A 132,610-nucleotide genomic window follows, 5' to 3' on the forward strand; every position below is an offset into this window, starting at 1 on the left:
TTATTTTCTCCCAAATCACACATTTTTTCAAAGTAGCCTTGCCCACATCTCTTTTAGGTTGAAAACCACTCTACAAACCAGAAAGGAATCTAGCAGCCCCGGAAATAAGCCTCAGCTGACCCCAACAGCGGCAGCTACAAAAGGAGTTGCATTCTTTGCTTAGTTAAGCATCTAAGAGAGGCCACCTCTTCCCTTAGGTGATGGGAGAACTCAAGAGAGGATTTGAAAACTGACAGGAAATAAGTCTACCTTTTGTCCTTCCCTGTTGGGCCCACTGGCCTCTCCATATCTCTTCACTGGAAGCAAATAGAAGAGTTTCTTGGGCAAATCCTGGACAAGTCAACTGCTTCCTATGAAAGGACATGACTGATGGGTTTCGCTTTAGACTTTGGGCTTTCTCTTCCCTTATAGAACAATTTTTCAAAATGCATTCAAACAAATCATCTCAATAGAGTCTCAGTCCAAGGGAGCTAGCTAAGGCAACATTATTATTATTATTATTATTATTATTATTATTATTATTATGTCAACAATGAGAAATAGATGGATTAAAGCTGTCCTGATAGGGCTGGGATAAACCCCCTAGCTCCTAGTTCTCTGTTCTTGCCATGCTCCACATGGGTGTTGCAGTTACGGCTGTCCTATGTTGTTGGCTATTGAGCTAAGCCATCAGTGAGCAGGGCTGGGAGCTGAATGGCTGAGGGACCCACTGGGAGGAAAAGAGAGGGAGAGGGGAACTTCTTTTTTTTTTTTTTTAAATATATTTTATTGATTTTTTACAGAGAGGAAGGGAGAGGGATAGAGAGCTAGAAACATCGATGAGAGAGAAACATCGATCAGCTGCCTCCTGCACCCCCCCTACCGGGGATGTGCCTGCAACCAAGGTACATGCCCTTGCCCAGAATCAAACCCTGGACCTTTCAGTCCGCAGGCTGACGCTCTATCCACTGAGCCAAACCGGTCTTGGCAAGAGAGGGGAACTTCTTATTGGGTATAGCTTTTCAGATTGTTTTGAATTTTAAACTGTGTAAATGTATTGCCTCTTCACAAAACTTTAATTTAAAAAAATTATATAACTGTAGAACTTTCTAGAACACTGAGAAAGCATGGAAAAGCTGGCTGTAGAACTTTACAGGAGCAAATATGAGCATGTAAAGACAATGGTTAAAACATGAAAAGAAATATATATACACTAAATGAGAAAAATATCCAATGCTTTACGATTGAATATATCCTTCCAGCCACCCTATCTTCTCTCCCCCCCCCCCCCCCCCGCACCCCCATTCCCAACCTCCCTGGTCCCTCACCCAGAGAATAGTATATGGGAAGTGGTACAGTCTTGTTTTTGTTTGGTATTTTTGCTTGTCTTTTTTTTTTTTTTTTTTTTTTTTTTTTTTAAGTACTAGAGTGTGGGACTCAGAGTAAATATGATGTTTTAATAATTTAGTAAATATTAGCTTAACCCAAGACTATGTATAGCTTTTTAGCCTAAGAAACACACCTTTTATCATCTTTGTGTCCCAAGTGTTTGGTTTCAAGCACATGTCAAGGCTGAGGCAGCAGCCAGTTGGGAATGACAGAGAAGGGACCAGAGAGAAAAGGATGACAAACAAGGGCTTGGGGGATTTCCATCCTGCCCTCCCTCTCATTCTCACTGGCAGGTTTTTATAAGAATATAATGGCCCAGCCAGCATGGCTCAGTGGTTGTGTCTCCATATATGAACGAGGAAATCATGGTTCAATTCCCGGTTAGGGCACATGCCCAGGTTGCAGCTCCATCCCTGGTGTGGAGTATGCAGGAGGCAGCCAATCAATGAGTCTGTCTCATATTAATGTTTCTACCTCTCTATCCTTCTCCCTTCCTCTCTTAAAACAATCTATATATGCTAATTAGACTGGAAAGCCGAAAGACCTTCCGGATGAAGCCAGGCTAAGAGGGTCGAGTCCCTTGAACGAATTTCATGCATCGAGCCTATAGTAAACATATAAATAGATAGATAGATAGATAGATAGATAGATAGATAGATAGATAGATTAAATGACTAAAAGTAATAATAATAAGGGTAGATGTCCTTGGTTGGCTGCTTCAATGAGCTGAGAAAGAGAATTGCTGGGGCTTCTGAGCCGTTTTCCTTCAGGGAACACTCTGGGATGTTAGAGGACAGAACAATGGGCGCCAAGGAAAAGTTCTGAAATAAGCAGCAGTGTTTGAATCATGAACTGTTTTTTTTTTTTTTTTTTTTTTTTTTTATGACAGATTCCTTGAGGGCTGATCAGAAAAATGTCCTTTCTGTGTGTTGCTAGGATTTCAAAACCATGACACTTCAACAGCTCGTCTGTCTTGGGCAGAGAGGCAGCTCCCAGAGACAGGGCCCGTGATTGTCCTCGGAGCCGAGGACACACACTAGCTGGCAGCCCACCACCTTGATTTTCATCAGCTCGCTCTTCCGCAGGCCTCCCCCGTCAGCACGGCGTGAGGAGCACCATCAATAAAAGGCATCTCCCTCCCCGCAGGAGGCCAACGCGAGACTGTTTCTTGGCTCCGGAGCAAGGATCTGTCAGCCAGGGTCTGACACGGTGGGACTGGGAACCTAACAGGGCTTAGATGAAGAGACCGAGGCTTCGAGGTGACACTTCAGGCAGCCTTACGTATGTAGCTCGTCCAACGCAGAGGTCATTACCTGAGTCCCAGAACCAAGGGAGAAATAGCCCCTGGAGCAGTGGCAAAGCCACAGACCTACTACAGGAAGGACCCCTTTGTCAGGGACGTCAGGGCACCGTTTTATAAGAAGCTAAAACTTCCCGAAGAGCCTGACATCATCATAAGAGTGAGCATCACAGGAGGGAGGTTCCGCCAGGATCACGTCCAGACTGGGTAGCAAGCAGGAAAATCCTTTCTGGCCTGGCCCTCATCTCTGCTCCAGCTTCATTTCCTCCCTTCATCCAACAACACATTGAGTGGCGCTCCAGGCACGGGAACTACTTGAATTGTTGTGCAAATCTGCTTTTCTGGATGCTGATCCTTGTGCTGGGATCCCCCTCCCTCCTCACCATCTGCATCACCTGGCAACTTCCATTCCTTCAGGAGTCTGCTTAGATCATGCCACCTCTCAGAAGTTTCCCTGGCCCCAGCCTTCACCCAGCACTATATTTCCAAATGTGGATTTTATGATTATTCAGGTTCCATGAGACCAACAGGCCAGAAGACAATTGCCATTGGAAAAGGTAGTTTGCTCCTTGCAGTTCCAAGAGAAGAGGGCATGCTGAGTCGCGCAGGGCCCCCAGAGTGTCAGGAGGCAGAGGGAAGGAGAGAAACATGTGGACAACATTCTTTGTTGGGGTCTGATGGAAAGGAACAAGTAAGGCTGGGTCAGCAGGTTTGGGATGGGCTAGAGCAGTGGTCAGCAAACTGTGGCTCACGAGCCACATGTGGCTCACGAGCCACGGTTTGCTACTGTTGACTAATGAGTTTGCTGACCACTGGGATAGGGGCTTAATCACAAGGAACAACAACAGCCTGTAATTATTGGAATCAAAGGTCTAGGTCAGTGGTCGGCAAACTCATTAATCAACAGAGTGACAAACCGCGTCTCGAGAGCCACAGTTTGCCGACCACTGGTAGTGTGAATAGTTTCAGTGGGATCTGGGATGCAGGGTTGCTCCCTAGTTGCCCTGCGGGGATCAGACAGGGGAATAGGGGCCCAGAAGCTAAAGCCAGAGAGAGGGTGGTGGCACCTGTGGGCTCTGGACCACACAGTTTGCATATAGGAAACCTACCCTTGCAGATGAGTCTTTTACCACTTCTAGGAATCGGCTGACCCTGGAAGAAGCTGTCTCTCCAGAGTCAGCAAGGTCCCAAATGTCAAAATACAAGAAACACCTGGTAATACCCCCACCATATTAGAAGTGGCTGTGTGCTCCTTGTATACTTACTCTGGCTTTACCCTGTGGAAAGACTGACCATTAATTTAACCGACTACTTACATCTTTTTAATTTCCAAGAGAAAGAGGGAAAGAGAGATAGAAACATCAATGATGAGAATCACTGGTCCGCTGCCTCCTGCACACCCCATACTGGGGATCCAGCCCTCAACCCACACACGTGTCCTGACTGGGAATCAAACCGTGACCTCCTGGTTCATAAGTCGATGCTCAACCACTGAGTAACACCAGCTGGGCTTATTATTTACCTTTTTGTTTAACACCATCCCCAGCCTCCAGATTGACTATAAGCTCAGAGAACAGGGCTGTGTTGTTTTCATTGCTGATAATGGCAACCAGGTACACAGAGATGCACTCGACAGGCTTACGGGCGTGGCACTTGGTTCTGATACACTCGGCGCCATCATCTGTAGGATCGAGTCTCCTGGACCACTTACAGCTGGTGGAAACGGGTCATGTCTTCACCGGGAGCCTTCTTCATCACACAGCACCAGCATGCCCTTCTTTCTTGGGGAACCCACTCAGCATTGTTAAATTTCCTTTCCTGGGGTTCAGAAAGCCAGGCTGGAGGCCAAAAGTATGGTTATTTTCATGCTGGGACCGGTTTGGCTCAGTGGATAGAGCGTCGGCCTGCGGACTGAAAGGTCCCAGGTTCAATTTCGGGCAAGGGCATGTACCTTGGTTGTGGGCACATCCCCAGTATGCGGTGTGCAAGAGGCAGCTGACTGATGATTCTCATCGATGTTTCTAACTCTCTATCCCTCTCTCTTCCTCTCTGTGAAAAATCAATAAAATATATTAAAAAAAAAAAAAGTATGGTTTTTTTCAGGTTCCTGATCTGCTTCACCAAAACTAAGAAAACAAGCTGACAAAGGCGACATAAAAGAATAGACATTCATTCATTTATTTTGCTCCAAAAGATAAGACTATATGTAGAACTCTCAAGGGACCTCAGGACATTATCTGACGGGATTTCTCTGTGATGCTGTCAACCAGTCAGTCTAATGCAAATGATTTGGAGCCTCAGAAAAGGATTTTGCCTGGCCCACAGCTGGAAAGAGGTTTTGTCATGTACTCTGCCAAATGCATAGGATATTTAAAAGGGGGGTGGGGAAAATTGAGATTTTTGGCTCAACATTTTTTAATAAATGAAAAAAGCAAACGAAACCCCAATTTAATTACAAATTTCCCCATATTCTTGCCTACCCGTAATTTTTATGTCTCTGCCCAAAAGCTATTATGTAGTTACTTAAATAAGAGAAAGGAAAGAAAGCATTTTTAATTTTAAAGGATAAGGAGAAGAGAGAAAAAGTTCTCTGAGTGTTTCTTTTTCCACGTCTTGAGTGTAAGATGTGGTGGCCTGTGGGTTTCTTTAGCAGGTTTTTCGTAGAGGCATTAACGACAGCTTATTGGTTTAAGTCAATCTCCATGGTGTGTTACAAGGATACATACAACAAATGGAGCACACCCACCTACTTCAGTCAGAGGCCCATCAGCCTATAGCCAGAGTTACTCTCTGTAGCTCCAAGTAGCTCAAAAGTAATTTCATCTCGTTAGTAATTGAAGTATAAATTTCATGTAATAAAAATGTGTAATGCCTGACTCAATCTCATGAGCAGTAGGTTGTGCCAAGTATCTTTGCTAAACACACATATTGTGAAGCAGAGAAATTCGACCGAATGAACCTCAGAGATGTACAGTGTGTCTTAATTCAGTAGTTATTTGTCCCATGCAGAGACCTCTGCTCCCCACCTACGCAGTCACTGTCCAGCTTTGGTCTTGCATACTCAACAAGCTGCTATGCAGTTCTCTGTGGCCATTCCATAGATGCCTCATGTTCAGGATGTCCAACCCTAAACAAATCTTTTTCCCACCATTCTATTTGTTTGTGTCATGCCATCCACCCAGTCACCCCATTGGAGCCTCAGACATCATCCCATACTCCTCCTTCGTCCCTGTTCCCAATTACCAGAACCTGCTTATCCTCTAAATATTCTCCAATCAGTCTCTACCACCACTGCTCTGGTTGTCACTCTGACATCGCTAACCTTCTGACTAGCATTTTAGCTGGTGATAGACCGAGCCCGATAATATCACATTCCCACTGAAGTTCCCAGATAGCTCTTGATGCCCTAAACCTAGTCATAACCCTAACTCTAGTCCTAATCCTAATCCTAAACTGGTGCTCTAACCCTAGCCCCAGCCTAACCCAAAGGCTTGGGTTACAATTAGCGAGATGGTTGAGGCACAGCCTCTCTGCAGAGGAGCACAGAGATGGCCCCACCAGGAAGATGCTGGTAAAGAGGGTGAAGGCTGTAACTGTTTTTTGAGGGGGCGCAGGACTGGGGTCAGCTGAGCCTGGCCTGGGGGATCTGGAACCCACCTGGTGGGCAGACTCCATGCTGACCTCCAGAAGATCCGGGGTGGTGCCCTAGAAAGTGGGTTTTAGACACCTACCCAGGTGGTTTTGAGGTAGGTGAGGAGGATGTCACCGGGAATCATGGAAAACACTGGAACCTGGGAAGGCTGGAGCAGCTGGGAGAGGCGCCAGGTCGCCTCCACCAGGAATGTGGGTGAATGTTGACTCAGGCCAAGGGAGGATGGGACCTGAGAAGTGAGGTAGACTGTCCTAACCCTAGCCCTAACCCTCTTAACTCTAACCCTAGCCCTAACCCTAACCCTAACCCTACCTCTTAACCCTAACCCTAGCACTAGCCCTAGCCCTAACCCGAGACTTACCTCTAGTCCTAGCCCTAACCCTAACACTAGCTCTAACTCTAAACCTAACCTTGTGCCCTAACCTTAAACCTACCTCAAACCCTAACCCTCTGTCCTCTACCCAAAGCCCAAAGCAGCAGCCCACATGACTCAGTCTCCTCCTCCTCTCCCCTGACAGCCTAGCCCTCAAGGTTCTGATGAAGACGGAAAGGATTCCCTAGGCTCTGAGAAGGACAATCTGCCTCACCTCACGGGTCCCAGCCTCTCTGTGACCTGCTCCTCACCTACCTCAAAACTATCTGGGTAGGTGTTTAAAATGCATTTTCTAGGGCATCACAACCGATCTTCTGGAGGTGAGCATGGAGCCAACCCACCAGGTGGGGACCAGATCCCACAGGCCAGGCTCAGCTAGTTTTAGGATTAGGGCTAGTGTTAAGGTGAGGGCTAAGGTTAAGGTTAGGATTGGGGTTAGGGCTAGGCTTAGGGCACAAGGTTAGGGTTAGGGTTAGGGTTAGGGCTAGAGAAAAGGTAGGGTTAGGGTTAAGATTAGGGATAGGTCTAGAGTTAGGTTTAGGGTTAGTGTTACAGTTAGGGGTAGGGTTAAGTTTAGGGCTATGTTTAGAGTTAAGGTGATTTCAGTATGCATCCAAGGACCCAGAGGCTAAACCTAACCCTAACTCAAGCCCTAGCCCTAATCTTAACCTAATCTTAGAGTTAAAGTTAAGATTAGGGTTAGGGTTAGGTCCTTACTGAAATCACCTGGAGATTTAAGGTAAGGGTTATAGTTAGGGCTTTCTAATGCCTTTAATACAGTTCCTCATGTTGTGGTGATCCTTAGCCCTGATCCTAACCTTGTACCCTAATTCTAACCCTAGGTCAAAGTTTAGGATTGCAGGAGAAAATCCAAGGTATGAAGGAGCTTCAGATGTGGACAGGCCTCAAGTTTATAAGCTTTTTAGGTTGTCAGGTGCTAGCTGTTCTCATCATCACTATACCACTGTTATGAACTACTTGTCTGGCACTGATTAAAAAAATTTCATTTCCTTCATTCCCTTAAAAGCACTGAATACTACAATTTTAGAAATCCTCAGTAAGGTTTATTAGTGGCAATGTAAATCAATTACAATAAAAAAACACAATTAACTCTAATGACTAAACTCTCAACCACTATTAACTGCCTATAATACAGTCTGAAATAACTGTTTAAAAAAGTCAACAATAGCAGTTTCCGTTGTAAATTAATTACCAAAAATATAACTGTTTTTAATTTCCATAATACTTGAAAGTACAAATATAAATTAAATAAGGTTCAAAAGACCACATACAACAAAATAGTCCATAAAACGAGGCTGATTTTAAAAGAATTGTTCAATTTACTTTGTAGCATTTTGTTATATAAAATTATTTAGAACAGTGCATGTTTTCTGTATCACACATGAAAGTTCACATCCAGATGTCCTTTTTATGAAATCCTTAGTCTTTCTTCACTGTCAAAATCTTAATTTTCACTCCTGGCTAGATTTTTCTTCCTTGGCAGTTCTTTTCGTTATCCCGCTGAAATACTTCTCCCGGAAGGAATTATGGCCTTGGTACGGCAGAAACTGATCGCTTAGCAGATGTGAATACTGGTCCTGGTTCTGGTTGGTTGGTAAATACAAAAAATAAAGAGTCTGAGTTAATTTCTTTAGTTAGTTTGTAACCAAAGCAGTCATTTACTGTAAGCAGAATCTCCCTCTGTGGTGCATATCTGTGTTCCTATTGTGTTTTTTTTATTACCTGAATGAAAAACATATCACCCACTTTATACTTGCTTGGATATACAGTGTTTTCACCTACTTTGCCTCATTTGATCCACATAACCCTCTCTGCACAGAGACCAGAGAGAACAAAGAGCCATCCCAGGCAACATAAGTTGAGCTAATGACATGCATCTTCTGGTTCCTAGCTCAGCACAAAATGAAATCTTCTATAACTACAAAAATTATCAAACAAGGAAGGGTCTACTCCAACAACATCTAACAACAAATTACTGCATTTGTATAATGTCATACAGATAAATCAAACTGTTTGCGGGTACATCTATATTCAGTTAACAAACTATACCTGGTATCTTCCTGAACTACTCTTCGAAGAAATATCTTCACTTGGTTATATTTAAAAGTCTCTCCCTCATTCTCCACCTCATCAGTAAAATCAGAAACCTGGGCCAAATCCCTGTCCCTTTTCTTCTCACATTCAGTCTTCTCTTTTCCTTTTTCTTTTGTTAATGCTCACCTGAGAATATTTTTCCCATTGATTTTCAGAGAGAGAGTGGAAGGGAGGAATAGGAAGAGAAAGAAACATCAATGGAAGAGAGACACATCGATTGGTTGCCTCCTGCACATGCCCCAAATGGGGCCAGGAACGAACCTGCAACCCAAGTAACATGCCCTAGACTAGGAATTGAACCCGAAACCCTTTGGAATGCAGCTGACCACTGAGCACACTAGACAGGATTCATTCAGTCCATCTTAAACCCTTAGACTCTGCATCCTAAGTCTTCACCATAACTCCAGTTCTGTAGTTTAAGCCTTCCCAACCTTTCCTTTTTGTTTGTTTGTTTGTTTGTTTTTCCAAAATGGTCAGTGGCACTGTCTTCCATGCTCCTGCTCCAGTCTATTCCTCATATTGAGACCAAATGCGAACCTAATACACCAGCATTTCTGGCTAAAATCCAAATGGGTTTAAACCTTCCCCAATTCTGAGGCTTCCCTTATTGTTTGGGAGGTAGATTCAATTGCACATCAGGTGGCTGAATGTCCTCCCACTTTCCTCTCCTGTACAAGAGGGGTCAGCACACTGCCGAGCAATGAAGCCCGCCCCTTGCTCTGCCCTTCTGTATTCATCTCCCTGTGACTCCCCCAGGCTATGCAAAATCACCTCTACAGGAAATCCTGAGGACTGTCCTGGAGCTGCAGTAATGAGGAGGGTAAGACAGGACAGAAATGTGCGACTAGAGCAGCCGCAGGCTTAGAAGGCAGAGGCATGAAGGACAGGCTGGGAACTGACTCGGGCTCAGCTGCTTGCATGCCTGGCCGGCCAAAGCTGCCAATTATGCAGCTCACCTGAGGAGGCAGAAGGCAAAAGTTGAAGCACAGTGAAGACAGGCTGCCTCTTGGACCAAAGAGATCGCTTAACAAAACAGCTTGCCTTTGACCAGGAGGATATAAATGGGGCAAACTGATAAAAAAAAAAAAAAGAACAGAGAGTTATGAAGATTAGAGTCAAAGACAGGGAATAAACAGAAGAAGCATGGAAAACCCAAACGTAATTTTTAAAGCATGTGCTAATTAATGGCTATCTAGACAACATGTAGGAACTACCTATGACATTCTTTGTCTGAATAGCTTAGATTCAAGAATCCCTCAGAATAAAGTAAAAGCAAAGCCCCTACTACCAAATACCCTAATAGAACAAGGGTTGAGTTCTTTGGGGATCCAGTGGCAGAGAAACACACACTACTGGGAAAGTTGGAAAGACTAGCAACCTTAAAAATGCATCCTCGGGTAGGCAATGGAGGGGGGACCTCTTTTCTGTCCCAGGGAGTAGAGAAAAATCCCATGAGATATATGCTGAAAGATTCTTTCTGCAAGACTGACTGCCCCTGGATATAAAATAAGTCATTATAACAAAAACTACTGGATAACCCAGTATCTCCAAATCCCCTATGTATGTAGCCAGGGGTCTGGCAAGAGCCATTCTATTAGTACTTAGCAGCGTAAGTCCTGCTCCCAGGTAAGCCAGACACTCTAGGGACTTTGGGTACCATTTTCATCCAAATGGCAAGTCCTGGCTCCTAAAATGTTCTACATGAAACATCCAGTATATTTATAGGCTAACACATCATCACATATATTCATGCCAATATCATACACCTATGGACAACAAACATTTCAAATATAACCTGGCCTATAGGAAATACACTATTTGCAACACTCAGAATTTAGGTTACCTCAATGCCAAAGAAGTGGCACACTTTTTTTTTTCTCTCTCATCCTATCTTTAGTTCAGTTCACCAGGGCTCACACTTGAGAGATGATAGTCAACTGCACATATTTTTCACCACCTTCTCATGCCGCTTCTCTGAATTCCCTGCCCATCTCAAACAAGAATATCTGCAGATTTTTTTTTTTCCAGCTCACTATCTCAAAGGCCAAAGTGTTTACTTAAAAGGACAAGAGTATCCTCAGGCAACATAACCCTTGATGTCTCCACTGACTAAGCTCATCCCAGTGCCAGTCCCGGTGTTTAGCTTCTGGTCTTCCTAACACTTCCAAATCTGTCTCTCAGTGTATCTCTGTGTCATAATCCTTGAGTTCTACCGATTTTTAATAAACAAGAAATACTTCATGAAAAATAAAAACACAGAGAGAATTGGGAAATGCCAAAAAAAAAAAAAGAAAAGAAAACTCTGGCACTGAAAAATTACAGACCACCTTTCTCAAATTTCATTAACTACTGGTTAAATTTTGGAGCACAGTAGGAGTTAAAGAGATGTGGATAAAATATTAAGGTTGTTGATTACACTGTCTATTATTTATCTTTTTATAACCAGAAATTGAGTGTTTCTATAGGAAAGTCTGTGCTTGCTACAGATGGCTTCCTAATAGAAATATACAGCTTTCAGACCTATCACTTAACTTTGTAAGTCAAACAGCAATTGTAAATATAACAAGAAATATATAAGTTCTGAGTCAAGAAAGCAGTAAGTATATATTTACAACTATGTGTTTTATATGAAGCCACTATTAAATTTTCTGCATCTTTTCGCAGCGGGTTATCATCTAAATTTTTCAGCTAAGGAAAGGGAGACTAAAGGAGTTTAAATAATCTGCCACTGGTCACACAGCTAGCTGAGTAGCACTGGCAGAACTGTAGCCTAAATGAGACTTCAGAGCTTATACTTTTCCCAACACTTTTCTTTTTCTTTTTTTAGTAGAAATTACATCAAAACCATGGTTAAAGAGTTAGCTTCCCACATGGTAGACTAGTGAGTAGTTCAAAATGGAGTTTGACATGTAGAGGACATTCCTCACTGAACAGCAACATTATGGTAGCACATATTTCAGATCTACACTTTCAGACAGAACCCCTTTAACCACTGTCCCACCCAGCCAATTTCCTGTCCTATCAGTACTGCTAATTCTAAACATAAACCACTCGAGGAATTTTAACACACTTGCCAAAGAAACCAAAGCCTTACAAATTGTAGTATACTTGTATGTGTACGCTGCCCTCTGCTGGCAGAAGCAGATAGGATTTCCTGCTGTGAATAAAGATAGCTGGAAACAGAGCTGACCATTCCTAAGACAGGAGCTTTCCCTCTCTGTATGAGTCCAGACTACTGTAAACATCTAGTCACTAGTTATAGAGAACCAGCATGACCAGGAAGGCTGCTTTTCTCCAGCGAGCATCAGCATTCCATTTTTAAAAGAATGATGTGGAAATACACGTTACATATTCACCTTGGTGACTCTAAAGTATAAAATTGTCATCTATGTCCAACCTAGAATTACGAAGTATTCTCTAAAATAAGAAAGAGTACATAAACTAGACCTTACTCAAGCTATTCCTTAATTATTTTTGCAACTAACCCTACATCAGAATTGGGGATCACAAAAACCAAAATAAGACATTAAGCACTTTAGCCACTTATTACTTAAAAATTGAAAGGGAAACAAATTCTCAAAAAAGAAACTATATGTGGCTGTAGTAACATTTGAAATTGACACTTTAAATGAAACTAATGACAATGGATTATACTATGAGATAAGTATGTAAGAGTGTTTCCCAAATGGAGTGTCATAGATCACTCAAGAAGACTACATTGAGAACTCCACTTCAGTAAAGCAATCCTTCCAATCACTGCCTTCTCCCAGAAATTTGCCATTCTTTGTTATCATCATCTCCTTGAATAGAGGAAAGGTTTTAGGATTTTCCACAGTATGGTGATTCAGCTGCATTCTGGTTTGCTTCTCATGAGAAATGAGGTTTAGGTACCACAGGATTAGAATGTTTTGTAATGCTGATTTCTATATATATATATATATATATATATATATATATATATATATATAATTGATTTCAGAGAGGGAGAGGGGGAGAGAGATAGAAACATCAAAGATGAGAGAGAATCATTGATCAGTTGCCTCCTGCATGCCCCCCACTGGGGATTGGGCCCGCAACCCGGGCATGTGCCCTTGAATGGAATTGAAACTGGGACCCTTCAGTCCACAGACTGATGCTCTATCCATTGAGCCAAACCGGCTAAAGCTGTAATACTGATTTTTGAAGAGTGCTGTCAGAATAATAAAATTCAGTACATTTTCAAACAGAAAATTTTATCTAGCTATAACTATCTGTTCCCACACTTACTTCAAATGGGTAGTTTAAATACTGTTAATTTTGATTGTTATTTTATTCAGGAAAGGCCCAAAATAATCAGTGAACAGTTACTATTCATTTCCTAAACATTTACTGAGAGGTGGGCAAAACAGTCCAGGTCTGTGAGTTGAGAGCTTATATACTAGTGGGAGACAAACGTTCAACAATGTACCCCCAAATATATACTTGCAAATTGTGATTAAACAGTGAGACGAAAGGGCACTATCCTACATAATAAAAGGGTGACATGCAAATTGACCCTAATGGCGGAAAGACTAGAACGACAGGTTGCTATGATGCACACTGACCACCAGGGGGCAGATGCTCAATGCAAGAGCTGCTCCCTGGTGGTCAGTGCACTTCCACAGGGGGAGCGCTGCTCAGCCAGAAGCCAGCACATGGCTGGCCAGCGCAGCAGTGATGGCAGGAGCCTCTCCCACCTCTGCAGCAGCGCTAAGGATGTCCAACTAACAGCCTAGGCCTCACTCCCAGCAGGCCTAGGCCATTAGTGGGACATCCCCCGAGGGCGCTCCCGGGCTGCCAGAGGGATTTCTGACTGTCAGCCTAGGCCTGATCCCCCGTGGAGCAGGCCTAAGCCAGCAAGTGGACATCCCACAAAGGGTCCCTGATGGCAAGAGGGTGTAGGCCGGGTGAAGGACCCCCCCCCACCCCAGTGCACAAATTATTGTGCACTGGGCCTCTAGTCCTATATAATAAAAGGGTAAAATATACAAATAGACCAATCAGCAGAACAACCGAACAACCAAAGCACAATATGCTAATGATATGCTAAGGCTGCTCAACAGCTTGCTATGACATACACTGACCACCAGGGGGCCAAATTTTTCTTATTTTTCATAGCATCTTTTCCAAAATTTCACCTGCCTGGAAGACCTTCTGTTAATAATCATTTACTCACTCCCAGCAAAATCTTACCTCCATTTTACAGGGGGGAAAAAAAAAAAAAAAAGGAGTCATCAGGTGATCAGGTGTGAATCTCCTCTCCTTCCCTTGCTGCCACGCCATCCTCAACCTCAAGCTGGATCGCTTGCTTACCTCTATGGCCTCCTCCTCACCCCAGACCCCACTCACATTCTGACTAAAGTCAAAATGCTCTCTCGTGTTTCTTTACAGCCAGGAGTTACTTTTACATAATTCCCCTAAACTTCGGTGAAAATACTTAAGGATAATCATCAGTTTAACTAAAATTACTGTTTAAAAACAAGAGATTTTCCCTAGAAAGGTGTCACTTTGGGGATGAAGAAGAAAACCAAATGGCTTCTACATTAACTATAGGTCAGGTTTAAATTGTCCTGTTACTTACTGACAGTTCCCGATAATGAGATAATGATTTCTTCTACCTCACTAGTCCTGACCTTAAGTCATTCATATTCTCACAGTGACAGTGGTTTATATAGAACAGCGGTTTCATTGCAAACACTTGAATACAAATGGCTTAGGAAACTTATTCCATGATATGTGAAAACCAGTGATGCTGTCATCACAGTCAAAGCCACCAAACAGGCAATGCTCATCGAATTGTGTCAGGAGAGACTTTGGATTCATGAAAAATTAAAGCTATGATAGCTAGTCTTAAATAAGGTCAGAGAAAGAAGGTGAAGAGATGGAAGAGAAAAACAGTGCGTAGCTTTTCTTTCTTGTAATCAGCAGAGAGCGAAATGAAATGTAAGTGACAGTGCTGAATATAATGGACCTCAGTTCAGCTTCAGGGTAATTACCCACGTCCTGCTTTTGTTTAAAAATCCTGCTCCCCTTATCAAAGCTTCCCACTGTTCTACATCTGGTACTGGACAGTAGCTATAGAAACCACTTGTGCTGAAGTTATACAACTATAAACAGCACTCGGCCATTTCCAAACCAAGGACAAGGAGGTCAGAAGTCTGGCGTCTAATACTATTAAGAGAAACCTCTAGCACTATGCTTAATGGGAACAAGGTAAGGCTGAAAATCTTCATCCCAAAATTAGGTATTTACACATGATTTGTACCTTTTAAAAAATGCCATTACTCTTCAAGGTATTAAATTACTTAAAAGTCTACTAAAATATTTTTATATTAAAATCTTCCTATCTAGAGTTCTGAAAATGAGTTGACATTTAACAACTGAACTTTGACATCTGGCACTCAGCACATAATTTCTTTCTAACTGTAAAAAGAACATCATGGAGAGTTATGTTATCATGATGAACTAGAACATGAGTATTTTCTACATGCTCTCCTCTAAAATCTGTACCTTAATAAAACTCAAAACTTAAAACCTCAATTATTAAAAGAATACAGGTTCAACACACCAGAAGAAAATGTAATGAAAACTTACTACTTATTATATTTAACATTTAGTTTAAATTAAGAAGAACTGTAATGACCCTAACTAAGAAGCAAAAGATGAGTAATAGGCATAAACATGTGCAGGCACACATACACATACTCTCTTGCTTTAATTTGGAAACTTTATCTCCTAGGCAACTTTTTAAAACTGTCACAATTCCTTAAAAAATTAATAAAACACACATACATTTATATAAAGAGCAAAAACAAGCAAAATTATTTTGCTGAGGGATGAATTCAGTAGTGAAAATATTACAAAGGAAAACAAGAAGGTGATAACCATAATCGTCAGATTAGTAGTTACACCTGCTAGGAGAAGCGTTCATAATCAGAAATAGCCACAACAGGGGGTGCTTCTAGGGCACTGCATGACTCAGTAATCTTGACCATGGTGGTGGTTACATAGATGTTCACTTTATAAATAACTGTTCATCGAACTGCATACTTACATTGTGGACAAAAAAATACGAATTAAAAATCTCAGAGTTGCCTTCTTGGTGGGTTGTGGAAAGGGAAGAAGACACAAGTTCATGTTTGAATTTGAAGAGCACTAGAAAGATCATGCTAAGTTAAATGATATGATAAATAAGAAAAAAATAAAAGTAGAAATTTTGTCAGATGAGAATTATAAAGGAAGCTCCAGGGGATTATGCTAATTGAACACATAAACTTCCATTTATCTAAACCAGTCATACCTTGGACTCTGAGACTGTACTTTATATTTTGCAACTGACATCTACCTAAGATTCTACAACTTCAGTATATTAAAGGCTATTTTACTGTCAAGCTTGAAAATATGAGCATTAGAGCTGGAACATAAAAACAGGTGCTCTGCCTTGAGGGAACAGCTTTGCTCCAAGCTTTATCCAAATAAAGAGTCATAACCAAAGAGCACCATAAGTGGCACCAGAGATCTTAAATAATTGCCTTCCTGGAGGGAGGGGACAGACTTGCTTCTTCTTGATTTGCCAGAATAACTTAAAACTATTACAAGACCATTAACTTAACAAAAAATCTAGTTTGTTTGGCAAGATTATTTAGTTGCAAAAGTATTAAAAAAAAAAAAAAAAGTAAAAATGATAATCTGCTAAAATTTAAATTCAAGGAAAAGCACCTTTAACAGCAAAGCAATTCATTCAGAAGTAGGTGGCATGATCCCTAAAACTGAATTCTGCAACACAATATGCAGCATCACCAAGACCCTGCTTTTATAAGCCTTTCTCAAACATCTCAGTATATGGTTTATAGATAATGCAAGGACTTTCCTTCTGACCTGTTTTGCAAAATGAATTATAGAAAGGTCCTCTCTCTCATACACATATAAACACACACACACACACACACACACACACACACACACACACACCTTCATACTTTGATGATAATAAATATGGTACTGTATTAAGACCTAGACTAAGTTCATATCCAATTACCAATGTTCTTAGTTATCTTATTTTCTTACTGATAAATGAAGTAGCGTCTATTTCCTACTAGCATGCTGTATGATTAAAATACGTCATACCTAATCTCTAATCTTTCATAGCTCTAATCATAAGGAAATTGTCCATCATCCTACAATGGACAGGCAAAAAACAAAAATGTTTCAGCAAAAACGACAACCAGAAGGAAACACCTTTAATTCAAACAGCTGCTAAAGAAAAAACAACTACTGACAGTAATTCCACTAGTAAGAAAGAATAATGCATAATGGAATCAGGAACTGGCATTATTTCAGCAAAACACCAGTTTATGATTAGCAATATAACTTTACTACAATTCTACTGTATAAACTGCCTATCACAAAGACAAATTTCTTCCACTTCAAGCCATCAATAAGTCACTGACTCAAAACTAGTGACCTCAGTGTCTCTTCTCTCCCTTCCTCATTTAAAACATGCTATAATGCTAATTGTTCTTTCTCTCTCCACAGCTTCAAAATCTTTCAGTCCTTTAGTCAAAGCCCTCAGTTTTGGCCACCTTGTATTATGATTAACGAAGAATTCATCGCTTCATGTTACTAGACACTTTCATTCAGTTCAAAATAAAAAAAATGCATTAATTTTCATCACCTGCCACTATGATCGTCCACTACTCTTTATTTTAAACTAGAGGCCCAGTGCATGAAATTCATGCACTGGGAGGGTCCCTAGCGGCTGCTGGCCAGGTACTCCCTTCCTTCCCCCAGACACTTGCTGCTGCAGGGGCCTCCCTCCCTTCCCTCGGCTGGCCCTGCCCCTTGGTCGAACTCCAAGACAACCTCCTGGTCAAGAGGACAATCTGCATACTATGCTTTTATTATACAGGGTAAGCGGAACTACTCTGGCTAGTTATAAAAAATAATGACAACTAATCTACACAATATTATAACACTAATCTAAATTAATGTCCATCTAATACCTAGAATAAAACTTACCAACACTTTAGTCCTTCTCAAAATAACTATGAGTATAAGCTAGCAAGTCAGGTAAACAAGCCACTCAAAATAACTATGAGTATAAGCTAGCAAGTCAGGTAAACAAGGCCTACTTAATGCAATGACAATTTTAAATAAATTTTTATACTTAAACAAGTACTATAGGGTGTAATAGTGGCACAGATGTATAAAAAAAAAAAGACTTCAAGGAAGTCTTGAAAATGGCTACTATGGGACCTTTTTCATCTGTCCAAGTATACTGGTAGAAAAGGTTGAGAGAGTATTGTTTTAAGTGACTTTCCCTGGAAACGTAACTATTACTCTCATATTCCAATCTGTTGTGCAAAACTCTGGAGATCAGCATTTCTTTCCTATGATTTTCATAAGAGAAAAATACTCTATAGGAGTAACCACTCTGACCAAAATATATATAGCAGCATCAGCTACATGTTATATCAACAGGAGAAATGAGTCCTGGTAAAACAAATCACATTCTACCATGGTCCCATGAGTGATGAGGAAAGACTATCTTTAAAAGAAACTAGTAATATGCCCCTCAAGAATATCTGCCTTTTAACTTGGCATATTCTAAAGCTAGAAATGTGTTTTGGTAAAGAGGCGACATGATGCCTAATAAAGGATACAGAATTTCAAGTGCAAAGAAGAGTTTTGGTCTCAACTCAGCCACTTCCTAGTCTCTAAAATGTACAAAATTATAAGGTCAATGGATCTAAAAGCTTTGTAAACAACAAAGCATTATTAAAGTGTTATTTATCATTCACCTAGCTTTCAGGCTATATAAACATGGAATACTGACCAAAAAACTAGCTTTTCTTACCAGGCATCTTCAAAATTTCAACATGGTTGGCAAGAATGTTCTTCTTTACTACTACTGTTCAATAAATCTAAAAACTATTGCTAATAACCTAAAGATGCAAAATTTTATGAAAAATCCACATTCTTTAGACAGTTCTTGCATTTATTTACATTTTAAAGGGGGGAAAGGAAGAATACTTTATAACAACCTAACAAGTGGGCCAAAAGTTATACTGAAGTTAAACCTAACAAGTGACAAATCAAAAATGAAGAGATACGTATACAAAAGTGTAAAAATCTAAAATTAATAGTCTTCCGTTGCCAAAATCAACAACACTGAACAAGTCCAAGAATAATTTGTTAGACGCATGTGAGAACTGTTTGACAATTTCATGTCATCACTTGCATTATAAAGGACTGGGATCTTACCACAATTATAAACACTTCTCGCCATACAAACAGAAGGTAGAAATGAAGTAATTAATCGAAAACCAAACATGATGAATTTAACAAGACAGTATTTTAAAGTTATAGTAAATCCCATACTAGTTAAATTTGATCTTATAAAGACATCTCAAAAATTACTTAAGCATTAGTCTTTATCCTTTAAAAAAAAATTTTAAAAGAAAAATGATAAAAAGCAACCAAACGAAAATTAATATTGCTATTAATGCTTTAAAAATATCTAAGGTGAGTGCCCTAATCATTTTCATGCAGAAGAAAAATTCTCAGAAGCATCCTTATATCATTCTCTAGTTCTTCTTCTCAGAATCAAATTAATTTGCTTAGAAAAGTATTATAGCCGAAACTGGTTTGGCTCAATGAATAGAGCGTCGGCTTGGGGACTGAAAGGTCCCGGGTTCGATTCCGGTCAAGGGCATGTACCTTGGTTGCGGGCATATCCCCAGTGGGAGGTGTGCAAGAGGCAGCTGATCGATGACTCTCTCTCATTGATGTTTCTAACTCTCTATCTCTCTCCCTTCCTCTCTGTATAAAATCAATAAAATATATTTAAAAAAAAAAAAAAAAAAAAAGAAAAGTATTATAAACCTGGAAAAAATACTAAACTTTCTTAAATTAAACTCAAGAGAATGAAAATGTGAAATTGTCCACAATTAAAATAGAAATGAAATAAAACCAGAAGAAAAAAGAGGCATTATAAATGATACCACAGAAATACGAAGATTGTGAGAGACTACGGTAAACAATTGTACAACAACAAACTGGGCAATATAGTAGAAATAAATAAATTCCTGGAAACCTAGGACCTTCTAAGATTGAGTCATGAAGAAAAGAGAAAATCTGAATAGGCAGATTACTATTAAGAAGATTAAATAGGTAATAAAAAACCTCCCAACAAAAGTCCAGTACCAGAATGGTAATGTGTAGGGAGTCCTACGCTTGGGGAGAATATCACTGCATTCACAATGCCTTCTTCCACTCCGTCTTTCTCCCAAAATGTTTATGTAAGTTAAAACTTGCTTTCACCAAATACCAGTGATGAACAAGACATCCAAAAGAATAAATGTTAAGAGGAGAAAGTGGAAGGAGCCAGGCATTGCTGTTAATTGTGCTTGGCAACCAACTTTCTTCCTTGTATCTATTTAAAAAATTATAGTAATCTTGAACAATTCACTTCTCTCCAGGACTTGCTTTCCTCATCTGCAAGATGAAAGCATGGACTAGAGAGAGAGTCCCTAAGATTCCTTTCAAGGCTGACAATCATTCAAAGAAGAATTAAACTCAAAGGTCAGCATTACCCTGATATCAAAACTAGACAAAGATATCACAAGGAAAAACCCTATGTCAGATTCAGGGTTAATATACAAAATATATAAAGTGCACATACAATTCATTAGCAAAAAAAAGGAAAAAAAGAAAAATCTGATTAAAAAATGGAAGAGGATCTAAATAAAAATTTTTCCAAAGAAAACAGATAGATAGTCAACAGGAACATGAAAAGATGCCCACATCGCTAAATTCTAAGGCAGTAACATTCTATTCTTTTCTGTTCACTCTATAGACCCAAAGCAAAGATGAGGCTTGCCCAAGTTTCTAGTAAATTCAGGAGGGCTTCTGTTGTCAAGCCAGGTTAAGTACAGTCCAAAGAGCATTCTTTGCATTTAGTCAAGCTCCATTATAAGGCGTTACTCATATCAATTCAGTTCTGATCTAAGACAGACAGATGTTTTGTTCTTTCTTCTCAAGCATCAGTGTGTTGTGAGGGAAGGAGAGAAGGAGGAAAGGAGAAAGAAGATCTGGGCCCTAAAAGACTACTTTCTCCCTTATGTAGAGTGATATTTCCTCTTCAGGATAGTCTACAATCAAGTAGGTTATGCTTCTGGAGAAAAATGGTAACCAGCAGTTTGCTAATTAAATGAGAGTTATATTAAGAGCGCTGTTTTATAACCAAGTTAGCAACAGGATGCCAAATAAAGTCTGAGAAGTTAAGGTCAACTTTAATTCTGTGCTTCTATTCAATTTCTATATCCTACTTCAACCCTCTAACCCAGGAGTGGGGAACTGCCAAGAGCCATTTGAATATGTGACATCATTCACAGGCCACATACAATTATCAACTTAAAAACTGACCTGCTATATTTGGTTAATCTAACTAACTCACCCCTAATGCTTTGGCAGAGCTTGACCAAATGATTTTCCCGGACCTTATATGGCCCACCGCCCAGATGTTCCCCACCCCTGCTAACCCCACCAAAGGCTACATACCTCTTCACCTTTTGACTTTTCCTGAATTCACTGATAATTTTTTTTTCTGAATTCATCAATAATTTTTTTTTTTAATTAAGGACTAACATTTCCAAACTCCATTAGAGGAAAACTAAAAAAAATCAACTTGTGATCCTTCCAGAATTTATGCCAGAAGTATTAGGATAACTTACCTCAAATTTCTTCACCTTTTCCATTGTTATCAAGCGCCTTGCTGTGTGACTAGAAAGCTTCTGCTCACAGTTGCTAATAAGTTTCAGGCAAGGATGCCAGGGTACCATCTCTTCCGTGTATCTGAAGGAGGAACAGCTGACGGTTACAAACACTTCACATGTACACCCATACAGGACAGTCACTGGGGTTACCCAGTGTGTGTGAGAGCCCCTCCCACTACAGTGATGTGGTGCCATTTTATTTCATATACACTGCTCACATAACCCATAAACAATCTAGGTATTTTAATATTACCACATCTGAGAAAAGTAGTTTGTTTTACCCGTAGAATGGGAATAAGAGAATAGAAGTATGTTTCATTGAAGAGTTACAAGAAATTAAACCACAAAAATACAAGACGATAACTACTCTACCCTAAAGGATCCAACAAGAACACCTAAAACAGACAAATACATCGACAACTTGACATTCATGAGACTGCTTCATCAGGAGATTTATAATTTCCTAAAGTATAAGGTCCCCTACGGCATAACTTTCCCTAAAAAATTTTGCCCTTGCAGAATTTTAATGGCATTCTGGGACCTCCATGAACTTTGTAAAAATGTCAGGATGAAGTTATTTATAAGATAATTCAAATAGGCTATCACTAAACTAAACACTAGCTTAACCATGAAATAAAACTGAGCAGTAGTAACTGCCACTGAGCCATGTGAATGGAGGTGACGACACCTAGAAAACAGGACAGTCAGGCTGCAGGAGTTCAGAACCTGACATCGGACAGGTTATTGGTATCAATATTGGCAGAAAAAGCAGGTGACAGACGTGAGGAAAACAGCCATAGAGCAGAATGCAGAAGAACAATGGGAGAAGGGGTTCACTAGGTGTGGGTACCGTTAATGACAGTGATGGCGTTTTTACCTTTCCTTCGTAAATCTTTATATATTTATCTCTGGAAACACTCATCAATGGGGACATTTAGAGCTCTGATCCCAAAGGGGGAAGAAGCTGACTGCACTTCACCTAAAGGACTGGCCTCTCAGCTGGCCTGTCCTAACGCATCACCGTCTTCGCCACCCTCCACTCTGACCTCTCTAGGTCTCTCTGACCTTCAAGGCGATCTCCCCATTACCTCAGCCACATGCTCAGAGCCTTCATCACCCACTTACCAAGCAGCATCTATAATGCACTTCATTTTATTATCAGCGGCAGGAATTCTCTTGAAGTCTTTCTCTGACTACTTCCTTAAGGCTTCCCAACATATAATGACCATTTCAGATTTTACCTCATCTAGTAATTCTCTAAAGTTTACTACATTGTTAGAAATGTTGTACTTCTACAACATTAGTTAAAATCAATTTGGAGTCTTCATACAAAGCATTTATGATATGAAGGAATACATTCAGCACCATGATTGACAGACTAAAATAAAAAGTGATGACAGAGAAGATAGAGCCTTGACCTATACTTGCAAACAGCAGGGTTTACAGATGCCTAATACTGTTTGTCAAACTCAGTAATGCACCCTTTTCAAAAGAAAAAAAAAATTTTATTTTCTGGTGGTGTTGACAAAGTATCTTTATTAAAACATTACTTAAGTATTTGCAAACATAAATTAGAGATAAATTCCTTATGCTTATATCTTCTATATAACTATAAAATAAAAAATAAATTTGTAAATCAAACCAGAAGTACAAAACCAATACAATTTTAATTAATACTTAAGACATCAATGATGGTAAATTGCTAAAACAAAGTCAGCAGTGTTTGGCTTAACAGTAGAAAAAAATATTTTCATGTTTTAGATTCTCTTTCTGACTTGATCTGTAAGTTTAAGCAGCAAGGTACATCATTTGGGTCATCAATATCATTGAATTTGAGGGTGTTGTTTTTTTTATATATATTTTACAGAGAGGAAGGGAAAGGAATAGAGAAACATCAATGAGAGAGAAACATCAATCAGCTGCCTCCTGCACACCCCCTACTGGGGATGTGACTGTAACCAAGGTACATGCCCTTGACCGGAATGGAACGGGGGGCCCCTCAGTCCACAGGCCTATTTATATAAAACCAGTCTTAGCTCAAAAACCTTACAGGAGTAGGCTAAGAACCATATTTGGCCCACTGCCCATAGTTTATTAACCCCTGACATAAAATAAAAAGGTCAAGGTAATTCCATCAATAAGAGAAAGGGGCCAGTTTTATACACACATGTAGGTAAACAAATACTACCATATATATTAAGTAGAAAGATATTTATCCTAAAGACAATTAGTGAAAAAAATATGCTATATATACAAACATCATAGAAAAATAAAAATGAAATAATTTAATGGTACATACTCTGGTGTGTATATTGGTAACCAATAGACTAGTCTTCCACCTAATGTGAGGGTCTCAGCTGCAAAGTTTAACAGGTCAAAAAACATATCACTCAGATGATAATTCAAGGAAACAGGAACATGGCTTTCTGGACTAGACAAAAAAATAAAAAATAAAAATGAGTAAAAATCTTTAACAGAGTTAATTAGCAAGAAGCAACATGCTTGTTCTCAAAGTAGTAACACATCATATTTAGCTCTCACTTACCATTTTCCTATTCCCTTCTGGATTTCCTTCTGTGAACCTGTTCTTCTTGTCGATTCTCTGATACCATATGGAGCTAGACAGAAAACACAGGTAACACAGGTAGTCAAAAGTCACCTACTCCACAGTGAGGGGCAGATGGACTGATGTGCCTCCAGTTGTGACACCGAGAAGGGTACACGTCACCTCTGCAATATTCCAGCTGAGAATGTGTAACACAAAGAACATTCGATTTAAAAGATTTGGGAGGACAGGCAGGACATGTGTTCTTCAAAAATGTCAGTGTCATAAAGACAGAGAAAAGCTTTGAAAGTGTTACAATTTAAAAAAGCTTAAAATATATGATTACTAATACAATACCTAACACTAGAATAGATACTATACTACAGGGGGAAATATGCTATAAATGATACTGGGTCATTTGACAAAATTGATGGAAAACTGTAGATTATCTATTGCATTGGTAGCTGTACTTTTGCTAAGAGTCTATACCTATTCTTAGGAAATGACACACTGAAGTACAGGGGAAAAGGGCCACAATACATACAATTTATCCTCAATTCTTCAGAGAAAAAACTATATTTTATGTAAATATATAATGAAAGCAACAATAAAGTAGATTGTTAAAAAGTTACCCAGGTTTCATAAAGCATCTTCATGCTGACATTATAATGCCTTGGTAATTTTTCTTTTGTTAGATTAGTTACCAGAGAACCAAAGTGAGCTGAGATGGAAGGGGTGAGATACACTTGCCACTGTTTACAGATTTATTGCCAAATACTGTAGAAAAGGCAGATCCGTTCTCACATAGAACACCAGAAAAGCCCAAGAACTCATGAGGCACAGAACACAGTTCTGTGTATTCCTGAAGCTCAGTACGTTTGCAAGCCCAGTGTCCACAAAATTTCTTGTAACTCTAGAAAGGAGATGTCAGTGCAAACAGGCACTATAAAAAACACAAAAACTTACACATGGAAAAATGTGTGATATATGAAACTCTCTTCTTCGAAATCTGATACCATAATTGCAAATGACATTTTGGATCCAGTGGGTACACTAATGACCAACTATAGCCAAATATAAAACAAACATGAAAACGAATATATGCTTCAAAAAATAAGCTGAAGAAATAAAGGGATGACAAGTTAATATACATATTTAAGAAAACTAAGCAGTAAACTCTTTAGTACTTAGTTAAATGGGTACCCTACCTATATTCACTTTTTTTTTTCCTTCTCACTATATAAAGATGGGGGTGGGGAGAATACCAATACAAGTTGGTAGTGTGTGTGTGTGTGTGTGTGTGTGTGTGTGTGTGTGTGTAAAGTCTGTATTTTAAATGTGAATAAATTCAGGAAACGAATCCTACTCCTACTTTTGTATAAAAGCAAACTTACGATCAGTGATGATTGCATCAAAATATGTGCCCTTCTTCCAGGAAGGTTTGGATGCATCAGAAACCAGGACATCAAGGTAATACTTCTCTAACCCATACTGACGGAGATTTGCCCTAATGTTTTCATCTGGTCCTCTCCATTTCTGGTTTTTCCTACTAGCCTTTCCTGAGGTGAGAGAAAAAGGAAGACAGGAAGTTCTAAATCAAAGCAATATTTAACTCATCTCAACCTACATTTATTCAAATACAACATGCTTTCACTTAAAAAATCTTCATTTTATTATACAAATAAACATTTATTTCAACTTATAAAAATATATTTGAACAGTAAAAGGTACTTACTCCTGGTATTGTTTACTTTTCATGTAAAACTGCCTTAAAACACTAATTCAGTACTTACTGAGTCCAAATCATATACCGTATTTTTCGGACCATAAGACACACTTTTTTCCCCCCAGAAGTGGGGGGGGAAAATTCTCTGCGTCTTATGGTCCAAATATAGCCTACACATATACTTTAAAAAAAAAGTTTTTTACTTGCCCGGCTCTGTGTGGTCTCTGTGTGCTTGCCCGGCTCTGTGTGCTTGCTGTTTACTTTACAGGGTTGATTACATGTGTTTATGACTGTGATGTTGGGTTTTAATGCACATAAAATATTTTAGGACACTATTTGTTTCAGAATCTTTTTTTCTTCATTTCCCTTCTCTAAAAACTGGTGTGTCTTATGGTCCGGTGCGTCTTATGGTCCGAAAAATACGGTATTAGTAAGATACAGAGTTGAATAAAATATGGTTCCTTTCCTCTAGCAGCAAACAGTCTGATGTAGAAATAGTGATGAATCAGATCAATGAAACAGAAACTAAGAAAGCTAATTTTGGCCAAAACCGGTTTGGCTCAGTGGTAGAGCGTCGGCCTGCGGACTGAAAGATCCCGGGTTCGATTCCGGTCAAGGGCATGTACCTTGGTTATGGGCACATCCTCGGTGGGGGGTGTGCAAGAGGCAGCTGGTCGATGTTTCTCTCTCATCGACGTTTCTAGCTCTCTATCTCTCTCCCTTCCTCTCTGTAAAAAATCAATAAAATATATTTAAAAAAAAAAAAAAAAGAAAAGAAAGCTAATTTTGGAAATGCATGTGATCATGAAGGGGGTAATGGGGGGGCACAAAATGGAGATATTACAGATGAAAAGTTGCAGCAGGACTGAAGTTGTTCAAAAGAACTAGTTTAGGAGAAAAAAGTGGATGATGGGACACCATCAATTAAGATGAGAGAAACCAAGAGGAAAAAAGATGCAATTCACTTGAGATACGTACATCTTGCTTGTGAGCTACCTACACAACCTTTAGGAATAGCTATTCAGCAGGTAGTCGGAGGTCAGAATATACACACATAGGAGTCACCTGTATAGAAACTTAACTTAAATCCATAAGAATGAATGACATTATTAACCTAGGTGGCAGTTACATACGTGTTTGTTTTATATTTATTCTATTTTTATACACTCTTCTGTACAATGATCTACTTCATAATAAAAACAAAATTTAAATGTCAAAAGGAGAATGACATGATTGTACAATGTAGTGTTGACAGGAGAAGGGGCAGAGAGATGCTGGAGAAAAGCAATGTGTAAACACAGAACAAAGAAAACTGCAGGGCTTTACAGAGGCTGCAATGGAAGTCAAGGACATAAAAGCACGACCTGCTGAGACTATTTTCTCGGGAACCAAAGGAGGCTTTATAAATGTCAACACTGCCAAATGCTGTACATCTGTGGCCTGAGAGTTTTCAGCGGGCATGAAAGCTGACAAATAATGGGCACCAGAGAATGAGAGAGGAAGAAGGGGAAGGTAGCAAGTAAATACTAGTTTTTCAAGAAGTATTTTGGCAAAATAAGAGGAAAACAAAATGGCAGCTAGAAGGTGTCTACAGGATTGACAGAGAAGGTTTTGTATTTTTAAAAAGAGGAGAAATTTTAGGATATTTGAGTACAGTAAGAGATGAGAATGGACATATCTAACAGCATCTTGGATGAGCTTTGAGGAGATGCTATGTCCATCAGAATTCTACCCAAGTACACTGAAAGGTTGTAACGAGTTTTAAACACAACTTTCATAAATAAAAATTCAAATAAATTACATATGACAATTTCCTTAAAGCAAACATACCACTTCTACTAAAAGCAAGCTGAAACAATTCTGCTTAGTACTTTATCTACTCTAACATATTGCAGACAAAGAGTATTTTTCTTGTTAGCTTACTTAGGTGAACTTGATTAAATACAACTCATTTTCCTTATGATAAATATTACTAAATTCCTTAGAGTCAAGACAAGAAAAAAGAGAGGTCATCAAGTACAATATATTAAATTGCTTCAGCAAAAGAAAAGAACGTATAATAAATTTTCACCTATATAATAATTTACTCTGAATAGGAAAAAGGAAAAGAGTATTTTAAGGGCTGATTCTAGCTGCAATAATTTAACTAGTGTATACAAACAGCTTTAAAATCATCAATGAAGCCGAAACCGGTTTGGCTCAGTGATAGAGCATCGGTCTGCGGACTGAAAGGTCCCGGGTTCGATTCCGGTCAGGGGCATGTACGTCGGCTGTGGGCACATCCCCCGTGGGGGGGATGTGCAGGAGGCGGCTGGTCGATGTTTCTCTTTCATCAATGTTTCTGGCTCTCTATCTCTCTCCCTTCCTCTCAGTAAAAAATCAATAAAATATATATTTATAAAAAAAAAATCATCAATGAAACCTGACATTTCTAATATCATTCAGCTATAAGGAATTACTTTTTCAGTTTGATTCAATTTTATTAAATAATACATCATCAGCAAAGCTTCCAGAATTTAAGCTACTTTCCAAAATCCCCTCAAAAGCAAGCAATCTTCAAATAGAAACTGTATGTTTTATTAACACAGACATGCTGATTACAAAGTGGCTCTCTCCTAGTTCTTCTCTCCCAACCCTAAAGTTCACTACCTTATAGTTCGCCTCCTTTTAAAAAATCTCTCTTACTAAGACCACAATATACCTCTGAGGGAGGGTTTTTTCTTATTCATCACTGTGTTCCCCCAGGATCACTTCATATAAAGCAGATACCCAAGGAAGTGTTATTGTTGTAAAAATATGTAAATCTATATTATACCACAACTCTTCATTTTTAACATTAAAAGTAGATGTATAATACCATATAAAAATATTTATTTTCAAGGCACATTTGGTACAAGAGCAAAGACTGCAACACTGACTAGAACCAAACTCACCCAAGCCATGAACTGTGTTGTAGTCTATGTCTGTCCCATAGACATACGCTCCGAAATGAGCAGATGCTATCAGAAGGCCACCTGAAAAAAACCACAGTTATGGTCTGTTAGCCAGAAAGTCCCAGACTCTTATTTCTTCCACATTTTAATCTGACCCAGACTCTTACAAACTAGCTGCAGGCAGTGTATCCTAGAAGGACAATGGTCCTAGCCTCCAGACCAAAAGAAACAAACTCCTAAGCTATGCTCACGACAGTGGTCACAAAGCAGGTAATTAATGTATGACTTGACTTCATTACAAGTATTTAAACAGCAATACTTATAGAAAATTGTGTTTTTGGGGGTTTAAAATAATGTATATTTAGACATTATTTTCATCTCATCCTGAGAGATCCATGCAAAGCATGGATCTTGCTCCTTTTTTACAAACGAGTAGATGACTGCTACACAAAGAGCTGGCAATCAATCAATTCTGACCACTGGGCTCAATTGCACTAAAGTCAGAATTTCAAATAACTCAAGAGGACATAATAATTATGTAAGACATTAATCCTTCAATAATTAAAATATTAGGATAAGAAATAGTTATTTCTATAACTAGTAAAGCAATGATCTCATTTTAAAACTATAAATATTAAGTTCCAAATAACTATTGAAACACACAATTAATACAATTTTTATGTTTACTATTCTATAGAAAGGTCAGTCAAGCTGAAAACAGAAGTATATTCTAGACTGTACACAGACTTAGCCAAGGGAAAATAACTAGGCTATTTCCTTAATATACTTTGAAATGTAATCTCTAACATTAAGATGGGTAGTGCCTCCAGAGGGTCGAGATTTATAAATAAATAGTGTTCCCCCATAGCCCATTTAAAACAGTCTGGTAGCATGGACTTATAAATACTTTTCCCATGAAAAATATTATAACTGGCTACTTCCTATTGGAGTTTCTGAAGAACAGAAATGAAGGACTAAAAGCACAGCACAAGCCAAAACCTAGGTCCCCTCACACTAACTACAAAAGAATTCGTATGAGAGGTAAGGTAAGTAGGACCTCATAATTCTTACTCTACAAATGGAACAGTCCCTCTTTGGGAAAGCTACTGTATGTGATGACGTGAACAAAATCACTTCACCCAAATTTTTTTTTAATATATTTTATTGATTTTTTACAGAGAGGAAGGGAGAGAGAGAGCTAGAAACGTCGATGAGAGAGAATCATCGACCAGCTGCCTCTTGCACACCCCCTACTGGGGATGTGCCAGCAACTAACGTACATGCCCCTGACCTGAATCGAACCTGGGACTTTTCAGTCCGAAGACCGACGCTCTACCGCTGAGCCAAACTGGTTTTGGCGCTTCACCCAAATTTTGAGGAATTACTACAAGTCTGCCAATTAAGGCAGATACTCACCTAGAAGAGCTAGTTGTCAAGGGAACAGAAAAGCTTTCCTGTGCTTCCTTAAACAAAACCTTATCCATTTGGTTAGTGAGTTTTGAGCAGACCCAATTTAGATATACACTGCTGCAAGGAGATGAATAATCTGTTAGTTAACTCCGTGCCCTTTAAGTTTTTAAAGTTTTAAATAAAATCATTATAAAGTAGCTTCTCTGATCTAGTCACTGAATAACCACTGTCAATCATCTAGTTGTTTTTTTCTGTTAAATTGAAGCATTTTTCGCACTTAGCTATACCTCTGATGGAGTTTCCTGGAAGCTTTCTGGGGGACTAAGGGGTGGTAAAATTCAGGGAGAAAGTGTTGAGGGGCCAGGTAATGTGACTGATACCTTATTACATGCTTTCAAGTGTAAAAATACCACAGACTCAGTGTTCTGATTTCTCATTATTTAAATAGTAACCACTTTAAGGTTAGGGTAATATCATATAAGCAAAAGGCCCAATGAATGAAATTTACTTATGACAAAGAAATTAATGCCTGATTTTCATCTTTAGAGATTTATGTGGAAAGCTTCACAAAGTGTGAAAATGAGAGACTGGCTTTGGTTTTGCTGAAAGAAAAGGAAAAAGGAGAAAAACGGAGATACTATTAAATCTATTTTATCCTTTAAAAAACCTCAAATAAATTAAACTAGCAGCCTAAGCAAAAGGATATTGCTAGAACAGAGACATCTTCATAGATGAACTACTTAACTCGGGAAAGGAAACTGCAGAGAATTGTGGACACAACGGGAGGCAGAGACCATTCCCCAGACTCATGGAGATCCATTACTCTCTCCTCACCTTTTTAGTCCCCCCAGAACCAGGACAGTCAGTGTCCCGACAGCTGTGGCTATCATTTCGCAATGATAACTTTTCAAAAGGAGCCACACTCCTTCCCTTACACCTCTGGGCCATCTGAAGGCAGAAGCCAAAGGAACAGAGCAGCCTCCCGGGAGAATTCTCAGCTGCCGAAGAAACCCATTCCCTTGTGAGGGGAGGTGAGAAGGAGCAGAGCTACAGCTGCAAAGTCCATCATAAAATCACCCCACAGCGACCTACACTGGCAGACACTCGGGCCAATTATTCCCATCACTTTCAGAGAATGAACGTTTACATTTTAATCCTCAATTTCCCCGCTTGCTGATATGATTTGCCAATGGTTAGAAATTATGAATATTTTGAAAAATTAGCCAAAGAAGAGACTATAAAATAAGTTCATGGCCCAATTGTTCATCATCACCATTCCATATTGGCTATATCTAACATCTTCCACCAAAAAAGCACTTAAGTTCTTAATCAAGTAATAATTTAAAATAATAATGATAATCAATACAGTTCACTGAATGTCTAGCATGCATCATGCAACTTCCTAAGAATTTCACAGACATATATTACCTCACTTAATCCTCACAATATATTACTTATTACCGTATTACAAATGATGGAGTGAGGCCCAGACAAGTTAAGAATGTTGCCCAAGGTCACATAGCAACTGACAGAGTAAGGATTTAAAACTAATTCTATTTGCTCTTATGGTAGTCCATGCCATACTGTCCCCTTTGGGGTCAACAGCAACTGAAGTAAATATACATTAGCTTACCAATTAGAAAAACAAAAGTAAAATCTGTTATTAGACAAAATAAATTAAGTAAAATTTGCACACTCAGTAAGAGCTGTATACCATTCGCAAGTCTTATACTATACAATAGGCAGGCCTGGGCCATTGTATGTATTCAACACACTCATGCTGATCACTCCTTGGGTCATGCTTATATTAGAACAGTAGTGCTTCCTAACTAATGAGAATTGACCCAATGACATGTATCTTCCCCCTGAGGAAAAGAGATACACATCTTTTAAAAAATCTTACTAAAATAAGAATCAATATATTTGCTAAGATGGAAAGAAAAGTGTGTTTCTAGAGCTCATGATGTCCTTTTAGATAATGTAGCAGATTACCTCACAGAAATAGGAAAGGTATTTGGGCAGGAAAAGATTCTCTCTCTCCTTTCAGTCTCCCAGAAGCTTTCTGCCCTAGTCTATAACCCTGAGAAAAGCACATGGCCATGGAGGAGGGCACTGAGCTTCTTATTTATCCAGTCCTTCAGAAGGTACTACCCATCAGTGAGACAAAGGGCCTAGAAAGAGGACAGGTTGTCCTTAAGAAATGTGTCTAATCACTATTGGCTATTACCAGTCTCAAAACAAAAGCAACAAAAATAGCTAACATCCTAATTCTATACTTAAACAACAAACACAAGCTATAAAATACTAGAGGCCCAGTGCACTTGGGGGTGGTCACTCAGCCCGGCCTTCACCCTCTGGCAGTCTGGGAGCCCTTGGGGGATATTCTACTGATGGCCACAGTCTGGCCTCCCTCTTCAGGAGGCAACTGGAAATGGTGGGCCGATTGGAAATGGCACCAGCCAGCGAGTGGCCGGCCCCACCCCCATCGCTGCCACTGATGGCCTCCCTCTGCGAGAGGTGACAGGCAGGCCAATGGAGGGCCGGCGCGGACCGGCAAATGGCCAGCCCTGTCCCCACATCACCCCACTGCCACTGCTCTCCCTGCCCCCCATTGCCGTCCACTCCCTCTGCCCACTGGCACCCGTCTTGGCTGGCCTGGTGCTACTTGCTCACCAGCCCCGCCCCCTGCCCACTGATGGTTCTACTGTTCACTCAATTTGCATGTTAGGCTTTTATTATATAGAATACTTAAGCAGCATCTTTATAAAGGGCTTCTTGCAATTTTCCATTAATTGTATCATATATACATAAACAGTAAAATGACCAAACTATGCTACCACTTTCAGGAGCTGCCATAAAGTAATTTAGGGGCAGGTCTCCCCACTCCTTACCAAAATAAAAGCAGTGAAAACCTCATTTGCTGTGGAAGTAAGCACCTAGCCTAATCTGCATGAAGGGAAGAAAGTTTACCTCTATTGGTAACTCTATTTTTAAACTTTATGGTCGGGTCTGTGTGTGTGTGTGTGTACACATATTAAGCTTTATATACATGTATATATCCAAAGAATTATTCTCACTTCACAGAATAAAATGTTTTAATGTCTAAGAACAATTTAGGGATTAATAAAGGACTCGGCATTTGGAAAAAAGATAAATTAGATCCATTCTTCACATTGGATAAGAAAATAAACTCAAAATGAACCAGAGATCTAAAAGGGAAAAATTAAGACGACCAAAGTACCAGCCAAATGCATAGTTTAATCCTCTATAAATTGGATGCAGGGAAAATTTTTGCATAGTAAAAAGCTATTCTATGCTAAATCAAAGGATAATGGAAAACTGGGAGAAAATATTTTACCTACATGTACGGGAAAGATGAGGCTAAACTCCTTAACATAAAAAGTACTTTTAAAACTGAAGAGACCAAAAACTCTACAGAAAAATGGGCAAAAGACATGAAAGATAATTCAAAAAAAGTTCTAAAAATGACCCTTAAAATATAGAAACTTATTACACTTCACTCATAGTAAGAGAAATACAAATTAACACTGCATTATGATAGATTTTTCATCCAATGGAATAGCAAAATTTCAAAAGCTTCATAATACACTCTGCTAGTGAGGCTATAGGAGAATAGGGTCTCTCATATATTTCTGTCAAGAATGTAAAATGATATAATTGAGAGGAATTTGGTAACATTTAACAAAACTACATATGCATACACTCTTCAACCCAGCAATCCAGCTTCTAGGATTTTACCCTAGATATACTAGTACACATGTTTGTGTGTGTGTGTGTGTGTGTGTGTGTGTGTGTGTGTGTGTAACATTATGAAGATATACATGTACAAGATTATTCATTGCAAACCTTATTTGTAACTGCAAAATACTGGAAACTACCCACACGCAAATACAGGAAACTATCTGATTAAATTACAGTATACACACCCATGGAGTTCAATTATAAAAAAGAATGAAAGATACAGAGAACAAACTAATGGTTGGAAAGGGGAAGGTGCGGATGGGTAGGGAAAAAGAGAATGAAGAAAATCTCCATGAACAAATAGTAAGTGATTCCCAGGAAATACTGTTAAGTACTAAAAAAAGAAAATTTAAAAACAACATATATATGGTATACTATCTTTTATGTTAGAAAGCAGTAGAAATAAAATGTACATATATCTGCTAATCACTATCAAAAGTAAAAATAGAAAACAACAACTCAGGAAGAATGAAATAGCTAACAAAAAATAGGTGGTTCCTTACAAGGAATGGGAAATTATATGGTTGTCAATTTTAAAAGATGGACATTTTTTGTCACTTAAGTCTTTCTTTCCCCCAAGACTTTTCCTATTTAAATAAACTAAATAGCTTCATAACATTTCCACAATATACGATATTGCAATGTAAGGTATGCTTCCCCCTAGTGGTTTACTTGAAAAAAAAATACACAAATTCATCTTTGAAGTGGCAGAAGTGTTAAATATGGGCTACTATACAAATATGTGGATATCTCTTAGGCACTAATAATAATTAAAAGATTATTCTGTCCATTTAACCTTTTAGCAAAATATATTACTATGAAAAATATATATTACTATGACTTTGATTTATATCAACAAGCAATGTCTCTACGCTAGCTTTAACAGTTAAATCAAAATACCTGTTCCAACAAATGGGTCAAAGACAATATCATTTTTCTTTACTTTTCCATGGTTGGCCATGATGAATGATAAACCAGCATCCATGCTTGTATTTCCAATGTAGTGTCTCTTTTTGACACTGTATGACTCTATAAGCTCTCTTTGTCCATCTGCAATCTAGATCAAAGATGTTTTTCAAATTAGTATAACTGTACAAAACAGAGTGAAGCTAATCATCCACAGTGCTCGCTTTGACAGCACATATACTAAGCTAATCATCCACAATAAAACCACCATAGATCTCGATGATGAAAACTTCTTTCCATTTACTACTGCTCTAAACTTGCTCCTTTTAAGAAAAGTGTGAACAAATACCTTTAGTTCTTAGTGTGTTGTCACTTACTTAGACTTTTCAAACCAAAACTGAATTGAATTTGAATGCCAGTACTGCAGGGGTTCATGGTAAGCTTTATTCTTTTTTCTTCTAAATAATATTCTGTAACAGCTTCCCTCACCCACTTAAAGCCTCAGGAAGTGGACAGAATTACTCGACAGAAATTTTATTTCTTTTCAGAATGGAAACCTAGACTGAAGATCGCTGCAAATGAGGCCCCTCAGCGACCAGAGCACTCAGCCCTGGCTCAGCTATACTGAAAAAGCAGTTCAGACTTTCTGACAAGTCTTGTGTTAATGTTTTCAGGCACACCGTCTCCTACCTCGGCCCCAAGTCTCTAGAAAAACAAACAAACCAAGAGAGGGAAGCAAAAAAAAACAAAACAAAAAAACAATCACCAACCACATAACCACATATTTTTCACTGACTTTAATTCATACATTCTGACTCTTCAGCTGCTATCAAGTTCCACATCTAGAGTTAAATAAAAAGGCCCAGAATATAGCATTGAAAGAAAACAAACTTAAATAGGTAAAAAGAACATTTCCTTACCCATCTACCAAAATAAATATTATGTGGATTCTCAGGAATGCAGTTGGGGTCCAAACCATAATCCTCCAAAACAGAGAATATATGCTGTGGCTTCTTTAAATTTACTTTTCCTTCAAATGGCAGAAACTCAAGAGCCTACAAAACAAAAGTAATTCCAATGTCCTATAAAAATTTAAAAGGAGAAATAGTGCTTATTTAATAATGCCTATCTTATAAGCTTGGTATTAGGATTTAAACAAAACATGAAACATACTTAGCACACCCTGTGCTACAAAATAAACACTTAACAAACATTGGAATTATTACATATCAACAGGGATTAGACTATATTAATCTCACAGGTTTTTTGGCTTTGCTAAATTCACTTACATCTATTCGTTTGACTTTTTCTTCTTGTGTCAATGTTTTATTGAATGTGTGAATCTGTATTTTATATGTAGAATCTGAATGTAGAAATGGAACCTAAAACAAAAGCAGATAAGTTCTTTAGGCTTAGTAATTCCACAGGATCTGCAGACATACTACATGAAACCACACTTCACTACTCACCATCTTCTCCACAGGGTAGTTTCTGAGAGAACTATACAGCTCTTCTGGAGATTTCCCATGACCCCATAGTTCAAATATGGACCTAGGAAATAAATGATCAGTATTAACCTCAGTTAAGAAGTCAGTTCACACAGTAATGTGTCACGGTGATTTCACCAGTTCTTTATGCTCATTCCACTAAAACATGTATTGCCTATGTTTTCAAAGCTATAAATGAGAAATATATATCCTGGAAACAAATATAGCTTAAATCACACAAAGGAATTGAACTTCACACATAAGGACATAAATTTATCATCAATCACAAATGATGTAGTAAAATCACTTAAGTTATTTTAGTAAATGGGTGAAAAGCTGCAGGAAATCCAATTTTTCCCAGCGTTTTCTCCATAAAACAAAAAGAAAAACGATCAGATAAAAATGTTACTATTAATACTTAGCTATTACTTAGTAACATTTAGTAACTAACAATTATTTTAAAAACTATTACAGAAATTCTTACATTAAAAAATATACTCAAGCTTCCATATATTTCTAAAAACATTTAAACAATTACAAGCAAGCTTTCATTGCAACCAGTGAAATAGTTCTTAGAATTAATTGAAATAGAACACAATCTACATATTAGCACAGTTCTTCTGTGCATCTAAATTTAAACTACTTTATAAGTGTAATTAACAATGCCATTAATATTGAGATTATCTTTTAAAAATGAATTCCTCCTTCCCTTTGCATTGAATTTATAGAAAGAGGGCCTCTATAGTAATTCTACGCTTAGATAGCTATCACTTAAGGAGTGATCTGAGCTATACAAAACACACAGAAAATAAAAGACAGCCATGGAAATTATTTACATACTATTAATAATCATTACACAATTGTTAATTGTACCATTTATCAAATAAATGCATCAGAAGATAGGAGCTTTGAAGGAAGTGTACACGTTCTTGGTCCGCAAACAGCTACTTTAAACCTAATAAACCACATCTTTGGAAATCAAACACCTTTGAGAGCTATAACTTTTAATATGCTTATCTAAAGAAGTAATTAATTAAGGGTGTGTTTCTTATTTACGCTTCCATTGTCTAGTCATTTTTATTAAGTACATTAGACATATTAACAAGCTTGAGTTTAAGAGATTAGATGTAGTACTGTGATAGTTTTAATAAGATGAAATTAACTGAATATTGGTTTATAGTCTACTCCAGTGTTTTTCAACCTTTTTTGGGCAAAGGCACACTTGTTTCATGAAAAAAATCACGAGGCACACCACCATTAGAAAATGTTAAAAAATTTAACTCTGTGCCTATATTGACTATATATAAAGTAATTCTCTTGAATAGGAATCAAATAAACACAAAGAAAGTATTTTATAATTACTTTATTATGAAATATTAAGTAAACAAAATAGTGAAAAATTATAAAATTCTTGTCTTGTCTGCACCTACGGCACACCAGGCAACATCTCGCGGCACACTAGTGTGCCGCGGAACAGCGGTTGAAAAACGCTGGTCTACTCAATATTGCCAACCATGTTAATAAAACCAGGTATATGTAAATTCATATTTGCACTGCATTATTAAATATTATTTTTAAGGAAAGAAGGCATTCAGTAATCTACCAAGATGTTCAGAAAACAAAGCAACTCAAGCATAAACTGGTCCAATTTTAAGATGAATGTTGAAAATACAGTTTAACTTTCAAACCCCAAAACAGAAAATTTTCCGGTAATAAAAGAAAAAGGGGAAAACAGAAAATGCCAATGATAAATTCTAGAAAATACTCAAGTAGGATAAACAGTGAACAGCATAATTACATTAATTCATACCAAATTACGATAATCAGAACTCCTCTAAAAACTAAAACAGAAAAAATTATTATTTCATGGTGGTCCTCACTTTTTGTCATCTTACATTCACCAATCTGCTCAACCAACTAAAAACCATCTACAAGAAAAACAGTTTAGCCGAAACCGGTTTGGCTCAGTGGATAGAGCGTCAGCCTATGGACTGAAAGGTCCTGGGTTTGATTCCGGTCAAGGGCATGTACCTTGGTTGCGGGCACATCCCCATTAGGGGGTGTGCAAGAGGCAGCTGATCGATGATTCTCTCTCATCGGTGTTTCTAACTCTCTATCTCTCTCTCTTCCTCTCTGTAAAAAATCAATAAAATATATATTTTAAAAAAAAGAAAAACAGTTTAGATTTTTTGTTATAATTAACTGTGGCATTTACCCCATGTAACAGCATAGCATTTACATCTCATACCTTACTTCTGCTTAACATAGAAGTTTTAAAAGATTATTCTGAAGTAAGTGTTTCTGCATTTTACACTGAGATTTCAGCAGGTAACTCTCATGTTCCCTAAGTCCATCCAGTGGCAAATTCCGGTAACTGCAGGCTAACCTGACCTCCCCAACAACCAACCCCTTCTACTTTCTGCCAATACAGCAAAAAGCAGGACAGAGTAATTATGAGAAGTACTGTATACACTGATGCAGAAGAACATTGTAAGTTTTTCTTACTTGGCACACACTGTCCGCTTCATTAAGTTTCTGGCAATATCTTCAGAGGGAATAGTAAGAATCCAAAAAGGAGACTGAAAGAAAAAAAAAACAACAACATACAACTTACTTCAAATAGGCTTTGTGGTCTCATAGGCTTTTATTCAAGAAGTCAATAAGGAGATATTCCTACTTGCTACTTTTAGACAATATGTGATCTGACTCTAATTAAAGCTGTTCTAATATTTAGAAAAAGTAAATTATTTTAATAAAATATTATTGTATAATATCAGAATTAACCTAGTTATTAATAACAGGGAAGGAGCAAAAGGAAAGGCCAAATAGGGCAGCTCTGCCAGGAAGCTACAGTTGAACCCTCCTCAGGGAGCCGCCAGTCTCTGCCCCACAGACTGCTGGGGAAGGAACTGGACAGGCAGGTGGGGCAGTAGGTACCTGTGGTGGCATTAGGAAGGTACCTGCCTGTCAGTCAAACCTGGGACAGGTGATTGGCCAGAGTAGGCATGGCCACTGTAAACTCAGGAAGATTTTTGAGATATTTAATCCCCTAAACTAAGGAGTGTGCTCTCTTGGTTTTTTTCTTGGTTGACTCCTGGCTTGTGGGACTCTCTTGAATCTTGCTTCATGTATTTGCACCCAGGGCCCATGTGGACCCCACACACAATAGACTAATGGACTGCAACCAGCCTGATGCTAAACTGGACCTGATTACAATACGGAAAAGAAACTCTAGAATCGGCTTTGCTTTTAGCTCTACTGAATCCCCAGCTACACTAAGGGAAATGGGACTTGGGAAACACAGAGATATAATTCCATGCAAATATAATTCATTCATCCTCTCCTGCAAGTCTCAGAAAATTCTTTTTCTCAAGATATAAGGATTCCACCCCCAACACTCAGTGGAGAAAGAAATATCCTCCTTCCACCGATAACAAGAATACCCGTATAAGTGACTCTATAAATGACAATACTAGCAAATTTAAGGTTATTTAAACTTCAGATTAATTTTGTAGTTGCTCTTATGTAGTTGGACCAAAGTAATTAATGCATATAAAATCCCAAAGTATAATCTTGAAAATTTTTAAATTTTAAAACTTGAACATTTGCAGTTCTTGTCTTCAAATCCAATGTTCTATTTATATTCTATATAATTTACTGAAAAATATAAATTCAACTTACTTTTCCGTAAGTTCCTTGATTATTGGTGAACTGACCTCCAAAGAGTGAAAGCAAAGACTGTATTTCCTATATTGAAAATATTATAGAGAGAACACATTTTAATACAGAGAATGCAAAGTGCATTAAAAGACATAGGTATAATACAATTAAAAATGAAAAGAGGGGGGCCTTGGCTGGTTTGCTCAGTGGTTAGTATCGGCCCTCAAATGGAAGGATCACGTGTTTAATTCCCAGGCAAGGGTAGGTATCTTGGTTGCAGGTTCCCCAGCCACCATAGAGATAAATGTGGGAGGCAACCAATCAATGTGTCTCTCTCATGTGGATATTTCTCTCTCTCTCCCCCTTCCTCCCTCAACTTTCACTCTCTCTAGAAATCAATGGAAAAAATATTCTCAGGTGAGGATTTAAAAAAATAAAAATGAAAATGGGTTGAAGACCTACCTAAAGCATTTAAAATTCAATACCACACAAATTACATCTCCAGGTTCTAAAAAAAAAATTTAGTCACAAATAGTAATTTCTGAGAAATTTTATACAATAAAATTGCTAAAAGATTTGATCAGAAAATGCCCTTATTTTTGGGCGGGGAGAGAAGGGGAGCGAACTATAGATTAGTAAATCTGACACTAGAGCAATAAAAATAAATTACATAGAAGATTTGGGAATGTCCAGAAAAGAAATAATATGTTTGCAAGCATGTTTAAGATTCTCTTTTCTTCTCTTTGAATCGTAATATCAAAGATTTTCCTCCTTGGCATCAGTATTGCATACTTTTCGGTAGGAAACAATATACTTTTAGGCGGTTTTCAAATCTATCAGTTTAAAATAGGGCTAACATATATACATTTTATGAATAATGGCTTTTTCCATATTTTGGGTTTCTTTATGAGTCACAATAAGTAGGCTTACTATATCCAGAGAGATGACATTTTTATGGCTTCTTACAGTTTATATGGCCAAAATACTTTCATAAAGGGTTGGCCTAAATTATAAGGTCAGAAAGTATTTATTTCTCTTTACTACTTCTCAACTGGCTGTTGTACCATTACTTTATCAATTGATTTTAAAAAGGTACTTTTAATTTATTTTAATTTTTTATTACTAGCATAGTATTGTTAATATATTTGTTTGCAAGCATATTTAGAACCATACTTTCTCTAGAAACTAAAATAACTAGTGATGTATTAATTTGAGATTAAAAGACCAACAATTTGCCGAAGCCGGTTTGGCTCAGTGGTAGAGCGTTGGTCTGCGGACTGAAAGGTCCCAGGTTCGATTCCGGTCAAGGGCCTGTACCTTGGTTGCGGGTACATCCCCGGTAGGGGGTGTGCAAGAGGCAGCTGGTCGGTTTCTCTCTCATCGGCGTTTCTAGCTCTCTATCCCTCTACCTTTCTCTCTGTTAAAAATCAATATAATATATTAAAAAAAAAAAAAAAAAAAAAAGACCAACAATTTTACCAAATAACAGGCAAGAGTGACAAGAGTGCAAATTAACTTTGCTGTCTTGATCAGTTAATTAGTTGAATATATATATTCAACTTTGCTGTCTTGATCAGTTAATTAGTTGAATATATATATATTCAACTAATTAACTGATCAAGACAGCAAAGTTATTATATATATATATGTGTTGAATTAAGAAAAAGAAATAAATCATTAACTAGGGAGCATCACTGTGAATTTATTAAGCACAAATTATGCTAAGTTATTATTTAATCTAGTAACTGAAATGTGAGGTGTAAACACTGAGTGTTCTTAGAAAAGCAAAGCAAAATATGTATAATATAATATATAAATTATATTCGAGTACAAGGGAGGAAAAGATTACTTCGGTTTTAGAAGAAAAGTTTCAATGGTGGCTGACTTCCCATGGTGGAAAACTGGGTAATTCAGATTAAGTCTTCTGCTGAGAACTAGAAAAACCTGGCATCCGCCAAAGACATGGAGAGATTACAAGAATCGTCAAACCAATATCCCGGAGAGGACAAACGTCCAAGGTGCAGCCACAGGCTCCCCGCAGATTTACCTACTTTCACATCAGCTGGGAAGGTAGGTAGCCCTTTTGTCAGCTTAATGAAGAGAGAGGGACAAAGAGAATAAGGCCCCCCAATGGGGAGGAAAGGAGGCTAACCATCCAGTTTAAACTGGAATCCCAAAAACCTACAAATCCCAGGAGTACATGTGGATCAAACAAAACTTAACCCCTGAAAAGGAGCTCAAGTGATCCTAGATTGTTATGACCCTGTGTGGGACTTACATCATCCTAGGCCTCATATTTCATTTCTTCAAATAAATTTACAGATACAACATTTGGGACATATTTAAAAAAATAACCCAGTACACATATAAAAAAGAACCTAGGGGGGGAAAAAACCATACATAATAGAAACAGACCTAAAGTTTGGCAGTCACATACTTTATAAGAATGGTACCTTCTATGTTGAAGATGGCCGGTCAACCCGGTCTAATTATCATATTACCCTTTTATTCGTATAGATTATATAGGATAGGATTGCTTAAACCAGGGGGGAAATATTAGCAGGAGATGCTCTTGGCAGACAAAAAATACGTATCTGGACTGATAACCAGCCATATGCACTATACTGGCAAACCGGTTATTAAAAACTGCTTTCTTACACCTGTTCAGTGGTCGGCAAACTCATTAGTCAACAGAGCAGCAAACTGAGGCTCTCGTGCCTCAGTTTATCGACCAATGCCTTACACCAAACAGCTGTTCCTCTGAAAATCCCTCCTCAGCCCTCACCTTAGGTTCTGCCTTCCCAGTTCACCCAGATTAGGTTCTGATTGGTCAGTTTCTATGCCAGTCAGCATCAAAAGCTCCGCCTCCTATCCAGTCAGTGGCTCCTCACAGTTCACCTAGACTTGGTTCTGATTGGTCGGTTTCTATGTCAGTCAGCTTCTGGGTGGGGGGCTATCTAAGGGCCTGATCAGTGGCGGGACTGATCAGCAACCTCCACATAGGCCCAGAGAGAAAAAGAGGTGCAGCTGCTGGCCAGGCCTGGAGAGAGAGAGAGAGGCACAGGCTGATCAACAGCTGCCATGGAGGCTACAGATCCGACCCTGCTTCTTTCTTTAGGCCTCTCTCCAGGTCTGATCCGCAGCAACCCAGCACCGACTGCAGGACTGACTTCCAGTCAGTCGAGGCTCTGGTCGTTTTGGACATTTCGGACCCTGGGTTTTTATATATTAGGATAATTACTAGTCACTTCCTGGTTTAAAAAAAAAACAAACAAACAAAAAAAAACACTTTGTCACTTCCTGGCTTGAAAAGGAAAAAAGAGTCAATGGCTCCCATTTAACTTAAAATTAAATCCAATGGTTACAAAACACTCCAAAATCCAGTTCCTACCATCATCTCTATCCTCACTGCCTACTGCCTCATCCTCCCTCCCCACACCCACTCCCACATGCCAGTTCACATAATCAACCGTCCTGCTTCTGCATGCTTGCTATTGCTTCTCGCTGCAGCGGGCTCTCCAGTTCTCTTCACCCACAGAACATCTCCTTTATCAGTTAAGATCTAATTACAGTAGGTCCTCGGGTTACGGCAGAGGTCTGTTCCTACCCTAAGCACATACGTCACTCACGTGCAGCTCAAACACAGCAGTGATGAAGGGAAACGGTAAAAAATATTTAAAAGAAAGATAAAAATTCCTGACCTTTTAAATAAAAATATTTAAAAGAAAGATAATAATTCCTGAACTTATTTATTGTGGTAAATAAATAATAATAAAAAACATAAAGCACATATGTACATACGTCGAAATGACAGAACTTTTCTTTTCTTTTTTATAAATAAATGGGAGATGGCGACGTAACCCGAAGACTGCCTGCACAGTATCACTCCCTCAGTGAAACTCTCTGCCCTTGCACCCCTATCTCGCCCTAAACCTTCCCAGCAGGACATTAATCCTGAAAGACACAATCTGTCTTTGTAAGTCCTGAGGCTAGTAAGTTGAGCACAAATGAAGAAAATCACAGAATCCGCCGAGACCGGTTTGGCTCAATGGATAGAGCGTCGGCTTGGGGACTGAAGAGACCCGGGTTCAATTCCGGTCAAGGGCATGTACCTTGGTTGCGGGCATATCCCCAGTAGGGGGTGTGCAAGAGGCAGCTGATTGATGACTCTCTCTCATCGATGTTTCTAACTCTCTATCTCTCTCCCTTCCTCTCTGTACAAAATCAATAAAATATATTTAAAAAAAAAAAAAAAGAAAATCACAGAATCTGGCAAAATTACAAGTACAAGATCTTCGCCCTCAGCTGAGTTGTCAGCATCGCTCTGACACTGGTATTCTTCTCTACTCAACTGTTTAACTTGTCAGCTCTCTGCTTTGCTCTCAAAGATTATTTCAAAGTTTACTATTTTTCTTAATTTCTCCATAAAACTGCTTTGTTCCCCATCTCTCAAGTGAATAACCTTGACTCACTCATTACCTGGAAAACAGGACTTTGGGCAGCTACCCCATCCCTATCCTTTGCCCACTCTGCACTTCCGTTGAAAGACCAAAAACTCCTCCAACTGTGACTTTACATCCATTTCCCCATCTCTTCAGCCTATTTTTAAAAAAATATATTTTATTGATATTTTACAGAGAGGAAGAGAGAGGGATGTGGAGTTAGAAACATCGATGAGAGAGAATCATCAATCGGCTGCCTCTTGCACACCTCCTTCTGGGGATGTGCCCGCAACCAAGGTACATGCCCTTGACCGGAATCGAACCCAGGGGCCCCTAGTCCGCAGGCCAACGCTCTATCCACTGAGCCAAACCGGTTTTGGCTCTCTTCAGCCTATGAACAAGCCAATCTCCGGGGGATCCAAGGTCCCTCAAACTATTAACCAATCTTACTTTCCCTTTTTATGCTCTATCATGCTCTAGTTAAGAGCACTATTCTATCTTCCCTTCCTCCTCTTTCGTGACCATTAAACCAAGCAATCTTGCCCCATCCCAGCCCCCAAAATAAACTCTAGAGCAAAATTCCTAAAACTTGACCCTCCAGTTTCCTGGGGCCTCACACCCTTCCTGTATGACACATGCCTCTCTTCATGGCCTTCTCTTCTCACTTCTCCTTAATATCAGTATTTCCAAGCGCCTGCATTTGCCTCACCATTCTTCTTGACACTATGCTTTCTCTGAAAATTTTCATTTTCTCTCCTAGTATTCATATGCAGCAGCCTCCCAAATACTTGTCACCAGTCCGGAACATTCTATCATGCTCTGTGCATACTCATATACGTATTCACTGCCTTCTGGTCATCTTCACTTGATATTATACAAGCACATTAAATTCAGCACAGCCAGAATTTAAAGCTTACATCTGGCTATGCTATTTTATTTTTTTTAATTAAATTATTATCTGTGTACATATACCATTGCCCCCCCCCTCCCATATACGCTCTCTATTTTAAATAAAGACACCCTTATATCCACCCCAAGACTTATCCTTGATTGATCCTTCCTCCCCTCACACACTCCCAACCCTCAGTCAATTGACTATCAAGCCCTGGTCATTTTATCACCTATATTGCCAGTCTATTCCATTCTCTTACCCCTTGCCCCAGTTCAGGCCTTCTTTCTTTATTAACAAGACTATTTATTACCACAGACTCCTAACTGGTCTGATTCTAGATTTACTCCCCTCAGACCTATCCTCTGCGTTGCTGCCAACGTGCCTTCAAAAGAAAAATCTGATTCTCTGGCTTCCTTACTTAACGTTCTTCAATAAATTCCCCTTCCAAGCTCCTGAATATGGAGGGCTTTGGGTCTCTAGTCTCTTTCTGCCTCTCCTGTCCTCTTCTTACCACTCTCGGCTGCATATTTTGTAATCCAGTAATAAGAATAGCTTGTAATTCTAATTTACTTCTCTTCTTGGCCTGGGTAACTGCTACTCGTCCCGAAGTAGCTACTCGTGGAAACCATCTCAAAGTCCAACCCCCTCTCTCCCACTTCCCTCAAGTGGATTAGATTCCCTTTCTATATGCTCTCATATATTTCTCTGCGCATCTCTCTAGCACTGCACTTACAAACGTCACTTCAAAATACTATGTGTAGCCGAAACCGGTTTTGCTCAGTGGATAGAGCGTTGGCCTGCGGACTGAAAGGTCCCGGGTTCAATTCCGGTCAAGGGCATGTACCCTGGCACATCCCCAGTTAGGGGGGGGGGGGGGGACGGGGAGGGTGTGTGCAGGAGGCAGCTGATAGATGTTTCTCTCTCATCGATGTTTCTAACTCTCTATCCCTCTCTCTTCCTCTCTGTAAAGAATATATATAGAATACACACACACACACACACACACACACACACACACACACACACACACGCGCACACTATGTGTATGCACCTGCTCAGCCCTTGACCTAAACAGTAAGCCCCTTGCAGAGGGAAACTGTCTTTGTCCCCATGGCATCCCCAGCGCCCTGCATCTTCAGTGACAGGTACTCTGCCAGTGTTTCTTGAATGAATAAATAAAACACTTTCCCCATCAGCTAAGCTTCACTCACACACACACACACACACACACACACACCCCGCCACCACCCTCTCGCCCCCAGACTGAGCGGCGTATCTGATGCTGAAGCACCGCCCTGAGCTCCGCTGTCGGCTGGCTCTCCGCCGCCGGACGGAGGCTCCTGGAGGCATAGGACCCGCCGCGTCCACCTGTCGGCCTCCGGGCGGGCCCCGGGAGAGGACGGGAGGAAACGCCGGACGGCGAGGCTGGGGAAGTCTGCCCGGGACTCCCTTCTCACGCACACCCTCCGCCGCGGGATGGGGCGGCGGGAGCCCCGGCTAGCACGCCCCTGCACCCCCGCGTGCTCGGGCAGCGCGGCCTCCCGCCCCCGGCCCCACCCCGCCGCCTCCGGGCGGGCCGTGTGCAGGGCCCCGCGGGCTCACCGGCAGGCGGAACTCCAGGTGCTCCTGCGCCATGAGCAGCAGGTACCTGTTCAGGGAGCCCGGCAGCGCCATTGCGGCCGGCGCCGGTACGCATGCGCAGCCCCGGGGCCCGGCGGTGCCCCGCCCCTGCCTCCCCCCGGAGTGGTTTCCGCCGGACCGGAGCGTGGAGGACCGGAAACGGAAGTCGGAGAAGCGGGCGCAGTCCCAGGAATCCTCACCGGCTCCGGGCGGGGCGCTCCCGGGTGGAGGCCGCCCAGCAGGAGGAGTCGGCGGCGGGGGGCTGCGTTGTGTTCCGGAGCAGCTGGCCCCGGGAGGCCCGGCAGTGCCCGTGGGCCTCCCGCCTGGAAGGTGCTTCCAGCTTCTCTACGACTTTCTCACTCCCCGGTTCTTGGAAACGGCACCGAAATGTCCCCTTTTCGTGCAGACCTCTCTGATCACTCCCCAGGCTTAGGGGACTGCCTGACCTGAACCACTTAGTTAACATTTCGTATACTTTTTTTCATTTTTTTGCAAAAACCTTTTAAGGATACATGCTTTGTAAGCCAATTATAATAAACTCTTTGAGGGCCGGGAACATCTGTACCTCAGAGCAAACAAAACAATGTCCTCCGGTGTAAGCACCAATAACTGCGAGATTGTGATGGGAGGCCGCCATAACCACAGCCAGCTGTGTATTAAAACCATGATGGAAGCCGCTTCTAACTGTTCCCTTTAGCGCAGATGCCACAGCAGTAAGTGCGTATCATGGATTGTAATAATTTGCATGGTATGGGTATAGGTGGTCTTGCTTTTCAGAGTACTGAGTCCTTTATTGAGAGCTGTTTTGCACTCCACCGGAATAATGTGCCAAGTACAAAAGAGTAGGTAGGTATCCTACATCTGAGCATCATGTGCCAGGAATGTAGCTGGTGCTTAGCGGTAGTGATTAAGGACATAAGCTGTGGTGGTAATCTTAGGTCCAAACCTCGGTTCCACTATTTACCAACTATATGTCTGCAAACAAATTTCTTAGCCTCTCTTATCTAAAATGTAAAAATACTGCCTCCTTCAAGGGATTGTTAGGACCAAGCAAAATACTAGTAATGTACATAAAGTGTTTAATATATTACCTGGCATATTGCATGGGGCTGATAAATGGCATTTAAGGAGATTTTTCTTCTCTTAAAAAAAAAAATTTAACCCTGCACAGGCAAACCATTAGGATTAGTGTGAAACTACTCTAAGATCAATTAAACTACCTTTAAGGGGTTCAATGTTTCTTGAGTTTACTAGAGTAGTTTAGGAATCACAGAAGAGTATGGACATTGGAAGCTGGTGTTCAAACTAGAATCTAGAAACTTCCAATTTTTATTTTATTTTATTTCTTTGTACTGAATGAGGCAAGGAAGTTCATTGTCTGTCTTCTGGGAACTTACCCAAAGTCCAGTCCCTGGTTCATCTACCAGGGCAGAACTCTGAGACTTGGCTCCTCCCATGAGAATTATTGTTGCACAAGCATGGAAGCCTCTGATACAGGCTGTTCATTATTTTTTTAAAAACCAGAGACGTTGCTGTAAGGACCAGGAATTGGAGAAGTGCTGTGTCGTGTTATGATTATAACAAACCACTACAGTGCTGAGACTAGCGCACACAGTTAGTGAAGAAAGATGACCAAAGTTTCCAAAAGCAGGTGTCATGTGTAATGTCAAGACTTCTCAGGCATCTGTATCAGATGGAGCATCTCACACCTGAAAAGGGATTGGGTATCACAGAGAACCATGGGGATTTGTGCACCAACGAGAGGGAGAAAATGTATCTTACTACTAGTTATTAAAATAGAAGATTTTTGCAATGAGTAAAAAACAAGGGGGCTTTTGAACAGTTTGGAGAATAAAATTTTATTGGAAGAAATTATGGAACAGAAGAGTCTCCTGCATCGTCAAGCTTAATGGAGATGATTCAGGAAGAAGGCGAGAGAACACCAGGTGCTCTCTGGAAGCAGACCTGAACACGCCGAGACTCTGAGGCACCAACTCAAACTTAAGCAGCTGCAGTTGAGTTAAGTATGGCTCGGCTCCTTGAGGTTAAATTCCCAACTAGCAAGATATCCAGAAGCGGAGCAAAGTAGATCTTGTCCTCTGGTCAAAAGACTCTCCAGAGCAAATCTGAAGCCCCAATTGCAATTTCAGCCCACTAATTTGTTACCTGTGAAACAGGTTCCGAGCACAGAAAAAAATGTGAATGACAATGGGCTGGAGATTCAGTTTTCTCTCACAGTCATCCTTAAACTCGAGCACTGCCACAATTCAAATCATCAAGGGCCATACAGTCCCAGGCAAATGTAAGGTTCAGTCTGATGAGGAAGGCTAGCACTGTCCAGCTGCTGGTTGAAATAGAAAGTTTTCCAAAAGAAGCCTAACCTAGAGCCTGCCGAAATTAGGGTGCCTTTCCTCTTTGGACCAGTCCTTAATTTGACTTAATTTGGTTATTTTGTTTACAGTGAGACTGAGATTGCAAGAGACCAAGTTTATTTAAAGCTCAATCAGAGACTTTTTTATACAGGGTGGGGCACAAGTAGGTTTATAGTTGTGAGTACATGAAATAAATACAGTTTATTCTTATATTATTTATTCATTATTGTACTATTTTCCATATCACCAACTGTAAACCTACTTTTGTCCCATCCTGTATTTATATTGCTAGAAAAAAGTTAATTCATAAAAATTAGCACACTTTTTTAAAGAATTATTTTAAGTTCGATACTAAAAACATTTTAAACTAGGTTTTGAAATAGCTTTCTATTGAGCTAATGTTATAGATAGCTAGAGAGTTATCAAATTCTTAAACTATTGAAAAGGCTGTGTAAGTTTTAATTGCAATTATTTCATTATTAATCTTTACAAGTAAAAGAAAACTGACCTAAAAGTGTGAGGTTCCAAGTGTTTTCCAACAAAGAAAAAAAGCATACTGTGAGAGTATAAACTTATATGAATTAAATCAACTGGCTAATTACATTTTTTTAAAATATGTTTTTATTGATTTCAGAGAGAGGGAGAGATAAATAGAAAACATCAATGATGAGAATCATCAATCGGATGCCTCCTCCATGTCCCCAACTAGGGATCGAGACCACAACCAGGGCATGTGCCCTGACCAGGAATTAAACCATGACCACCTGGTTCATGGGTCGATGCTCAACCACTAAGCCACACCAGCCAGGCATATGTTTTTTAAAAGTTCATTAGTCATTGAAAATTCTATAAGTACTACATGTTATCATCATAATATTGTCAATTATATTGCAAGTTCACATAGTACAACATGAAGCACATGCTGAATATTCCTTTTCTGTATCTTGTCATATTTGAACTGATTCAAATAAACTTGCTAATCTGTGTAGGTGCTAATCTGTGTAGGTGCTCAGCAAACTACTTAACAAAGCAATGCTCAAAACTTGTTGCTCTAATTTTGATCAGCTTAACAATAACCCACAACCTTCGGACCAACTATGTTACTCTAATTTTGAAAGTCCATAACCCCTACTCCTAAATTCCTCTCTCCAGCTCTGGTGAATTAAAATGGAATTTGGGCATTCAAGTCAATTGCAAAATAAATTATAATGGAAGCAGAACACAAGAAAAAGTACATTTGGGTCTCAAACTAAAGTTCCACTGTCTTCCTGCCTAACATTGAGCCACCTGCTCTCAAAAGTGTTTCCCTCTAGCCGAAACCGGTTTGGCTCAGTGGATAGAGTGCCGGTCTGCGGACTGAAAGGTCCCTGGTTCAATTCCGGTCAAGGGCATGTACCATGGTTGCAGGCACATCCCAGTAGGGGGTGTGCAAGAGGCAGCTGATCAATGATTCTCTCTCATCGATGTTTCTAACTCTCTTTCCCTCTCTCTTCCTCTCTGTAAAAAATCAATAAAATATATTTTTTTAAAAAGTGTTTCCCTCTCCACAGCCTCTTCTGTACACATTATAGTACTTAACACATTTAATTGTAATCACTAGTTTTGACTGACCCTTGTATTAGCAATTAAAGGCAGTCCTTGCTGAAACCGGTTTGGCTCAGTGGATAGAGCGTAGGCCCGAGGACTGAAAGGTTCCGGGTTCGATTCTGGTCAAGGGCATTTACCTTGGTTGCAGGCACATCCCCAGGGGGGGGTGTGCAGGAAGCAGCTGATCGATGATTCTCTCTCGTCGATGTTTCTGACTCTCTGTCCCTCTCTCTTCCTCTCTGTGAAAAGTCAATAAAATATATTTTAAAGGCAGTTCTTTCTCACTTTTATATTTCTTGATCCTGGCAATAGCTGATACACATTAAAGGCTCAGTAAATGTTTGCTGAATGAATAAATGAGTGAACTAAACAATAATGATTTCAGGCATTGTAACTAAACATAGTATTCATCACTTAAAACTACATTTAATATCATGCAAAAAAAATGAGAAACTAGTCATCTTAGCCATTTCCAATTTCAATACTTTAATCCTTACATTCCTAACATCAATACTTTAATCCTTATGTTCACTTATTCAAGTACATACAATAGTAATAATATACACTGGCACAATGTAGGATTAGCTTTCGGTACCTACTATTTTTTATTCACATAGTGCTATTATTAATCTAGATTAGCAACAAAAGGCAGTTTATAAAGAAATATCTCATAAAATAATACATCAATAAAACTGACATTGTATTATTAACATACATTTTCTGATCTGAGACCGCCTATCTTTACTTTCAAACCAGGATGTTTTCATGATAAAAACTAGATCTAATCACTTTTTAATTCTAATTTTCCTTTGGTACAGCAAACAAACCATAAAACAGCAGTTTCTGTCAGTTTTAATAAATTAATGTAACTATTTTATGTTTATTTCCCACATATGTTCTTACAGGTAAAATTGCATTACCGTGAATTCTCTCAGCCAAATTGATTGTTATTGCAAAGTCACTGTTAGAAATTATTATATACTAGAGGCCCAGGACATGGAATTAATGCACTTGCAGGCGGAGTGGTTGTTCCTCAGCTGGGTCTGCGCCCTCTTGCGGCCAGGGAGCCCTCGGGGGATGTCCGTCAGTTGGACATCCTTAGCACTGCTGCGGAAGCGAGAGGTTCCTGCCACCCTCACTGCGCTCACCAGCCATGAGCCCAGTGGCTTCTGGCTGAGCTGCGCTCTGCCTGTGAGCACACTGACCACCGGGGGCAGCTCCTGCATTGAACGTCTGCCCCCTGGTGGTCAGTGTACATTATAGTGACCAGTTGTTATGCTGTTTGGTCAATTTGCATATTACCCTTTTATTAGATAGGGCTAGAGGCCCGTTTGAGGAAGATTCCTGCAAGAATAGGGCTTCCTTTGGCCGGAACGAAGCAGGGAAGGGAGAGCTTCTCTCCCATCTCCACTGCCCCACTTGCTTCCCTCCCATCTCTGCTGCCCCACTTGCTTCTCTGCAGCTTCACTCCTTTCTGCAGTACTTGGTTTCCTTCTACGCTGTCTCTTCAGTCTTCGCTCAGTGCCTGTGTATGCAAATTAACCATCATCTTTGTTGGGTTAATTTGCATACTCGCTCTGATTGGCTGGTGGGCATAGCGGAGGGATAATCAATTTGCATGTTTCTCTTTTATTAGTGTAGATATACAGATTTCAGGACTAATTTATTACACAAATGCTAGGCTTTAAGAAATAAAAGCCAGCATCTGAAATCTGAGTAAAAAGTGACAAATATATGAATTCTTTCTAGCAAGATCAGAGATCACTATATAATACAGTACTCTTTACTTTGAAATAGGTACAAAATTATGAAACTGTCAAGAGATGGTTAATATCTTTTCTCTTTCATAATAAAACTCCAACAAAGTACTTTCTATACCCGTTGGTTCTTCATAATAATCACTATTATAAATGACAATAATGAGAAATGAAAATAGTTGAACTTTTAAAAAATACAGAGCCCTTCTTGATTAACAGAATTTGTTTTAATGAAATTTTATCTATAATATCTTATACCTTAGACAAGTAACCATTAAAGAAGTCAATGCCAGAGTATTCATATAACTATATTATAGATCTCAGGAAACAGACATTCAGAAAAGACTTAAGGCTACCCAGTAATAGCCTCTTATAAAACCCAACAAACCTTACCATTATAATTTGATTTAAAAGGGGCCAAAATATTAGTTTCTGTTGAGCCAAGAATATGAAAATCTTCCACTGATGTCATTCTGATGTTCTTAGTTTTTGAAGCAAATAGTCAGCCTGTAATTTTAAAAACACAACACATTTTTTATTACAAATATGGTAGCTGGTGTGAAAAATTCTACTGGCATACCTATTATAATAAACCACAGCAGACTGTCTGGATAATATGTATTCTCTTCTTAAAAATATCTTACAAAAAACTTAAACATAAGTGGAATCATATACTATTTGGTTTATTTCCCTGAGCATAATGTCCTCATGGTTTATCCATGGTTTAGCATGGGTCAAAATTCCCTTACTGTAAAAAAAAAAAAATCATTTTTAAAATACAGTGGACATATAATGTTATCTTAGTTCCAAATGTACTACATAGTGATTAGATATTTATATACATTAGGAAGTGTTCTCCCCAGTAAGTCTGGTATCTTTCTGATACCATAGTTATTACAATATTATTGACTATATTTCTTATACTGTACTTTATATCCCCATGACTATTTTTTTTTTAAAGTGTATTTTTAATTAGTTTTTATTATGGAAGCATGGCTCATGTAGAAAATTAGAAATACAAATACAAGGGGGAAAAATCGTGTTTTGAATTACACTGATATTTTAGAGACCACACCAACTATCCTGCAGAATATCACACTATTTCATTTCAAATACACACACATTCCTTAAATATATTTTAATTAAATAAAGTCATTTAAGCAAGTTGAAGATAGGAACAATAAGTCTGAAATAAGAAGTTTCTAGAAATAGGGTGCTTTTGAAATTTATTTACTATGACTATAATAATAATATGCATTGATTAATGGTAATTATTTAAAATTTTAAAATTACTCAGATATAGCAACTGTAGGTCACCTTGTCATCATGGATACATAAAATAAGAGACTGGTAAACTACTAGTAGAGTGGCCTTGGAACGATCGAGTCATTTTTTTAGCCTTGACTGTCAGGCCACAGGTCTATAAGCAGCTGAATTCTATTCTACTTTTGTCCTAGTAAAGCAGAATTTTGCAATTTTTTTAGGCTCAAAGCTTCAATCTCACATCTGGTAGTTGATGCTACTACAGCCCTTTTTTAAAGGAGTTTAAGTATCAAAAATTACAAAAATCTCAATTTCTACAGTAATGTTGCTAATAAAGACAGAAGCTGCATGTAACATTTATTGAGTACTTATTATTTGCAAAGTACTTTTAATTTACATGTAAATTATTTTATAAATTCTACAGAAATAGGTACTATTACCTATATGCAGGTAATAAAGAACTTGGACCTTAAAACTCTTAAATAACTTGCACAGGGTCCCTCAAGTAATTAATGAAGCCAGAATTTGAATCCAGATTTGATTCTGGATTCTAAACTATAAATGCCATGATTCTTCTATATCACATTCTCTACCTGAGATGGAGAGACTCAGCCTGAGTTTCTCTTCCTACAGATCTGACGACCTGGAAAATCCCCCCAATTAAAAATATTATTTTGGATATGTGCAAGAAGTATGATAAAACAGGTTATCAAACCTATAAAAGCTGTCTCCAAAAAAGAGAAAAGCTACATTAAAAAAAGGACAAATATTTTATATACTTTTGTATGCTGCTAGTATAACAATAATACTTACTGTGATGAACCAATAGGAATTCGGTCTATAAATCAATTTTGATATGAAGCCAAACTCAGTGACTGGTGCTATGACATGAAGGTGCAAGTGGGAAATGGAGCAGAATGGTGGCACATGAAAACCCATTCTAAAACAGAAAGGTAAGAGATAATTGACAAATCAGTTCTACAATAGTTTAAAGCTATTTTTTCATGTTAAAATGCATAAATATCAAAAAGATCCAACACAGGTTACCTAAGGTAGATCTTCACTCAAACATCTCTTTTACTGTTTTTCTTTATTCACTTTAGAGTATTCACAAAGTTCCTCTTTTTTTTTTTTTTTTTTTAAATATATTTTATTGATTTTGTACAGAGAGGAAGGGAGAGAGATAGAGAGTTAGAAACATCGATGAGAGAGAGTCATCGATCAGTTGCCTCTTGCACACCCCCTACTGGGGATATGCCCGCAACCAAGTACATGCCCTTGACCGGAATCGAACCCGGGACCCTTCAGTCCCCAAGCCGATGCTCTATCCATTGAGCCAAACCAGTCCCGGCCACAAAGTTCCTCTTATTTTCATGTTTAAATGTACAGTAACATAAACTCTTCATCAAGAAGGTCTTACAGTATATCATGCCTTAATATAACCTTCATGAATTTGGAGATGGCATTCCATCCTATCATTTCCAGCCTTTATCATATTAAGCTTTAATTCTCCTAAAATATGCCTCTTCAATGAAGATAAATAAATAAATACAGGACACTCGAGTAGGTTCCATTATTCCAAGACACAGCCAGTAGATGGCAAGTGTTCTCCTCTAATAGAAGTGGTAAATCATTTCCTTATGAACCAGGATTTTAGTAGTGAAATTAATTATATTATCATTAAAGAAAAAATTTATCATCAGTTGTTTCTTGTTTAACAATAAAAATTTAGATGACAATTATTCATATTCATTTGTTTTAAAATACATAACAATTCATTTGACTAATAAAATTTTTTAAAATATGACAACCTTTTAAAAATTAATTTACAGTTTTGCAAGTCCCCTTATTCTTAGTGGAAGAAGGCACAGAAGTGCTATATTGTGTCAGTATAGGACAAGGTAAGTCAGATATGCAACACATATTGGAAGGCTTTCACTACTACCTAGAAAAGGAGACTAGGTTTTCTCTCTATGGAATACAAGTTATCTAATGTAGAATCAAGAAATCTAAAAGCCAGAAGAGACTCAGCCTTTTTATTTTAAATATGGGGAAGCTAAGATCCAAAAAGTTTAATAAACTTTCTAAAATCACAGTGTTAGGGAGTGGCAGAGTTAGGATTTAGACTCCTAAATAAAATAGAGTCAGAAGGGACCCAGCTCTACTTTTTCATCCACTCTTTATTGTACTAAATACAAAATTATGTTAGCAAGAGGTAAAGTGAGTTTCTTAACTTTGCAGAATTCAATATTTCTTATTTTTAATCCTCACCTGAGGATGTTTTTGTTGATTTTAGAGAGGGAGGGAGGAAGAGAAACATTGATGTGATAGTTGGAACGTAAGTACCATTTTCCTATTACACTGAGATTTATGATGTTTAAGACATGCCAGACATTAATAGGTTATTCTTTTTTTTTTTTTTTTAATCCCCATTCAAGGATATTTTTCCAATGATGTTTAGAGAGAGTGGAAGGGAGGGAGGACGAAGGGGGGAGAGAAAGAGAGACAGACAGACACACACATTGATTAGTTGCCATCAACTAATTGCCATCTACTGGCTGTGTCTTGGAATAATGGAACCTACTTTAGTGTCCTGTATTTATTTATTTATTTATCTTCATTGAAGAGACATATCTTAGGAGAATTAAAGCTTGTCTGTTTCTATAACAAGCAAGCACTCCTATGACTAGGATGGGAATGTACTAGTTTTGGCCAAAGGACATCAAATACCATTTGTTCTTTGTCATTATCATTCTTGGGTATTCGGAGCATCTTCACACACACAGTCTCACCTGAGCCTACAAGTAGGCAGAACAAGATTAAAAGACTTGTCTAAAACGACAGAACCAGTACAAGCCCAGTACACGGGAAGCATCGTGGGGAGCGTTAGAATTCAGGTCTCTCGGAATTCCAGTTCCGAGGTGTCCAGGCCACCTCCACTATACACACCTTGGTACTGCTTTGGTCACACAGGAAAAGTCAGAAATATTTAAAAACAAAAACAGATGCCAAATTGAACATTTTGTGCTTTTGCTCAAATTTTGACAAACGCCAGAGTTCAGCAGGCAATGAAATCAAGTTAATTTCATGCTAAAAGCATATTTTTAAACCACATAAAATATTTTCTAAGGAAATTCGATTTATACACGATTTTATAGAAATGCACATATTGAACAAAGAAAAGTCGACTCGTAACTATTCTACCCACCCACTGATTGAATATACTTGTCTGTCCAAACTACAAGAGGTGATTATTAGAAGATGCTGAGACATGAGAGGAAGTAATTTCTTTTTCATTAAATTTACATTATCAATGAACTACACATTCACTTTCAGGAAAGCTGCATTTACATCATAAACTCAGCCGGTTCTGCTTTCCTTTCCCCTGAGGAAATAACATTTCAGAAAAATCAACTGTGAATACTGGTTTCCATTTGGAAGTATACATACCTCACATTTGTGAAGTCAGTGAAATTATTCTTTTTAAGAATGGTTTTTCCAACAGTGACCATGCTCTCAACTATAAAACAGGAAAGAAACTACATTACATTTATAGGAGACATTAAGTTCACTAAGGTGTTATTAATCTTAACTTTGGGGCCCTAATCAAATTTACTTATTCCAGGGGGGTGGGATTAATTCTAAGTGTGCAAGACTGGTACAATATCCGTAAGTCAATAAATATGACACAACACATTAACAGATTGTAAGACAAAAATCACCTGATCACATCAATAGATGCAGAAAAAGCACTGGACAAAATCCAGCACCCATTTTTGATAAAAACTCTCAGCAAAGTGGGAATAGAGGGATCAAGATGATAGAATCATGAAGAATACTGCCATCATCTTACCAAGTCCTATTTGCTCTTTCTTTAGCTCTGTGCAATTTCCAATATGCTGCTTTGGCACCACAAGATAATGATGAGATGCTGCTGGTTTGATATCTTTAAAGCAAACTAGGTTTTCATCCTAAAGCAAAAACATAACATTTGCTAGTGAGTTTTTTAAAATAATTAACTAATGTGTCCTGGCGAGTGTGGGACAGTGGTTAGTCACTGAAAGGTCATGGGTCCGACTCCCAGTCAAGGACACATACTGGTTTGCAGGTTCAATCCCCAGTCCCAGACAGGAGGCAACTAATCAGTGTTTGCCTCTCTCTTTTTCTCTCTCTCTCTCTCTTTCTCTCTCTCTCTCTCTCTCTCTTCTCCCTCTCTTCTCCCTCCCTTCCACTCTCTCTAAACATCATTGGAAAAATATCCTTGAATGGGGATTTAAAAAAAAAAGAAAAAAAAAAGAATGACCTATTAATTTCTGGCATGTCTTAAACATCATAAATCTCAGTCCAATAGGAAAATGGTACTTAATGTACCAACTATCACATCAATGTTTCTCTCCCTCCCTCCCTCTCTAAAATCAACAAAAACATGTCCTCAGGTGAGGATTAAAAATAAGAAATATTGAATTCTGCAAAGTTAAGAAACTCACTTTACCTCTTGCTAACATAATTTTGTATTTAGTATCGTACAATAAAGAGTGGAAGAAAAAGTCTATTTTTTTTACTACTACTTTGCAGGGAGACACCTTATTCTTTCTCCCTGTCTGGTCTCCCTGCCTCTTCCTTCCCCCAGGCGCAGTGGTTCTCAACCTCGCTAATGCCGCGGCCCTTTAATACAGTTCCTCACGTTGAGGTGACCCCAACCATAACATTATTTTCGCTGCTACTTCATAACTTTCAAAAGGTTGTATCTTTAAAGGCGGGTCGAACCTATCATTCAGAATTGAAGGTTCAGATAAAGAGCTTCACAGATTAGAAAAAGCTAAAGGAGTTCATCACCGCCAAACCAGGATTATATGAAATGCTGAAAAGTATTCTTTAAGAAGAGGAAGAAAAAAAGACAAAGATAAAAATTATGAACAACAAATACGAACCTATCAACAAAAAGTGCATCGAAAAACCAAGGGAATAAAAAATCCGATGAACAGAATAAACTGGTGAATATAACAGAATCAGGGGCACAGAAAGGGAGCGAACTGATAATTCTTGGGGGAGAGGGGTGCGGGGGTGCGGGAAGAGACTGGACTAAAATTGTACACCTATGGCCTAAACCGGTTTGGCTCGGTAGGGGGTGTGCAAGAGGCAGCTAATCGATGCTTCTCTCTCATCAATGTTTCTAACTCTCTATCCCTCTCTCTTCCTCTCTGTAAAAAAACAATAAAATATATATTTTAAAAATAAAATAAAATTGTACACATATGGATGAGGACAGTGGGGGGAGGAGGGGAGGGCAGAGGATGGGGTAGGAACCTGGTAGAGGGGAGCTATGGGGGGGGGGGGGTGAGGAACAACTGTAATAATCTGAACAATAAAGGTTTATTAAATTTAAAAAATAATAAAATGCAAAAGAATAAAAAATAAAAATAAAGGCAGGTAGCACCGACAGCAGTGTGTGCCAGCTGCCTGTTTAGAAAGACCTGGGCAGCACCCAGTGCTCTCCCACGTGACACCTGCCAACCCCGCGCTCCCAGGAGCCGGGCCTCCCGCGGCGACCTGACCTCCGACCTCTGACCTCGGCGCCAGCCTCCTTCCCGTCCACCGAACCACCACCACCACCACCACCACCACCACCACCACCACCTCTGCACAGTCACTGTGGCCGTGGGGTCCCCGTCCCGGCCTCGCCTCGGAGCCCATGAATCGTGTGCAGAACTTAAAAGCGGTGTTTCAACGGCGGGGGTGGGGGCTGCCGGGGCAGAGACCATAAGGGCGATTTTCTGCCCAAAACTTCGGTCCCCGCAGAGACAGGCCCGAGTGCGGGCTTCATCACCCCCTCCACACACACACACACACACACCCCGGACCCCACCAGCCAGGAGCCCCCCCCACACACACACACACACACACGCACACACCCCACACCCCTCCCCCCGCACCCCCTCCCCTCCCCCCGCACCCTCCAGCCAGGAGCCCGCCCTCCGAGGGCCCAGGCCGCCGCCCGCCGCCCACCTCACAGTGCAGGAACTCGGTGTCCTCCCCCTCCACGATCCGGCAGAACACGCACTGGCTGTTGGAGCGCGTTGGCTTGGCGGCGCCCTCGGCGGTGGCCGAGGGAGACCCCGTAGGTTGTGCGGAGGTCCCACCGCCGGTCTCTCCGCCGGAGCCACTGGGCGCGTCGTCGGCCATAGCGCCTGCCCCCGCGGCCCAGCGCCTCGCCTCCTCCGGGACCAGGGGGCTCGGCCGACCGAGCCCGCCTCCGGCACCTGCGCGGCTTCACCTCCAGGCGTCGCCGCGGGCCGGGCGCTGGGCGGAGCTGCGTTGGGCGCCGGCGGGAGGGCGGCCGGGTGCCGAGCCTCCCTGGCAGCGCCCGGCCTCAAAGCCGCGGCCACGAGGGGGCGCGCGAGTCTATGACAGGAGTCTACTGGGCGGAGCCCGCGGCGGGGTGGCCCCGCCCCCTGCGTCTCCTAGGTAATGACGCACGACGTCCGCCCAGACGCAGGAGCCCGCCTGGCGTCCTGGTGACTCCCCAGCGCGTCCTAATGCCCCGCCCGGTGAGACCTGTTAGGGATCCTTCCAGTGGTGGGCAAACTGCGGCTCCGAGCCACATGCGACTCTTTGATAAGGTGACCAGACGTCCCACCAAGTCCCGATTTCTAACAATTTGTCCCGCGTCCCGGGATGAAGGGTCAAATTGTAAAAAATCGGGAGGTCTGGTCACCTTACTCTTTTGACCCCTTGAGTGTGGCTCTTCCACAAAATACCACAGCCTGGGCGAGTTTATTTTGAAGAAGTGGCATTAGAAGAAGTTTAGGTTTAAAAAATTTGGTTCTCAAAAGACATCTCAATCATTGTACTGTTGACATTTGGCTCTGTGGACTAATGAGTTTGCCGACCACTGTGACCTTCTTTCCACAAACCCTCTGCTAGAAAAGACCCCAGAGTGCATTACCCTGTCTTAAAAACAAAGGCTTTCAAAAACCTGTAGGTCTTAAGAGGATGAACAAAATCCCTAGAGCTTTCTTTTCAGTGTAGATCACTTTGGTGCTTTTGCATGCATAGACAGCCTAGTCACTGTAGGTGATTAAGCTGAAACTGTCCGAAATGGGACTTCACCTCTTTGCTTTCGGTTATGTTAACAGCATCCGCTAACTCCAAGAGCCGTCCAAGCTCACATTCCCATTCACAGAGTCCTGTAGGTTATGGTCTGAAATATCAAATTCACTGCCGATGCCTCATGATGCTGCACCTCAACCACTGCAATAGCCTTCCGAAATCATAGTTTCTCTCCACGATTCTCCTGTTACTCAAACAAAAACCCTTTAGTAACTATCGCACCCCTCTTTCCCCCAAAAAAGTATCAATTCCTTAGCTTGATATTCAAGGTGGCTCTGATTTGACCTCAACTTTTGATTTCATAACACGTGGCTTTTTGGTGAACACCCAAAGTGTGGCATGTACCTCTCTAATCCTTAAAACAAGCGAGGCTGGCTTTATCATTCACACTACTGAGATGCAGAAACAAACTTGGGCTTGTCCGACACCAAACGCAGCTAGTCATTGATAAGTGACAGAGTTCAAGTAAAGGTTTTTCCAACCCCAGAACCCACCTGGCTTTCTGAACACAATTTTTTTTTTAAAAAAACTGAAGTTGCCGAAAATGGTTTGGCTCAGTGGATAGAGTGTCGGTCTGCGGACTGAAAGGTCCCAGGTTCAATTCTGGTCAAGTGCATGTACATTGGTTGTGGGCACATCCCCAATAGGGGGTGTGCAGGAGGCAGCTGGTCAGTGTTTCTAGTTCACTATCCCTCTCCCTTCCTCTCTGTAAAAAATCAATAAAATATATTTTTTTAAAAAAAACACTGAAGTTTTTCTTAGGCTAGATCATGATAGTCGTTTTTTCCTGGGGATTTGTTGATTTAGAAAATAAAGTCCTATTAGTAAATTTAGCAATGTTTCTGAATGAATGTATGTTGCATTCATCAAAAGCACTTACAGATTGAAAGTAGTTGTAGGTTCAAGACAATTTCATTCCTTTTGCAGTTTGCCAGTGGTTTGGGGGACAACAATAATAACTTCATAGCCCCTTAAGAGCCCAAGGCAGGGTTCAGAATTTGCGCCTTACTTTGTTCAATGTAAGTATTCACTATTTCCATGCATGGAGTACACCTTCACACGTGCTTTTATCCACGCTGTTCTCTCTGTTTGAGATATTGTTTCCATCGCTGTACATCAAATTCCACCTTCAAAGCCTCTCCTCAAATGCTACCTCCTTCCTGAAGTTTTCTTTATCCAAACTGAAAAATAGTACTTCCTCTTATGAATTCACACAGCATTAATTTTTTTATTTTTTTATTGCATTTCTTACAGAGTGGAAGAGAGAGGGATGGAGAGTTAGAAACATCAGTGAGAGAGAAACATTGGTCAGCTGCCTCCTGCACACTTCCTACTGGGGATGTGCCGGCAACCAAGGTACATGCCCTTGATTGGAATCGAACCTGGGACCTTTCCGTCCGCAGGCCGATGCTCTATCCACTGAGCCAAACCGAGTAGGGCCACACAGCAATTTTTAATACTTGTCTGGTAGAACTTATCATTTTGTATTACAAACTATTTATGCACATTGTAAGTTATGTTCCTTAATAAAAAGAACAAGTGTCTTTGAATCTCCCATAATGCCTGGTACAGAGCTTTGCATGGAGGTAGGCACTTAACCATTGTCTAATGAACAAAAGAATGATTAGGAATAAGATTACTGTGTAGGAGTGTTCAGTTTGCACACTGTACAAGAACAGCACATATAAGAATGTGCTACTTGACATCATTGGCAAACATTAACTTTTATAAAAGCACAAGCAAGCCTGGAGATTCCAGCCTCCTGGTCAAGTCCTGGAGAAGGGAAGAGAGATGACTCCTACAAAAACCCACGTTAGATGTATATGCCCCCCCCCAACACACACACCACACACACACACACACACACACACACACACACAAAACATTCACCTACATCCTGTCACACACACCTACACAAGTTATACTTGTCCTGACTTCATTTCTTACGAAACCTGCAGTTGCTTCTCTCACTCACCGGGCACTTCCAAAGACTTGCTTCCCATTCCCCAACGTTGAAATGGATATAATCGCCTACCTTGCAGTGGGAGGAGCAACACAAAGTGTAATATTTGTAAATTGTCTGGAGTGAGTGGGAAACGGCAAAAGTACTGGCAGCCGCGTTCGCACAGACAGAGCTGCCACAAGTGGTGCTCCGGATAGCTCTGCGGGGAAACAGCCGCTCAGGTTGCGTGACAACAAATCCAATGTTACTTGCAAAATGGAGTGCTGTTTTCTAATTGTATAAGAGCACCCTCTGGGCTGGCAGCAGCCCTGCTTCTGAGCAGGTTATGGAGTCAGAGAACTCTACAGCTTACCATCTGTGAACGCTTGAGCTAAGTTATTTCTCTTTCTGTGCTGAGAATTTCTGTTTCTTCACCTATAAAATGTTGACAATAATGCTTAATGCAAACCCTGTAGTGAGAATGAAAGCCTGGAAGCCTAGCACAAAGCTCTCAAAAAATCTGAACGATTAGTACCCATGGATAGTGATAGTATGTAAAACAATTTAAGTGATCCGATAATTCACTTTCATTTAAATACAGAGCTTTAATGCTCCTAAGATAGAGACGGGGTTGTGCTTTAAATATATATGTTGATTTCATAGAGGAAGGAAAAAGGAGAGAGAAACATCAATGATGAGAAAGAATCATTGATCAGCTGCCTCCTGCACACCCCACACTTGGGATCAAGCCCACACCTCAGGGACATGCCCTCACCTGGAATTGAACCGTGACTTCCTGGTTCATAGGTTGACTCTCAAGCACTGAGCCACACCAGCTGGGCTGGACGGTGCTTTGTAATGACATTGCAAAAACTGACAGTCGGACATCCCCTGAGGGTCCTGGATTGGAGAGAGTGCAGGCTGGGCTGAGGGGACCCCTCCCTACCCCGTGCACAAATTTCATGCACAGGGCCTCTCATTTAATATATACAACTTGTTTCTCCTCTGCTCAACATTCTCCAATGGTTCCTTATCTCACTGATAGTAAAAGGTCAAGTACTTACCAGAAGTTTCTACATTATATGCCATCTCCCTACATTTTGACATCAGCTACCAGCAATATTTTCATCCCTTTCTCTGCTCCAGCCACCCTAGACTCGTTGTGACTTGTGCCAGCCAGGCATGGTCCTACGTTTGTGCCTCTGCACTGGCTGTTCCTCTGCCTAGAGCACACTTTCTACTATTAGTCATGGAGATCATGCCTCTCACATCCTTCAAGTCTTTACCCAAATGTTGTTCCCCAATGGGATCAACTCTGACCTCGCTGGCAACCTACCTGCTTACTTGTGCTCTCCACTCTCCCTTCCCCTCTTCTTTGTTTTATTATCTCCATTGTACCCATTGCCTTTTAGATATTTAAATGTAAATATTATATAGTAATAGTATTATATATATAAGTATTTGTAAATGCTTAATATTTAACTTACTATGATTATTGTCTGTTTCTCCTCACTGACTGTAATCCCAACAGAAATTTTCATCACTTTTGTCTATTATTCGTTCATGTAGTGTGAAGTACTGGATTTAATCAAGAGCAATGCAAAGGTTCTTGATCTGAAAATCGGAAGGTTGAAGCTAATGTTTGCTACAATGGGGAACTCCTGAAGGAGGAGGGTTGGGGCAGGGAGGACCAGGCATTTAGTTGTGGGTGTATTAAACTGAGATGCCATATCAGTCTGTTTAGACCAAGTATTTTTGCAGTAATAACTCCAAAAAAATTTTAATATATTTTTATTTATTTCAGAGAAGAAGGGATAGGAAGAGAGAGATAGAAACATCATCGATGAGAATCATTGATCAGCTTCCCTCTGCCATGCCCCACCCCAGAGATCGAGCTCACAACCCAGGCGTTTACCCTTCAGTCGCAGGCTGATGTTCTCTTCACCAAGCCAAACCGGCTAGGGCAACTCCAAAAATCTTAATGCTTTGAAACAAAAAGGTTATTTCTTGCTCATATTTGTATCCATAGCAAGTTGGCTCCGGCCAAGCACACTTCATCCCATGACTCAGGCTGAAGGATCAGGGATGCTTCTGGTATTAGAACAGAGGGAAGAGAGAGCACATAGAGCTACATGATGACCCTTAAGGCTTCTCAGAATTGGCACGTCACTTCAAATCACGTCATTGACCAAAGCAAGACACCCGCCAATCCTGACATCAACAGAGGATTAAATGTAATCCTAAGTCGAGAAAAGGCAAAAAATATTTTGAACAATGACAATACAATATACTACAGAAGCCAATTTGACACGTAGGTAGTTAGACATATGAGCCTGAAGTCCAAGAAAGAAAGCTTCGGAATATAGCATTTACATTCATGAGATTAAAAGAGATCACTAATGGAATAAGTATAGATAGAAAAGAGGAAAGTTCCAAAGAGCATCTAGAAATTAGAAAAATGAGAAATGAACAAACAACTGGAAAAAACAAACAAACAAACAAAAAACAAACAAACAAACAAACAAAAACAAAACAACGGCGTGTTAGAACCAGGAGAACAGAGAAGTGGTGGGCTGGAGGAAAAGCAAAGGTTGCTTCAGGTAGGAGGGAGCCATCTGTCAAAGGCTGCTGACAGGATGAGAAGAAGAGACCTGAGAATTGAGTGGAGATCACTGATAAAGCTGATAAATGTGCTTTCACTCTTGGGGCTGGGGAAGAAGACTGATTCTTTCTAGTGGGTTTAAGAGAGAATGGTAGTAAATACATTAAAGGCAGCAAGTCTGAACAGAGCAAACATTCACAGGAAAAAAGAAGGTACCCACACAAAGAGTACCAGAAACCATAAGCCACACTGATAATGATCAGGAGAGGCAGAGATAATGGAATTTCTCAGCTAAGGAGCAGAATGACTGCTGCCAATTCCAAGTAAACACATGTCATTCAAGTTCATCTACTCTGGTGTCCCTGTTCCTCCCACCCCGAGGAAGCTGCATTAACTCATCTTACCTTCTACAAGAATTAGCACCACCTTTATCACATTTTATTTATTTGTTTTTTATAAATATATTTGTATTGATTTCAGAGAGGAAGCGAGAGGGAGAGAGAAACATCAATGATTCTCATTGATTGGCTGCCTCTTGCAAGCCCCCTACTGGGAATCGAGCCCACATATGCTCGATTTTTTTTTAATTGATTAAGGTATTACATGTTTTCATATCTCCCCATTGTCCCTCCACCCTACTCCCATACATGCCCTCACTGCCCCCCTCCCCCCAGTGTCTTGTATCCATGGGTTATGCTAATATGCATGCATACAACTCCTTCGGTTGATCTCTTACCTTCCCCCGCACTCCCCCCACAACCTTCCCGCTGTAATTTGACAGTCTATTCGATGCTTCTCTGCCTCTGTATCTATCATTTTGTTCATCAGGTTATAATGTTCTTTATTTTCCATAAATGAGTGAGATCATGTGGTATTATTTTTCTTCCATTGACTGGCTTATTTCTCTTAGCATAATGCTTTCCAGTTCCATCCATGCTGCTGCAAATGGTAAGAATTCCTTCTTTTTTATAGCAGCATATTATGCTCTTGATCAGAATTGAACTTGGGACCTTTCAATCTGCAGGCTGATGCTCTATTCCACTGTACCAAGCAAGCTAGGGCCCTTTATCACATTTTAAATGCCCTTCCCTTGTATTTCTTCTCTAAACTCTTAGTGTTAGACTACCCTAGGGCTGACTCCTCACTCTTCTTCTTCTTCTTTTTTTAAAAAATATATTTTATTGATTTTTTACAGAGAGGAAGGGAGAGGGATAGAGAGTTAGAAACATCAATGAGAGAGAAATATTGATCAGCTGCCTCCTGCACACCTCCCACTGGGGATATGCCCACAACCAAGGTACATGTCCTTGACATGGGACATGTTAGTCCGCAGGCTGATGCTCTGTCCACTGAGCCAAACCTGTTTAGGCTCATCGCTTTTCTTATCTACATTTACTCCCTTGATCTCATCCAGTCTCAAAGCTCTAAATATGAATATGCCCATGACTCCCACATTTCTAACTGTATTCATACCTTTCTCCAAATCAAAATCCAGTTGCATACTGGATATTCCCACTCAGCTGTCCAATAGATTGAACTGTTAATCTCCTCACTGCAAACCCCTTTATTCACAGACTTCTGATCTTGGCTGATGACAATCTAAGCCATCCAGGACTAGATCCTGTGAAGACCTCTATTCTGCTCAAAACCACCATTCCCATCATCAGGAGAAATTTGCCCAGTGTCGTTCTACTAGTCATTTACAAAGCTGCTACCCAAACTCAAGCAGTCTGATGGAACCTGTACTCTTAACTATGATGCTTTGGCAAGGGTGCACAAGGATATGTCTAGAACAGTCTTTTTTTTTAAAAAAACTTTTAAATTGATTTTGAGAGAGAGAGAGAGAGATTGAGAAATACTGATTTTTGTTGTCCATTTACCTACGCATTCACTGGATCTTCTTGTATGTGCCCTGACCAGGGATTGAACCTACAACCTTAGCATATCAAACTATGCTCTAATCAACTGAGCTATCTGGTGAGGACAGAACAGTCCATGTTTGTTAAATATACATCTGGATTTGTAAGAGGATATGTACCAAATATATTTGTAATGTGATCTCTGGATCCATAAATTAAGGATTGTTTTTTTCTTATTTTAGGTATTTTATACATCTACAACAATGAAAATATATTACACTTGTCATAAGGAAAACATCCTAATAATTTTTTTAAAAAAAATTCAGGATTCCAGGTGGATTGAATTTCCTTTGATCATTCTTTGTGTTATAAATAATCTCATTCTATAATTTTTGAAAAAATTTATCTTTATTGTTGAAATAATTTTACTTGTTGAAAGTATTGCAGATGTCTTCTTTTTTCCCCCTACCATTGACCCCCTCTTCCCCACTTCTCCCCCCTTCCCAGGCCTTCCTATTGTCTGTCCATGGGCTATGTATATATGCACATAAATTCATTGGCTAATCTCTTCCCGCCCTCCCTTCCATACATTTTTTAGTTGTTTAGCCCTGATGTCAGAAGTTCACAGCGCATTCTCAGGCAGATTTCTTGGCCTTCCTGACTGAGACGAACTATAGAGCTGCTACAACCACATGTTGACACGGTGAAGTGTTTCCATTTTACAGTGAGGCTGTAGGAAGCACGTTGTTGGGTTTGTCTTAATCTCATAAAGTATCATCTCAACATTTGGACACCCTTGTTCCACATCCTAAATAGAAGTTTTCTGAACATAATTACAAAGACCTCCCCTGACTTATATTTAGTAAATAGAAACAAGTGTTTGCTATTTCAGCAATGTCTCAAGAATATTAGTTTTTCTGAAGGCAAAAGAAAAACAAACATGTCCACCTTTCTCCCTCCTTAAGAAAAATAGTATAAAAGGAAACACTTAAGGCTAACGAGGCTGTTGCCTGCTTCTAACTATTGCAAGTATGCTGGCTTCCACTATTGGAACAAGTGAACCGTCTAGGCAAGGGAAGAAGAGAAGCGAGTTCTGTGTGCAGGAGAAGGGGGAATTTTCCAGTTTCTGATTATTAAACTGCCTTTCTTAGGGTTTTCTTTGAACAAATATTGGCAAGTAGCCCAGAGTTCCAACTTGTGGCTGTTTGAACTTTGCTAAAGGACTTTAAGGGAAGTCTGTTGTTGTTAAGTGGAAACTGCAAATCATTTGTAATGGAAAGAATGACAAAAGAAAAAAACCCTTCCCTCATAACGACTTTCTTATTCCTGTTAGTTCCCTGACAAATGATTTTACTTGTCTACAGAATATAATGCAGACACTTGTGTGTGTGTGTGTGTGTGTGTGTGTGTGTGTGTGTTGTTGTTGTTGTTGTTGTTTTCATAATGCTCTCCTAAAGGCCATGTTTTCAAACAAATTATTGAAGGCAATTCCTACTTTTTAATCAAGAACAAGATTATACTTGGACTTGAGTTTCTGATAAAGAATTCAGCAAAACTAAGTTTGATATGACTAACATCATAATAGTCCTAACTTACCTTTGTTTGGCTTTTACAGTTTTTGAGGGCACTTTCATATACATGCATTTTATTCTCTTGACGTCTCAGGTGGTAGATATTATTAACCCTATTTTAGAAACGGAGAACATGGGACACAGGGAGATGAATCAGCCTACTCAGGATCATTTCAGTTGGTGGATGATAGAGGGGACCATCTTGCAGCCCTTTTAGGAGCACCAGAGGCACGTCCTATTTCCCCGAAATCAACAGAACACAGCTACTATGCAAATGAGTACACCTCTACCATCTTCAAATGAATGTCAATTTTCTTGTCAAATTCACATCCATATTTCTTCATAACATCAAAGCCAATAAATCACATATACACCATTCATTCTGCTTCTTATTAGCTACCCTCAAAGAAAAAAAAATCTCTTTACTCATACCCAAACTATCCTATGCTACTTGCCCCTCGACTTTTTTACACCACCGCGTCTCTGAAAATCCACTGTAAAGGCACAATTTCACTGTAAGTATTCTAAATCTAAACCTCAACTTCTTCACTGAACCATACCTTCACCCTTTTCCACTGAACCCTGGCATTCCACCACGGACGTCACTTCCCTTGAGACCTTACAAACAAAACTGTCTTTTCTCCCCACCTTCCAGCATGCTAAGAGATTTGGAAACACTGTTGGCATCCTCTGGGCTTCTAACTGCCAGTTCCCGGTGGCTCCATTTCTACCACTATGTGCCCCCTTTTGAATTGCATGCTAGAACATGAAGCATAATCACCATCCTCCACTGGTTTCTAGGCCACTGCCTCTGATGCACAGAAAGCTTCAGCACCTGACCCACAGATGCTGCCAAACTCCAGCTGTTATCTCGGGCAAACAGCCTTGGCATCCCTGAGTCACAGTTTCTCAGGTTCCAGCGCCCTTTGCCTCCATTCCTCTGTAACATGGCTCATTCCTGTGGCAAAACCCTAACTTTATGTTTACCCAGACTCCTTGAAAACCTGAACCTCAATGTCTCTTACAAACCTCTGCAAGCACTCATCCCCGCAACTTTCAAACTCTCCCAACTCCTTAGCACTATCTATTCCGATCTTTCTTCCATTCTTTGTCATCTTGCCATGGGCTGGGGAGTCAGTCTCCCTCAATTTGAAGCCCATTTCTACTATTTAGCAGTGATTACACCTTGAACAAGTCATTGATTTATCAGGTCCTCCATTTCTTCGATTTGGAAATAATAATGATTGTGCCTATCTCATGATCACCACAGCTTATTATGAAGCTTAATTGAGATAATATACATCAACGACTGAGAAGAGTACTTAGCACACAAGTGTTCAATAAATGTCTACTGTGATTACAACTGAACTGCTTGATGCTGCTTCTATTAAAAAAAAAAAAAATCACATGACCAAATTAGTAAGTACCAATACATGCCCAAATCTATAAAACAAAACACAAACCAACAAACATCTTCCCTTTTCACCCCTCTCTCTAGATACTGCCAATTTAAGGACGACTCTTTAGAAAATACCTTTGTAGGGCCCCAGACCCTGTGATTATCATCATGTTAACTATTTGTCCTCCTCATCGGAAGTAGATAGGATTAACAGACTGACTAACGCCTATTATGCTTAAAGCGGGAACAGTAAGCATTTCATGTGACCTCTTCCCAGAAGACAGACTAGGAGAAACAGGCAGAGGACATGAATAGACATCTCCCAGACAAGAAAACGAGAATGGCTAAGAAACATATTCAAAGATGTTAATAGATAGTAAAGACTTGTCTTTGTTTGTTGCATGTATTTAAAAATATAAGCTAAGCAGCCCTAGCCATGTGGCTCAACTGGTTGGAGCATCGCCCCAAATACCAAAAGGTTGCAGGTTTGATATCCTGTCAGGGCACGTGGAAGAGGCAGCTTGCCAGTGTTTCTCTCTCTTTCTCGTAATCAATCAGGAAACATATCCTTGGGTGAGGATATATATATTTATTTATTGAGTGGCCAGATTATTATGATCTCTGAATAATCTGGCCACTCAGTGTATATCCTATATAATAAAAGGCTACCAGCATGCAGGCCAGTCAACAGCCCATATCCCCTCCCCCTGGCCAGGCTGGACCCCACCCATGCACAAATTCATGCACCAGGCCTCTAATATATATATATATATATATATATATATATATATATATATATATATATATATATATTATATATAATGTATATATTGTATATATTAAAATATATATATGTGCACACATACACACTGAGTGGCCAGATTATTATGCATTCAGAGAGCATAATAATCTGGCCATTTAGTGTGTATCCTATATAATAAATGCCTAATATACTAAGTATCTGGTTGTCCATTCAACCAATCAAAGCATAACATGCTAATGATATGCTAAGGTCGCTCAACTGCTCACTATGAGATACAGTGACCACCAGGGCCAAACACTTTTACTGGTAGGTTAGCTTGCTGCTGGAGTCTGGCCTATTGGGACTGAGCAAGATGGGCCAGACACACCCTGGAGCCTCCCACATCCCTCCCCAGCCCCAGTTGTGCACCGGTGGGGTCCCTTGGCCTGGCCTGCACCCTATTGCAATCCAGGATCCCTTGGGGGATATTGAAGACAGTTTTGGCCTGATCACACAGGCCAGGCTGAGGGACCACACTGCTGCATGAATTCGTATATCAGGCCTCTACTAAATTAGACACACATATAACATATGGCTAATTTTGTGAATATATAAAGAAAGCTTACAAATCAGTAAAATAATAACTTAGTGGGAAAATGGACAAAGAACTTGGACAGAATTTTCAGAAGAAAAAAAAAGATATAAACATAGCCAACACATGGAGAGATGTTCAATATCATTCATAATCAGAAAATGAAAATAAAAATAAGATATCATTTTGGCAAAAATTTAAAAAGATATTAATATAACCAGTATTGGTGATGCTGTGAGGTAACTAACTGGTATACTCATACACTTGGTATAAACTAGTGTAACTTTTATGGAGGAATAACATAGTATCTTTTGAAATAAAAAATGCACTCTTTGACTCACTGCTAAAAGTTATCTCAGAAAAATACAATCATAAAAGCACAAAGTTTCATATACAAGAGTTTTCATGAAGAATTCTTTGTAATAGCAAAAAACCAAAGTCCATTAATGAAGAACTATTTCAACAATGATGTCCAATGCAATAAAGAATGGAATACATCTACAAATACTGATACAAAATATTGTTCACAATATATTGTAAAATTAAAAAGGCAAACTGAAGAGCAGTATGTACAGTGTGCTTGTTTATATGAAGATATAGGCAGGTATATATGCATAAAAGTACTCTAAAAGGAAATACAAGGAACTTCTTGTGGTTGTTACCTCTGGCAATGTAGGAAGGAAAATGTTTGCTTTTCATGAAATTCCCTTCTGTACTGTTTGAAAACTACCATGAACATGTATTAGTTCTATAATTTAAAAAAGAAAGCTTCAGTTAAAAATATCTAAAGAGCAAATGGGTGCCATTGCAAAATGTCTGAAAACAAATTGTTAGAAACTATGTTGCTGTCTTAGAAGATAAACTTTTTTTTTTTGCAACTTTTACATTATTAGCGGATTCCTCAACCTGAAGAAGAAATTTACCCATTATTTTATCTAATATTTACCCATTATTTTATCTAATAATTAATGGTGCTTATTTTATGCCAGGTACTATTTTAAGTGCTTTAATCATCATACAGTCATGCGTGGTTGCTATTATTCTTATCCCCACATTGTAGAGAAGGAAAATGAGGCACATAGAGGTTCAATTACTTAACCAGGTTCTCTTCTCTTATGCCTTTTGATCACCCTTCATTCTAACAGGTTGACGTTGAAACTTTCTCCGTCAACCCAGCAGGTTGTCTAGGTGTGCCGAACTGCTGTCTGAGGCATTCTTGGTAGTTCCAAGACTGGATGCACAATTCTACTCCAGGAATTAGATTGTTTAATCTTCTGTGGTCCCTCACGCATTGTGGATGGGTTGTGGCTATTGAGGGATATGACATCCTACAGGGCTTCCATGGGCAGTAAACTGTTCAGTGTAAGAACGAAACACATGCCAATGGCCAAGGCATGAAATTTTTGAAACAGGGCCTTGGCACTGGGAGAGGTTTTTATTACCGTTGGTTAGTGATGAGAATCAGTAATCCTATCGAGAGCCAAGTTTCCTGTTTGAAAAGACTCTAAGGGAACGTAGCCTTCTGGTCGCTTTAATTGACTACCTAAACAGTGAGACACACACCATTATGTTAGGTGGTGTGAAGATCCATAATAACAGAGACAAATCCAAGTACTCAGAACTAAAGGTTCTCTTTTGCTGAGAGAGTAACAGTCTTTGTTTATTGCTGATGAAATAGGATTTGGCTGAGCCATCTCTTGATCTTGATCTAGAGCTGTGCTGTTCAATACAGCAGCCACTGGCCACAGGCAGCTAAATTTAAATGAATTAAAGTGAAATAAATAAAAAATTAGGCTCCTCAGTCACCCAGGTCCCGTTTCAAGTGTTCAAGAATAATATGGGAGCTAGTTGCTACCATAAAGGACAGTGCATATTTTGAAATATTTCCATTATTGTAGAATGTTCTGTTGAGCAGCACTGATCAATAAGATAAACAATATGTCACCAAAGATATTCCATCAAGAAACACCATTTTGATAGCTCAATTGACTGCACCAGAGAGGTCCTATCTAGTTTTTATTTTCAACCGCTGCAGGTTTTAAATAGAAGGGATGACAGTAAGAACTTAGGTTTTGGTGTGAATTGTAAAGCCTAACTTACTCAGTGAAGGCTCCTTCTTTCAGGGGATCACTATGGATAATGATTATAGAAAAGGAGATGGGAGCGGAGGTTGAATGCTCTGAGGTTAGGATTTTCCCTGAATGAGAAGGAGTGTGTGACCTGATTAGGCCAAAGGAAGTGGTTAAAGGTACTTCTGATACTTACACAAGAGGCACATACGGCTGACCTTGTTTCTGGAACTTGCTTTGGTTTCCGGCCACCTTACCTTTCTTTATCTGATTATATCGGTAACAATCAGTTAGGCATCTTAAGAACACACATCTTAGCTTCCATTTCTGGTTTAAGAGATTCTCAACGCCTTTCTCAAGGGGAAAGAAGTTGTTTTATTAGTCTTGTTTCACGTGCCTCTAAACTTTGGAAGGAATCAAGGCAAGGGAAATCAAATGAAGGGCAATATTATTTCTCACATAGTTCAGGGTATCCCAGGTGGCTTGTAGCATGGGAATATATCTAAATCTTTTCAACAGAGTCTGGTGAGGTGTTTGATTGCCCTCTCCCACCCAAGTCTTTGGATGTAGATTAATAAACTGAGGAAGTGAGAATCAATGACTTCCCGAAGCCTTCATCTTTCGGGGTGGCGGACAGGATGCCAATGGAAAGCTGATTAGTGGATAACGTGTCCATTGAAATTAGAAAGTAGGTCAAAAGAGAACGTTCAAAGGAGAAGAAAACTATTCAAAAAACAGCTAGAGGGATAAAACAGGGAAAGTGGTGGATTTTGAGCCAAGATTGTCCCTAAGAACCACAACAGAGGCAGTTTTCATGAATTGGTGAGAGAAGAGGAGGATGGCTACATGGAATGAAGAGGGTATTTGCAAGGTGGCATTGCAAATAAAAATAAAACCAAAAACGTGAGTATTGGACCTTATTTAGTCTTGGCTATTCCATCATCCTCTCATACAAGTAAAAACTCCAGTGTCCAATAAATACCGGTTGAATGAATCCTTGCAAAAGAAATCAGGCTGAATGCATAAATTCCTTTATTGAAAATATTGGGCTAGCACTGCATTACATATATTCAATATTCATAAATGAAGGGCCACACATTTCTGATTGGGCAACACTGTTTTAAATAGAGAACACAGCATCTGGATATGCCCTCACAAGTACGTGTAATGGACTAAGCTAGGTAAGAGTGAACTATCTGCAAAATGACTGTTTTTTGTTTGTTAATAGCATGTGGTTGCAAATGGCATAAATGGTAAACGTGATCATTATGAGACATTCCTGATATCTCACACCAACACATTATTTAATGAACAGATTAAGGTTAAACTGCCAGTATGTTTTTCATCAAGAATTCTCAATAGAAGAACTCCGGAGAAAGCACACCCAGGCTACAGACTTAAGATTTACAGTACTCATTTAAACTTTTATGGAATGTAAGTAGAGTTAAGTAACTGTTGATCTGACCAAAGGCCATTTGGCAATTTGTTCTCTTTTATAAACGGTCTAAAATAATAATAATCTAAAGGAAATATTCTGCCAACTTAAGGCTTACATTCTAAGAACTGTTTTATTTTTCTAAAGCAGTTATTTAAATACTATTTTTGTTATTAATTTTTTCTTTCCGAGATTATTGGGATGTAATTTATGACAGACCACTTCTCAGCTTTGGCTATTACTTGAAAATGTTTTACATTAGCAGTCTTTGGCTTTTGTAAAAGTCTGGCAATCAATAATATTGGTTAAACTCTAACAAGGTTTTATTATTATAGTTAACAAAACAGTGTTTTATGATGTTAAACATGGGTTGATGTTAAAAAAAAATAGGTTTTACTTTTTGTCCCAATTTTGGTATGAATGCATTTCTTTGCATTGTTTTTTCTCAAACAAAAGAGTCTAGAGACCAAGACAACTGGGCTAATTTGATATTTTCCATTTGATATAAAATATGCAGAAATCAAAATACTCAGTCCCTTTAAAAACAGAGGCCTGTGTGTTAGTGTAAAACCTTGGGGGAAATTATGTGAAAACACTATGAAAATAAAGTTTTTGTTACTAGCCAAAAATGATTTTATAAGAAACAAAACAATTTTCTATTCAAAAGCAGTGTTTGTTCTGCTCTAGGTTCATAAAGGTATCCACTCCTGTAAATATCAAGTCATAACTGTGAGAAATGGCTTATTCTTCTTTACACAACTATGTTCAGAATAAGTAATGAAAAATATAAATTTTAATGACTACATGGAAAGCTGGCCTACCACAGTCAAATCAATGAACATTGGTGATGAGTTTTTGAAAGTTCACAATTAAGCATTTATATCCATGTATATACTGTCTAAGATCTATCACCCTAAACAACCAGGGCAAAGAAAGCTCAATATAAAACTATATAAATCAAGTAGAATTGTCGCCAAAACGAAGCACATTTCTTTATTTCAAGATTTGACACATTAAAAGAAATAAACTGGCAATACATTTCAGACAATATACTAGAAATAATAAATAAAAGTTTCTTTTTAAAAAAATCATATACAAATTCCCTTGAAGTGCTGTACACTTTCAATTTTTCTAAATGAGACTAATCTTTCCCATGGCAAACAAGAGTATGCTGTACATTTTGGTAATGAAAATTATGTTGATAAATACACAAGGCATGTATATATTTCCACAGTATCTTTTTTTTTTTTTTCACAGTTACCAAAAATAAAAATTGCATTCAACTCATACATCTATAAATACTCTGATTCCTCACTGTATGGATTTGATGAAGGTGGGAGTACAAGTCTTTCAACAATCTGGCCTTCCAACCTCTCTCATCAGTACCTGCCCTCCACATGCACCTCCAGGGATCGCTCTGCAGTGTGATCATGCTCTGAGATGATGGCAGAAAGAAAGCATGGTGGTGGGAGGAGGCAGTCCGGGCTGGGGCTTGTCTTCCAGCCAGCTTTAGGAGAGCTGTCCAAACCCATTCCCTTTAATGTTATAGTTTAAGGCAGCCTGAATTTCACTCGAATGTCCATACCTCGAGGTCCTGAACTATGAAGTCTTCTTTTTTGGAAAGAATATCATTATTGAAAGTGCTACAGGAATTGCTTCGGCCATGGTATAAATCAGCATCTAGCCATAAACCAAATCGACCCCTGAAAAGGTTAAAAAAAAAAAAAAAAAAAAAAAAAAGAGGGAGGAGGGTCAATTCATTTCAATCTCAGGTGCCACACTTTCTGTCTTCCCCTGTCCCGTTTTTCTTTCCTTTATGCTACAGAGAGGCAAAAACCCTAAACTGCTGGTAAAACAAAGGGTACATTTCCTTTATTTCATTTAAGTCATCTGTCTTTCCTAAAGGGCAAGTGGTAGCAAGGCCTCATTTAGACACATAAATAAACCACTTCACCTCTCATTCTTAATGTCATGGTAGGCCACTGTCCCATCCTAATAAACGTGAGCAAAGGGACTAGCTAACATCAGCTGGTCACCTGAGTCAAAAGAGACCCTCTCGAGTCAGGGGGTAAATTAGTATAATAAGGAAAGCCTTACCCTCCACCACCAAGTTCTAAGGAACTTATGTCTCCATTGATAAAGTATGAGTTTTCTCCACTCCACTTAAAGACCTTAGGATAGAAACACAAGACAGAGAACAGACATTTTAATCTGAGTCTTAGCAAAAACAAACAAACCCAAACAAAGAAAAAAACAAACAAAAAACAACAACAAACTATTTCCTCTGGACTACCCATTGGCTGAAGAAGCACCTGAGTGCCAGGCCTTCTCTACCCCAGGATGAGACCTCCTAGGGGGTTGTGAAGTCAGAGAGATCTCCCAGGCCCATGTTCACTCTGACCTGCAATCCCCTGCTAGGCTCCAGACCAGGCAGAAGAGCAGTTCCCAAGGTCCCCGGAGGGACCCTGAGCAGTTTGTGTACTACAAAACTTGTTGACCCAGGCTGGAGGAAGTCCAGATGGGGTCATGGGACAGCTGCTGCTCCAACCTCACCCACACCCCTGACACTGTGACACTGGGAAATAAGATATTCTCCTATCTAGGTACCTTGAAATTGGGGCTAAATGTGTAGAGAAAAGTTTCGCCTGTGCCGTAATAGTGGTCACTGAACTTGAAAGGATGAGTGGCATATGCTCCAAAAATCTGTTTTAAAAAAGAAAAAAAGAAAGGTTATCTACTTTCAAACCCAAACCTCCCAAAGAAAGACTTTACAAAATGTTTTAACACAGTCCTGAGGTCTCATATACCGCTTTCGGCAAAGCTCATTATTAAATTGGAGCTCTTAAGTAAGAAGGACCACCAACAAAGATATTCAGCAAATGTCCCCAGCTCTAACTAGAATCCAAGGGGCCTATTTGTCAAAGGCCAACAATTGTTTTCATGTTAAAAGACCTCCAAAGTGCACCAGGGAGACCAAGTTTCCTTTAGTGACTGCAGACAACACAATGGGAACATTAAACAACAAGAAGCATCTTGCACACAGAAATGAGCGGTTGAGAGAACAAAGTCAAATCTTCTTTGTTGTTTTACAAGTGGAAATGTAGCCAGACATTTTCCCAGAGAAAAATCAATGTTTCTCTCTTTTGATTTGTAAAAATGGGTTCTCAACATGCTTATTGAAACTCTATCCTTAACATGACTGACCCAATATATCTTGGTTCAAATTGGCTTTTAAGAAAAAGCAAACAGCTCCATAGACTATGGGCTTTAAAGGTGATTTTGATGTATTGGAATCAATGGCTCTTCTATTTCTTCTTGGGGGTTGGAAGGAGCAGCGTTTTCAGAATAAGCATGTCGGCAGCCTCAGCATCCTCTGCTTCTGCTCGGATCCTGGTCAGCAGTGCAGACGTGAGGGTTGGGCAAGAGTGAGCCTATGTGTTTGCAAAAATACAGGTCATTCTGATATAGCTGCTATTCCAGACCCCATGGGGGTTATCTGGAAAACGTAATTTTTCAAATCATTTTAATTGAATTATAATCATTGTGGAATCTCAGTTCTTGGTTCCTTGAAATGCTAAAAATTAGGTAGAAGTCTAGAAACCCTTTCCAACCAATGTTCTTCATACTTCCTGCTACCAAACCTTCCCATATTGCTGCTAAGAATAAATGAAAGCAAAACTAACAAAAAGGTCAAAAATCCATTCCCTTCTTCTGGGAATCTTCCAGTAAAAGAGTAAACATTCCATTGAGCTAGGCATCTATTTTTAAAAGCATGTGCTAACATATAACAAGAAGGGCAATGGCCATCCATGGAAGAGAGTGAGCCCCCTCCGGACCAATGAACAGAAAAAGGCATCCTTCCTCTTTTATCCTCCATAAGAGTCTAAATAAATTAGATTCTTTCTTTGCTAAAATTTTCTTAGCAACATGGAAATCTGTGTAAGGACCAGGATTGGAAGGTACTAGGGAATTATTATTGATTTTGTTAGGTAGTAGTATAAGGCATTGTGGATATATAAGAAAATGTCCATTTTATTTTTTCTATTAACTTTTTAGAAAATTATATAAAATAATATGCAAATAATAGTACTGTTGGATCTATAACACATAAAAACTTAATATATTAGGCAATGTCAGAACAAAGGAATCCATGAGAATAACTGAAGAAAGCCAGAAATGGTAAAAGGAAGGTTAATATAACAAAACTGATAAATGTATATTTGCTCTCCTTTCTTCTTTCAGCTTCTTTAGATAAAAAAATTATGTAAAGTAGTCATCATAACAATTTATTGATGGGTTTGTGATATATATCCGTGTAATATGTGTAAAAATTACCACAGGAAGTGGAATGATATAATAGAGCAATATAGGATTAACATTTTATACCTCACTGGAGTTAGTATAAATCAGACTATTAATTGCATGGTAATTGCTCTGTCCGTTTTCACAACATCTTGTATAAATTACTCTACAGTCTGATTCGATTAAATCTGGGCCCTTTGCAGGGTAGTTCCTTTGGTCCATCTGTCGTGACTCCAGAAAGGCTCTCCTTAGCGGTCTCCTTCCCTGCTTCTCTCCGGGACACCAGCTGGTCTAAGGTTAGCTTGCCACCTTTCTGGGGCTACTAGCCTCACCATTGTTTATCACCAACATGTGCGCTATTTCTAGAGTGCCCTTGGGCTTGAACTTGCCCTGACTCTCCTAATAAAGGCAGCTCCTTTGAGGAGCGCTTCAGAGCTCTGTGTCTTAGGGTCTGGTCTGGTTCTTCCCCTGGAGGTGGAGCTTGGGGCTCTGCAGAGCTGGGGGCTAGACAAATGATCTTGTTTTATGAGCAGATGCTGGGCAGGTAGAAGCTGGTCTTGGCTCACCTCACCTGGCATGACATGTCTGCCCCAGAGGCTGGGACAAAGGCAGGAGAAAGCCCTGTGTTCTCAGCCTGCCATGCCCCAGGTAGAGCATCTGTCCTACGAGTAGAGGCGGGTGGATGGAGAGAGCCCTTTATCTCTAGGCCACACAGGAATGGAATTTAGCTCCTAAAACAGTGATCTCGGGCAGATGATGAGAAGCCCTAGAGAAGGTGTATTATAACTCTGGCCTGGGAGAGGGAGCGCCATCTTCTTGTCTGTCAGTCTGAACTGGGGGTGAGTGGAGGGAGCAGGATGTGCTTCCAGTAACACAGTAACACTACTACCAAAATTTATTATATTTGCCAAGTGAATGTTTCTTCACTTGTATGCCCTTAAGACAATTTCTAGAGATTTCATGTGATGACTATTTTCATAATTTCTACCAGTATTGTTGTTTCACTGGGGATGGAATCTGTAGAGCTCCTTCCTGCTGCCATTCTGCATAGGTAATATTTTTATATTAAAATTTTCATTTCCAGAGAAACATATGACTATTGTTCTACCATGTCCTCAAACACAGCCAAGCCACAATCTTGCCCTGGGGGTAGATGGGATGGGGTAATTATGTTAGTGTTTAGGTATCTTCAGACAGTACCAGTGGCAGGAGAGTACCAGATTCTTTAAGACCCACCCCTGACAAGCAGTGCAACCTTCGGGTAGAGGCCTTCTTTACAAATCTGCTAACAGGAAGCTGGGGGAGAGGAAGCTGGGTGGAGATGTGATTCATCAGTGCTTGCCCTAGGCAGCCAAGACATTTCCCAACAAGTGTGTTATCTTGTGGTGGGGATTTATGTATGTAGTCTAAAACCATCTAGCCATATCACATCTAAAACACTGCACCCAGCTTCTCAAGCATTTCACTAAATCCCTAAGCAATTCTACTTTAAACTTCTGTTTTTACTATTTTAATTTTTGACTTGACTCTACCCACTATTCAGCTGGATCAGGAAACAATAACAGTAACAACGATAACATCTAAACGCCTCCAGAACTCTTAAGCTGCAGGAGTCACAGGAACAAACCCAGTTGAGAAAGAATGCCTCAATACCTCATTTCTCTGTTAATTTTCCCCAAGGCAAAATATGACAGTTAAGATCGATTTCCTATAAAATGATCACAATTATATGGCTTCAAAGCAAGCTCTTCAATGCGTAATAGTGTCCCACATGTAACAGGCATTCATGATACATTTTATGAATGAATGAATGAATGAATGAATGAATGAATGGCTATTGAGTAAAACCTGCTTCAATACCAGAAAGAGAAAAGAATAGCATCTCTAGCCTAAAAAATGTAAAGGAATTTCTTCTTGGTACAATACACACAAAACAGAAATAAAGAAAGAACAGACTTAAAGGAGACCTTCCTTTTGTGAAGCAGGAGCCTGACTGGGTGGTATATAAAGGATTCCAGGGAAGATTCTACTTGCATGCCAAGCGAGGAGCACTAGTGTCAGGTAGATGGGAAATATCTGCATTTCACCAGTGCCTCCAAGACCGACCACAACGGAGGTAAAAGTGCAATGAGCCATAGTAGAGCATTCTCCCTGCCATTTCATAACAATTGGGCTCTTCCGGTACAACACACCATGGCCTAGTCTAGCTATCCATCTCAGCAACCATACGGGCAAGGTTTGTGGCTACTACTTCAGCCACTTAGAGAAAGTTCTGGTAAGGCACTAGAATTTCTTTCTGCAGTTACCACCAAATCCAGACTTGACTTTCTCCAACTTCTCCAGCTTTAGGTTGTAGAATACCATTCTAGTTTTCTACTGTGTGGTAAGTACATACAAAAACTCCACAGAATGTGACTGTATTTGGAGATAGGCTCCATTTTCTTTCTTTCTTTTTTTCTGTTTTTAGAGATGCATTTTGAAGTGTGACATACTAATTAGGATTTATTCCAAAACACTTCAGCAAAGAAAAACCAATGAAGAAAAGGCAGAAGAAGCTTATGTGGCAAAATCCTGCTAACTTGTGGGATCTGGGTCATGGGAGTTCCTGGTACTCGTCTCTACCATTGTAAATATTTAAAAAAAATAAATAAATTAAAAAAAAAAAATATATATATATATATATATATATATATATATATATATATATATTTTTTTTTTTTTTTTTTTATTTTTTTTTCGAGACAGAAACAAGCCTCACCTGATTATCCATGTCTTTGATAACCAGCAGGACAGGACTGTCTAGTGATGCTGATTTCCGATAGAGAGTTTTCAAGCTGGTCCCATGCTCCAATGTGCTATAGGCGAGTCTCCATGGATACCCTTGTACCCTGGCTGGAAGGCGGCGGGCCAGCTACGAATCCAAAGATGGACATGTAAATAGACAATTCTCCCACAAACCACTCATGAGCTTGAGGCACAAAGGATATGCCTGTGGGTCAAACTTAAAATTACACTGATTTACATACGGTTCCCCCTTTACTCTGGGCAAATATTTGACACCATAAACCAAGGGAGAGAAGGGGAAGTTATTTGTTGGTGGTGTTGACCTTGGCAGGATGCCTCCCAGAGCACATGATTACTCTCGGGGGCCTGACTGTGGGGTCACTATGCCATATGCTGGGAGGCAGGGAACCTAGCTTGAGAGCGAAGCATGCATTATTAGACGCATGCTCTCCGTCTTACTCTTCAGCGTGGCTTTCATCAAACAGTTCATGTTTCTCCACTGTTCTTCCTCCTAGGAAACCCTCTCAGGCTCAGAGCTGCTACTGACAACAGCAGTTTCCCACAGAAGTGACAACAAGAAAACTGCTTTATGCCAGCAGTCAGGTGCAGTCTGCCATCAACCCACCCGAATCTTTCACCGCATTAACATTTCACTTCAACCTGACGGCCATGAATACCAGTGGTGCACTTCTCTTCAAAAATACCAACGAAGAGCCGAAACCAGTTTGGCTCAGTGGATAGAGCATTGGCCTGTGGACTGAAAGGTCCCAGGTTTGATTCCGGTCAAGGGCATGTACCTTGGTTGCCGGCACATCCCCAGTGGGATGTGTGCAGGAGGCAGCTGATAGATGGTTCTCTCTCATTGATGTTTCTAACTCTCTATCCCTCTCCCTTCTTCTCTGTAAAAAAAAAAAAAAATCAATAAAATATATTTTTAAAAAAATACCAACGAAGAAGACTATGAAGTGCTGACGTCTTCAGAATGCTGCACATCATTCTAGTATCAGAACAAACCCCCTTTCTGCAACTGCTCGGTCAAATCTCTTGGCTTTCCTGGGCCTTTGCGGACTCATTTGTAAATCGAGGGAGCTACCCTTGAGGATTCGCTAAGGTCTCTGAGATTCAGGTCTACGCTGACGGATGGGGGAAGTGGGAGAGGTTCCTGACTAAAGGTCAAATGCAATCACAGACTATAGCATTTCATAAAAAGGAAGTATAGCATTTTTAGAAAACATAAAGTACACAAGTAAAACTACAGAAAAAGAAAAAATTTTTTTTAGGGGTAGGTAGTTTTCATAAAGCCACTGAAATGTATTTGCTAAATGATCTTTATGGACCTGATCAATTAAAAAACAAACAATGGAACTCTGCAGTCATCACTGGGATAAATTTGGATCCTAGGTGTGTTCGTTTAGAACACTTTATTGGTTTTAGGCTTGCCCAGGTAGCTCAGCTGTTTAGAGTGTTGTCCCACTACACCAAGGTTGTGGGCTCGATCCTGATCTGGATACACAAAGAATCAACCAAATAAATGCGTAAGTGAAACAACAAGTCAATACCTCACTCTCTCTTTTTCTCTCTCCGTCCTCTCTCTCTCTCTCTCTCTCTCTCTCTCTCTCTCTCTCTCTCTCTCAAATCAATTAAAAATTGTTTTTGAAAACAAGAAATGGAGAGATGGCTGTAGCGGCTGGCCAAGACCACACACTCCAGAGAAGGCAGCAGGGAAGGCTGCCACAACCTTGCGGAAGCAGAGAAGGGGACACTGGCCCTGGTGAAGCTGCTGGTCTTCCTTTAAAACCTGGCTCATCCTTCGCCCAGAAGGAAAGCAGCGTGGTCAGGGTTGCGAAATGCTTCTTAAGGCCGGGAGCCCCCCCATCCTAAGCCCCCAGGGAGGACACCTGCTCGATGTGCATGTTCTCCAGGAGCGCGCTGTGGGGCTGCAGGACTGGCAGGGCTGTCTCGTCATCGTCTTCATAGTAGCTGCACGTGCTCTTCCTGCGCTTCGCCTCCTCGACAGTGATGATCTGAAAGGCAGAAGACAAGTTAAAAAAACACACAAAAAACCCCTGATGTCTGCTTTACCTTAGCCAGCTAACATCAACCTCAGGTACGCAATATCCTGAAACGTGGAATTTTAGCAGCAGGACAGAAATTGAACTGGGACTTTGGGGAATGGCTAATTTTTCAATTTCAGAACAAATGCAGAATTTAACATGGTACAGCGGAGGCACTTGATATGTACACATTAAAGTGGCAAGTTTTCCCTTTTATCATTGCTGTCGATTGCTCAGTCCTTGAGCAAGAATTATGTGTGACTCCTCAAGCAACTCATGCCCTTGAAGTGCCCCTAATTATTATCCTTCGACTTATATCTAAAACCAATCAGAGATCATTCTATGAGTAAGTCTTCTATAAATAGGGATATTGGGAAGATAAGATACTTCTTTAAAATGAAGACTCCTAATGTTTTCTCTTAAGATTGTGCATGTAACAACCAACCCTGATAGAAATGGCAAATGGTAACAGCTATCAGAGCGACAATCCAAGGAAACACAAGTTTAGTCTGACTGACAATTGGGTTATGGTTCTTTTTGTGCAGTTCAGGAGCTATGAACTGAGAAAGGTGATGCACACAACATTATTCCATTATAACTATGCTTATGAACTACCAAAATCAATTTCACCTTAAGATCTATTTTTTTTTTTTTTTTGCCCCTCCTAAAGTCTGGATAAATCACTGACTTATTTTTAAATGAAAGACATAAAGTGACTAATTCACTAAAATTCCTGGGTACCAATATTAATAACTTTTGCATTATAGAGAAAAACATTTAAGTTATATATGGTAAAAGTTGTCAGATAATGCATTACTTGATTTCCAAAATGCATGGTCATGGATACAAAGCACCTGCCATCGCCTGAGCCAGACTTACAGGTAAGAAAATTAGCTCACACAGGCTACCATCTTCCCAAAGGGAAATTCTTAAAGGAAACACTAATCAAAGAACCACAGACCCAGCATTTTCAATGCATGAAATGAAGCATGTGTTGTTGTTGTTTTTTTTGTGTGAACTCTACATTTCACATGGCTTCAAAATGAAGCTGTGGAAAGCAAAAATCAAATGTGAACATTTTTACTCCAAAGAGGGGGGCAAACCACACCATTATTACCCATCTTCAAGACGAATAAAATATCTGCTGGGGTTGAAATGCCTGCACAATCCTTTCTAATCAAGGAAGCATTTCCAAACACAGCGTGGCAGACCTCTGAGGATCCACAGGCACCTCGTTAGCCCTCGGGGACCCCAACATACCTTCACGAAAGGTTCTTGGTTGGGTCTGGCACAATAGAAAATCTGAATGTCCAAGGGCAATCTTCGGACCCTCATCCCGAGGGTGAGAACCGCCTGCTTGCTTTCTAAGGAGGAGCAGGCTTTTCCTCTGTCTGCCTCCACGACAGGACTCCTTGCAACCACGCTGAGCTACAACTGCTTTTCGCAGTATCTCGTTTCCTGCACGGTTGGGTTTCTGTTTCCCTCAGGAGAGGGCTCAACATTTCTACAGGAACACACCCAAATTAGGACGGAGAACAAACACACACTTCCTGTCAGGCAGAGCTGGGAGGCTGTAAAATGACACTTTCACCTTTGAAACGGTGGTTTCCTAACGGGGCCACAACAAACCGCATTATTTTCCCTTTCTTCTCATACGCGCGTTTTTCTCATCGTCCTTCGGCTAAGCCAGCTTTCCTGACCCTGCCTTCCCAGGCTTTCCCCAGCACCTTCTCTAAAGCTAAACCTCCATTTTAGACTTTGCGTAATTTCCCTGACATCAGTTTGAATCTCGGGGGAAGGATGAAAGGAGACCTTTACCCTAGGAGGGTTCACTGTACTTAGAACAATGGCATTTCACTTGTTCCGTGAGTGTCGAGTGTGAGCAGCTTAAAAGAATGGGAAAACATCTGCTTTGTGTGAGGCTGGGGAGAATGCCATGTTAGATTCCGTTTTCCAGAACAGCCGGTGAAGTAATTTTTAAAAAGGCAAAACTTTTTAGGATATTAATCTTTTTTTTTTTTGAAACATGTATTAAATCGATTGGGGTGACATTGTTTAATAAAAGTATATAGTTTCAAGAGTACAGTTCTAGAATCCATCCTCTGCGTACGGTTTTGTGTGTTTGCCACATATTTAGGATATTAATCTTAATGACTAAGAAGCATGATGAGACGTGCTCTCCTCCTCAGATCTGAGGTCAGGGGCGTGGAAAGAAATGCAGAACACCCTGGATCAGCTTTCAGCGGTCTTTCTGGGCCCGTTCCAGATCCCAAACGGCCTTTGGGTCCTGCTGAGGGGATGGGCGTGCTCTTGCGTAGCTCATCCTGGGGTCGGTTCTACTGAGGACCCTGGCAGGTACCCGTGATCAGCCCCAGGTTCGACAGAATTTATCAGCAGGGCAAGAGCCTAGGCACAATCTGGGGCAGAAGCACTAGGATTCTGTGCCAGGGAGATGGAGTTCCTGTAAGTACCCGGCACTCCATGACAGTTAGGGCTGAGGGCTTTCTACCTGCTGGCAAAGTGCCAGGTGCTTTGTCAGGCACAGTCTCCAGTGGGTGAGGAGACAGTAGAGAGACATTTACAAATACATGAATGCCGTTCCATTCGTGATACGAATGCTAACAGCAGCTCCAAGGAGGTTGGAGCCATCTAGAGAGTTCTGAGAGCAGAGGTGAGGTAGGGGGAGATGTCCAGGTGAGAGGCACAGCAGGAGCACACAGCTGTGTCCTGTGTTCACTACCAAGGGAAGTCGAGAGGAGGCTGGGGAGGGAGCAGAAATGAAGAAAAGAAGAATCTTGATGGCATGAAGGGTCTAGGAACTTATCGGATAGTATTTCTAAAAACTGGCTGTTCTTCAAAGTCATCCAGGAGCTTTTAAAAACACAGATTCCAATGTTCCTCCCCTAGACCTACTGAATTAATGTCTCTAGTGATGAGGGTCTAGGATTCAGTTTAAAAAAAAAAATTTTCCAAATGGTGGTTTGGAAGCTTGGCCAGGTGGGTATTGATTGCTACAGGCAACCGAGAACCATTCGGCACTTTAAGCATGGGCGTGCAGACCAAGCTTGGGATCACTTGCTTGATCCCTTATTTGGGTCTTCAAGCCTCAAGGGTTGCTCATCTCCAGTCTGTCAGCCAGAGAGCTCTCCAAAATGCATATCTGTGTATACTTCTCCAGGCTCAAAACAGCACACCTTCCTACTGCCCTTAGAAAAATAACCAAACTCTGACCCATGGATCCTTTGTGATCGGCCCTGCTTAACTTCTCCAGCTTCCTTTCCTGCTGCCCCCTCAGCTTTGCACTCTATGCTCAGCCACACTGAACTTCTGTTACCTCACCAAATGCTCTTTCTTTCTCCCCTGGGTCATTCCTCTGCACAGACTTTTCTCTCTGGCCAGGCCAGGTTCCATATCCCAGTCCCACCACATCTGCCTGTATCCCCACTTCTGATCTCAGTTCAGAGCACTTCTTCTGGGCAGCTTTCTGTGCTTCTCCAGCTCCTTTCAGATGGCTGGCTACAGCCTGCTGCAGAGCTTGGCACTTCATCTACAATGGCAATTACCTTGTCATAATGTAATGATTTATCTATACTCCTTAATGCTAACCTCTACTGATTTCACCCGCTGTGCCCCTAATAGGGAAAAGGTTTGGTAAGTGCTCAAAAAAACTATGAAGGGCTTTTCAAGCCAAATTAAGGAGCTTAAATTTCAACCTTTATGTAAAAGGGACACAGCAGAAAAATTTTAAAGGAAGAGTGAAACGACCTAGTGGTAGTGTTGGTGGTGGTGGTGGTGGTGGTGATGGTGATGGGATCTTTCTGTATAACTAGCTTCAAGCAGGAATAAGATTGTATCCCACTGTAACTTCAAAGCTGCACAGGGAACTTAACTTCTTCTTTAAAAAAAAATATTTTACTGATTTTTTACAGAGAGGAAGGGAGAGAGATAGAGAGTTAGAAACATCGATGAGAGAGAATCATCGATCAGCTGCCTCTTGCACACCCCCCCACTGGGGATGTGCTCGCAACCAAAGTACATGCCCTTGACAGGAATTGAACCCGGGACCTTTCAGTCCACAGGCTGATGCTCCATCCACTGAGCCAAACCGGTTTCGACAGAATTTAACTTCTTATTAAGCCAAGAAGCTCTTGGAATCTGGACACAAGAACATTCTGACTGAATCCTGCAGTTTAAGGACAACAGTCTAGCTCCTACTTGAGTGCTCACCTCCCAGCTCTTGGTGGTCGGCTCACTGAAGAAGTTGTCAATCATGTTCAGTTCTTCCTTTTCCACCACCACGAAGCCTTGCTCTTTGGCATCCTTCCCATAGACGTCAGGAGACCACTGAACAAAGAATGTGTACAAGTGGTCCACCCTGAAAAACATGTTCATCATAGGAATTAACACCAAATCCACCTTCCTGGCGGGCACTGGTAGGGACTTTGGCACGGACAACCATCTTGTTCCTGCTTGGCAAAGCCACCTTCCTAATTGGGAAATTTCTCACTGTGAAGGTTATCTCTGTTAGTACATTCCAAACTCAGAAAATAAGTCAACAAATGAAAGCAGAAGTCCACAGACGTGGAGAAACTCTTTTAATCTGAGGAAAAGATCAAGCGATGGGACAAAGGACTAAAAAACACAATGAAATATATCAATGTTTTCCTCACTGAGTCTTCATTTTTATTATACACCTGTATTCACTGGGAAAAAATTAATCTGAAGCTTAAGAAGGGAACCAAGATAAACACTCTAATAGGTCTTTTTGTAGAGCGAAGCACTATTATAATTTTAATGAAACATCTTTAATAACTACAGAGTGTTATATACTAGATATTGTTTAGTATTAGAAACAGAGCTAGTTATATGGACATGGGAATGTCGTTGGCTTCCAATTTCTCTGTTCTCCCATACAGTTTAACATCTGAAGGTTCTGAAGCATCTCTCCAGGCTTAATCAATAGAAAGATGGCTGGTTTCCAAGCAGAGAATGAGAGCTCTCAGTCCCAGCACCTGCAATAGTGTGTGTGTGTGTGTGTGTGTGTGTGCATGCACACACGCTGGGGGAGGGGGTGTCAATTTTGGTATAAAACATTCTTGCTTGCAAATGCCGTTTTCTCTATAAGAAATACCTCAACCTGAATAGGAACCTGGGGTGACCAGGTAAGTGGGCTTCTCCCGAGCCTCTCCTCTTGGGGCTGCTAGGTTTGTCACTGGAGTGAGTGGCCTCTCCTGCAGAAGTCAGGGCCAGCCCTTTACCCTGAGTAAGCATTGGGCTTCTTAGACTTACCACAGGAGGAAGTTTCTAGAAATGAGGGAAAAGGCATTCTCAAAATATCAGAGATATAAACATTTTAAAATATATATATTTTACTGATTTCAGAGAGGAAAAGAGAGGGAGAGAGATAGAAACATCAATGATGACACTCATCCATCAGCTGCCTCCAGCGCGCCCCCTACTGGGGACCAAGCCCTCAACCCAGGCATGTGCCCTGACCAGGAATCAAACTGTGACCTCCTGATTCATAGGTCAAAGCTCAACCACTGAGTCACGCCAGTTGGGCCATAAAGATTTTTAATGTTAAACACAGAAGCAACCTTACAGTTTTTATCAATGCTGATGAAATATACCTGCTACCTAAAAAGAAAAGATGTGATTCCCTGACTCAGGGACCTTACATTGCACAATAACTCTAAGAGGCAAGTGTTACTATATGCCCAGATAAAGGTGAAAAAACTGAGGCTCAGTAGATTTAATAATGTGCCCAAACTCCCCATCCCTGAAAATGTCCCAGCCAATCTAAGCAAACTGGCTCTTCTTCTATGAATGCTAAACTCCAAGGGGGACAAGTCCATTTCTGTACCTGTCCATTCAGGCGTTTCATAGTATGGCAACTACTTTTTGGCGTTGGTTTTATTAATGAAGCATAAGTACTATCAGTGAGAAGCCCTGGGTGGCCCTTAGGGCTGCCTACTTCCTGTTCCTCCTCCTTCGCCTTCATCAACAGGTTCACAGCATGGCTAGCTCTGTGCTCTGTGCCTGGGGAGAGCACCATGGGGCAGCCGCCTCACCTCAGGCACATTCATGGGGGTTGTTTTCCGCTGGCTGTGGCAGGGAGGGCAGCAGCCCTGATGGCCGCCCTCTTCTCTCAGTTGGTGGGTTCTACCTTACAGCCAACCGTCATCCCGGCCTGGAGGCCCCAGGTAATATGAGATGAGAAACCTTAAAAGTATGTTCTGCAATGGGGCACCCCAAGGGGGAAAGTTCATGTCTCTTTTCAGACATTCAAGACACGGACACACCCTGGTTTCCCTCAATAACAGCCTTGCTCAGAACATTCACTCGTTGTCTCATGTAGAGAGAGGGTCCTTATACCAAGCGTCTGATGGAAAACCAGGGAAATGGGAAATTACTGAGGCCTGTTCCACAGGAGAAAATTAAGAGAAAATCATTTGGGACCAAATTGATTTCTTCATTCTTAGGCCCCTGGAAACCAAAGGGAAGAATCCATGTCCCTCTCCGCAGCTCCACGTTTGCTCAATTCCCCATCCTTTGTTTATGCTATTTTTACTAATTAATTGGGGAGGAGAGGAAAAGGATATGACTTCATTATTTTTCTTTTCCAGATTAGAGTAGAAAGTTATTGAAGTTTATTTAACCTAATTCTTGGAATGGCTCTTTTTGGCTCACTGGGTTTTCCTGGTGGTGAGTTCCCAGAACTCCAGCCTCCCCTCTGGAAACAGGCCTCAAGTTCTGAAAATTCCCCTCCCGGCCCTCAGCCTCCCCCTTCCCCACTCCTTCCCTCAAGACTGTTATCAGAAAGACCTCGCATCACGACCCCCATCCTTCCTCTTCTCCTGGGTGCACATACTTCCAGGACAATCTTTCCATCTGCCCCTCGCTGCTGTCCCCTAGAGGCGCCCCACTGCGCCTTCCACAGCACCTGCCCTTCCAAACACCTGCCCACAGAGAGAGGGACACAGCATCCTATCCTCCCTTTCCATGGAGCCTGCTGGGTTTGCTTATTCATGCTTCAGGAATCCACTATAAATCAAAGGCTGCTAACCTTGGGCAGGAAAACCCTCCCTCCAGCTCTCTTCCTTGCCTACTCCAAACACAGCTAGTCCAGACCTCTGCCTTCTCAAGCTCTCCCCCTCAACCTCATACCCGCCTCCCTCTCAGGGCACAGTTCCCTCCACTATACCATCCGCATGATGCCCTCCCCTCCACTGTCCCTCTTAGCGATAGATCTTTCTCTTCAGAATGAACTCCTCTCCAGCTTTAACCCTCCCCTCGGGCCCCTCCCTGGTGAGTTTCCTCCATGTCTCCCACCTCACCTCTCGGTCCTCTCCATCCCTTTAGCTCCTCATCCTAATCCACAGACCTGCCTGTATTTCCCCATCCTAAAAATATAAAAGCCTCTAATTTTTTTTCTCTCTAAAGCTCCCTTCTCATAATAGGCATAGCCTATTTTCCACCTTCTTTTCAATCCTGAATTTTTTTTTCCATTCTGATTTTATTAACCTTTTCGTACATGTTCTGTGTTACATCTGCTTCAGATACTGTCTAAAAAGAGGTAAACATTTTTAAGTCTCGTTCCCTCCCTCACTGCTTCAGTGAAGCTCCGATTCTCCAAGTGACCTATTATCCAACCGAACAGTGTCTTGGGCATCGTTTGTCTTGAGCAGCTGATGGCTTTTTCGGAGCTCACTCAGCGGCTCCTCCTGTGGTCTCCATGCTTCACTGAGCTTATTTCCCAGCCTGTGAGCCCAGGACACGAGCCGTAATTGCCACTCCACTGGCCATTAAGCTGTGGATGTGTTAAGAACACGTGAGCAGGAGAGTATGTCAAGGACTGGGCCCTGACAAGTGCTAATGTTTGAGAAGGAAGTGGCAGAAGTGGTCCTGGAAGGAGGCCAGGGAGAAATGGCAGAGAAGTGGAAGCGATTTTACAAAATGCAAGTCTGATCACTTCGCCCAGCTACACGCAATCCTTTAGGACTCCCCGCAGGCTTATGACACATGCAAACTCCTTGGTGCTGCCAGAGAGCTTTGCTCTGTGTCCATCCCCAAATGTACTCCTGGTTCCTGCCATATACTATTACATGTTTGCTCCAACATCCATTCTGGCCCCTGTGCCCAAACTGCTTTCTTTTATTTTTTCTTACTTTTTTTTCTTTTCTTTCTGTCATTCCTTTTTCTCCTTCCTCTTATTTTTTCTTTCTTTTTTTCTTTCTTTCTTTCTTTCTTTCTTTCTTTCTTTCTTTCTTTCTTTCTTTCTCTCTTTCTTTCTTTCTTTCTTTCTTTCTTAATAGATTTTTATTGATTTCAGAGAGGAAGGGAGAGGGAGGGAGAGAGAAACATCAATGATGAGAGAGGATCATTGATTGACTGCCTCCTGCACACCTCCTACTGAGGATCGAGCCCACAACCTGGGTGTATGCCCTTGTCGGGAATCGAACCCGGGACCCTTCAGTCCACAGGCTGACACTTTATCCACTGAGCCAAACCAGCTGGATTTTCTTTCTTTATTTTTTTAAGAAGAGTGATGACAAAGGGTAAGCCTGGCGGAGAATCATCTTAGGGCCGGTAGGTTCCTTAACCAGGGCTCATGGTTAAGCTGGGTGTTGACAGAGGACAAGTCAGTTCCAGGAAGAAGGGGAAACGGCATTCCACCGCAGGGAGCATGTGCAGACAGACATGGCATGTTACGGCAGGGTGATGCCGGAGGAGGTCACCCTGGAAGTGGCGGAGAGGAGACGGCAATGCGGCAGGGCGACTTCTGACAGACGGCAAACATGGGAGGCCCAGTGCTCAGGTTGAGGGGCATGAAGAAACCTCCTTACACAATTCCAGCGACACCCGACCGAAGCCAGTGGGCACCGGAGCTGACTGTGTTGGAGAGAACACCTCAGGCAGGGGAGGAATTTCTAACAGGAGGGATGAAAGGGCCAGATTTATTCTTTACTTAATGGAGCGGCAGGAGATGAGAAAGAAAAAGCCAGAGGGGCTGGGTCCCTGAGTCACAGAAAGTCCTGGCACGAGACCAAAGGCTTGGACCTTACCCTGAGGCTACTGTTTCCCAAAATGTGGCCGGGGCAGCTCCAATGACTTCAGAGGATACACAGAAGAACATATTTAGATAGGTACATATTTATTTAAAGAGTATCAACAGGCTGAAACCAGTTTGGTTCAGTGGATAAGAGCGTCAGTCTGCAGACTGAAAGGTCCCAGGTTCGATTCCAGTCAAGGACATGTACCTTGGTTGCAGGCACATCCCCAGTAGGGGGTGTACAAGAGGCAGCGGATCGATGATTCTTTCTCATCGATGTTTCTAACTCTCTATCCCTCTCTCTTCCTCTCTGTAAAAAATCAATAAAATATATATATATATATATATATATATATATATATATATATATATATATATATATTTAAAAAGAGTATCAGCAGTACATACAACGAGCATATTGTACTTCTGATTTCACAGGTATCACTGCTCAGGAAAAGGCTGAGAAAAAAAAAAGAACGATTTAAATCCTTTAGAGAACAGTTTCAGTCGATTTAAAGACAGCTGTGGAGCGAAGAGCAGTACAGACAGGGCAGATGTGGGGATATCTGTGAAGGGAGAGTGTGAATGCCGGGAGCCTGAGCAGCACTGGGGAGAGGTAGCCAGGGCCCCAGCAGGAAGGAGGCCTGGCCAGATCTGTGGTTTAGAAAGACTGCAGTGGAGCCACTCAGGGAAGGTCAGGGTTCGATAAGACTGACTAGAAACACAGGCTTTGCTGAGAAGGCTACCGCAGTGACCAAGCCAGGAGAGGATCAGGGCCAGAGCGCAGGTGTGCAGGAGACATGGCGGAAAAGGCACAGAATCCGTTCGAACCCACCGAGCGACAGTTACCAGTACTAGCGATACCTGGCACTCGGGCTTTCTCTGTGCACATTTTCCATCAGATTATAAATTTGGGCTGAATCTGATTTCTTCCTAAACTCAAAGGTCTTTATCATCAACACGGGCCCGTCTCAGGATTCACCCCAAGAGAAACTCTTTTTTTAAAAAAAAATATTTTATTTATTGATTTTTTTACAGAGAGGAAAGGAGAGGGATAGAGAGTTAGAAACATCGATGAGAGAGAATCATAGATCAGCTTCCTCTTGTACACCTCCTACTGGAGATGTGCCCACAACCCAGGTACATGCCCTTGACAGGAATCAAACCCAGGACCTTTCAGTCTGCAGGCTAACACTCTATCCACTGAGCCAAACCGGTTCTGGCCCAAGAGAAACTCTTAATTCAAGTTACAGATCTCTGTTTACCAGATGAAGCTGCCATCTCTGGAAAAAGAAATGCAAACAAGGTTCTTGGAAGGCAGCAGAGCCCTGCCGATGTGGGAGAGGTCATAGCAGCAGCAGCAACTGACTTCATTCAGTGCCTGGGCAAGGGCATGCCTCCCCAGTAACCCCACGCGGGGCCACGCCAATGGCCGCTCCTGTTCCACAGAGGGAGACACAGGTGCTGACACAGGCTAACTTGCCCAAGGCCACACAGTATGTTAGTTATGTGAGAGGTGAACCTGGCCTCAACCGCAGATCAGCTCATGGTCTCAACCTGCTTCACCACTTCCTTTATGGCGAGTCCCACTGGTCTGGTTTCACTAGTTAAGAAAAGCAGGTCAATGACAAAGCTGTAGGGTTGTGGGATATAAAACCTGGTTTAAAAAAAAAAATCTGCGTTGATGCTTGGAACAAAATATTACTCTACTGTTCCTACTTCAGGTGTATGGGCTTTCGGTATAATGACTATCTTATCAAACGAGACTACCAATTATGGTAGTATTTAATTTACTGTTGCTTTTTTACCTTTTTTTAAAAAAAAAAAATTCTAGCTGTTAGGTAAAGTTTTTGTTTGTTTTGTTTTGTTTTGTTTTTTAAAGTACACATTTCTAAGTTAAAGACCTGAATTCCCAACTCGGTTCCACTTGCTACTAGCTGGAGGGCCTGGAGTCATTTGGCTGGAGGTAGCACAGGGCTCCCAGCAGCTGTTCCTTCAGCAGTTAGTTTGCACTACCCTCCCGCCATTCCTCCGTCTGCTCCTGCAGTAACTAACAGTTCATCTCTCTGAGCTTCTGAAATGAAGATGAGAAAACATATGTAGGCGTCTGAAGCATCAAATGGATAAGAAGTTCATTCTACTTTCACACAGATCCTTTAGAAAGTCCCTTCCGTGTGAGATGATCTAAAACTTGCTACCATACGAACCGACAAACTTGACTAAAATGACTCAGAAAGCAATGCTTGTTTTATCAAAAGTCACTGGATTGGTAAGAATACAATTGCGGCTATCTACCCAGAGCAAGAGATAACCTCCAAGCCACCTACCTGATGTAGAAAGTACAAGCAGGAACCATTAATCAATCCATCAGCTATAACATTTAAAAAAAAGAAAAAGAAAAAGAAAAAAAAGAACCACCTTCAAAATACACTATGGCCACGGAATTCTCTGGCACAGAGAATGAGAAATAATGAAACAAGGGAAGAAGAAAGAATACGACCTGGTAAGCGCTGGCATACAGATGTGTGCAGCCCCACTGTCACTTGCTTTGTTGATTACACATTAAAGGTAGTTCCGTGCGCTCCAGTCCAAAGCCTCCTCAGGCTCCATTCTGAGCTCAGACACAGAAGCCCAACAGGGCAAAGCACTCTTCACTACTGAGGTTGTTACCAGAAAACCACCAGCTTTTAAAACCCACCTCCACGGCCTGACCCGAGATCCTCTTATGAAAAAGGTCCCTTTCCTTCTGAATGCAATACTCCGCAACTCCAAATGAAACCAATGGTTGGTACCGATGCCCAGCTATAATTTCCATTCTTAAAGGGGCTCAGTGTGCCTATAAAAGAAAGCTTTATTTACATAGAGCTAACTAAATAGGCTTCTTCGTCCGGTTCACCAAAAATAACTGGAAAGTTCTTTGAGAATCACTGATCAAAACCATCAGATACAGTTATAAAAGGGCTCACTCAAAAATAAGTAAAAACTAAACCTTTTTATTTAATGACACCAGAGGCCCTTTGGCTGGTAGCCCATAGCTTGGACTCAGCAGCAGATGCATTCTTTTTGGACTGAATACTCCTTAAAAATTGGGGAGATTTGACACATAATCCATATTTTAGATTTTTTTTTTTTTAAATGATGGGAAGACCTAGCAACACCGCGCACCTTCCCACCTACCAACCATCGGCTGGGGCTAGCTCAGTGGTTCTCGGCAGCTGTTCTCCAGAGCCCGTAGTGAACACTGGCCTCGGAGCTTCCCTCCCTCCAGTCCTTGCCTGGCTCCTGCAGGCATCCAGGCTTTCAGAAAGTACTGTTTCTGCATACTTACTCCCAAACGCTGTGTGCAGCACCCATGGGCCGGGATGAGCGGTCCTGTACCAGGAAAGGTTGACAAGCTACCCTCCAAAGCGCTGGCGCTCGCTCCTCCAGCGGAAGGCACAGCCACCGCAGCGAGGAGATCACTTATAAAGGGAGATTTTTTTTTTTTTTCATGAGCTGAGGTCCCTCCAGCCACAGAGTCACTGATTAACTCCGGGCACCTGCCAAAGCTGGTGAGTGAAGGTACGGAAGAGTGGCTGCCTAGTGAGGTCCTCCTGGAAGGTAACGATGACTTTCTAGAACTTTAAGTTGATGGGAAAGATGTAAAACCACCAGGAAAAAGCATGAAAGAAAGCAGTATCATGTCATTTAAATAGTATTAAATAAAAAAGGAAGTGTGGATATTTATATATAAGCGACTAATAATCCTATACTTTATATTTCTTCAGTAGTTTTCCAAAGCTTGAACGTTAGGTTAAATACAAGGACAGAAAGATAATTCCTTTAGGGGTTGCTTTGAAGGCCTTTTTTTTTTTTTTTTTCCTTCTTTTTGCTTAGTGACATGCCTTACAATATCATTATAAAATTATAGCATGACATAATGTGTGTGACATTTAAAAATAGTTTTTCTATTTTTCAGTTTATATTCTGAGATATACCAGGTTTGGCTAATTAGGTCTTCGTTGTTCCAAAAAGTATACTGGTTTGAGTTTTTTGTTTTTTTTAGATATACTTTCACTTATTTCAGAGAGAAAGGGAGTGGGAGAGAAAGAGAAACATCAACGATGAGAGAAAATCATTAATCAGCTTCTTCCTGCACGCTGCCTACTGGGGATGGAGCCCACAATCCAGGCATGTGCCCCAACTGGGAATCAAACCATGACTGCCTGGTTCATACATTGATGCTCAACCACTGACCCACACCAGTTGGACTAAAAAGTATACTGTTTTAAAGACTAACACTTTGGTCTTTTCAGCAATGACAGTCATCAAAGGTTTCAACTTAGCCCTGATCCCATTAAAAGTCAGGTAATTTGCCGAAACTGGTTTGGCTCAGTGGATAGAGTGTCTGCCTGTGGACTGAAGGGTTCCAGGTTCGATTCCGGTCAAGGGCATGTGCCATGGTTGCGGGCACATTCCCAGTAGGGGGTGTGCAAGAGGCAGCTGGTCGATGGTTCTCTTTCATTGATGTTTCTAAATAATTTCTTTCTTTTCTTTTTTTTTTTAAAAATATATTTTATTGATTTTTTACAGAGAGGAAGAGACAGGGATAGAGTTAGAAACATTGATGAGAGAGAATCATTGATCAGCTGCCTCTTGCACACCCCCTACTGGGGATGTGCCCGCAACCAAGGTACATTCCCTTGACCGGAATCGAACCTGGGACCTTTCAGTCCGCAAGCCAACGCTCTATCCACTGAGCCAAACCGGTTTCGGCTCATCGATGTTTCTAACTCTCTATCCCTCTCTCTTCCTCTCTGTAAAAAATCAATAAAAATATATATTTTTTAAAAAGTCAGGTAACTTTTGATCAGCCAATTTAGAATTAACTATGGTTAAATTTTTCATACTAGGAAACTAGACCACTTTGTGATTCCTTTAATTCATTTTTTTTCTCTAAGGATAATATTCTTAAGAGCATTTTTCTTAATCTTTATGAGGGTCCTTAAGACTCACCTATCTGCCAATTGTAAAGTGAGTTTTACAGGATAATCTATTTTCTTTTTTTACTTCCCATTACAAAAGTATAAATGCATGCAGATAGAATGACAGAGAAAGACACTCTTAACTAAAAGAAATTTATAAAACAATATATATGTATGTATGCTTAACTATTGCATTAATCCATGCACAGAAAAAAGGCCAAGAGGCTACAAAAATAAAAGTATAGTTAGCTTTGAATAACAAAAAATTAGCTTTTAATTTCCCTTTTGCTTTTCTGTGTTTTTCTAAATATTATATAAAGTCTACACATTATTTTAAGTATAAAGCTAAGTTATTTAAACATCTTTTACTATTTGGACTGTAGGCTAATTTATTCATGTAGCCATCCAACTAACATTTAAGCGTATATTACACAGTAGACCCTATGCTGTTTTTAGGACACATTTGTCCTAGGACTTGGTCCCTGCCCTCAGAAGGTTAAGGTCCAGTAGGAAAAAGCCACAAGAAGTCCACAGTGTAAAAGAGTGTAGTAAGTGCTGTGAGAGAGGTGGTACAATAGAGGGACATCTAACCCAAAACTGGGAAAGTTTCTTAGAGGAGACATTTGAACATGTGCCATTAAGTGAGGTGGGGAAAGAGGGGAGTCAGGCATTCCAAGCAAACATCAATAAGTCTGATTCACATTTCTTAACGTCGATACACAGCTAGTTATCGAAGGAAGGGCCAACATGGGAGCAAGCGATCTAGAGATGTTAACTGAATAATATCAGCTGGATGAGGTGAATGACCGATGTGGGGAGATGACTGCGAAGCAAGCTCATGCCCACATTCTGGCCCCGGGGACTGAATGGCTGGTGGTACCAGTTACCATGATGGAGAACACAGGAGGCAGGAGTTCTGGGGCCAGTGGCAAGGACAGAGATGGGAATTAGAAAACCAATTTGGGGCATGATCTGTCTTGTTTTTGTTCCATCAGTGGATGATCCCCAAATTGAAGACTACTAGGTATATATGTATTTGGAACACAGTACAGAGTTCTAAGATAACTTTAAATAATGGGCATAGAAGGAAGAATTAGCCATGACCGGTTTGACTCAGTGGATAGACTGAAAGGTCCCAGGTTTGATTCCGGTCAAAGGCATGTACCTTGGTTTCGAACATATTCCAGTTGGGAGAGTGCAGAAGGCAGCTGATGGATGTTTCTCTCTCATCAATGTTTCTAACTCTCTATCCCTCTCCCTTCATCTCTGTAAAAAACCAATAAAATATATATGTTTTTTAAAAAAGAAAGAATTAATTAGGTGCAGGCAACTATGTATGTTGAGAAAGAGAGAGGGCCACTTAAAGGGTAACGTTTAATGAGGAAACAGGAAGAAAAGACAGGGAAGGGATGTTAGAAGGAAAGAGAATATCAATTGGGGGATGGTCAATGATGTCAAATGCTCAGAAGGTTCACGTAAAACAAGAACAAAATAATGCCCCTTTGTGCATCACCTTATGGAGAATGACTGAGAATTACACCCACATCCAAAGCAGCAGGATGTGTGAAGGACCTGAGGACTCTATGTTTACAGGCTCCTATATGATTTTATTACAAAGCTACGTTTGTCATCTATTGATTTAAGCCATGGGTTCTTTGTTAACTCCATACATTTTCATATTTGTGAAACAGAACAGGTTTCTCCAAAGGCGTGAATCCACACATTTCAGAATTTAGAAACTGAGATCGATTGCGACTGTGAGAGGGGAAAGGGCCAGACTTCGATGCCTTCCCCCAGTGCCTCTGTGCCTGTGGGCTGTTCAGCAGACAAATTGGGAGAGGACTGTAATTGCCAGTGTAGGGAGAGATCATTGTAGAGTGTATTGTTTTGGGAAACAAGGATCTACACTGGTAGAGAAGAGAGAGGAACCACTGGGGTTTAGGAAATAATATTTGAAAAAACGTGCCAGTCTACCAAGGTCCTAGACTTGTTTGGTAAAACTCGTAAAGTGACCAACCTCAGTAAAACTGCAGATTCAGGAAAATCAAGAGAAGGCTAGAAATGTAGGCCAGTGTGCAAAGGGCTGTAAGAGCAAACGAGGGGTTTAAACTTTAATCTTGAAGCCTGAAGATATTTTTTTGTGGCAACTATGACAAGATCAAAATACCTTTCTATAAGATTTTTGCGGCCATAAGGTACAAAACAGATTTTAAGTGGAGGAACTAATGAATAAGAAACTGCAGTTGAGGTACATGGTGCTGTGTTCATAAGAGTCATGTAAGCCGAAACCGGTTTGGCTCAGTTTAGAGCATCGGCCTATGAACTGAAAGGTCCCAGATTCGATTTCAGTCAAGGGCATGTACCTTGGTTGCGGGCACATCCCCAGTAAGGGGTGTGCAGGAGGCAGCTAGTTTTTAACTATCTCTCTCCCTTCCTCTCTGTAAAAAAAAAAAAAAAAAAAAAAAAAAAAAAAAAAAAAAAAAAAAAAAAAAATCAATAATATATATATATTTTTTAAATAAATAACTTCTATTCTTAAAAAAAAAAAAGAAAAAAAAAGAAAAAGAAATTACTTCTATTCTATAAAAAAAAAAAAAAAGTCATGTAAAATAAGGTAACTGGATCTTGTGATACTAGCTCCAGAGAACAACCTTTTGGCCAGATAACTGCTATTAGGCACATAGAAGTTCATTCTAATAATGAGCCCAGGCTAGAACCAGCCTGCAACTAAGTTAAAACATCTGCTGTCAGAAAAAGGACGTTTTAGCCAAGCTCTGTGTTTCCATACAATTCGGAGTAGATCACTCTCCATTCAATTAATGAGCATACATGGGGTGTCACCCGTCAAATGTCAGTGACTTCCTCTGCCCATGATCCCTGAAACACACTTAGCGAGAAAAATCCAAGGAGATGAGTAAGTTTGGGGATGCTGCAAATTTCCATTCCTTCATTAGCCAACAAATGACTTTGAGTGTATGGAGAATCCCTTTCCTACTCCATTTCTGTGACCTGTCAGCCTAAATAAAACGTGTAATTAACAGCTTCAACTGCCTGCTCATACACACTGCAGGAAGTACTGCTACTGCTCACAAATGGGACCTGAAAAATACAGTGTTTGGCAAAAAAAGAGGTTTACCGTGTGAATACACAATACAGTGTATTCTAGTATGATTTATTATTATACAACTGTAAGCCTACTTTTGCCTACCCCTGTATATATATACAATATGGACAGCACCTTTCAAAAGGACAGATTCTTGTGGGCTCATGGGTACATTACCCATTTTAATTTTGAAAGCATAAAAAAAAACTACTTAAAAGTGCGTGGCAACTTCAATTATTCTTGACATGTAAGGAAATATCATGCTTGCTAAAACAATAAATTTAACACATACTAAATGTGGACAGGTATAAAATATAACTATCCTTTATAAATCAAAGGGCTTGATGATCTTAATTAGAAGCTGATTAGAGAAACATGGCATTTTAGAATTTTTAAGAATTAAATATATACAGGATATCTCCTAAAAATGTATCCAGATAAAAGCCCTTCAGACAGGGATCCTACACGTTTTCTCTTTCCCTCCCTCCCCTTCTCCTTCTCCTTCAACTCCTCCTCCTCTTCCTTCTTCCTCTTTCTCTCTTCCCCTCCCCACAGTGCGTTCCCCCCTTCCCTCACCCAAGCAAGCTTCAAGGATTATTCTTCTGTGTCTATAATTCATTTCCTGAGCCCATTTCTTCTTAGGCTTACTTCTTCTGCCTCTATGACTTTCTAAATAAACTTTCTCTTATAGTTTGAGTCTTGGCTCAGAATTATTTCTTAGCCAGAACCCAAGTACTGAGGTTGCAGAACACATGTCCAACACCTGGTACTGTTTCACAGCCAATCTAGGGGCTTTCTCCGGAGCCACTACTAGGATGACTCTTCTTCACTCTGCTACTAACACTCCAGTGCGTGCAAGGATCCATTAAGTAGGAAGGCAAGTAGAAACACTCAGTTTCAAGTAGCAAGGGAACCAGAAATCATCATCAGAGTAAGACAATCACTGCATGCCCCTTCTTGGCTCCTGAAGGACTTTGTTGAGTCTTAAGTCCTGAAGAAGTTCATAAATCAAAAATAAAAATAAACTTCTTACTATGTACTTGGAGTTCTGGGTGGGAATTAACTACAGGGTTTCTCCATCTTCTCCAGCCTAAAATTACAATGTAGAATTGGAAATACATAAAGGAGCAATTAAAGCAAAAATTTCCAAACATCTATACAAAAACCCATAATTAGCACAGTGAGATATCATGCCCCCCAGACAATCTTTGGCTAATTAATAGTTGCTTCAAGAAAGAAGACGAAGTGTTGCCAAGTAGTTTGCTAGCCAAATAAGGCAAGGACACAGTAAAATACGGTAAATAGAATTTAACAAGTGACCTACTTTAAAAAGCTCACCAAAGCCACTTGCATGAAAGGTCAGAGATATACCACCTCAGCATTACAGACTTCTTCTGGGTTAAAGAATGACCATAGGATTAACTACATGTGTGAGATTGCTCTAATTATTCTAGAAGAGTCCCTTTCCTATAATATATTTTCCCAGAGAAAAAGTGGCATATAAGATACGTAGTTTTTCTGATAGAACCCGAAAGTTCACGTGGCCGAGAGTTTCCATGCTTGTTTTCTAGACCTAAAAAATCAGGAATTGGCTTAAATCTGTAAGGTACTATGTAGCTGTGACACTTGACTTTCAAACACCGATTTTAACAGGGCTTCACAGATTTACACTGCTTCTGTTGAAAGATTTTAAAATAACAACAAAGGACCCATTTCTTTTTTTCTTCACAGTATCCCTGTTTAATAGTTTCAATGAGATACTGTGAGGATTGCAGGCATAGTAGAGGAGTATATTATATAAATACAAAACAAATTGTTTAATGTTCATGTTAACGTGGATTTGTGTCTAAGACAGCAAAAGATATTCATGAATTCATGAATTAAAATCCTATCAATTTTTCTAAACACCTTAATCTTATTTATTTTCCAGATTAAATTTTAATTTATTAAAATGAGGCAATTCCTGATGAGAATTCTCATTCTGGGTTCTAATCAGCCCAAAAGTGTACCCTTGCTTGGGAATTAATTTTGCTTTAGGAGCAATTCATGCTCAAGGAAGCCTGCCGAGTACGTGTGTTCTTGGCAGGTGTGTGCCAAAATGTCTGCCCAGATGAGGAGGTTGGAAGAATAATTAGGAAAAAGAAATATGTGCGGGTTTAACAATTTTAAAAACCAACTGCAAGGCCTTTATAAAGACATTTTTAGTCTACCACCTATACAAAGGGAGAATGTTTTTTTTCTAAAATAATGTTCCCTATTTTTATTATAAAAAATGTGTTCAGGGATGCACCGCTGAAGAATTCCTATGCCACTACCTGCCATCCTGGACTGTGACACAACCAATAACATTTCTTCTTTGGCAATTTATAATACAAATCTCTCTGGAGGCGTGCCTTCCCTCGACCCATCCACACGATCTCACGTCCCGTTCTCCAGCTGCCGAGTCAGACACGCCCTCCACAAGGCCCACGCAATCCTCAGCTCCCCAGAATAATGAGCACTTTAAAAATTACACTCAGGCCCCTCCACGGCACTTAGAGGGGTGTGGATCTGCTCCCAGGAATGCCTTTCTTAACGGAAGAACGCTTCCAATTACCAGCATTGGAGAATATCTACTGGTAGCTCTTCCTTCATTTAAAATTCAGCTGCTTAGAAAGTTATGAAAGTGGTTCCGCACGCAGTTCTATGAAGACCTGGAGCAGAAAGCTACACCCAAATAATATGCTTCTGGAAATTGTAAAATGTACAAGAGAAATCTCTTATTTAAGAATAAAATGAAGTATTGTACGATGAAGTAAAAAAACAAACAAACAAACAAAACACCTTAGGATGCAATTAGGATCTAAGGGACCAGCAGGTGCTCTGTGCTGGCCCACACTCACCTCTCCCGGGGAACGGCGAACCAGTACTCGGGCTGCTTCCTTCGCTTGCCGTACTGCTGGACCATGGCTGCCGTGTGCGTGGCAAAAGATTTCCTCATCGGTTTTCCCACTTTAATGCACAGGAACATGGGTGGAGTCTTGCTTTTCTCTTCTTTTGAAGGAAGTATATCTGAATCACACAGGCAAAATATCTGCCTCAACACTGACAACATTGGTGGCAGCAAAACCTTTCAACTTACAATGAATAGCGCTTAATCCCCTCACAGTGATGAAAAGTCAAAACATATGGTGGAAACATCACACAGCATCATCACATTGGGACTAATTAAATTTTTCAGAGCCCGAAAGGAGCTTCATGAGCACGAAAGGAGAAAACTTTGGACGTTTCAGCTCGGTCTGCATCACTTGAGATGCTACGTACTGTGAATAAGCATAAAACCCAACATAACACCAACCAGTGAACAACTGTGATGAGACACAATAATACTTTTCTTTAATATATATTTCTTATTGATTTCAGAGAGGAAAGAAGAGGGGAGAAAGAGATAGAAACATCAATGATGAGAGAGAACCATTGACTGGCTGCCTCCTTCATGCCCCCCACTGGAGATCGAGCCCACAACCCGCAAACAGGGCATGTGCCCTGAATGGGAATCGAATTGTGACCTCATAGTTCACAGTTTGTCACTCAACCACTGAGCCATGCTGGCCAGGCAAAAATACAAGAATGATATTGAGGACCCAGTCACACCATGATGCAACAGTTTAGAAAGAACTATCTTAAAAAATATTTTAAACTCCTTTAGATTTAGAAATCCAATGTCAAGAAGGAAATTCACTTGAAAGATTAAAAAAAAAAAAAAAAAAAAGCAAACTACTTTTGAAAGAGAAATCTGCCCTATTTCAAGTTCCAAATTAGAGAGCATATATTGCTAATTTCCCCAAGTATTAATTTATCAGTAAAGATATGCTCTGTTGAGAAAACACTGCTCTCAAATGATTGTACTACTTGTGCACGTGCTGATTTAAGAAAGGCCGACTCCACAACAGAACAGAAAGACAGCAAACAGAAGTGGCTTACCTTCTATAGGTACCTGAATCCTCTTTAACAGCCATAACTGGATTTCAGACTTATTATCCATCTGTGCGCCCTGGCCGCTTTTGTCCGGGGTACATTCCAAAGAGTTGCCTAGAGACTCTTTACTCATATTGTCTTCTGGAGAAGAGCCCAGCTGTAGGGGATGGGGCGCTCTCTCCTTTACCCAGTGTTTATCCGGCTCTTCATTGCCCTCCGTTGGGGGCTCTCCGGCCTGGGGAAGAGAACTACTGAGAGTGATGTCTATTCCCCCTGGCTCAGTCCTTTGGCCATCACAAGGTTCTGCCTTCTCCAAGTTATCAGGCAACCCTTCTTTGTTCTTACTAAGGTAGTATTCGATGAGTTTAACTTTATCTAGGTCTTCATGTATGTTCAATGTGTTCTCCACCTGGCTTTCGGGAGAACCAGACTGCTTGTCCACCTCGGGCATTTTATCTTGTTTCTCACAGGTTTCTGAATCCAGGGCCCCCTTCAGTTCAGCATCACTCTCTGTTCTTGAAAAGCTCAGGGCCGACTGCGCCTGCGTGTTTGTAGCAGAACTGATGACCTGTGACCCAGCCTTGCTTTGCTCCTCCGGGTGGAGAGAAAGGCACTCCTTTGGGGTATCTCTCTTGTCCATCCCGCTATCGTTTTGCGAAGGCAGTTCATCCAAGTCAACAAAGTCATCTTCTTCTCCGAAAGGGGGATTTTCTTTGGCGATAGACTGAAATTCAGTAGGAGGGCCAGGAGGCTGCTTGCTGACTGGAGTTGCTGTGGGAGATCCCCTGGTTGCCTCCACAGAGGATTCCAGGTCCTTTAGCTGTCCTGACCCAGAGCTGTTGGAGGGCTTCACGTGTGTGTTTTCTGTTGGTTTCTCCAAAGGCCTTGTGGATTTGGAATCGGAAGTGATGGTTCTCTCCCCACTGTGAGGCCGTTTTTCCTTGCTGAGGGATTTAAACTTACTAAAGGGGTTGATATCCTTTTCCGAAGCCAGGTCTTCCCATTCTCCAGGCCTGTACAGAGGACAAAGATCCTGAGGTAGGTCACTGTTGAGGGAAAAATGGTGGGTGCACATGGAATGTTAAAAGCAAAACAAAAACAAAATGGAGGAAAAGCAAAAACAAAACAAAAACAAAACCCAGCTGAAAACCAAAACATAGACTGCAACTTAAATATGTTTAAATGATTTCAGAATAAGAAAATGAAATTTAAAAATTAACTTCAAAATGGAACATAAGAAGTGGCAAAACAAAAAACCATGGAAGCTGCACATCCTGCCAGAAGACATGAAGGGTTTGGGAAGACATTAATGAAAATGGAGATGTCTCCCAACAACTTCCAACGGTGAAATAATGCTTCTGGTTCTCATGAAGGAGAGGAGAGGTTTCAGTACTATGACTAAACGTCCTTAAATATTTAAAACTTTTCCTTTTTATAAAAGGGTATGTAAACCAACTACATTAATTCTGAATGGCTCCTTGAGTAGCTATACATTTAACCATCCTATAAAGTGGCTGACCCTGAACCCTACTTTTGGGTTTCGTGGCTTAGGATCTAATGCTTCCAAAAACAGACATCCTTCTATTCCCAAGGTAATAAGAGGAAGCTTCCACTATGAGTGTGACTATATAGTCCCTGTTCCATTTTATAACTTAAAAATTTATAAAAAAGTAAATAAACCAACTAAACTCTTACTTAGAATACTTGGTTTACATTTCTTAGCGAAGCTTGCATTTCTTAACTCTTTTATTTTATAACCGTTATCATCTTATTTTATGGTAATGGGAAGTTGGTTTATGAGCTGAAACGTACTGTCCTGGGCTGCAGTCCATTTATTTTTCTTTACTACCCAGTTTGAGTTATACAAAAATTTTCATTAAACATGTTTTCCAAAATTTAAAATAATTGTTAAAAAAAAAAAACCCACACATGTTAATCTATGACTGGGAAATATATTGAGTAACCTATGTGTCTCAAGTAGATTTTCACTTACCTTAGTGTTAAATCACAGAGATATAAGAACCTTTGCTAAAAACTTTTTAGGAAATCATTTTATTTTTCTAAAAAGGCTAGATCATATTCAGGTAATACTGTATTATCCTTGCTTTGAAATAATTATGACAATAAAACAACAAAGGACCACTAAGTTCTCAAGTTACAACACTGTCTCCCCAGTTATTTAATAAATCACTTGCACGGAACATCCATGCTTTTTCTAATAGAAAATAAGAGCCTACATAATTGCTAGACTCTGACAAATGCTTTCAAGAGCCTCTTTAATTCACAATTCACTTCAATTCAATAAGTAGTCACTGAGCCCCTAAGTGCCACATGCTAACAATGACTGACAATGTCTGTTCGGCAGGAACCCGCACACACAGAAATGTGCCGCCCAACACCAGCATCCAGATGTTAAAGATGCTTCAGTCCTAGAGTCAAACAAATGTGTAATGTGGTATCCTTTCCATATTAGGACCAACATTTAATTTTTCATATTAAAGGCTACAGGAAGTTCAGCAACAAAGAAACCTACCTCTTCACATACCTGGTTGTATAGCAAAACTTTCTTCCATTATCATCCAAACCACTTCCTCATTGCTTCCTTATTTACCTGGCTTGACCCCCAGAAAGAATACGTTGGACTGCACTCTAATTAGCCTTCTGTACTGCCTTTTTTGTGTACCCTTCCCTTCTTGTTCTTCTACCTATTCCAAGCTGAGATTAATTTAGTCATCTATTTTTTTTTGTTTTGTTTGTTTTGTTTTTGCACTGCAGCTGCCAAGCACTGCTGGGGCAAAGTACATAGTTGTGTCAACCAAATCTGCTTTTGATCAATGTTTTCTAGACTCAGCCAGAAACCTAATGGTGATCAATAATCCTTTCAGTTGTTCCTTTCCTATTTTCTGTGGCAGCTGGAGTTGCAAAATGTCCTACACAAAAAATACAAAGCCCTAAAAGTGAGGATGAAGAGATTTTACACACACACACACTTAAAAACTATTTGCACACTGCAGCTAATTTATAGTTGTTTTACGAGGCAATTTTTAGTAATAATAAAATTTTAAGCTATTTTAAACTTTTAAACAAACAAGTGATGAAATTCTGAGCCAATAACACTAAGTTCATTTCACACTGATTCCACTCATACAACATATTTTGCTCATTGTTCATCAGACTGAAATGTCTTTATATATCTGCGTCCAAGGCAGGAATCAATGTGCAACTCGGAAATAATATCAGCACATTAGCAGTCAATTCTGAACTCTTCTCTCTCCCCAGCTATGGCATTAGCCCTGTATCCTGGATCATCAAACACAATCTCACAAGGAGAGAAATCTTTCTGTAACGATGTACCGCCCCTTTCTATTATTAGTGCACCAATCTCCACCTTCAAATTCACCTCCACACAATCTCTTGTTCCTGCCAATGCTCTCACCTTTTACTTGCATTTAATTCTCCCAAGAACCTCTGCCCCCTCCCTTCTTTCCTGATAAACAAGAAATGTCTCTTACGATGGCAAGGCATCTTTGATCTTCATGTGGGAAATGTCATTGTAGAGGGCAATGGAAACCACCTCTTCCATGGGGCAAATGAGGCCATACTCCTCACACCCATTTTCAATGACCAGAGGGTCGGACTTGTGAGGATCAAACATGATGTTGTTAGGAGTGACAATCATGACGCCTCCGACCACACCCTGCAGGACAAATGAACAGGACAGAATCATTACAGGCAGAAATGTAACCGTCACAGGAGCTTTCATGAACTCATGCTGTCATTCATTGACTTTGGTGAACTACAGAATCCCACATGACAATCACGTCCCCTCTAAGAGGGCTGGAGAAACAGGCTGGAGAAATGCAGTGTTGGGTGCTGTGTGGTGAGGCAGAGAAAATCTGTGGCAATCATCCGAGCCAGGTTCTGATGCAGCTGCTACAGTAGTGTAATTGTGGTGGGATCTTGGGTTACACATATAAGTTTCGGGTTCCCCAATTCCTGTCTGTAAAATGAGAGGGGCTGTCCCAGATGCGTTCCCGATGGGGAACCGGGTGCTTTACAATTCACTCACTCAGCACGTATTCGCCATGTGTCCAATAAGTGTATGGTACTGTGCTAAGGGAGCAGCTGTCTCCGAGTCACGGTGCCAAGAACAGTCCTAGTATTTCTCTCTAAAATGTTTAGAAAAGCCTACATCCAGGAAAATTGGACACAAACAGGAATATAAAATTTTGCAGAAGTGCATACAGCTGAACTATGGAAATTCAAAGCAAAATCCAACAGTTTTGTGGGAACTTAAAAGTCTGAAGCATGGTCAGTTTATATTATAGACCTGGATGGCCACAGGGATATTATCCACCAAAGAGAGGAGGATACAGGTGACTCCCTTTAGGAAAATAATTTATTTTGTACTCTTAATGACTGCAGTAATAATCTTTGCAAAAAGCTATGCATCTCAAGCATGACTTGTTCTTGACTGAAAAGGTTATAAGTCTATATCAATACCACATTTTCCTGTTGTTTGGAACCTACCATAACATCTCTACTATGAGAATAGGAATTCCATTTTATCAACATAACCATCTCTTCAGAGGCTTACTAAAGTTGGTATTGCTCTATGTAAAAACAAACAAACCAAACAAACAAACAAACAAATAAAAAAACACCAAAAAACTAAACACACAACAGCAGACATTTTAATACCAGCATCTCCAGCAGAAGGATGGAGAACTCACCATTTTCCAGGTTAGATACTAAACTCTTCACATGAATTTTCCCTTTTAATTGCAATACCCCAGTATTAAATTTTATTCCTGTTCCTATTTTATAGTTGAGGAAAATGGAAGCTCAGGGAATGTAAACACCATGCTCATGGTCTCAGATTTAATGGGTGGCAGAGCTGGAACTTAAATTCAATGGGTCTGACTCCATCATTTGCTGTTAAACATATACTACACTATCTCCCTAACAATTCATAGGCCAAGAACTGAAAGTAAAATGCTGAGTCCAGGGTCACAAAAAAGCATATTTCCATTCACTGATCACATTTCCCTCAGCAAGTAAAATGCCAGGCATTCAACTGGGGAAAGCTAATGGGCATTTGTGAAATCTTATGCTGAAATGGGGTGAGATAGTTTAAGGTAGCCTGCCTTCAGGAATTTAAAAGGTAGCTCAGTTTTCCATAGATTCCAAGAAAAGGAAACAAATTACACTGCCACATACCTTTCCATCGGTGAAGTATCGACAATTCATTTTTAAAAACTTTACCACACCAGGCTCATCTTCTTCAGAAGTAGAAGACAAGACCCTTTCAATGGGTTTTATGGCCTTTCTTGCTAAGTCAGCATCCTTTGGAAACCAAACATTTCCAAAATCAAATAGAAGCAATTTCTCAAAACAGATTACTTATATAAATCAACATCAGTTCCCGGTAAGGAACCTACTTCTATTTAACTTAAACATAAATAAGGCAAATGTCTTTTGTCATTCAAAAATATTACATATGTGTAACAAGTATGTAAATCAAACTGAAAATTTATAAAAAGTGCATACCTACGAACCCATAAAAAGTGGCTAGTCCAATATCTTAGAAAATAACCTAAATAAAAGAATTCACATTTAACCATGCTTCAATTTCTTTAGAAAAAGGAGTAAAAGTAGTACAAACAAACTACCGGTTTTGGTGAGACTTTAACTTCCTAACTATGTAAACTGGCATGTGTTTTGCCTGTGAGACTTTAAAGTTGAACAGGTTTCTTCTAGATAAAATGCATTCTCTCAATTAAGAACAAGTTACAGCCGAAACTGGTTTGGCTCAGTGGATAGAGCATCGGTCTGCAGACTGAGGGGTCCCAGGTTCCATTCTGGTCAAGGGCATGTACATTGGTTGCGGGCACATCCCCAGTGGGGGGTGTGCAAGAGGCAGCTGATCGATGTTTCTCTCTCATCAATGTTTCTGATTCTCTATCTCTCTCTCTTCCTCTCTGTAAAAAAATCAATAAAATATATATTTTTAAAAAGAACAAGTTACACTTAACTCCATTCCTCTGGGGAAATTTTAAGTTGAAATCTTGAGAAAAAGAACATGGAACATATAGGGTGTCCCCCAAAAATGAATACACTCTTTAATGGCTGCTAACTCGCTTCATTTTCGCTCCTTTTCAGGTTTAAATGTCTTGAAATAATGGATGAAGCCAATCTAAGCTTTGAACAAAGAAAATATATTCTAGTGTCACTAGACTTTTTTTTATTTTTTTTTATGGGGACACACAAAATTAAAGTTTATGGTACAAAACCAGCAACAGTCAATAAATTGAAGGTGCAGAAATACCAAACGAAATGATTCTTGATATTTGCAATTCCATTGCTTCAAGTTATCAGCAGTGTGTGGACCAGAACGGTTTTCAGTTTGAAAACAGGCATTGACAAAATAAAGTATTCATTTCTGCAGATTTTTATAAATTTTGAAAATGAACTGTATGTTAATAAACACTGACTTTATAATCATACAAAGTGTGTTTACATTTTTGGGGACACCCTGCATAGTCTATATTTATAAGTTCATACACAAATATGCACTTCAGTCCATGAATGACATACATACAGGTAGTTTGTCATATTCTGCATCTGAAGATGAAGGGGAGACAGTAGCACCAGGACTGGATGATGATAACTTTAAGGTACTAGAGGGAGGGTTGGCATCTGGCACAAAAAGAACCTGAGAATGGGAAAGAAAACCAAGGTGAGTACTGAGAATCAGGCAAATCCTAGGCAATGTTTAGAGCAGTTACTCTCCACACAGTATCTCCACACAGTGCACGGCTAAGACCCAGCTGGCTTTCACCAAACTCATAAGCAACTTGAGGCCTTCAGACTAATCAGTGAAACAGTATGCAGCAATATGAACGTGTGCAGTGCAAAGGGTACCGAACACACCTACAGACGCTACAGAAGCTCACAAAGTGGAGAGCAAGGTGGGTGAGTATTCTGCACAAGCCACATGAAGCAGGTGGGTCCAAGGTAGCCTGGAAAACACAGTACATAGCAGTACACGGTATGCTTCTAAACATAACACCTGTGTTAGGAAGAGATGACAACAAATCCAGGTTTGCTAACTCCGAGCAGGCCCTGAGTGATAATATAGGGAGGTCCTTTTATGATAAACTATACAGTGTATTATCAATAATCTCAATACTTTCCCTTCCATCACTGTCTCGATTACCTAGAAACAAAAATAAAAATCTGGTTCCGAAATGTTATTATGATCTTGTCATTCAACACTCTTTTAATGAGACATGGTACCTTTTGGTATACCGGTTAATAATGTGAATTTTGCAACCAATGAAAACACGATAATTTCAAGAGAAACATCAAAAGTGCTTTCTTCAAAGTAATGTCCATCGCTAGCTACACATTTCCCCCATCTTTCAGGTAATTTGTGGGTACCGTCCCAATAGGACTTTTCTTGTTTTGAGGCACACCATTCAGAGACCCAATTTTCCACTTCTTCCTACATTTTGAAGTGCTGCTCAGAAAGTGCGTGTGCCATCGACCGGAATAAGGGGTAATCTGAAGGAGCGAGGTCTGGTGAATACGGCTCGTGGAGTGCCTATTCCTGGTATTGCCATCCTTACAGTAGGCATATTTCAAACATTTGGGAAACTTAAAACACTTGGGAAATTCCAAGTGTCACCCTTACAGTAGGCATATACCCCTTGTTGCCTACTGGAACTTAATCAAATACCAATAAACTATCAGTTTATGGGAAGAGTAAAAGAATAGTAATCAGCCTGAGTTTTTTTGTTTTGTTTTTTACTGTGTTCTAGTAAATTCTAGCCTTGAATTAGTAAATACATCCCCTGAGCCGAGGGTCTCTCCTCTGGGTCAGTTACATAAGGAAAAGGGTTCCTGGACCCAATTCCAATGTGGAGGACAGGGGTCTCCACCAACAATTTTCAGACACCATCAGAGTTCCAAGAATTCAACTCAATTCTGACACTATCTACCCAGAAAAAGCATCAGGTTACGGGTTCAGCCCTACAAGACTACACACTCTCCACACACAACACACAACACACACACACACACTTCAGATACCAGCCGCATGCTTCTGACCAACTGGAGGTTCCAATGAGCCCCTCCGACTCAGGATGCCAATTGCAAATCCAGGTTGTCATCTATACTTCTGAGCAACTGGCTATAAATCAGAGGTTCCTACAACCCCTCCTTGGGTTCGATTATTCTGCCACAACAGCTCACATAACGCACAGAAACATGTAACTTACTAGGTCACCAGTTTAAGGAGAGAACTCATGGAAGTTGTAACTCGGGAATAGCCACCTGGAAGAGATGCCCAGGGCAAGGCAGGGGGGAAGGGCAGGGAACTTCCATGCCCTCTAGAGGCTCACCACTCTCCCCAAATCTCCACATGTTCATCACCCTGGAAGCTCTCCTAAGCCTGTCATCTTGGGTTGTTATAGAGGCTTCATTACACAGTCATTCATGATTGACGGATCACTGTCCATTGGTGATTGATTCAATGGCCAGCACCTCTCCTATCACTGGAGGTAGGTGTGGGGATATAGGAGGAACAATCAATTGAAAGTTTCAACCCTCTAATAACATGATTGTCTCCTGGCAACCAGCTGCCATCCTTAGGTGCTTCCAAAATCACCTCAAAACAGAAGACACCCTCATCACTCAAAACACTTGGGATATTCCAAGGATGTTAGGAGCTGTGAGCCAGGAATTGTGGAAGACCAAATACAGAGGTGAGTAAAAGTAGGTTGATAATAATAATGATAATAATAATAATACAATACAATAATAAAAAAATAATAAAAAAATAAACTTACAATTGCAAATCTACTTTTGCTCCTTCCCTCCCCATATATATGATGGGGAGGGAAGGAGCAAAAGTAGATTTTACTTTTATATATATATAAATATATATATATATATTTACTTTTATATATATATATATAAAAATATAAATATATATTTATATATATATTTATATATATATAATATATATAAATATATATATAAATATATATATTTACTTATATATATATATATATCCATCCATCATATATATGGGGAGGGAAGTGTATACACACACACACACACATATATATATATTTGGTCATTCTTATAAACTACAATAATGTACACATTATGCAGCAATACCCCATTAATTTTCCTAGAGGTGAAAATTTATTAATTTTTTAAAAGTTCTAATGCCTATTTCCCCTCAACTAGTTGGTACTGGCAGTATCCTAATTTCCCTTTTGACAAGGACATAAATACCAAAGCACAACAGTACAAATTGGCCAACGATGGCCTGTTGGCTTCATGTGCTTCCCTTGGAAAAAATGCAAGTATCGCCATCGCCTGAATGAAGTTCTGCTTGAAGTAGCAGCATCTGTCCTCAAAGAACGAAATGTCACTGTAACGTAGAGATGCAGGAAGATGCTCTAGTACAGAGGTCGGCAAACTCATTAGTCAACAGAGCCAAATATCAACAGTACAACGACTGAAATTTCTTTTGAGAGCCGAATTTTTTAAACTTAAACTTCTTCTAATGCCACTTCTTCAAAATAGATGCCCAGGCCGTGGCATTTTGTGGAAGAGCCACACTCAAGGGGCCAAAGAGCTGCATGTGGCTCGCAAGCCGCAGTTTGTAGACCACGGCTCTAATAAGTCAGCAATGAAACCAGAATGTGCTCATGGCAACCAAGCAGGTCTGCGGATGGGACTGAAAACCTGGCCTCAGCTCGGATCTGCCAATGACTGGGTCAATTACATTGTCTAAATAGAGTTTTCATATAGAAATACAAGAATATCTTATTACATAGAAAATATTTTTAAAATTTTATGGATTAATCAAGAATGGCACAATTATGCAATTTGTCAGTTTCATCCAGTTTAACAAAAAGAGTACTAACATTCAGAAAAAAGTTTCTGTGGCCTTTTCTTGATGGTCCTGCTGAATGAATGTCTGTGCCTTTGGCTAAATTGACTATTTTTGTCAAAAAAGTATTAAATCAAAACAAAAATGACAAAAAATTATGCCTACTTTAAAATAAAATGATGGCCATAATATATCCCAGGAGTGGACTAAACTAAAACTTGCAATTCTAAATTAAACATTCTAAGAATATCTGTGTGATATCCTATAGGGAAAACTTTTTTTGATGCCTTGGGAGGGGGGAATCTATAATATAAACTAGTAATGGTTAAGGAAACTGTGTTAATTATCCACAAAGCATTCGTCTCTGAACAGTTCATAAGTACTGCTTTCAGAATTCTTGGACCTAAAGGAAAGACTTAACCCAATGCACATTGATGATAACCCTGTGACACTAATAGTGAGTCATTAAAAATGGCAATAGAAGATAAATGTAACATTTTGAAAGTAATATGCAACAAGAAAATCATTACCTGGCCTGGAACAATAGTATGTGTGAAAAGTTTATTCATTTCCACTAGTTTATTGGGAGTGATGTTAAATTTCAGTGCTATGGAGTTTAGGGTGTCCTGGCTTCCAGCCTAGAATTCAGACAAGATTCAATATATACAGCAAAACAGAACAAAAACAACAACTTCCTTTTGGTAGACAATAATCTATTTGTGGTAAGAATGAATAAAAATCAATAAATACATCTAGACATATTATGAAAAATAATGAATACATTCTCAATTCTTTTTTCATTTACTTACTTATTCCTTTATTTATTTTTGTTAATCCTCACCCAACAATATTTTTTCCACTGAATTTTAGAGAGAGTGGAAGGGAGGGGGAGAGACACAGAGAGAGAAACATCGATGTGAAAGAGACACACTGGTTGGTTGCCTCCTGTATGTGCCCCTGCCAGGGCTGGGGATTGAACCTACAGCTGAGGTATGTGCCCTTGACCAGAATCAAACCCACAACCCTTCAGTCTGTGGGCTGATGCTCTAACCACTGAGCAAACCAGCGAGGGCTCATTCTCAAGTCTTAAGGGGAAATGTTTTATGTGTTATTCATTTCTGGGCTCCTTTAACTTCAGTTGCTCTGTTCTAAACTTACTGTGCACAACTCTGGTGTATGGAGCAGAGGTCCATGAGATACAACACAAAACTGGAAGAAGAAAAGAAATAAAACGTGCACATAGGACCTCCCATCGGGAAAATGGGACTACTTACTTCCTCAGTTCTCTGACCACTTGCTGGTCTCTTCACTGTACTGTAGGCAACTGCCTGGTGGCCTGTGAATGGCCATTTCCCCCTACCGTGCCTGACACGTAAAAGGTACTCAGACATCTGACACATGAATACAATCAAAAGCTGCAAGAAATCCAGGTTAGCTACCAATAACTGTTCACTGTCATTGAAAAGGACAGACAACTTCCCCGTCAGACAAACTGGTGTTAATCCATAAATCTATAAACGGTGAGAGATGGTGTTCTTCTCTCTCTGATACAGAGAGAATAGGAATAAAGAGGGCAGTGATAAGATGTGAAACTTCACAGTAAAAAAAAAGCTCCGCCCCAGAAAAGGAAGTCACTGCCTCTGGTCAGTTCAGTGTCCCTTCCAGGACCCTGGAAAGGACCTTGTTAGTGGGATGTCACACCGGGGACCATCACGGAGATGCTCCCACCTACAGCCCTGTGCGCAGAGCTGTCTCCACCAGCAGAGCTTGGGCTGGGTGGAGATTTGATATGGCTGCAGGAGATTGTGAACCCATGCAAAGAATTAAATTCACCACGGCCCTCCATCAAAACCCCACCAACCAGGCCAATCAAATTCATACTTACAGGTGACGCTAAAATTACTTGAAAGCATTCCTAGAAAAAGTTAGGATATAAATAGATTTTTTTAAATCACTGAAAACATAACAATATATGCTCTAACTTCTACCCTGAGCAAAATTATCTATACTAAAAATAAAATAAAAAAATAAAAAAAAAAAGTTTAAATAGATATATTTTTCCAATATTAGATATTTATAAAATTCAGGGTAGGCAAAAGTAGTTTATAGTTGTATGTGAGTTTATTTTTGTATTATTAGTTATTAACTAGAGGCCCAATGCATGAAAATTTGTGCAAGAATAGGCCTTCCTTCCCCAGCTGCCCGCACTGGCTTCCCTCCAGCACCTGGGACCCTGGCTGCTTCACTCCAACTGCCGCTGCCAGGCACCAGGGACCCAGGCTTTGCTCCACCCTGCCTTCGTCCGGAAGGATGCCAGAAGGACGTTCAATCTAATTAGCATATTGCCCTCTTATTATTATAGGTTGTATTATTTATTTGTCTTACAACTAGAAACCTACTTTTGTCCACCCCTGTACATGTAAATCCAGGGATTTTCAGAATTTAGAGTCAAGACACGTCACAGACTGAGGATGCAGACTACAGCCCAAACTGCTGGCCCTGAATTCCAGATTTTCCTCGTGCTAGCTGTGCGGCCTTGGGTCATTTGCTTAACCTCCCTGGGTCTCAGGTTCTTCATCCACCAAATAGAGATAATCATAATTTCTGCTTGGCAGCACTTCATATTTTTATGAAAAAACTTGTAGAGAGTTAAGGAAAGGGAAGACTTTAACAATCTAGAGCAGCGTTTTTCAACCGCTGTTCCGCGGCACACTAGTGTGCCACGAGATGTTGCCTGGTGTGCCGTAGGTGCAGACAAGACAAGAATTTTATAATTTTTCACTATTTTGTTTACTTAATATTTCATAATAAAGTAATTATAAAATACTTTCTTTGTGTTTATTTGATTCCTATTCAAGAGAATTACTTTATATATAGTCAATATAGGCACAGAGTTAAATTTTTTAACATTTTCTAATGGTGGTGTGCCTCGTGATTTTTTTCATGAAACAAGTGTGCCTTTGCCCAAAAAAGGTTGAAAAACACTGATCTAGAGCTATGACATAGGGATAGAACATACATAGAGAACCAAGTCACAGATCCCCAGGGGGGATGCTGATTATCACTAAAAATTTGAAACTTACCAGAATGCTTGAATATGTACAGCTCAAGAGCAATATAAGCAATCTAGTAAGAACTAGCATGGTTCTCTAAATACGAAGTTATAGGTGGCTTATTATTTCCAATAAAGTACACAAAATAACTTGCCAAGTGAAACTAATATTCATAACATGAACCAAACAGGTAGGCATTTCTGCATTACTAACCCGACCACCTGTTGATATGAATTAATTAGGAGTTTATCTGGACTCTCACAGCATTGTTTGGCGATGCCATGTGAAGCATCTCCTAGCAAACAACACCATTTCTGTGGAGAGGCCTGCGGACACACAGACGGCTTTAGACAATTGTTATCAATGACAAACACTCCCGCACTCCTTAAGCACTGTGCTAGGCATTGTGGGATCAATGACATATGGTAAACACAGAGGTAATATGAGCTCTATAATCACCCCAAATCCTTCCTGGAAAGCACTAAGCCTGTAAACCACAGAAAGATGCTTAGAGATGCTCACAGAGCACTGAGCAAGAAATGCCTGTGCCAGGGCTCTTCCCTGTGCCTCTGTGGAAGCTTGGAGAAGATGTACCACTCCCAAAGAGCCACCAGGGAGGGATCTGGTCCTCCTGCTTGCTTCATATTGAGTCTGGCATGCACACAAATCATCGGTGGAAACTAAATAAACATGATGAAAATGCAACCAGGCATAGCATTTAATTTCTTCTTAGAGTCAGCACACTCCTCAGCAATGCTATTTCCATGTGAATTAAGACAGATCTATAATCCAGTGGCTCACATTATGCCAGGCCTAGGATAAACAGAAACAGCTCCTGGCTCCCAGGAGCTCACGGTGCAGGGACAGCGGTGAGTAGGCGCCACATAACGTGGAGGCCCAGTCATGAACACATGCACAGCACTATTCAGCGACTGATTCTGCAGTACGGAGGTCTGCATCCTGCAAGCAGCAGCAATAATGTTGGCCAAAACGGGGTCTCGTGTCTATCTCCTAGTGTCTAGTGGATATATGCATTAAGGCACAAGACAGACATTAAAATGATAATCATACGTGTGAACAAATAATGTTAAACCAAGAAAAACTATGTAAATAAATATAATTCTATGAGAGAATAAAATGAAGAAAGATCTGGCCTAGATTTGCTGGGTGATTACAAAAAGCAAGTATAAACATGGAGAGTAATGGGAAAATGTCAAGGATAAGGTTCTGGCTTGTAGAAAGGTATGGATGATGGGGCCATTGCTGCTTTAAAAAAAGACCCAGCATGAAGGTCTAAGCAGATATGTTGAGAAGTCAACTGAATCTATGGTTCCAGAACTCAGAAAGCATGTCTGGGAAGGAGTCCTAAAACTGGCGTCATTGGTATATCATAGGTAATTCAAGTTACAAGTTTACATCAGATTGTCCAGGGGGGGAAGTATGGAGAGAAGAGAATGACTTTGAACAGGTCTTAAGAAGCTTCATTGTTTGCCCTAGCTGATTTGGCTCTGTGGATAGAGTGCTGACCTGCAAACTGAAGGGTCCCAGGTTTGATTCCGGTCAAGGACACATGACCAAGTTGCGGGCTCGATCCCCAGTAGGAGGTAGCCATCAATGATTCTCTCTCATCATTGATGTTTCTATATCTCCCTCCCTCTCTGTTCCTCTCTGAAATCAATAAAAATATATTTTTTGGGGAAAATAAATCTAGTAGTATTAAACATTCATACTTCTTGTTTATACTTACAGTGTATTCCACAGTACCATGGGGCTTCTGAACCACCATCTTCTTCTCTTTTTTATCATGTGTTTTGTTTTGATTGTCATCTGAAGAATAAAATATATGTAAATGAAGAATTTAATCTAGGGAATTGAACATAGGGTAATGTATAGTATATTAAAACCACTTTCAAACTGACTATTTAAAAAAAGACACCAAAATAAAATGGACTAAGGGTACAGATAGACCACTCTTCTAAAAAAATATACCATTCATCAATGAACACTTGAATAAATGATTGTTAATGATAATAAAATGGCACAAATAAAGAGCTAATGTTTTATCATTATTAAAGTAATAGTTTAAATGATAATGTCTAATGGTGAAGTTAGAGTAAAACTAGTACATAGCATAATGACCATTTGCATATTACATCTTTATTACATAGGATAATAAAAACTTGGAAAGACTCATCTGTCCAATAATATATTAAGTTGGATCATAGATTTTGCTGTTTTTACAGATCAGAGGTGGCCAACCTATCAGCTTAGTCAACCTCAATATTATGATTAAATACATCTTAATATAACCCAGATACTGAAAACCAGAAAGACATATAGCAATGAATAAAAATTTAAGTGAAAAAAATAAAAGTAATAGACCCCCCCCCCCCAAAAAAAAGTAATGGAACCCTAAAGGGTATGTATGGAAAGCAATTTACCACAAGAATGAAAACAGAATGACTTCATGCTGTCACTTCCATGGGAGCAGTAGCTCATTAATTACCAGAATGCAGCCTGAATTAAGGCTCTAGTGAGGCCCCCACCCAGTTTTACAGAAGAAAGTGTGTGTGTGGGTGGGTGGGGGAGGGGAACCAAAGGCATTGCACAAGCTCCACCTAGTCCCTTCATTCCTACTTCGGTGGAAGACAAGTGCCTGAGAGCAATGCCAACAAAGCTCTTAAGGCCTCTGAGCATAATATCTTCCACTCCACTGAATGACAACAAAGAAGCTAATCGAATGTGATGCAAAGCTAAACCATAAGTACTTACGGTCATAAAAATAAACTCTGAAGTGGAGTTGAGAGCAAAAACACAACAAACATAATGGAAACAATTTGGAAACCCCAAGCATGAAGAGGAAATCCCTGCCATTCATTGGAGGCCAACAGTCTTGGCAGGGCAAGGCAACAATGGGCAGAATGTACTCCAGGTAACCACCTGTTCATCAAAGGACTCTTTAGAAATGAAGTACTACTCTAAACTCTCCTAAAGCATTCCTGTATACACTGAGATGAGTCCTTATTTTAGAAACCAAAAGCAAATATTAAAAGTGAAACACTGCCCTAACCGGTTTGGCTCAGTGGATAGAGCGATGGCCTGTGAACTCAAGTGTCCCAGTCAAGGGCATGTATTATACCTTGGTTGTGGGCACATCCCCAGTAGGGGGTGTGCAAGAGGCAGCAGATTGATGTTTCTCTCTCATCCATGTTTCTAACTCTCTATCCCTTCCTCTCTGTGTAAAAACAAAACAAAACAAAACAAAAAACACACACACAATAAATGTTTGTTTGTTTTTTTAAAGTGAAACACTAACCAATATAAATACAAGAATTCCTACTATCATGTTTTATAGTCAACTTTGTTCTAGAATCTGTAGTCAAAGCAATGAATAAAAAAGTGTAGACCTCCTGACCTTTTCTTCCCTAAAGATAACATCTAGGCCTCAGCTGTATTTCAGCTCCAGAAAAGTAGCAAAACCAGACAAGTGACCCTGTGGTTGTCTCAGGACATTGAGTCATGACCCCCGTCTTGGCACCAACAAATCAGTGAGACCAGGACCCTGAAAGAGCACATCTGGGAAGCTGATGAATATTCTATTAAGGCCCTCCCCCTGAGACCTGCCCTAAGATTTCTACCAGCAAGAGAGAGATAAATACACTCAGGACAAAGGACCAGTGGGTGCTCTCCCTCTGAGGAGCACACCCCTGCCATCCCCAACAGTCACGCATCTCCCAACCTCTAGGAACCCCATGAGACTTGCAACCAGGGGAGCAATGAGCAGCAGCAGCTGGTCCTGGGCTAACCTGTCCCCTTTTCTCTGTATAGCCCTTCCCTTTGGTTATCCCATTCCCCATCCCTTTCCCTTAAATAAATTCAATTTTTCTTTATCCACAGTCTGAGATGGCTATTTAGTCTGCCTGACTACACCACCCATGCTAACCTTTTTATTATGTTGTCAAAGTATGCTTCGATTTATTATCTTCTTTTCCTTCTTCCTGAGCTTTCTGGTTTGAAAATTCTTGACTGTTCTTTTAGTCTCTCACACACTATATTAATAACCAAATACCGCTGCTTCTTAGAGCAAAATCTCTCTTCAGGGTGCCTATCTTATCTGACCCAGTTTTCCACCACCTGGTCAGCTCACTTCCACCATTACCTTTAGATTTGTCATCTCAAAACAAAGAGTTGATGGAGTTCCCCCAAGGAACAAAGTCCAAATCCTTAGTGTGACAGACAAGATCCTCCTAATTTAGGGACTTCTCCTCAGACTAGAACCACTGAAGGCAGTGACCTGGAACTGGGATCACCATTCATTTGCAGTCTCATGCTCCACCTAGTGGTACAGAACCACATCCTGGGATAGGGATCTAGGGAACATGCAGGTCAGGACTGCAAGATCAAGCAAACCTGCCAAGACGGGTTAGTCAGCTAGAGTCAGACATGAAAAGGAACAGAAAGCCTGGAATTCAAAGGCCCACCTAGTAGTTTCATCTAAGCACTGGATTCTCCTATGGAAACGTCCCAGCCTCCAAGCACTGTTACCACTGCCATTCCTGAGAACAGATGAAAAACTACAATGGCATCTCTACTTATTGCTACCAAATAAGATCACAGAATAATTCTGACCCAACTATTGTTTTGAATATATTGTCTGGATAGATATCCCTCCAGAATTTTCATCGAAACTCAAGCAAACCAAAAAAGTATTCATTCATCTACAGATTAATTCATCCACTCACTCATGCACATTTAAAGACCAGCTATGATGCACAAAGCAAAAAATTCAGGGTCTGAGTCATGGCTGCCTACAAATAGGGAAGCAGATAAATAAATCCACAAAAGGGAAGTCTAACCTGAACAAAAGCAGGGAGGACTTCCTGGGAGAAATGATGACTGAGCTAATTAGTCAAGTGGAGTTAGTAAGGTAGAGTGAAGTATATTGTTTCAGACTCACAGAGTTACACATGCAACAGAAGGTACCACGTTGAAAAGCTACTTAATGGAACATCCACAGTTAGACTAGTATCATCACTAAAAAGAAACCTCAATGGGTAGGACTATAGCCTCCTTCAGGGAAACCTACAGACCTACATGTCTCCATTTTACCTCTTAAGCAACAGCATTTCAAGTAAGGATGGAAAAACATCACGCAGGATGAGCAAAAGTAAATTAACAGTTATAAGTACACAGTTGTAAGTACTCAAAACACAGTTTGTTTTTGTACTGTTATTGATCAGTTGTTGCATTAATTTCCATATGAACAACTATAAACCTACTTTTTTTCCACCCCTGTATTTAAACTGCACAATTATAAAAACCACAAATGCCCAATGTGTAAATCATATGTAAATGAAGATGTAAAATGAAATTTTCCTTAATCCTCTTCCTCTTTTTGAAAATAAGGGATAATATTCAACACTTTACATTTTAAGAGGATGTTTACTGATCACACAGAAGTGTCTTTCAGTAGGTTGGCAGCTGTAGTTTTTTATAAAGTCCTGAAAGGCTTGAGATTAAGATCATCCTGTAAGCTGTGTAATATATGATATAATCTCACATTAGCCCACCGGAATGCTGGAGACCACAGGCTTTCTGCTATAGACACCTCATCTGCCTCTGTTGGAGCAATGTCAGCACAGCCTCACTTACTACCAACCCAGTGGCGGCCCATTTTATCTTTAGAAAGTTGTATTAACCAAGACCTGTCTCCTGGTCACGTTGGCATTAACCATGACCCCACTTTGAGGCCCTCTGCTCTAAGACCATGTTTCCCATACTGTACTACAACAGGCTCTCAGAGACCCCTGTCTTCTCGCCATCTCACAATCTTGAGTACTGCAATTTGTATGCCACAACAGGGTTCCCTTTCTTTGCGTTCTCTTCTGAACATACTCCAGGCCTACATGTGACAGTGGCAGTGATAGAAAGTATGAGATGGATGATCCAAGTAAAGCAGGATTACCACTTTCAGCATGCCGGATATGCCATTTTTCCTAATGCAGTTTCAGATGCAACAACTATTCCGAGAAACTGCTGAACACTGTGATTCCCCTAAACTGAAATTCCCAATTCGTTTTTGTTTTTGTTTTTAAGCTGACAGATGCTAAACCACATCTCCATCTATTTTCTGTTGCCAAGCTGATGCCAAAGGTGCACCCATTTCTACCAACACTTTTATGGCTATGTGCGTATATATATACTAGAGGTCTGATGCATGAAATTTGTGCAAGGGGCTTGGCCCTCGCAGCCCCAGCTGGCCCTTGCAGCCCCTCACAGCCTTGGCCAGCCCTTGCAGCCCCTCAAATCTTGGCTGGCTCTCCTGGCAGCAGTTTTGTCTGGAAGGTTGTCCGGAAGGTCATTTTGCTGTTAGGTCTAATTAGCATATTAGCTCTTTATTATATAGTTGAAAATATAATGAAAAATATTTCTCACACAGGAGAAGTAACCATTCATTTGACAAATATTTATTAGTACACACTACCTGCTAGGCACTAAGCTAGATAATGGGAACACAAAGTTGAAGGAGACACAGAAACATTATTTCATTCTCATCCCTTTACAAAAGGTAAGTATAGAAAGCAAGGGCCATTGGCACATAGTCGCCACTCAATAAACTGTTACTATTATTATAATCACTTACAAATTATAATCTTAAAAATTACTACATATTTTTAAAATAAAAATTCTGCAACAATGCCACCAATACTCACCAGTACTATAATATCTCTTTAGTTCTGTACGTCTCATCTCCTTTAACTGATTATTTTTTCTCTTTTTTTTCTCGTCAGTGATATATTCTGCTTCCACAGCAATGTTGCACTTGTCTTGCTCTAAAATGGCCGTATTAACATCTTCTTTCCCAGTATGAGTCCTTGTAGCCAAAGTCGAGGCTGCCTCTGCATTTTGTTTGGCTTGTTTTTTCTTTTTCAATCTAGGGAAAAATAAGTGGAAAAACATTGGAGAACGATTTGTTAGGAGGAATTAGATTAATTCCATGCTGTTGGGATTTGAGAAACTAATTGATATAGAACACTTTTATGTAATTGTTAATTATATATTTTGGTTATAATTTTCCATTTCTAAACACTTAAAAAAAATCTTATATAAAGACTCGTGGCCTTTTCTCAGTTTTACATCTTTAATATTAATGTCTCAGAAAATTAATGGAAAGTCCTCCAGACCTGAGAAAAAACTAGATTATTCAATAGGTTATTAAATGGTGAGTATTTTTTGTCAAGATATACAATTACCCAAATATATTGCCAATTTGCAGTGTTACATTTTTTTTTAAAGTGTTTCTGGCTTTCAGTGGTCTAATAGGCAAGCACATCTATAAAAACATCTCTTTACAATGGGCTCACACGCTGAGTATAAAGACTTGGCAGGGTCACGCAGGTTTAGGGCTAATAATTATTTTCCTTGATTCCTGATAGTGTACTGAAGAAAGAGCTGCATTTCCTGAGATAGAAAATGCCATACTGACAATATATAGTTATCATTATGATTACTAATAGCTGACACATTAATTAGCATATCTAATGTTTTCAATTCCACGCTCCTGAGTCACAGATGTACAGCTCAGGCACAGTCAGCTTTCTCTGACACATGGCTATTGTAAGTATATGATTATCTAACCACTATGCTTCACACCTGAAACTAATACAAAATAGTATTGAATGTAACTGTAATGTTACATTACATTATAAATAAATAAATTTTAAATGCTCGAGATGGACCTTACTGTCCACTTCCAAAAAGTATTCCTTCTAAGAGGAGAGGAAAGATACATCAAAAATTAGTTCCATATGGCCTGAGATATGTTGCTTTTTAATCTTCTGGATTTTTCCACTTTATGTTGATGTAAATGTCCCCACTTCACTGTCCTCACCCATATCTAGAGCATATATTTTGATGGTCAGCAGCACTGTTTGAGGACATCTCATTAGGGACTGAATTTCACACTTGGAAATAAGAAAATGAGACACATTGCTTTATTTATTTTCTCCCTTTTCCACACAGACCATTATTGTCAATGCATATAGCCAAATATCATTATTTCGGGGGAGGGGGAATGCTAGAGAACAACAACACCAAACTTATTTAATAGAAAATAAAGTACAATTTAGTACTTTAAAAAATAATTCTTTATTGTGAAAGTATATATGTCCCCCTTTTCCCCCAGTGACGCCCTCCAGCCCACTCTCACCCCAGGTTATAAGTTAATACTTCACGAATTTTACAATCAGCTACATCTTGTTGAACTAGGCAGTGTTTCCCAAAGTGTGGTACGCGTACCCCCAGGGGTATGGGAAGAGTTTGGTGGGGATATGCACTGCACCGTGCTTAGCTGCGCCTAATTCTACGTTCTCAAGAGTACGAGGGGTACTCAGCGTTACGAAAATTATAGAAGGGGTACACATATGTCAAAAGTTTGGGAAACACTGAACTAGAGAGTATTTGATTGGGGGAGGGAGGGAACAGAGTAGGACACTAGTGATTTCCCAGCTATTCTAAATCATCTCTGATCCTCCCAAGGTTACACTTTGACCAGGTCACTGGGCCCAGATGCCGAGCCCTCCAGGAGTTTGCCTCAGGAACGCTGTCCTTTTTCCAATTCCAGGAACAGGGTGGCTGTTGTGACATCGCACTGGAAGATCCTGGGAGAGATGTGCTAAGCGCATACCCTCCTCCCCTCGCCTGCTGCATTCCTCAGCTGCACGCAGCCTCCTTTTCCCCCACTCCTTATATTCTGGCCAACTGGCAGGAGATGTTAAGAGCAGTTTTTCAAGGTATCATACCTGCTGCTCTCTCCGATGGCCAGCAAATGGAATAAATGAACATAAAAGACTCAAGCCTGCCTCTGCTTATTGGCCCAGGAGGGACAGCCAGCCCATGGACTCCGTTTAGCGTCCAGTTTCAAAATCCGCTGGGACTGCGGAGTAGGACCTTTTCTTGGGTAAGTACCAGAAGTTCCGCTGGCTGCCGGCCCAGGGGGTCCGTGGGGCTGAAACCAAGGCCAGGAATTTTCCATCTTCAGCACCTGCAACCTCCTGTGTTTTCAGGGGAAGCATCTGTTGCCTCCCAGCTGGATTGAGCCTGGTTGCAAGCGGCTTCAATGGTCCTTGCCTGGTCTCTGCACCCGACGGGCTCTGGGTGGTCATAGAGACAGGGCTGTGGGTTTCTTCTTGAGCCTGAATAGCTCCGAGTTACAGGGCACCCTGTCTGGCTGTACAAAGGGAAAGCCTTCGTCTGTCTGTTGTGTGTAGTGTAATTATTGCATAGAGAAGGGTTTTTGTTGTTTGTTGATGTCTTTTTTTCAGTGTTTAGTTTGGTTTCATTTGCTTGGAAAATGGGTGCAGTGGTTCAGTCCCAAAGGACAGCCCACTAGGACTAAGCCATATCTTCCTACAACAAAAAGGAAAATGGTATTTTACTGGAATACTGCTTGGTCTATGAATAATTTAGATCCTGGAGAGAGGTGGCTGTTGAACGCGTCTTTGAATTATTATACTATATTACAACTGTAATTGTTTTGTCAAAGATAGGGGAAGTGGGGAGAGATACCATATATACAGGCTTTTATGTCACTGCCTAATTCTGATTCTGATGAAAATGAAGAAGGGACCAGGTTAATGTTTCAGAGGGAGGATGTCGTTAAGGATCAGGAATGGAAGGAGAGGGATGAGGAAGAGGCTGCCTTGCAGTCTCCTATTAAGGCAAGACCTTCTCCGAGTGCTCCAGGAACATAAGAGCTTCCCCCGCCCTGGGCTCTTAGGGGAAACAGGCTTGAGATGCTTGCCCCATCTCCCTCGAGGACGAAGCAAGGCACTCAACCTGGAGAGGATAAAGCTATTTCCCTGTCAGAGCAATTTCCACTTTGCCATCAGGAGCCACTGAAACTGGACAACCCACAAGACTCTACTGGGCCCACAACCCTTCTCTATCTCAGATTTGCTTCATTGGAAGAATTCCAAGCCCTCTTGTCAGGATGATCCCACCAAAGTTACGGACCTGACAGTTTCTACTTTGCTATTCATAATCTCAGGTGGGCTGATATCCAGGCTCTGTTTAACGTCCTTTTAACTGGGAATAAGAGGGCATAGCTGATGACAGCGCTAGAGAGAAAGCACACAGGCTCCGTCAGGATGATCCGGCCATACTCCAGAGCTGGCAGGAGCTGTCCCCCTAGTCACACCCAACTGGGATCCTGATGACTGGGGACTGCCCCGGCTGGAGCATCATCAGAGTTGCATTTTGGAGGGTTCAGGAAAGGGGTCCCCAAACAGAAGAGCTTGAATATGGTAAAGCAGTCCGACAAAAAATGGATGAGGATCTTTCTGCTCTTCAGGAAGGACTCTGTCAGGCCTACTGGAAACATATAGACACTAAAGCCCCTCCTTTCCCAACCAATAAACGTTTGCATTGTAAACTGGGCTTTTATTAGCCAAAGTGCTCCAGATACGAGGGAAAAGCTACAGAAGGTTGGAGGGGTTTCTGGGGACGAATCCTTCTCAACTAGTTGACATTGCCTTTTACGTCTATTTTAACAGGCAAAGTAAAAAGGCGAGATGGCTAAAAACCAAAGGCCGAAGGCCAGAGGGCCAACAGGAAAGGGGATAAAAAAGAAGAAACCCGTTAGGCCCAGATCAATGTGCGAACTACAAGGGTAAAGGCCACTGGGAAAATGAATGCCCAAAAAAGGAAGGAGGCCCAGAGGTCCGAAAGGAAAGGGCAAAAGGTGCTCACTGTGATGTTAAGGGAATGGACTCTGAAGAAGTCAGACAGGCCCAGAGGCTCAGTGGCTTCAGCTGTTGATCTCTATCCTCCCCAAAGAAGAGCCTTGGGCAAAACTAGCTGGTGAGGGTGGGGGACCAAAAAGGAGATTCTCTGACTTATACAGGAGCCACCTATTCTGTCCTCCGTGCCCCTCTAACTAAACCTTCATCTCAAAGAGTGGCGGTAACTAGAATCTCTGCAACTCTGGAACAACAAGCCTTTTTGAACTTGTTGGAATGTGCCACTGGTGACACATGTCTAACTCAGACATCTGTGTGCATACCCGAGGGCCCCATCACTCTTGTAGGGTGGGACCTAGATCACCTTTCTCCCGGATGAGCAACAGCTCCATCTACAGGTCCCACGGGAGCATGTCTGGCAATGTCTTGTACAGGATCAAGGAAAGCCCGAACCTGCCCCAAAGCCAGCTGAACTAGGGAGCCAAGCACAACCATTCGAATGGGTTCGGGAGAACTGGGGAAGCCAAAACGGGATTCACCAGTCAAGACTGACTGGAAACCAGGGACAAAGATTTCCCACAAAAAGCAATACCCTTAAAGGAGGCACTTGAGGAGACTAGGCCACTTATTCAGAAATTTCTTAAATTTGGTTTGATTTGACCATCGCTCCCCATACAACATCCTTATGTTGCCAGTAAAGAAACCTTAAAACAGAGGAGTACCGATTTGTCCAGGACTTATGCGCCATAAATGAAATTCCCCAGGACATACATCCCACTGCACTCAACCCTATACTTGGATTAATGGGATACCTGGGGACAGTGAATGGTTAAAAATGCTTCCTTCTGTGTGCTGGTTAACCCAGACTCTACCACTTTTTGCCTCTGAATGGCAAGACCCCAGAGGCTCTGGTCAAGACTCAGTACTGCCAGACAGTCCTCCCCTGGGGGTTTAAAAATTCCCCCACTGTGTTCTGGGAAACACTAAGCCAGGACCTGGATGAGCTACAGCTCCGGAAAGGCACACTGTTACTATGTGGGCCTCCTCATCACTGGACCAGTGCAGAAGGATGTTTGAAGAACACCAATGATGCCCTCAACCACTTAGCAGACTGTGACCATAAAGTTGCAGCTTCAAAAGCCCAGATTTGTACCCAAGCTGTTACGTTTCTGGGACTCCTCCTAGAATCTGGGAAAAGGAGTTTATTGTGGACCACAGGGAAACAATAATTCAAACACAGTCCCTTAAAACAAAGATACAATTGAGAGAATTGGGAATGGTTGGGTACTGTTACATTGGGATTTCCAACTTTGGACTCTGGATTAGGCCCTGGACAGCCCCTTTGAATGAATCAAAGAATGTGAATGGGCCTTTGAGACTTTGAAGGCCCGACTGGCAGTGGCATCTGCTCTGGGACTCCCAAATCTGTTGAAGCTTTTCCAGCTTGGGCGCATGAAAGGAAAGGAGTTGGAATTGGGGGTCCTCACTCAGACTCTTGGGGGCCACCCCATGCCAATTGCTTACTTGTCTGTGAAATTGGACCATACTGTTCAAGGTTGGCCAACATGCTTAAGAGCAGTAGTGGCCACCTGTAAGCACCTACAAGAAGCAGAAAAATTCTCTCTTGCTCCACAAGTCACTACACTTTGTGCCTCCCCGAGTTCTTAGTCTGCTGGAACAGCGAGGACATCACTGGCAGACAGCAGGAAGGATTGGAAGATGCCAGGTGGTACTCCTACTAGACAACCCCAATGTCTCTCTCAAAACTGAGAGTCCTCTTACTCCTGCCACACTGCTCCCTACCCTGACAGTACCACTTTGTCTCATGACTGTGTGGAGATCATGGACAAGGTGTATTCTAACCGGTCAGATCTCCAGGACTACCCACTAGAAGGGGCTGACTGGACTTTATTCCAAGATAGGAGGAGCTATGTAGAGCAAGGGGAGGGAAGAGGGGATATGCAGCGGTCACGCTGGACAAAACAATTGAGGCTAAGGCACTGGCTCCAGGAACTTCAGCACAGAAAGCTTAATTCATTGTTCTTACTAGAGCACTAGAATTACGTATAAAGGAAATGGTGTAAACATGTATGCTGACTCTAAATATGCCTTCGTAGTCCTGAATATGCATGGTACTATGTGAAGAGAGAGGCGGCTGTTAACGGCCAACAGAAAGGACATGAAACATGCGCCAGAAATCTTGGATGTGGTACAAGCCATTCTCGGCCCTACCCAAGTGGCGGTAATACACTGCCCTAGATATCAAAGAGAGACAACATGGGGTGAGGGGGAGCGATCAACCAAGAGACTTGTGTGCAGGCATTTAAGCATAACCAATGGACACAGACAACAGAGGGTGAGAGTGCAGCCAGGATTGGGGGTGGGGGGTGGGAGGGTCAATGGGGGGATAACCACACATTGGTAATACTTTAATCAATAAAAAGAGAGAGAGAGAGAAAACAGAGAAGCAAAAGGAAATTGGCAAAGGAAACCCACTTACTAGTCAAGCCCAAACTGAAACCAGGAAAAAAAAAAAAAATGGCAAAGGAAGCAGCAAAAGGAGAATAGTTACTGCCACTTATACCCACATTAGATTTATTCAAGTTTCAGCCAGAATATTCAATTTCAGGTCAGAAAAGAGGGGAGAAATGGAAGTTCAAGGAAATTAACGAAGACTGGAAAAAAAACGAACCAGGGGTTATCCTTCTGCCTGAACGGTTAAGAGAAGCATATGACCTGAAGCATATTCAGGCGGCAGCCCATTATGGAAAGATACCTTGTCTGCCTAGATCAAACCCTGGGTCTCAGGCCCAGGAATTGCTCAGGCAGTTCACGAATCACAGGCAGGTGCCTCCCAGGCCAGACAAATAATCTCAAGGCAGATGCCCATCACAGGAAGGAAAGAGGGCAGTGCCAAAGCAGTCCCTTTGAGGACTGGCAGAGAGACTTTACCTAGCTGCCAAAGTCTGGGGGTGGAAGATACTCACTTGTTTCTGTTGACACATTTTCAGGATGGGTCAAAGCCCTTCGGAAGGAGATTACACCTCCATTTGGATTCCCTAACAGCCTGCCAAGTGATAACGGACCTGCCCTTGTTTCTCAAGTTACACAGAAGGTCAGTAAATTCCTCGGTTTAACTTGTAAATTACATGCTGCACGGAGACCACAGGCCACGGGAATAGTTGAGAAAATGAACCATGCCTTCAAGAAAAATACAGCTGTGCCAAGAATCTCACCTACACTGGGGTCAGGTGTTTGCCAACTGCCCTGCTCAGAATGCGAGTAGCTCCCTGAAGCAGGATTGGCTTAAGTCCCTATGAAATAACATACAGGTGACCCTTTCAGGCCACTATAGCAACAGGAGGTGCATATATAGATCATGATATGAAGGTTAAAAATAAAAATTA

General features: G+C 40.5%; 3 protein-coding genes across 18 annotated transcripts in view; all 3 read right to left on the minus strand.

The window, feature by feature from the left end:
- Nucleotides 1-8,010: 8,010 nt before the first annotated feature.
- TRMT11 (tRNA methyltransferase 11 homolog) lies at nt 8,011-47,119 on the minus strand. 3 transcript variants are annotated; one of them, XM_084889651.1, is made up of 13 exons: nt 46,968-47,119; nt 40,053-40,118; nt 38,877-38,950; nt 36,354-36,435; nt 36,174-36,266; nt 35,805-35,939; nt 34,879-35,035; nt 28,807-28,887; nt 25,542-25,706; nt 24,148-24,220; nt 23,902-24,033; nt 21,561-21,681; nt 8,011-8,297 (listed from the first exon to the last, which is right to left on the minus strand). In XM_084889651.1, the coding sequence occupies exons 1-13, from the start codon at nt 47,037-47,039 to the stop codon at nt 8,166-8,168; spliced, it is 1,383 nt and encodes a 460-aa protein (XP_084745777.1). In that variant the 5' UTR covers nt 47,040-47,119; the 3' UTR covers nt 8,011-8,165. The 3 variants fall into 3 exon arrangements, with proteins under 3 accessions (XP_084745777.1, XP_084745778.1, XP_084745779.1); XM_084889652.1 differs by having other exon boundaries at nt 47,014-47,050; XM_084889653.1 differs by lacking the exon at nt 46,968-47,119 and adding an exon at nt 41,881-42,023.
- A 1,706-nt stretch (nt 47,120-48,825) lies between these two features.
- Nucleotides 48,826-60,345, minus strand: HINT3 (histidine triad nucleotide binding protein 3). 7 transcript variants are annotated; one of them, XR_014795613.1, is made up of 7 exons: nt 59,971-60,340; nt 57,818-57,935; nt 57,415-57,484; nt 54,778-54,904; nt 53,095-53,208; nt 51,082-51,183; nt 48,826-49,151 (listed from the first exon to the last, which is right to left on the minus strand). XR_014795613.1 is itself a non-coding variant. In XM_084890845.1 (5 exons), the coding sequence occupies exons 1-5, from the start codon at nt 60,145-60,147 to the stop codon at nt 53,170-53,172; spliced, it is 531 nt and encodes a 176-aa protein (XP_084746971.1). In that variant the 5' UTR covers nt 60,148-60,339; the 3' UTR covers nt 51,407-53,169. The 7 variants fall into 7 exon arrangements, 1 of the variants encoding a protein (XP_084746971.1); XR_014795614.1 differs by having other exon boundaries at nt 48,826-50,408; nt 50,462-51,183; XR_014795615.1 differs by having other exon boundaries at nt 48,826-50,399; nt 50,454-51,183.
- Nucleotides 60,346-74,864: 14,519 nt separating this feature from the next.
- Nucleotides 74,865-132,610, minus strand: part of NCOA7 (nuclear receptor coactivator 7) — a 111,698-nt gene continuing 53,952 nt past the window's right edge. For 5 of the 8 annotated variants that reach the window (XM_084889611.1, XM_084889612.1, XM_084889610.1 and 2 more), the window contains exons 3-16: nt 125,178-125,398; nt 120,212-120,291; nt 115,942-116,049; nt 112,103-112,216; nt 110,722-110,847; nt 109,014-109,198; nt 105,508-106,547; nt 104,427-104,595; nt 88,653-88,800; nt 84,270-84,395; nt 82,346-82,498; nt 77,893-77,988; nt 77,383-77,456; nt 74,865-76,988 (exon numbers count right to left, since the gene is read on the minus strand). In XM_084889611.1, the coding sequence (XP_084745737.1) occupies nt 76,853-76,988; nt 77,383-77,456; nt 77,893-77,988; nt 82,346-82,498; nt 84,270-84,395; nt 88,653-88,800; nt 104,427-104,595; nt 105,508-106,547; nt 109,014-109,198; nt 110,722-110,847; nt 112,103-112,216; nt 115,942-116,049; nt 120,212-120,291; nt 125,178-125,398 (2,776 nt within the window). In that variant the 3' untranslated portion in view covers nt 74,865-76,852. Of the gene's footprint in view, nt 76,989-77,382; nt 77,457-77,892; nt 77,989-82,345; nt 82,499-84,269; nt 84,396-85,685; nt 86,248-88,652; nt 88,801-104,426; nt 104,596-105,507; nt 106,548-109,013; nt 109,199-110,721; nt 110,848-112,102; nt 112,217-115,941; nt 116,050-120,211; nt 120,292-125,177; nt 125,399-132,610 lie in introns of those variants that run through there. The other 3 variants (XM_084889614.1, XM_084889615.1, XM_084889616.1) reach the window with 3 other exon arrangements.

The sequence above is a fragment of the Pipistrellus hanaki genome (assembly GCF_964339955.1).
Source record: "Pipistrellus hanaki genome assembly, chromosome: 7".
Lineage (NCBI taxonomy): Eukaryota > Metazoa > Chordata > Mammalia > Chiroptera > Vespertilionidae > Pipistrellus > Pipistrellus hanaki.

Coding starts and splice junctions, on each gene's coding strand:
- TRMT11 (XM_084889651.1), bottom strand. CDS start 47,039: ATGGCGCTGCCGGGCTCCCTGAACAGGTACCTGCTGCTCATGGCGCAG. Junction 40,119..46,967: donor ACCTGGAGTTCCGCCTGCCG/GTGAGCCCGCGG, acceptor TTTTCAATATAG/GAAATACAGTCTTTGCTTTC. Junction 35,036..35,804: donor ATATTTATTTTGGTAGATGG/GTAAGGAAATGT, acceptor TCTTTGATCTAG/ATTGCAGATGGACAAAGAGA.
- HINT3 (XM_084890845.1), bottom strand. CDS start 60,147: ATGGCCGACGACGCGCCCAGTGGCTCCGGCGGAGAGACCGGCGGTGGG. Junction 57,485..57,817: donor GAAAGAGCAAATAGGACTTG/GTAAGATGATGG, acceptor CCTGTTTTATAG/TTGAGAGCATGGTCACTGTT. Junction 53,209..54,777: donor ATTCCTATTGGTTCATCACA/GTAAGTATTATT, acceptor TTAAAATTACAG/GCTGACTATTTGCTTCAAAA.